We start from the raw sequence: 121,188 nt of genomic DNA, 5'->3' as shown, positions 1-121,188 counted from the left end.
AAGTACACAATTATTTACTTAAACTATGTCAATTAATAAATTATTATATCAAATAGGATGCTGTTTTAACTTTTATTGCACAAGATGAAAGCCAGGCTGAATATTTACCAATTTAAAAATAAGTAAGTTAAATTATATTTTTTTCCTCTGTATTTAAGTGAAGTAACTTAATTTAATTTTTACTTTATTCATTTAATTTAGTTTTTTAAATTATTTATTATTGTTAAAATGTTTCTTTCATTTTATTTTATCATTCATTTTTTATTGATTCAAATAACGTTTTAGTGTTTAATGTAAATATGAGTTGATAAGCAACAATAATTTTAAATGAAATTATATTAAATTAAAAATAAATACATAATGTAAAAAATTAATTTGTATGATAAAAAAATTAATCCTTAAAAATATTTATATTTGATAATACTCTTAAAAATACTCTCTGTTAAAAATACTCTTAAAAACACATTTGTGTAAAAGTAATATTTACAGATTATATAGACTTTCTTTTAATGTTTCTAAAAATATTTTTTTAAGAATTAATACTTATCAAATATGTATAAAAGTTAAAAGTTAACCAATAATATTTAATTAACTTTGAAGTTTAGTTAAGATTATAAAATCTTTTTAAAAGAAAAACAGTATTCACAAGCCATGCAACCAAAATTCACAAAGTTTATTTTATGTTTTAAATTTATTAAAATTAAAAAAATGAACATAAACTAATGCATCGATATAGTACTTGAAGCTTTAATTTTTTTTTTAAAGATAAAAATATTATTATTTTGATTTATCTATGTCAATTGAAGTATTTGAAATAGTTTCACCAAGACATCCTTAGTCAATACTTAACCTTATCTCTCATAAACATTTTAAATTTTGCTTATAATAACAAATAAAAATACGATGCCATTATTTATACTCTAAATAAAATATACTTTCTTTATATATCATCGACATTAACAAAAAAATACAATAATATTTCTTTTCTTGAAAAAATATGCATTTAAGAAATCAATTTATTTGATTTAATTATCAAACAGTACATTAAATTTTAAATAAATATTTACACTTATTTGTGTGTCTTATAAATTTAATACTAATTGGTAATAAAATAATTTATTAATAAAATTTGATATTTAACAACATTTCTTAATGTCTGGATAGCATAAATAATATATTTTATTTTCAAAAATTATTAAAGAATATAACATTTCGTTTTATCTTTACAACACACACACTGGATGACTTAAGAATATCACTTTTTTCCTTATTCAATTATCCTGATCAATTGTCTTTAATTCTATAGCTTAATTTATATATATATATATATATATATATATATATATATATATTTATTTATCAAACATTAATTTTTATAAGTATTTAATTATACAGCCAGTGTTAACTCATGTAACATCTTAAAGCATTAGAATCAAAGAGTAGAAAATAACTTATCTTCAATCATCCCATGCTAAGAATAATTTAGATTAAAATTCTTTAAAAATTAATTAGTGTATGTTATATATATTTGTGAAATATATGAAAAGGAATTATTATTTTTTACGTATAATACTTAACACAAACAATGAAAATGATTAGTAGTTATTATTAAACAATGTTGTTAAATCATATAAAGCTATTTGTCATTACATAAACATAAGCTGATACTTTTTATTATTGTCCGTATAGAATAATAATGCTTTTATTTTATAGTTTAATGTATATTTTATCACATACATAAGCATTAGTTTAGATCACATAACACGATGAACCAATAAAATAAAATAAAATCGCATAACTTGAATTAATCTTTTTATGACGTTGACTTAATTTCACATCCTTGAAACTTATAGCATATATTCACACTATTTTAACATAATATTTGAAAATTATATATACTTTTCCAAACTTCTTGAAATATAGTATATTTTCTTAGAATAAAATAATATTTGAATTTTTTTTTTTTGCTATTTCTTAATATTTGATTTTATTCTTGTATTTTACTTTCTTCACATGATAATATATAATAATAAACAGTTTTTCATAGTTTTATCTTATAAGCAATCCTTACAAATCTTAACTAGTTTTCTAAAAACACTAAAGAACAAAAATACGCACACACATTTGTCTGTTATTCGGATTAGCTAAAAAATATATTATTTTAATAATTAATTATTCATATATTTTATTATAGAGATAATTAATCATATAAAGTAAATTTAAAATTTGAATTGTTAAGTGAAAAGTGATTTAGAATAATTTATTCTGTTTTGATTATATAAAATATTATTTTTTATAGTTAAATTAAAAGAATTTATAGAGAGATAAATGTAGCAGATAGTTTTATGTTTGAAATAATTAATTATTAAAGACGAAATAAAAAAATAATATGATAAATAAATTGGTTGTTTTTAGTTATAAATTTTAAAACATTTACTTATTTTGAAATAAACGTTTTTATATAAAAAATTATAAACTAAACTAAACTTGTAAAAATTGTTCAAATAATAATTCAAAACAATCGATTCCAATCACACTAAGTTATCAAACAAGAATAATTCCTTTTCTCCATCAAAGGATGAATTACATTTGCTCCGAAAAATAAAACACTACTACCGATTGCTTGGTACTAATCATTAATTTAATCATATAAGATTTATTTTATAAGAATAGGATACGATCTTTTAAGAGATAGAGGGCACAAGATTTTTCATTAAACGATGCCTTAATTCAACTATAAAAGCTTTTGTTAAGATTAAACGAAAACAAGTGTGAGATCAACATAAATGATGGATAAATAAATCTCTAAAACTTTAAATGAATATTTGTAACGTGTGTTTGATAATGTCATTTATTAAAAAATTAATAGAATAAAATTTTATTGAAAAATATAACTTAATATTATCAATATTCATGACTTTTAATAAAAAATTATCAGACATAAATTTTTATTATGTTGTTTTAAACATTTAAAAAAATTAAAACATAAATATATTGTGTTATAAAAATAACATTGAAATAAATAAAATTTACTTTGACACTTTGTTATGTTTAAAAAACTCCATAGCTTTTGGTTAGGAATAATTTGAGGTAAAAGGTCTTACTAGCCCCTATTGTTTTTGTCAAATTGTTTTCCAAACGTTGTTTGCTGTTCTCTAGTGTTAAAAACGTGCGTAGAAGGTTGAGAGAGAAGAGAGAGAGAGAGAGAGAGAAGAGAAGAGAAGAGAAGTAGAGTCCCAAACAAGTCTCGTAGCTGAGAGTTGAGGATCGGAATTGTGCCACCGTTTTCTTCATCATCTCACCCTCTTCCCTCAGCTACAACCATAACATCGTACGTTACCATTCCATTCTCTCTCTCTATTATACCTTGTTCTCCTCGAATTCACATTTGAAAAAAAAAAAAACATTTTTTTCCGAAGATTCGTTGTTTTCCTCTTGCAATTGCTTTAGCGTCTTCCATCAGCCTTCGATTCTGTGCCTTGAAACCCATTCAATTTGGCTCTCTCTGCGAAATTCCTTTCTGGGTTTTGTATCGCGTTGGTTTTTATGCATTTTTTTGCTTTGGAATTTACGAGGTTGATGCGTAGTTTCATGCTACTTATTCATTATATTTGAAGCCTTGAAATTTCAACACGTGTTATGATATCATTGATTCTGGGCATCGATTTCTTGTTTGTACAATGTATTTCGCTTATATTTAAGATGGTTTATGTAGATTTGGGATACTTCACTTTGCATCAAACCCGTGCACATGCAGAATGCAAAGTCTGATTTGAATCACTTTTACCAGTTAACCCAACTTGTGTTAGCAGTTTCCCCTCATTTAATCTTTACCATCCCTTTATGTATTTGTAGAAGTGAAAAAAATGCAGATATCATGTCTTTTTAGGGTAGCTAACCATATGTTATCTTATGAAAAGCTGATTTTTTTTGTTCTTAGATGTATCTTCCAACTCTTAGATTGTTAATGAATAATAATGGGCATTTTTTTTCTGAAGGATTTCAGGTATTTATTTCATTATTTACCTTTTGACTGGCAGATATTGGCAATTTGGCACAAACTTAGTTTGCTTCTATGAGCCAAATCTTGTGTTTTCTTCAGCTTCATAATGGTATTGAAGAGTTTCTGTGAGAGGATTGTTGCTGCAAAATGCTCGTCTAAAAGTTCAACCGAGATTATAGATAATACTCAGGTGCCTGCTTGTTCAAAAGCAGGGTCTAGTGACAGTAAGTTTCCCAAGGCTTCCTTATGGTCAAGTGTCCTTACATCTGGCTTTTCAGTGGTTGAAACATATAGTGAATCATCGGCTTCTGAAAAGAAAGTAGTTCATTCTCGAAGTAGTGGGTGGGCAGCTGCTGTGAGGAAAGTTGTTGCCAGTGGCTCAATGAGGAGATTTCAAGAACGTGTACTAGGGTCAAGCAGGACTGACATTTCAAGCTCTGATGGTGATATATGGCTTCTGGGTGTCTGTCATAATATTTCTCAGCATGAATCAACTGGAGGTGTAGATACAAGTAATGGTTTGGCAGCATTTGAGCACGATTTTTCCTCAAAAATCCTAGTTACATATCGGAAAGGTCTGTAGTGTTGAATGTATGCTGCCTTTTTGGAGATGTATTCAGACTATAGATATTGGTCTAACAAATTTAATTTACATACTCTATAGGCTTTGACGCTATTGGAGATTCAAAGTATACTAGTGATGTTAATTGGGGTTGTATGCTTCGAAGCAGTCAGATGCTTGTTGCTCAGGTACTATGCCTTCTATTTGACGGTTGCTTTTGAGTTTTGACCGTATGGTACCTTATACTTTTATTTTGTCGTTTGTCCTATTTTTGTTTCCTTTCATAATAAAGCTATTAATTTGGCTTCCTCATGTACAGGCATTACTTTTTCATAAATTAGGCAGATCATGGAGAAAACCTATTGACAAGGTCAGGTGATTGAAATGCAATGCGTTGTTTCAGTTATTACACTGTTTTTTCCCCCCTATATTTCTGTTTGTTCTATTTCTTGTCTTTACATCTTTGTATGTCTTGCTTTGTCTTGAGATATAATGACACTGGGTTGACTCATTGTTACATTTCTATGATTTACAGCCATTAGATAAAGAATATATTGACATCTTGCAACGTTTTGGTGATTCGGAGGTTTCTGCTTTTTCTATCCACAATCTTCTTCAAGCTGGTAAAGGTTATGGCCTTGCTGTTGGGTCATGGGTGGGACCATATGCTATGTGTCGCACATGGGAAGTTTTAGCCCGTAACCAGAGGGAGACAAATGACCTTGCAGAACCAGCACTTCCAATGGCTATTTATGTTGTTTCTGGAGATGAAGATGGGGAGCGTGGTGGAGCACCAGTTGTCTGCATTGAAGATGCCTCCAAACTCTGTTCTGAGTTTTCAAGGGGCCTTGCTGCTTGGACACCACTACTTTTATTGGTTCCTTTGGTTCTTGGACTTGATAAAGTCAATCCAAGGTGTGTAACATTTTCAAGGTTCTTTGATATTATGTAATTAGTTCACAGTTGAGCCTATTAGTATTATTATGCTTGTTAAATAGAAATGGCCCCTACAACCTGCGTATTTGGATTCTCTTACAAATTATATTAGTGGCAATCCATAAAGAAAATTTCCTGTTATGGACATTAATTGTGTAAAACTTGTATGTTGTAAACTGGCCTTGGAAAAAACCTCTTTGGCTCAAACTTCAAGATATCTGCATAACGATGTAACACAATGGTTGGTTTCTCGATTTCTCTATCCTTATCTAATGATTTAGTAGGAATAATTAGGTGTAGTAGGTAATAAAGTTTTTAAAATATTAATTTAAAAGTTGTTCAATTTTTGGTGTAGCGAAATCACTGACTAGTTGCATCTACACATTATTATCAGGTATATTCCATTATTGCACTCAACTTTTAAATTTCCCCAAAGCCTTGGCATCATGGGTGGCAAACCAGGTGCTTCAACGTACATTATTGGTGTCCAGAATGAAAAGGCATTCTACCTTGATCCACATGATGTTCAGCCGGTATGAAAATATCTGCAAATCTATTGCTACTTACTCTCCATATAACATACATACTTTTGAGATTGTGAATTTTGTAGTCATATTGATTATATAATAATTTGTTGAATGTATAATTTATATGCATGCTATGCCCCATTTTGATTTCATGATGTATAAAATTGAACATCATAAATCTTCAATTGGTCAGCAAAGCTACTCTTTCAAAGGAAACAGAGGAGTCAAAAGAATAACTAAGAAATATTATGGTTTTGTTCTCAAACATGTGATTGAAACATGATTTGGTAAAAGTATATTGACAGAATTTGCAAGATTTTATTGATGAAATCAAAACAAATGTTTGTTCAGATTCTTTTAGGATTGCTATGCTGAAAATCATAGTAATGTAATATTCATTCTCTAAAGCTTTGAATATAAGACCGATCAACTATGCCATCGGAAATGGCAAACAACTTGTTAGGTGTTTCTCATCATAAATGAAACTGGATTAGCATTTGTTTCCTTTGCACAATCTTTTACGATAATATTTTTGGCTTTGTGTGGGGATAAAGCACAATGAATCAGAATGGAATGGTTTCCATTGATCACTTGTTCTTGTTATGAACTGAAGGTAACAAGAGTTCATATGACTTAGGCAAGAAACATTTTCTGGCTATTAATATGTAGTTTGGATTCAATCTGATTTTGATAAGATGTTGCAACAGATTTGGTTGCTTTATTTTATGGAACCCTGGGCTGTGAGACTTTTCAATACTTTGAGTTGCTAGTTACTACCTGCCATTAATGTCAATGTGGTTTTATTTTTTTTAACTTAACATTTATCATTATTTCTGCATTATGGCTTCAACCTTAAATAATACTTTTTGATTGATTAATGTGACTCAAATTGTGGGAAAGTACAACCTTGTTTGTTGATTTCTATGATAAATCTGATCTTAAACCTGTAGACATCTTAGACAATTCCACTAGCTATGATCTGTAACATGGATCAACCTATGTAGTTAGGGTTACCAACAGATTTTCAGTAAAAGAAATTAGATCCAGGTCTTTTTTAAGAGTTACTTCTAAAGTTTCTAATGTTTTCCATCCTTTAATTAGACTACCTTCCACTTTATCTACCTTCTGTTCTGGAGCCTCTATTAATCTTCTCACATGACCCAATCACCATAGGGTTGTTTCTTTCATCTTCTTGATATGTGCTTCTCAAGCTCTCCCTGAGATACATTCATTCTTAATCTTAACTTTTCTTCTATGTCAACTCATCCACTTTAGCATACTTATCTTTGCTGCACTTAATTTGTTTTAGGGTCCTGCTAAATTAGTTTTCCTAGGGCATTGGTTTAGAAGCTAATACAATTTACCAAAAAATGCTTTCAGTTGTTTGAAAAAGCAGTTATTATTTTTGGTGTGTTTTTAATGCCTTCAAGAAACTTTTGAGCATTTGTCTTTTAATTCTTGTCAGCACGTCCTCAGCATTGACTACCACAGAACATCATTTCTCTTATAACTGTAAAGTAGAATTATCTTTATGTATGCAAACACATGTATTTAAATTTTGAAAGCAATGGCCTTCCTGACATGTTTTGCAGGATTATAAATTTATAATCATGCATGGTTGGTTAGTTATTTTGCCAAATCATTATTTTAAATTCTTAAATGGATAGCCAACAAGGGGTATCAAATTTGAGGTTACAGATTGTTGACAATAATGCAGGAATAGTCTAATAAAATTCTGTTGATGCTAAGTATATGTGCATATTTGGAGATCACCAGAGCTTGAGATGATTTTTGGTGTATATGGGAAAACATCAAATATAAGGCAATCTTTAAGCACCAAATAAATAAATAAATTAAACTGCTACTTGCTAAAAGGAATGAAAAGAAAATGGCACAAAACAGAACAAGTGAAAAATAAAGAAGAAAATGGATGGCTCAATGATTACCTAATAGTTGGAAGGAATGAAATCCCATTTGGTTCTCTTGCTGTTTATGCATAACTTCAATCATACAGTGTTTGGGCTGTTATGGGGTTGGCGAAACATTTATAGCTCACTAAGTATGTCTTAAATGGCTTTCAGGTTGTTAATATCAGTGGGGATACTCGAGAGCCTAATAGTACTTCATCATACCATTGCAAGTAGGCTTTCTACCAATATTGGTTTTATTTTATATTGTCAACTATAGCTCGTTCATTCTTGGTTGTTTTAACATTTTACATCTCTTACCAGTGTTATCAGGCACATGCTCCTAGATTCAATTGACCCATCCTTGGCTATTGGATTTTACTGCCGAGACAAAGGTTTGCTAATTACTTTGGCTTAATTTCACAAGTTCAATAATTGTGGCTGATATCTAAAGTTCAATAATTTCACAATTTGATGACACTCTTCACCTTGTCAATGGTGGCTGGCAGATGATTTTGATGATTTCTGCTCTCGAGCCTCCAAGCTTGCAGAAGAATCAAATGGCGCACCGATATTCACTGTAGCTCAGTCACGAAGTTTCGCAATGCAAGTCAGTAGTAATGATGTGTCAGGTGACAACACTGGATTCCAAGAGGATGAGTCCCTTGTCAATGATACAGGAACTAATGAGGATGATTGGCAACTCTTATAATTGCCAGACTAAAGTTCACAGTAAAAAAATTGTTCCTTCATTCTCATGAGCCTAAATGCCACTACAAATTTGGTTGATGCTTGGCTTGGGACCCCTACCCTTCAAAAATTTGTTTAATAGGCTTGTAGAAAGTAATTTAAACTCATTATGATTCTTTGGCTTAAACCATTTGCTCATTTGTTCATATAGCTAACCCGGTATTTGTTGTACATTACACGGCTAGTTGGTTCATATTTGTTGCCTGTACCCTTTATTGGCTACAAAAATGTAGTGGATAATAATGTGGACTATCAAATAAATGGTGTAAAGTAGTTCATGTTGAGATGGAATGCTTTCTTAAAATTGACATACTATAAACTAATCACTTGAGTCCCCTTTGATATAAAATATGTGTAAAGTTTTTGATATGTTGCAGTGTTGTTGGATTGGTGAGTCATGTGAATGATGACATTCCCATGTCAATACTGCTATTATCTTCATGTGTTCTACTTTGAATAATAAAACCAATGTTAAGTTGGCAAGTTAGACATCACTTTCGTTAGTGACCTCAATGTATATAAACCATGATGAACGGGGTTTGACATGAAAATACAGTTAGGGATTACTTCCCCCTTCGATTTTTTGAGGCTAAATGGGTCCAAAAGTCAGGATAACGATTTGACATTCAACCGAATTGAAGAATTTTATGTCAACAAAAAATAATGGTTCAGTTGTAATGACCTAAATATATATTTTCTCAAATTTATTTTTATTGAACTTTAATTTTTGTGTAATATCACGGTAAAAAAAATTATATTGTCAATCAAAATATATCAGATATTTTTTTACATTGATTATTATAAAACTTATTTTTATATATATAATAATCATGAATGGATGATAAATTATTCTTATTATTAATAAACTTACTAAAAATAACAAAATTATGTAAGTCTTCCTCTTTATTTAAGAAATTTTATTTATGATTTTACAATTTTTAACTGCGTTAAAAAGAGTTTGTAAGAGAACTTATTCCCAATAATCTTTTACCTCAAAGATTGCTCCTACCTGTACCTTGAATTTGATATCGAAAAATCAAAGTTCTAAGTAACGTTTTAAGGATTTTTTTAAAAAAGAATATATGTACAATTATTTAAATAGTTTATGATTCTCATATTTTTTTTAACTTATGTCAATAGATTTTATGACTAAATTTATGGTATAAATTATCATTTTAAACAATATATATTTAATAAATATTTAATTAAGTTGTGTATTTAAATACACTTTTACTTTGAATTATTCTTAAGTTATAGGCTGAAATTTTGGCATAACTGAATATCTTACTTTATAAAAACCAAATTTTAATTTATGTAATTATTTTTTATAAGCATGAGTCATTTTATTTATTGAAAAAGTGATGTTGGATAATGACTCATCAAATAAAAAAATATAAAAGACCATATTTGTTAGTTTTTTCTTTCAAATTCTAAATATTATGTTTGATTTATATATTTATCTCTATTGTTCGTAGTGTTTTGCTTGTTATAATGGAAATAATTAAGAAAGAAAACGTTATTTTTATATCTTTTATTGTTTAGAATACTCAAAAAATAAAATAAAAAAAATGTAAAACACACATATACTATTTTCTCTCCATAAATTATTTTTCTCCTATTTACTCTCTAAAATTATATATTTTTTGTTTAATTAAAAATAGTTTTCTAGTTAGTGATACAGATGTTCTTTTCATTTCCTCTTTGGTATCGTAATTCTCAAATCAAACAGCGCTTAAATTTTCTAACTGAAACTAGCGACACTCCGACAAGCATATAGCTACTAACTTGTCTTTCTTTCGGAGTATTCTCACTTATCATCAAGGACAAGGTACGAGATTCTCTTTTCAGATCTCATTTCCCCACTCACTCCTCACTAATGCTTTTGAAAATTCTCCCATTGTGATGTAGCTCAACACATTGTTACTTTCCTTCTCTGCAAAATGGATCCCTCCGCGTTGCTGTATAGCCACCTCAAGGTTCGTCATTTGTCTCTGTTCATGAGTCTCCAGACATTGAATTTTTGTGGGTCATGGTTGATTTTTTTTTTTTTTTTAATTTCTCTGATGGGTTGTGTTTCTTTGAATCTCACCAGGGTGCAGACCCGTTCTTCTTGCTAGCGGGTCCTAATGTGATTGAATCAGAGGAACACATTCTACGGATGGCTAAGCACATCAAGGGTATTGCATCTAAGTATGTAATTATCTCTATTTATGACCAATGCTTTTGTTTTAGTATTATTATTGTTAATGGGAAACTAAATGAGATTTAATGGGAATTCGTGAGAGAACTTTTACCATAGGCAGGATGAGTTTTCAAACAATCATTAATTGTTGATTTTACTTGATCACTCACCTTAGGTATTTGATACTCGAGAAAAAAGGTGGGTTTTAATTCTGTGAAGATAAACCTTTAGAGTTTTTAATTGTGGTCCACTCTCTGTATGGAAGTGTTTTTACACCTATCATCATTCATAAAGTATGACTATGATATCAAATTCTTTTAGGAACATGACAAGCACATGGTTGTGTGATAGTGTAAATAAAATGGTCAGTAGTACGCATGATATTGGTTTTATGTTTGTTGATAGCTAACATGATCTTGAATGTATATATCTTTCAGAGTTGGAATACCATTGGTTTTCAAGTCGAGCTTTGACAAAGCTAACCGAACATCATCAAAGTCATTCCGTGGCCCAGGGATGATTGAGGGATTGAAGGTTCGTATTTCTACTCATTCTTGTCATAACATCTCTTCCCGGTTTGGATCTTCAGGATTCTAGTTGTTATGATTATCTGGCAATATGTGGCTATACTACAGTATGTGATTTTCACGAATTCAGTTACATTACATGTAGCTCAACCCTAAAAACTAACACCAGGGGGGAGGTGATTTCCCAAGTCATTATATGGGGTGCTTTGGCTATATACCTTGTTAATGTGAGATCTTAACATTGTGTGATGTTATTTCTGGCTCCATCTATCCCTGGAGATTTTGGAGTTAAATGTTGTCAGAGGTAGCATCTGTACTGCATAGCGCAGGATCTGAAGAAATCTCATCTATCTAGGCCTCTTGTAAGGATTTGCTAGATTGTGCATTAGTCATGCTTCTATGGGTCAAATGTCACCTCTTGCAGTCTTGCCCAATTATCTAGCCAAAGGAAAAAGATACTATGCAGTATGCAAATACTAGTAAAATTTCAATTCATCTATGTAATATGTGGAAATTGCAACATAAGTCTTGTAAAATACATATAGTATGTTATTTTGACTTGTAAATAACTTAATAACAATGTTTAGTTATTTCTAAATCAGAGTTTTGTACTGGATGAAGCTATTTTTCTTATTTGAAAGTTTTACTTCTTTAATTTTGTTGTTTTCTTCTCAGATACTTGAGAAGGCTAAAATAGCCTATGACATCCCTATTGTGACAGATGTGCATGAGAGCAATCAGGTAAAATTATGTCACTTTTCCAGTTTTCCTAAATATAAGCTTGTTTGTTTCATATTTATCTTTGTCTGTTTGGTTGTGTTGTATCGATTTTGCATTTCACTGTGTTGTTGCCCGGGTCAAGGCTCCTATACAGTAGGAACAATATTGGCATACCAACCAAACTAGTTTAATCTTAATTATATGTTGTTCTGAAGGGATGTCATAACATGCTTGTCAATCAAAAGAAGAAAATAAAGGTTTCTTTAATCGATGCTCAAACAAGTGGAAATGCTATTTAGTTAATATTAACATCATGAAATAGTTGATACCTAGATTAAATTCTTACATGTGCAGATGTGCTTTCTTCTCATGCATGTGGGTAGATGACAAAAGGAATCAGTTTTTGTAGGAATGGTAACTTGAAAAACATTTTGTTTGGATCTTTCATTTGTATGAAACTATATCTCATAAATCCTAGCTTGGCTCTCTTATTATCATTGATAGTTTCCTTAACAATTGGACGTATCCATCTAAATTTTGAAATTTAGAATAGTTAATTCTTTTTATTGATATTTGTAATATATTATCATATTATAACAACACAAAACCTTATCCAATTCGGTAAGGTCAACTATATGGATTACACAGTGTTATTAAATTCTTTGAGATATTATTTATCACGAGATATTTTTTAATAATTTATTTTATGATTTTTTAGCACTCCTTTTACTCTTTTTAATCGAAATAAGTCATATATGTTCACTTTTTTCATTGATGTATCCCATGATCTTCTTTACATGTTTTCAAATTACCTTAATTGATTTTGTGCAGTCTTTTCTTCAATAGATGCTATTGTAATATTTTTTTGTATACAATTATTTCTTATCTTATCATTACTTATGTGATCATCCATGCGAATGCAGTGTTGTATTGATATTTCAGATTCTGACTCTTGATCTGCCTTTGACACATTTATCTTTCTTTTGCTAGTGTGAAGCAGTTGGCAGAGTTGCAGATATCATTCAGATTCCAGCTTTCTTGTGTCGCCAAGTAATTGTTTATTGCAATCAATTTCAATATCCATCATAATTGACTGGCTATTAATTGTAATAGACGTGCCACATCAATTGTTTCATTCATTTTTCTCCTAATGACAGACAGATCTTCTAGTTGAAGCTGCCAAAACTGGGAAAATAGTCCACATCAAGAAGGGCCAGTTCTGTGCTCCTTCTGTTAGTACATTATCCAAATTTGAGTTACAATTTCAATCATTGACAGTGACTTAAGCTTCAGAATTAACAGTCGCTGATCTTTACCATTATTCATATGTTTCATAGTTTCATGTTTATAGGTGATGACAAATTCAGCTGAAAAGGTCCGGTTAGCTGGAAATCCTAATGTGATGGTTTGTGAAAGAGGAACTATGTTTGGATACAGTGAGTTAATAACATCTATTTTGATATTTTCTGTGTGTTTTTGAATTATGTGATTCTTGTAAGAACCATTCAATATTAGTAATTGCTTTATGTGGAACAAATTATAGTTTTTTCTTTTTATTTGCAGTATTTCATTTTCTGTAGCATTTTGCTGTGGTGCAAGATGCGATTTAACTAACAAAATGGCATATGATATGATGCTAATTATTTCTTGTGGCCACCTGTTGTAATTTCATTCTAGTCTTTTCTTCTTTTCACTTATCAAATTTAAATTTAAAGATAAAATCCCAATTTTATTTTAAAAATTTGTTACTCACTCTCTTGTCCTCTCCTTTTAATCAGAGTATTTAACGTGTATTTTAGGTTTGACTTTGCCTTGAAAAAGTGAGCATTGAATTCAATTTCTCTTTTTTTGAAAACTTAGAATTGACTACCTATTTTCCTTTTTCTTATAGATGATTTGATTGTTGATCCACGTAACCTAGAGTGGATGAGAGAAGCCAATTGTCCCATTGTAAGTAAATATTTCTTCTACAATATGCTTGAAGATAAACTATTTGAATGTTTTATCCTTTCTTATTGTTAAAATGTCCACATTAGCTAGAATTAGAGTCAGAATACTCATTATAAGGGTTAAGGTAGTCCTTATCTTATGAGTTAATTTTTGGGAGTGAGTTAAGTCTTAAGAGAGTGAAAGGAGAAATCCTTGTGAAGGGGAAACCCTTGGAGCAGATATCTCTCTCCTATTTTCTATTTTTCCATTCAATAAAGTTCTGTTTCTTAATTTAATTCTTCTTTTTCTCTATTTTCCATTTTATTTTCTCTGGGTTCCTAACGTCTTGATGTCATTGTCCTAACCATTTATTTGATGAATGTACCACTGTTGATTAAATGGGATGAATCCCTGTGAACACAATCAGACTTGATAAACACCTTTTGATATGGTAAAATTTGTTTAATTCTTTACTCTATAGGGAATTTTCTCTCATAAGGTCACATCTCACTCTTCTCTGACTTACTGACTTAGGAGAGGGCGGATTCCATTGTCTCTGAAAATGTTTTTCTTGACCTGAATATATTACCCAACTCAAGTGTTGATGTACAGATGACTGTTGTATATAATATTTTGTAATATCCCTTGAAGGTCAGAACAAGAATATTTTTACTTTGCATTAATATGCAATAAATTGATTCTTATGTGTTTGAGAGGACATTTTTCATTTTTGTTGGCCTTCCAGTCAATAAATATATAACATTTCTCTTATTGTGACCCTAAATTAATATAATAGTTATTTACTCAATTTCTGAAACAATTAAGAAACAAATTAGAGCGCATGCGTGTATTTAACTTCTTATAAGAATGAGACTGAACTTCATTCTATATGCCCTTATTATAAAGAATTGTTTTTCTAAGTGGCTTTTTAGCATTGATTTAAATTTTTTCATGGTGACATTTCTTGCCGCTATCTCTATATGCTGTTTATTTTCTGGAAAACTCAAATATTTGAATTTGAGTATGGTGTTGCATCAGGTAGCTGATATCACACACTCACTACAACAGCCTGCTGGAAAGAAGGTGTGTTTAGCATTGTTTATTTCCATCTTTGTTTGATACTAATATGGTTTTGCTGCATCCTTTTTGTGTTCTGAACTGTATATTTCATGTGACACTATTTTAGCCTGTGATGCTTTTAAAAATCACAAAATAATGGATGCAATAAACCTCTAGTGCTGACGTGTTGGTGTTGACAATATCTGTTAGAATATTGGCATTCTCAGTCTCAGTAACATGACCTAGATTATTAGTATAAGTGGGATTCTTACTGGTTTATATTTTACAACATATCACATCAATCTTCAACCATTGACAATTCTTTTCTCCCTTTCTTTTTCACATCTTTCCCCCTTACTTTCAAGTTTCAACAACCTCAAATTTTATGTTTGCATTGGACATGTCATTCCATGTGAATACATCATAGGTCATAGGTCATAGTGTCACTGGTTTAATTTCCCTGGAACAATTCCCGATCATAGTTTTGTTTTCAAATTTGACTTCAAACATTCATGTGTGGCTTTAATGCTTTGCTGTTTGTGAGGACTTCAGAATCCTTGAGTATTGTATTTTTCATTGTGTTTGTATTTGTTGTATAAACCTTTTTCTATGCTAAACTCCATTAAAATCTTCTTGTATTTTTTCTTCTCTTTAATTGGAGTATCACATGATCTTTATTCTTTATAGATATATATTTACTTCTGAACCCTACTATCAGATCTGACTTCTATACTTACAGCTTTTAAATAGCTTTCTGAAATGAACTTTTCAAATTTTACATCTGCTTTCATGTATAGTTGGATGGGGGAGGTGTTGCAAGTGGAGGTCTTCGAGAACTAATACCTTGCATTGCAAGAACAGCAGTTGCTGTTGGAGTCGATGGGATCTTCATGGAGGTACAGAGAATAACTGATGTCAGTTATATTTTACTAGTGTTATTATACAAGAAAGTAATTCAAAGTATAATTTCGTAAGTGTGATTCCAAGAGCTTACATTCAAAGGGTATCTTTATCTATTTATTTTCTCTATCAGTGAACTTCTAAAAGCTTTTTTGGATTTTCAGGTGCATGATGATCCATTGAATGCACCTGTTGATGGTCCGACACAGTGGGTAAGTTGTTGCTTATCATAGTTATTCATACTAATAAACACTATTTCTTCAAGGTTTGTTTTTCTTTGGATGTTCCCTATATTTTTTTTGTCAAATAGGGGATTTAATGACCTATATACCAAATCCTCTTATTTGACAGCCTCTGCGCCACTTGGAGGAGCTACTTGAAGAGCTTGTAGCCATTGCTGTAAGTTGTTTCTTTAAATTTATGATTCTAAGTTGCATAACATGTTCTTTAAATAGGCTAATTGAACTAGTCTTCATCCCTCTGGGCCCAGGGTATACTAAGTTCTCTGAGTAATAGTATTTACATTTTTATAGTTTTGAATTGCTTTGTAGTTTGGAACCTAAATATTTTTTATCAACTCAAATTTGATACGTTGTAGAGGGTAAGCAAAGGGAAGCAACGATTCAACATTGATCTAACACCATTTCGTGAGTAAAAAGAAATGGTAAGGAATGCTTCATATTTCCACTTTATATCATATATGTTTTTGTTTCTCCAGCTAGCTTAAGATTCCTTTTTCTTTGTTGATATTTGACTAAAATAATATTAGAACGTGTAATGATATGCACTCATTAGTAAAGACTAGTAATCAGAATTGAGCATTGAAGTTTATCAGCTATGATCTTACTCACAAATTGCTTAAAAAGTCATTTAAGTAATCCTTAAACTTTGATTAAACATTGACCAATCACTAAATTGTAATTAACCTTGATGCAAGCATCCAAGCAAGGTTTAAATAAGCAGAAACTTCTAATGAAAAACACGAGGAGGAATGCTACAGACTAATAAGTTTAGAACTAGGTAAAACAGCCATGTAGTGGCTTTATTCAATTGTGACTTAGTTAAATCAGAAGTGCTTTACTATCTTAAAGCATAAACGCATCCACATTTTTTTAATCTAAACTTTGTTTGCAGGTAATGGTTCTCAATTATTCTGAGTATAATTCCGTAAGCATTGGCCTTTTTAAGATTGTCCAAGTTTGAATGCAAAACTGTCTTCATTTCCTCGCACAAGTTCAAGTGCCTTCTAAGGAGTTTATCTTAAAACTATTATTTGATGATGATCCATACTTGTTTCTACTAAGTGGTGACACCACCGACTGATGTTTGTCACATACTGTGTAGCTTTAATTTTACAAATTACTAAAGTTGAGGCAATTAATTAAATGTCACATTATAGGTACATTATTGATTAACAATGTTAATTATTAGCTAATTTAATTTGGTACTTGATTAATTAATACACGAATTAAAATGAAAAGCCTCTTTGTAGGCCAACATTTTGTGTCATTTCTCCCAAGTACCCTTCCAGAACTTGTTCGAGTCTTTTTCTATAATATATAGATAGATACCAATTTCCATCTAAGTGATCTAACCATGGTGTTCTTTGGTTGTGGCTTGGCTCTATCGAGTTGCTTGTATTGATTTTCTTAGAGTATATTTGAGAGAAGATTTTTGGAGGAGAAAGGAAAGGAGGACTTAGTTTTTAATTTTATATTAAAAGAATTATATATTATTTAGGATGACAAATATATTATTAATACATTCAGTTTTTGTTATTATATTAATATATATCTTTTATTTTTAAAAATTATTAATTTTAAATATATTTATTTAAAATATAAAAATAAGTCTTCCCCTCTTTTTCTCTTTAAAAACTCTCTCCCAAAATACATCCTTAAGAATATTGTTTACTATTTACATAAAATATAATTTTATGAACATAATAAGTGAATGTTTCAAACTTATATATTTGGTTCATAGAAATGTTGTTTTAAAGAAAAAAGTATTAATATTAGTTAGTTCAAGTAAATAGTATTAAGCAGGAAACCAAAAGTCTATGAAAAAAAGTCTTAAATATGCATTAATATTTTCCAAAAAAATTCAAAAAGAATAAAATGCCATAAAAAGGTTATCACTTTTGTTATCTGTGGTGTGTATAAGAATATTAAATCACTTTTAAATAGAGGAGTGTTAGTAAATAATAATATACTTTCTTATTAATCCAAATGTATCAAGAATTATAAAATTATTAAAGAGATTCGTTGAACAAAGTGTAAGATTAATATTTTCTCTTTACATTTGGACCACAGGTATTTTTTAGTGAAAGCAATATTGACTGAGCTGGGAAGGAACACTATGAAGAGTAATATTTTTATTATTTTATAAGATTTAATAAAATTTAAATATTAAAAAAAATTTATTAATAATTTTTTTACCATAAAAGTTAAACCAAATCATGTTAATATTTTTTTAATATGAAAAGGTATTTGACTTTGTCTTTAATTTAAAAAAATCCAATCCAATAGTACGTGTTTTTTTTTTTTTTTATCTTTGGCTGAAAATTATAAACTTATAATTTTGTAAAGTTTTTTCTTACTTTGTGACAATAACTATATAGTTTTAAAATATTAAATATAATATATTAAATTATTTAAAATGTTAAAAATATAAAAATTGAATCTTTATTATGTCTTTAATATACGAAACACTCCATTTAACTAAGTAAAAAAATAATTATGTAAAATTAAAAATCAGCTTGGTTGATAAGTTATTGAATTTATTAAGTACGTTAATTAATGATTAATTTCTGATGCGTAAAAAGTAAAATCTGCTTAATCTTCATATTTTGAAAAAGATTAATCTCTTACTCCCTAAATTAAAAAAACTATTAAATATAGAAAAAAAATTTATAATAAAAAATTATGCCATACAAATTCGATAGATTTCAAAATTTAAAACTGAAAATTGATACAATGAAATAGGATTTTGGTCTGGTCAACGGTGGTTGTTGGTATGGAAGCACAATATTCCTTCTTTCCCTAATTAGAAATAGTGGTACCTTTTGTTCCTTTCAAGGGTTTTGCGTTCTCAATTGCTCCTATTTGATTCTCACGCTCTCTTTGGGACTTCTCCCTTTTCTTCTTCTCTTTGCCCAATTTTCCATCTGTTTTCATATTCGGCAATTGGGTTCACTTCCTATTTTTATTTCGACTTAGAACGAGACCTTTTGGACCCTTCTATCGTCTTCAGCTTAGGGTTTTTTTAGGGTTTTCTGATCCGCACCATCAAATTGAGTCTATTCTTTCTTCGATTCGGGTGAAGAAATCTTCGAACGATGCCTCCGAGAGTGGTGAAGAGAGGGGCTGCGGCAAAGAGAGCTACGAGGGGATCCTCAAAAACTGCACCTGAAAAACAACAGCAACAGCAGCACGAGCCTGAAGCTGCAGAAGTGGTTGCGGTGCATCATGAAGAAAATCCAGTTGTTGATGTTGGGGTGGAAGAGAAGCCCAATGATGTGAATCAATTGGCTCCAGAAGCTGGGACAGTGCCTAATGGATCGGCTGTGGTGGAAAGTGAGTCCGGTTTCCTTTTTATTTTTAATTTATACGATTTTTGTGGAATTTCTTCCTTTGGGTCTTAGGAGGCTGAGATTTGTGCGATATTATTTGTAATTTATTAGCGTTTGCTGCATGTTGTGGCTGTTGTGACATGGGGTGTGTCAAAAGTTCAAAATTTTACTTATGGTAGACTTTCAAAATTTATCATGTGAATTTGAGTTGTGTATTTGTTCTGTGTGGATATCATAATTTGATTAAGAAACAACTGGTGAAAGTATAGTTTGATATATAGCAAGGGAAGATATGGTTCCTTTTGTGGGAAGCAATTTTTATGATAGATCATGATTAAATTTGCTACCCATTATTGCTTCTTTTGTACTTTTTGGCAACTCTAGATGGAAGGGCATTTCATGGGATGGATGTGCGATGAAGGTGGGTTTTTAATTTTTTGCTCTAGTTCCTTTTCTGTCGTGTGTTAGTGTTATACGTCATGCAATGTTGGAAATAGTTTGGACCAAGAATGATAAGGATTGATTATGGAATATGGACTTCCAAATTTAATAATTGCTATGTTAGAAAAGTTAAGCGTGTTTTACCGGGATGATTAAATATTTATTTTTTGGCAGACAATGAAGGGGAGGTTAAGGAGTCCATAGATGAATATGAAAAAGATGAACACTTAGATTTGGAGGATAATTATCCTGAGTATGAACCTGAGGAGTATGGTGGTGTTGACTATGATGAGAAGGAAATTGAACAAGATGAAGGTGGTCAGGAAGTGGGAGATGATGTAGAGGAAGAACCTGAAGAGAATGTTGGTGAGGAAGAGGGTGATTCAGGGGATGAAGAAGTTGAATATGTTTATGAAGAAGTTGAGGATGACAATGATGATGAACATGAAAATGGTGGTGAGGAGTATGAGCATGAGCATGACAATGCACAGATGGCTGACGTGGAGGAAGCGGAACACCGTGAAGTTGTAAAGGAGAGGCAAAAGCGGAAGGAATTTGAAGTATTTATTGGGGGCCTAGATAAGGATGCTACTGAACATGATTTAAGGAAGGTTTTCAGTAAAGTTGGAGAGGTTACTGAAGTCAGGTTGATGATAAATCCCCAGACTAAAAGGAACAAGGGATTTGCTTTCTTGCGTTTTGAAACTGTTGAGCAAGCAAAAAGAGCCGTGGCAGAGCTAAAAAATCCAGTGGTAATCTTTGATCTTATCTTAGTTAGAGCAGGTTTAAAATTGCCAGTATATCAAATCATATGTTTTCATCACTGCAATTTCAGATTAATGGCAAACAATGTGGTGTTAGTCCCAGTCAGGACAGTGATACACTCTATTTAGGTAACATATGCAAGACTTGGAAAAAGGAAGCTGTAAGTTTTTTCTTGGTCTATTTCTTGCTACCTTAGAGGCCTGAGTTATGCTTGCTAGTATTCTTTCTTGCCACCTTCAAGGTCTGAGATTCTAACTGTTAATGCAACTTCTGGTGTCAGTTAAAGGAGAAATTGAAACGTTATGGAGTTGAAAATGTGGAGGATTTGACTTTAGTAGAAGATGATAACAATGAGGGAATGAACCGTGGATTTGCATTTTTGGAGTTTTCATCTCGCTCAGATGCTAAGGAAGCCTATAAGCGATTGCAAAAGAGAGATGTTGTGTTTGGAGTTGATAAGCCTGCAAAGGTTTCCTTTGCAGACTCCTTTATTGATCTGGGTGATGAAATTATGGCACAGGTATTTTCCTGAATTTGATTTCCTTGCTTTTGCCAAGGATCATTATTTAGAACCTGCAAAATTATGGTTCTTTGATCTTATCGAAGCATTTGAGCTACTTGTAAACACCTATGTTAGCTTCAAGCCAAACATCCATAGTGGTTCATTTTTTTTAGTAGACAGTATTTTTGGTGTTATGACTTTAGTTTTCTACTGATAATTTATTATATATAAAAGAGCAATGTGGATTTACCTGTTTGTTTGATTAATAAATTTCTACAATTTTAACCCAGCATACTATGGAGAGTAGGCAGGCAGAAACTTCAGTAGTTTCTAATATATGGATAAGCATACATTCTATCCCTGCCATAGTTATTGGCATTTAGCTGTTAATAACCTAATATTACCTTGTATTTACTGATGAATCATTATTTGTTTTTGGTGTATCTGATCCAGTGTATCTAAGTGCAGGTTAAAACTGTATTTATTGATTCACTACCTCCTTCGTGGGATGAGGATTATGTGCGGGATGTTCTTAAGAAATACGGAGATATTGAAAAAATTGAGCTCGCTAGGAACATGCCAGCTGCTCGGAGGAAGAATTATGGATTTGTTACATTTAGTACTCATGCTGCTGCTGTGGAATGCGCTGATAGCATTACCAGTGCAGGGTTAGGTGAAGGTGACAAAAAGGTCCGTTTGTCTTGGAAGTACATTGTACATTTGTTACAGCTAAATGTGGCATTTTTTAATTCTTACTGCTTATTTCAGGCAAAAGTTAGGGCTAGATTGTCACGGCCTCTTTCAAAACCTCCTCACCGTGGAAAACATGTTAATCATGGGGGCTTCCGTTCTGGCCGCAATTCTGGAAGTTTGGTAAGGCCTTCACAGCGTCGACCTGCACCACGTAGTCTTCCTGCCCATGTAGTGAGAGGAGTTGGAAGTCGTATTCCACCAGTTAGACCTGTTGGTGTGAGAAACAGACGTTCTGTCATGTCCATGCAAGAAAGAGCCAGGCCAGTGGCTCCTCCAGTTAGATCCTATGACAGGAGATTCACTGGTATGTGTTTTATATATATATATATATATTCAGACTTCTTGTTAGTCGTCTTCATGAATAATATACCATGATATTGTCTTGTTACTTGTTAGCTCCTGCATATCCAAAAAGTAGTGGGAAGAGAGATTATAGTCGACGTGAGGATCTACCTCCTCCGAGAAGTAGAGTTGCTGCAGATTATGGCTCTAGGGTGGCTTCTCAAAGGCACACATCTTATAGGGATTATCCAACCCGTGGCTCTGACTATTCTGAGGTGCATAGAAGTACATCTCGTGCTGCACCAAAGAGAGGTTATATTGATCATGGCTATGGCCAAAGATTTGAGAGGCCTCCTCCTCCTCCCCATCTAAGTTACCGTGAAGGACGCCCCCGTGATTATGACACTCTATCTGGCTCGAAACGTCCTTATGCTGCCATAGTGAGTATTAGTTCTAAATATTTATTTTAATGGTATTGTTTTAAATATCATTTTAATTCTCTTATTAATAAATGAATTTCCTTTTGCTATAATTTCTCATCAGGATGATGTTCCTCTACGGTATGATACTGGTACTCGCCAGTCAAGATCTCGTTTGGATTATGACTATGGAGGTAGTGCTTCACAGTATGGAGATGCTTATGGTGATAGGTTAGATTCATCCAAAGAAAGTTCTTGCAATCTCCTTGCCCCTATCCTGTTGTTCTTTTTTTAACTTAGTCCTTACATTTTGATTGGTAGACTTGGAAGATCTAGTCTTGGATATAGTGGCAGCAGAAGTTCTACTTCTAATCAAGACTTACATGGGACATATGGCAGTCGACAGGGCACGAGTTACAGCGGAGGTGGATATTGTTGTAGATAATCTTATATGTTATCTTGAACATCAAATATTATTTCCTTAGTGCTTACATCTTTTATGGTGTGTTGCATGTCAGGTTCATTTGGTTGTAGTGATGGTGGTATGTACTCATCAAGCTATGGTGGTGATTACATATCCCGTGGAAGTGATGTAATGTTACTGGCCTTTCTCAAGTGGAAGTAGTGTTTATATATGGCTATCTATGTGTAACATTCTTATATTTTATTGTGTTGGTGGTGTAGGTTGGTGGCCGTTCATATTCATCCATGTATTCTGGCAGGGGTGTGGCTGGTAGCAGCAGCAGTTATATGAGTGGTGGTGGATCTGGGTCTTATTATTGAGGTTAGTCTGCTAACTCTTTGCCATTGCATTTCGTGTGAAGTACATGTCGAAGCACCAAAATATGTTAATATCTTTCTGAGAGATTTCTCTATCCTCAAATGGCATCTCCAATATTTTTCCGTAAGGGATGGCTGGTGATGATTGCACACCTGGTCACTAGTGAATTTGTCTATGAACAGATCTAAATATAATAAAGAGGCTGCTGTAGGATGTGGACTTTGAAGCTTGTGCTCATAATGATGCCTACTGTTTGGAGACAAAGGAACATTGCTAAGTAATAGCATGGTTGGGAGTTTATCACAAATCAAGGGTTACGCCGATTCAAGTCTTCTATCAGTGGACATATTTTGAGTTCTTGACTTTGTGCTGTAAGTACTGAATTTGAAATGGAAAGAGAAGTGCTGAGCAAGTGATGTAATTAAACTTCATTTTATAAGGCTCCCATATGGGTGGGTAATGTGAAAGATCACTCCATATCCTGTTCATTTGGAAAGAAACAACACCCCAGATATTACTTTATGGTTAAGGATTATTGGATTTTTACCTGCTGTCAAAAAGTTGGTCTTTTTCCTCCCAACAGAGATATATTGCTACTCTTTGGATTGCTTATATTTTTGCCAGTGCCATGATCATGAACAAGAGTGAACTACCCAGCACTTTGTGGAGCTACCATTGGTAGTAGTAACATGAGCAACTACTTCAGCACTAAATAAAGGAAAGATCATGATATAGTAACATCCTAGGAAGCATGATGCACAGATAATTTGTGTTGCTGAAGTGTTTCTAACATGATATTTTGTACTGAGGGGGAGGGGGGGAGAGGGGGTGGGGGGGTTACAAGATGCAAACGGAGCATCACATCTTTTTCCTTAAGATTGTTTACTTGGTCCTCTCGGAAATTTTCTCTTTGTGATGCAATTGTTTTTGCACACTTCGATACTATCAAATTGCATTATGTCGGAAAACCATTTGTTCTATGCTATATCGTCGGAAAGTGCAACTTTACAGAATTGTAAAGTAGCTGAAATCGCTTAATATCATCTGTGACTAACAAGTTTTGAGTTTTGACAATTTTTGGAAGTTGGCACTTTAAGCCCAGGTTATACCCTGCTTGATTTAGCAGAACTCATGCCCCGATGGCAAACTGAACTAACCTAAATATCACTCCAGAAGTTTATTTTCATGGACTCCGACTCATGATATTCTTTGTTGTCCAGTTGGCTATTTAGTTTTTGACTCTCATACGATATTATCTGTCTTTGAGAAGAATACTATTTTAGTATTGATGTTTGGAGTCGTAGAAAGCACTGGGACTGATGCCTGGGAAATGAGAATGTTAGATTAATGACTCCCTTACACAAAGGCTTAGGATTTTATTTTTTTAACATTTTAACTGCCTGTCAAAATTGGTTCTTCAATACACTGCAGTTGCAGGTGTTGCCTCTCATCAAGTTATTTGGTAGTGTCAGGTTCTGCATTGCTTTTGTTGTTCAATCTGCCATAATGATTTGATTTTATGAATTTTGTAGATTCTTTCATGCATGTCGTTGTAATTCTAGGTAAAGTAGCAACACATATTTCCAATTCACAAATCTTATAATGTGGTTATATGCAACACTCGAGCGTTTGTTTCCAAGGTTATTTTGTAACTAGGGAATGAGGTTTTTCAAACGAATTCCTAGTCACATTTATTTTTACAAGACTGTTAAATTTTTACATGCTTGGTGACATACAACTCTTGATGATTATGTTTGGTTTTAATGAGATACAATGCATGGTTGGCTTTGTTCAATTGATATTTTGTAGTTAATGTTTGACGTAATTTGTGAAATGGTGTAGTATGTAAGAAAGGTCCATTTAATATACTGAAGGTTGATCTCATGTAACCCATTCAAGTGAATATTATACTGGAATGTGCGATGTAAAATTGATCCACAACTATTAAAAGTAAGCATGATCATTGAAATGTCCGTGTCTCTGTTACTCGTGTAAACTTTGTTTCATGAATAGGTTCGGTCTAGTGTTGTGTTTTCTAAGTGGTTCCTTCTTTTTTGGTATGTATCTTATGACTTAAGGTTAAATATTAAGTTCTTTGCAGTGTAGAGATCATCAATTCCTTCTTCGATATATAATCATCAATACCCTGGTATTAGAGGTGATAAAGTTTCGTATCCTAAACACGTATTTTTTTTCAGAACTTTGTTATTGCAAAAGTCACCATGGTTTGTTATAACTATTAATCGTACCTAGCCATTTTGTTACAGGATTAAATAATGTAAATAAATTGATTTTGGATTTTAATTTTGTTAATCGTCCTTAATTCAAAACGAGTAATTTTCTTTGAATAAGAAAACACTTATTTTTTGAAAAGCACTTATTTCCGTCTTGATTATCATTTCCACGAAGTTCATTTTGACAAGGTAATTCACCGTCTGATAATACGTAATACCGATGACCGTTCATTTTCAATGAATTGTGGAAGCATGATCCCATCTTTACGATTTGTGTCTCCTCGCGTCAAGCCATTTTCTTCCATTTAGTTTCAGACTTTTCCATGTTATTGTTGCATTTGCCACAGCCATTAACTGTCGCACAATTTACAACTTCTCATATAATCATCCAAACTAAGTGTTTTTGTAAATTAAATTGCATTAATTCAAATGCCTTTTATTTTAAATTTGAAATTCTTAAATGATCCGTCCAAATATAACTTTACAAGGTTAAATTTAGAAGCTCAGTTAACTCTCCTATTGGGGTAGCAATTATTATTTAAATGATTTTATTACTTCTTAAAATAGCTTGGAATTAAGAATTACCTTGGTATCATGTTTTTCATGGGTATCAATAACTTGATTAAAAGTTAATATTTATTCAACATAGTAAATTATTTTAAACATTTGTTGATAGAGTTAACACCAAGTAAATATTTCATAATTTGTTGAGGGTATCAATATATTGAAAGAAAGGGGTTTTGGATCACCTGTAGTTGGAAAAACAAATACCCATTTATAAAACAAAAATAAACACTATTTTAAAGCTTTTGAGTGGTTGGATGCCACTGCACACAATATAATTCAAATTTTAATTTTAAAGCGTAGATGATTAAGATAATAAAAGAAGATATAATTTCTATGAGAGATTTACAAGACTTCTAATTTAGCAGTTGGATTAGTAAAAATTAATATTTATGAGTTATTAAATAGAATAATTTTGATAAAAGTTATTTTTGCCGTAACTTGTTCATTTTTGGATTTTATGTCACATGTTAATGATCCATTTGTTGAGTCATAACTTACCACAATTAAACTAACAACAATAATCAAGAAATAAATAAAAAAATTACAATGTTCAAAGTGTAATTATTAATTCGGTTCGATTGGCGAATTAGAAACTAGTTAGGCCATGGGCCTTCATAGCTTTAAAAATTAGTTGACTAGAAGCCTGAAAAAAACTAGTCAAATTGATTAAAATATTTTTTAAAGAATATTTTACAAATGATATTTACATATAACTTGTTACTATTTTGTTATTTTTTATGATTTATTTTACAAAACATAGTATAATCTTTTATGTTAATTTTAAAATTTACTTAACTTGCTTTTTTAATTTATACCAATTTATTGCTCAATATATCATACAATACTAAAAATATACTTTATTATTTATTATTTTAATATGATAAGAATCAAATATAGAATCAAATATAGTACTTTCATCAATTCCATCGTCTGTCTATTTTATAACATCAATTCAAAGTTAAAATTGACTAAAACTTAAGAAATAAAAACATCTTCTTAACTATTGTTTCAAAACATATTAAAAAAAAAATCTCATATAAATTAATAACAATGTACATCAACAAAAATTCTTTAATAATGTGACATCATAGCATTCTCTATCTTAAAAGTTAAAAAAAAGGTATTGTTGGGAAACTTGCAGGGATGATGAATCTGCACGCAATGTGAGAGGGAAATAGTAAGGAGACAAAGAAGGGTCTGAAAAATAAGAAAAGAAAAAGACAAAAAAAGATGAAAGAGGTTAAAGGTGGGGAACGTGTCGTTACGTTTTGCGGTGGAAGCATCACCTTTGCCTTTGTTTTTGTTGCATTGCAATTTGGATTGAAAACTTCGTATTATGAAAAGCCGCCAAGGTGGTTGGTTCTTATCGTTGCTGTTCCTATGTTTTCCACAACATAAACGCAAAAAATTTATCAAAAAAATTTAAAAACAGAACGTTACCCATTTAGTATTTCTCTGTATCTGAAATGGGTCGTCGCCAAAACGACTCAGATTTCGGTCGTTTCGCGCTTTTCACGCTCTTCTTGATAGGCACAATATCATGCTCCACGGTCTATCTTTTCCTTACCGTGGTCTTCAGACCCAGCCCTGTACCCGTTTCTTCAATGGACAAAAATGGTGGTGTTGTTGTTGATGATGATTTGGGGGGTTCTGAAGAAGGACAATGTTGTAGAGGGATTGAGCATTTGGAGCTGTGGGGTGATGCTGTCAAATGGGGTTCTGAATTTAGGGTCAATTCCTCGGAGGATTGTTGCATGGCTTGTAAGAGAATGTGTGGTGGTGATGGAGGACCTTGTTTGTGTAATTCCTGGGTGTTTTGCGGAGATAGAGAGGCATGTGGACCTAGATTTGGTGAGGTATTGTTGCATTTCTGCATTTCTTTTATACTAGATTTGTCAAGTGATTTAGGACATTCAGCTGTTTTCTTGGAGATTTTGTTGAGAGGACAGCTAGAATTTTAAGTGTGTGCTTGGTGGGAGTGAAAATGGATTAGTAATAATAATAATAATAATGAGGGAAGGATAATAAGGATGTATCCAGGTATATGTTTTGTCCAAATTCACATGAGCTTTGATACCAATGTGATCCGGTACTAACTGTTCACTTGATTGATTAGGTAACATGGTAAATATATATATATATATATATATATATATATATATATATATATATATATATATATATGAACATGGGATTATTTGTGGATTACTGTTTTTATAACAATGTAACGTTCAGCTTGATGATTTAGAGAATCTTTGACTGACTGCTTGTAGCGCACCTGTCAGTATATGAAGTACCATTTAGCAGTATTGATTGGCTCGTGCCGATGCTCGGAACTTTCAAGTTTTTGTAGATTTCCTGTAGATTTTTTATTTATCACTTTTATTCATTTTTCATTGTTTATACTCCCCACAGTGAGATTTAGCTTAAGATTCAGTTTATATGCTACTTGTTCCCGAGGGGACACCCCAATGGTTGTGCATTGGTACTCCATCTTGCTGTTCGGATATTCAAATCCTATCTGAGATTGGGTGGGTTGATATTTATGAGAAGGGGATAGAGTAGCTTCTGTGGTGTAGCCTCTGTTTGACCACAAAGAGGTCTATGCTATTTTTGCTTTCTATTACGTCCTTATAGTTTCTTACTTTCTGCTGTATATTTATTTAAATATTTCAAATTTCAACATTATGTTAGAAAACCATCACTTATTTAATGATGATGCTTTCAATCTTTGCCTACTAGTAATTGGTTTTTATAGTACCTATAAGTTCTGTTATTTAATACTTGTCACATAATGAACTTGTAAAGATTATCACAAAGATCTTCTTAGATCAATATGAATCTAATTGGCTTAATGCCTTTGTTCTTTAACTGAATGGCACTCATGAATGGGTTATGATTTATATCTTGATTTCAAATTCTTTTTGGGCATAACAGTGCCATCTTTGTAAAGATATACTCTTTTAGCAGGTGTAGTTTATTATTGCTTTAAATCTAAAATTGTATAAGGTAGGGATATTCCTGTTTTTTAGGCATAGACATTATGTACTTTATCCTAATATTATTTCCTGCTCTTGTTTCAGTGTTGGTTAAAAAGACAAAAAGATGCTTTAAATCCTGATCGACGAGACTCAGGGGATCTAGTTATGTGGACTTCTGGGTTTGTCTTTGGAAAGGAAGAGGTAGAAATATTATTTTTTGTAATTAGTTCTCTCGTTGACATATAGTGCATATACCAATTTGAGATGTGTATCTCTATCAAATTATTTTATATGGATTCTAAAAGTGTTTTATTTTTTTAATTCAAGAAGATTCATTGCGACAAAGGGGAAAAACTAAGAAGAAATGGGAGGATAAGGAATCCTCAATAAAAAAGAGAGCATCAATGCAACAAAGCTGTCCAATTCATCAACATAAACCCCATTTTTACATATGCCATGTGCTTAAAGCCAGATGGGAACTGAATGCCTAATCTTATTCTAAATCAAGTTGTGTCATTGAAATCTCCCTAAAAGTACTAGTTACACTCCAACCAAATGCACCAAATGTAAACGTTTTATGTTAATGGATACACTACTACACTATGCTAAACTTCTATTGGATAAGAAACAAAGAAAAAAGAAGTGCCAATTTCTTTCCCTCTTTAGATTGTTAAAAGGGGCCAAAACTTTTGCTGCCCAAATAGGAAGGCCCAAGTTATGTATTCCCTACCTGTTATCTGTTTATGTTTAGACTTGCATGTTTTTATATATTCTAAATTACTTTGGGAGGATTTTCTGATACCAAGCCACATTATTGTTTTTATGTATTTTGAGAATCCAGATTTATGTTAGCATCATTTCATTCTAAGAACTGAATATGTATTAATTAATTGTGTTTTCAATTGCTCTTTATATTATTATAATTTATCCCTTTTTTTTTCTATCCATAAATGTATATATGTTCATGATAATTTGCTCAATATATTTTCAATATACTTTGTTTTCTGCTCATCTTTCAGTTATGTGATTGTTGCATATATTTAAGTTTCTCTATATCTTTGAGCTGTATTTTCATCTTTTCCTTACACACTTGTATTTTAGGGAATTGTTGGTCTGGAAACTGACTATGGAAATCTTCATATAAAAGTAAGTTTGTCTTTGCATATCCTCTATGTTATATATCGTTTTATTTACATTAATTGCACTCTTTTACGTTGTTTATTCTTTTATCCACTATGTCAGGCATATTTACCATTTTATCTTATTTCTGTTGTGTATTCCTTAATGTTCAATCTAGCAAATGAGGCGGCATGTCCAATGTGTTTGAAAAACTCATTAAAAAGGCATCTAACTGTTAGTAGATTGCTAATTTGCTTCTCCATCTATTTCTGTCTTTACGTGTGTAAAGGAGAGGGGCGGATAGATTCCATAAATGCCATGATAATGTGGGACTTTGCTGAGCTTTAGTTAATATATCTAGTTATTTTACTGATGGATTGGGGAAATTGAGTCACAATCCATGGCAGAAGCTTGTTGCTACACCATTATATTTTCCTGAAGATAAAGAGAACAAAGATTTTTATCTTTTATTTAGTATTTCTTTTAATTGCACCTGTTTATACTTTGTTTGAGTGCAATGTCATTACCTTTTTTTTCCATGATGATTAGTTTTCAGCTCGAATCATTAATCTATTACCTACTTTCTGGTTCTGGTTATTCGGTGAAAATTTTCAAAAGTTGCAGCTGATAGCATCAGTCAAACACATTTGAGCAAATTATATACCCTATACTTTTGTGAAACATTTGGGGTTCAAAACTGTCTCCATGGGTAGTTGTTTTGTTGCATACAAGCTTGAAATGCTCTAAGTACTAGTTACGTTGTTAATTTGACTTGCAATGTTATAATGGCTTGACTATTTACTTATATATAATTTCAATCGAATGTTCATCTAGTTGTTTTGTGGATAGATTGAAAGAAAAAGGCTGAAAAAAATGTGTTCTGAACTTTCATTGCTGCAGCTTTTGCCTGAATGTGCTCCTCATTCTGTTGCCTACATTCTTGAGCTGTTGGCATTGCCACATTGTGTTGGCTGCCAAATTCATCGTGCTGAAAGCCGAGGAAGCTTTTGGGATTCAGAAGGAAACCACATTAAAAAAGTAAGCTTCCTTACATGAGTAACTAGGCAAAATTGTGCTTGCATGATGCTACTTCTGCACATATTTGCTTCTTTTATTATTTTCAATAAATTTATATATAAGTGATTTTATTTTGTTTTTCCCACTTCTCTATAACAATATTTCTTGGAACTATTTTTGAGTCATTAGAAATGGTTACTCACTGTTTTACTGCGTTTAATGGCTGTAATGTAACTCTCAACTTTTTGTGGCCTTCTTTCGTTATTGGCCATTAAAATAAAAATAAAAGGAGGACAAAAAGGAAATCTACTAGAGGCTACACTAGTGGGCCTTCTGTGCTTGCTACTGGTTTTTCCTGTAGTTGCATCTACTTCATTTCTATCCTAACTTACTAGTTTTGAAATAGTTGAAATCTGTTCCTGGATGGTGGAAACGTATCCAGTGCTAGTTGTCTTGTTCTTAAATTTAATTTTATATAACTTACCTCCAGATTGTTGATTTATATACCCCCCCACCCCCCCACCCCCCCCATTTAATGTTCTTTGATTTTGAATGTTGATGTAGACTCCATATGGTCCTCCTTTTGCACTTATTCAAGGAACATTAGAATCCCATGGTTCTATATTCAAGGATATTCCAAAAGAATATTGTCCTTCCATAAGAAGAGGATCTATTGCATGGGTTGGTTCTGGTCCAGAATTCTTCATCAGCCTTGCTGATCACAAGGAATGGAGAAATGCTTACACCGTGTTTGGCTCTGTTCTTGCTGAAGATATGGACAGTCTAGAGAAAATTTCTCATCTTCCAACTAAATCAGAGATTTGGAACAATATTAATGTCTCTATCTTGGAAAATCCGGTTTCATTACGGTTTCGGAGAATGAACACTAGGTCTTAAATCCTTAGTCTTCTCATTCCTTTGTTCTCTCAATTTCTCTCCTTTATTAAGTGATAAAATGGTTTCAATCTATCAAGGCAATACAGGAATGGATCTCTGTCTCAAGTTACTTCTCTACATGTTTGAAGGGGTTTAAATAGTTAGCTGATTGCAAATCAATTAGAGTTGAGTATTCCACAACTAGTTTGATAGGTATGTGACTTTTGTGGATATTTCTTGATTCTGTTATTTTTTTCTTGCTCTTGTAAAGAAACTCAAGCTAGTGTAAAAGAAAGGGCAGCACCATTCTATTCTCTCATCATCCTGGAAAACAAGAGGCATAGGCCCCAAGTACATGCTCATGACATGACACCCACTTACAAGCATTAGGTAGTGGACATTTCTTGAGTTATAAAATTAATTCATTTTTTTTAATGAAAAACATGTCTCAATAAAAAATGCGTGATTCAAGTTAATTTATATAAATATTTAATAGTTCAATTTTTTTTTATCAAAATTAATTTTACTTATACTAAAGTTTCAAGTAAGTTGGAAATAAATATTAGAAAAGATCAATAGGGTCAAGAGGAAGTTGTGTGTTGTGTTCATTTATTAGCATTTCAGTCGTAATTTCCTTGTAATTAAGCGAAGTCTTTAGTAGTTTATAATTTTAGTTACTGTTTTCTACATTTCTGGAATAAACAATTTTCACTTGGTAGAAAGTTCCGCAAGTAAAATATTCGGATTGGTGGAGACATAATGTCGTTTTTGGCAATGGATATTAAAAAAGAAATTTATTTATCGAAGTATAATGGTGTAAATTTTAAAATATTAAGTGTTTGGTAATTAGTATAGTTCTTGTGGAAATTCATTTAGTGATAAATTGGTTCTTAACAAAATCATTTCAAATTTGATTATTCTATTGTGATCCTTTTTTCACTTTTTTATTATCCCTTTTTCTCTCAGTCAGTTATATATATGTTAATTGGGTAAGATACGATAATGAGATTACTCATTCACTCAATGATTAATAATATAATTTTTTAAACTTAAAATACTTCTAAAAATAAATTAGATAAGAAGTAGTTTAAAATATAATTTAATCAAACTATTTTCAATTTAAGATTAATTGCAATTAAATTATATGAATACTTTTGTTAATTAAAAAAATTGTGAATATCTTAACATGTCTGGTTTTGACTACCAAGTGTCACTGCAAGCATCATTAAATTATAGTTAGAATTATATATTTTGTTTATCAATAAAAATGATTAAAACCATATTAATATTTATGAAAAATATAGCAATATGTCTAACTTCTAGATGGTCTTCAAGGTTAAGACAGAAAAAACAAAGTTTGGTAGGATTATTAGAGGATAGATAGAAAGCTTTCCACCTTGCCTCTTAGGTGGGGTTATCGATACACCCTCTTCCATCCATGCTTATTGTCAGAATGATAGTGAACTCGATTTTTAAAGACGATTTTAGGTTTACATTTTGTAAATTAAAATAAATATTAGAAGAATTTTAATATCTTAAGTAACCTTTATCTAACGATTCAAATTTACATTAGTTAATAAGATTAAAAAGTAAAAACAGTTGGTGTCGTATTTAGTATAGATGATGGGAAGGGAAAAGAGTGGGAAAATAATTGGGTGATATGATAGCGATGAGGGAGGGGAAAGGGGAAGGTGATGAGGTGAACCAAAAATGAGGAAAAGCTTGGAAATTCGGAAACATAAAGAAGAAGGGATATATATTCATTATTCACTCACTATATTTTGATTGGATTTCTCTGTCCAATAAATACAAAGTGAGAGGTTCCCCCACCACTAATAATAGCCCCATGCCACCACCTTTTGTCCCTCTCAATCTCATATTATGCTCATGCTCATGGCCTCGGTCAAACCAAACAAACAAGCCAACGAACGGTGGCACCACAAAACACAACAACCAAAGTCCCAAAGGCAAAACCATTAAAAATGTTGTTGGCAAATGAAATGAAATGGTAACCCAATAACAAGAGAAATGAGAAGCCAATAAGCAAACAAGTGACCTACACCTACACCCACTCACTCACTCCCACCCTTGGCGGTGGGTAACTTTAATAACACTCACCCCACAAACAGCTAATTTTGATGATGATAAGGGTAAGGGAATTGGTCATGGCCAAAGTCAGAGGTGGACCTCTCTCCCCCGCGGCGCACGTTAGCCCCTCTCCCTCTCCCTCTCCTAAGCGGTGGTGGCCTCCTCATCCACCCACGTCACTAATTCAGCCGCACATCCCTCCCACCACTTTAACCTCTCCCCTCACCACCAAACCATTTCACTCTCTCCCCCTCTTCCTCCACCCTCCTATCCTACGCACCCCCCATCTCTTTTCCTTCACCCCCACCATTTCCTAAACCCTAACGTCAAAATCCAATCTTTCTCCTTCTCTTCCCCCCTTAATTTTCCATGGCCTCCCCTTCATCCCCAACGGACTCTAACCCTCCCTCCGCGGTGCCCCTTCCGCTCCCCGCGCCGCCGTCCTCCTCCTCTCGCCGCCTCCCGCCGCCCTGCTGGACCCCTGAGGAAACCGCTGCACTCATCGACGCCTACCGCGACAAATGGTACTCCCTCGGCCGCACCAACCTGAAAGCCACCCACTGGCAGGAGGTCGCCGACGCCGTCACGGCGCGGTGCCCCAACGCCTCTCCGGCTGCGAAAACCGCCGTGCAGTGCCGCCACAAGATGGAAAAGCTTCGCAAACGCTACCGCACCGAGATCCAGCGCCTTCGGTCCCTCCCCGTTGCGCGATTCAACTCTTCCTCTTCCTGGGTCCATTTCAAATCCATGGATTCAATGGAAAAAGGTCCCTCTCCACCCAAACCAGAAAACGACAACCTCAACACCCACGACAACCTCGACGACATCGACGACGATGACGACGACGATTTGTACGAAGAATTCAAGAACGCTTCCGGATCCAACACGAGGAGCCTCAACAAGCTGTACAGAAACGGAATCGGTGGCTCCGGATCAGGATCCGGGTTTCGGATTCGGATCCCAACTGGCGTTAGCGTGGCGCAACATGGATCGTCGAAATTCTTCGGGAAGGTTGTTGGGGATCAGAAAGTGAATAACCCTATGATGGGTTCGGGTTCTGGTTCTGGTTCGGTGCCACGTGGCGCGACGAATGGAACTAGGGTTGTGAAGGGGTTGGGGAAGAGAGAGAGGGACCCTGTTGGGGAAATGGTTAGTGCTATTAAGGTTTTGCGTGATGGGTTCGTTAGGATGGAGCAAATGAAGATGGAGATGGCGAGGGAGATTGAGACCATGCGCATGGAGATGGAGATGAAGCGCACTGAGATGATTCTCGAGTCCCAGCAGAGGATTGTTGAGGCTTTTGCTAAGGCTGTTTCTGAGAAGAGGAAGAAGGGTAAGACTACCCCATCACCATCACAACCCTAGATTTTTCATTAGTCCAGATCAAAATTTGCAACTTTATTCTATTCTGTGCTTGCCCTTGAGGACATAAATGATCTTCTGTAGTTCAGTTCTTGTTTTAGCTAGGTTGGTTCATATTGTTACACTCATCTACCACTCTCTCTTCTTTCTCTCTCTCTTTTATATGTGGAACACTGGATCTTGATTAGTTTTAGGATTATGTTTGGTTTATGAATTTAGCTTTAGTGTTTGATTTTTCTTAAGGTAATTGTGTTGATGCTTTGTATTTATGTCGAATTTTTAACTAAGGGAACATAATTTCATTTATCTGGAAGGGAAGGGTGTCTCTTGACGAAATTATGATTTTGTATTCGTATTTTGTGGAATTATTTAACTCGAGTTTTTAAGAGGAGAAGGTAATCGAGTCTAAAACAAGTTGAAGGGGTGTGTGAGAAACAAGTTGAGAATTCTGTGAGCCTCGATTCAATGTAAAACAAGTTGAATCTGCGACCATGACCATTTAAATGTGAGAACATTTACACTTATGCTTAAGGAGTAAAGCAATGTCAGCATTTGAAAGAAGTTGATAACGGAAATTTAAAGGAGGATCTGGGCCCTGGGATCTTTTTTTTCATGCCAACGTGAAGCAATTTGAATCTTTATTGATGTTCCGAGTTGTTTCCATGGGGCTTTACCCATGTCTATATGTGTGTGTTAAGAAAGCACTAAAAATCAACTTTTGTTTGAGAAGAGATTTTGATGTGAGAAGTATATTTTCTTCAAACTTGTAATAATTTTTTTATGGGCTGAGATATTAATACTTTGAATTAGTTTTAATTATACTTATTATATGTTTTACAGTTCGTTTACTATATTAAAAAAATAAACAAAAAAAAATTGATCAAATTAAATCAGATTGAATGATCATATTTGAATTTAGAACTCAACAAAATAAAAGAAGAATTATATTAGACAATGATTAAACTCTATTTTAAACTTTAAGATATTTTAGTTCTTAAAATTTTTAAGATGTTATGTTAGTCTTTGATTTTTAATTTTGTTTATTAATTTAATTAGATACTGTCAATATATAGTAATAAAATGTTAATGCATCACATCAAGCGATATATATAATTAATTATGTAACAAAAAATAATGTAATATATATTTTTATTTTATTTTATTTTTTAATATTGTCATTGATAGTCGGGGAAAATCATCGGAAACGGTCACTTGTGAACACGAATTCTTCCAATATAAATTAAAATTTAAGGGCTTTTGATCGATAGTTGATATTATATTTCATTAATGTTGAATATAAAAAGTGAGATTTTTCTTTTCTATGTATATGGTTAGTCATTAAAAATTGTTAGAAATCTTCGTTCTTAACACTGTAGAAGGTTGAGAAATCATTGAATGGTAGATATGATCTTTTGTGTTTAAAAGATTTGGGCAATTGTTCTCTTAAAAACTAATTTAATTGAATTTATTCACTTTTGATAAAATTTCTCAAACAATTTTAAAGGAAAAATTACAATAAAAAAGCTTAACATAAAAATTACAAAATATAAATTTGACATGATTTTAGTTTAAAAACACGTGTTGATAGCCATATCGTATCTAAACACCAGTATCACCTTTAAAATCACATATAGTGAGTTGCACTTGTATAACACAACCAAATACATTATAAGTTTAAAGTGCTTCTGCCTATCATCTGTACAAATTCTCAGTGAATCATTCAACATGTTTAACAACATGATTGCTCACCTGTACGATGTTTGAAAACGCATTAAAAATTTTGTAAACGTGAATTCAACGCTAGCAAACGTTGCAATACACGTTGATCTACAAATAATCAACTATTCAAGTGCGAATTATGCAGAAATACATGTAACAAATATGTTCAGCAGCACGCAAACGCGAGTTGGGCTGGTCTAAATTCTAATGTACAACAAACCAAGTAGCACAATATCAAGGGTGTTAAAATGTGGGAACACAAGAAAGCCAGTTGCTCAAATCCCAATCAAAATCTCAGACAAATCCTTCACACTACCCTCTATATTTTTCAGACTTGGTCTCCCCTTTAATATCCACAGCCAGAATAGGTAAAGGCCAAGCAATATGACTAAAAGAAGAATGAGGGAAAGAGCAAAAGCCCCTAAGATGGTAAAGACGATTAGTGGAAGGTGGAATGGGCCAAAAGCCACATTCACCCCTGATGACACCTTGCCCACAATTTCAGAAAAATTATGGAAGGGAACAAAAATCAACAGTAGCATGATAAAAATCTGAAGTATGAGTTGTATTGGACAAGCTAGCAACAATGTCACTGGATAGGACAGTATGAACATGGTGATAGGTTTCATCACAGGAAGCAACTTTGCAAATGCTTCACTGAAGCTCAACAGAGGTAGGGAGTGTGGTGCATTACTATTTGTGGAGTTTCCAAATTGGGAATAAAATTGAGTGGTGATGCTATTTGCTTGATATATTAAGAATCCACAAGAGAGCATCAACAAAGCCCAATGAAACCGAGGAGAAAGACCAATCACACTCAATAGTAGGCAGACCAGAAATGCCTTGAAGGTTGAAGCATTTTTTGGATGGTTGTGTGTCAATGAAAGCACCCAATACAACAGGGAGTAATTTTTGTATTCCTGACAAAAGCAAGATAAGCTTTAGTTACACAAATGCTTAAGACATAAATTTAATTATCAACTAAATTGAAATAAAATAAAATAAAAACTTATTTATACGAGTCATAAATTTATTTTGGTAAGCTCTTTCAAATGTTTACTCAACGAAATCGATGAGAAATTAAGAGAGGAAGATGACTCCGCACCTGTTCTGGTGCAGAAGAAAACCAATCCCTGTCAAATTCCAAAACTGGCCGACGGTTTATCTGCTTGCTTTGTTCCAACTAGACGGTGCAAATTACATTGTTGTTACGTTCTAGATGGTGCAATGATTGTCATTAGTTTCTTTTGTAAGAAAGGGATGAGAAGAGTTACTTACTAAAAAACGCTTGAAAGACTTCAAACCTTCATCATCAATATCTGCCTCTATACGATCCAATTGTCCACTTTGCTGTTGCCACCCTCCAAAATGTTAGCAGCAATTTTTGGTATGTTAGAGAAAGATGAGTTTAGCACAAGAAATTCTACTTACTAGCAATAAGATGACACAACACAAGGCTACACTAGACAATAAGATGAGAAAAAAGAAAAAGCCTATCATAGCAATTGATAATAAAGACTAGGACACATCAAATGATGATGATTTCCTTTGAGAATTAGTGGCAATGCAATCAAAAGGTGAAACCGATCAAATTATGACAATAATGATAAATTAACAAGCGAACGCAGAGATACAAGATCACGAATGCTTAGAATTGCAGGCAACATCAACATAAAATTAATAGAGGAGAATAAGAATAGCTATTACGTTTAAGTCGCTCTCTTGTTGAGGGAAACCTTCCATTTTGATGATTTTGTTATAGAGAATCGAGTGATCTTCTCCAACTGCAACACTGAATAGATCCTGATCCTAATCACTCACAAAACTAAAAGCACTGCAGAAGCAGAACGAGGACTCTACTAAGTGGAGATAACTTCGAAAGCGCGTTTCAGTAGGTCCCTTCACAGATTCCCAAAAGCGTGTGATTTGTTTAGTAAAATTAGCTTGTTCGAATAAAATTATACCTATTTTTCAAACTCTTCTAGAAATCGCCTATATATTTGATGATCTTATTTCAAACTCTTCCAGAAACCAGAAAGTGGAGTGGGTGAAAACAAGTTTGATTTCACACTACAACTCCCCAACTCTTCCCATAATCAATAAAATAAGCATTCATCTTTTGTCTTTAAGCACGCGTTAAGTTGAAATTTCTATCAAGTGTGTGGGCCAACGCGTCTCTCTTTGAATTGATTGCCAGGACCTCAAAAAGGTAAAGTTATTCTATGCAATTGGTTTCACATATCTGTTGGTTTGGAAACACAAGATCTTGCAGTGTTTGTGTTGGTTCATAACATCCCTTCTGTTTTGTTGATCCAGCTCAGACATTTCACAAATTTCGTCTCTTACACTGCTTCCATGGAGCTGGTGCGTTTTGTTATTCACATCCATTCTTACTTATCATTTCTTCTTCTGTTGTTCACTTTTTTCACGAAATCTTTTGTTTGCTTACAAATTGTTAGCTTCCTGGCTCTTATTCACCGACTTACTTTAGTTTTTAATTATCGTGTGTATTGCTAACTTCTACTTGTACAAATTAATGAAACTTAGATGAGAATTATCATTCCACTTACCGGAAATCACATATGAATGTTTCAAAATAACAATCTGAGATAGCATAATCTAGCTTATTACTAGGATGTTTATATTTGATTAAAGATGAGGTTTTTTTGTTTATCGTTATCATTCATTGATGAAGAAAGTACTGTGCCTCAGATGATTCCATTAAAATGCAGGGAATGGCTACGAAAGTACCAGGGGGCAAGCTTTATGATGATAGTGCGGACATATTGGAACAGCAGAGTGAATGTGAAATGCAGTTTGATTTAGATAGAGAAGATAAATTGAAGCGGGATAGCAACATGAGTTCAAATCTGCAATACAACTCCACCGGTTGCAATCAGCAAGAACTCCACTGGTTGCAAGAAGTTAAGAAAACCTTAGAAAGTGCTTCATCTTTTTTAATGGTAACCAGTTCATTTTATTGGATATTAACCGACATGTTGAGCCAGTCATCAAGAGTCAAGCCTCAGCAAGAACGTGGCCCAGTTTTCGAATGGGTGTTCCCTTTGTTGGAGTTGCTGGGTTTTGTGGTGTTTGTTTTGGTGATTGGAACAATGATTCTGGTGGGTGCACAAATTAGTCGGTTGCAGAGTGCTATGCTTCTGTCATGGGCCATTCTGATGCTTGTGAGATCCGTGGACTCACTCAGTGCACTATGCGTTTCAATAATGGGAATAATTCTGATTGGGTGGCATTTGGTCATAGAAAAGCAACCACCAAATGAATGGGAAATGAGCATAAAAGGTGACCTCCGAGGCCAAAACTAATACATGTTATGTACACAAATTTCTCGAGTGTGTTTCGTGTAATAGATATAGTTTGTGTTTGTAATTAGGGGTACCACCTTACCTTCTTCTGTTCATGCCTGTGATGTATTGCGGTTGGGTTATTAATATCCTTCCCTGTCAACACTTGTATTGGGTGCCACATTCAGTTCTTGCCCCTCTGTTTTCGACACTTTCCATCGCTAAGTTTTAATTCGACAACTTTATATAATTCTATCCATTAGTGTATATCTTTTATATTAATAAATATGTCACTGATGGAAAGATAAACATATTGGTTGAACAGAAGAATGAATGTGAAATGGGTTTTGATAGAGAAGACAAGGTGAAATGAGATACCAACATGAGTTCAAAACTGCAAGACAACTCCACTGTTTGCAATCAGCAAGAACTTGAGAAAACCATAGAAAGTGTTCCATCTCAGAAGAATATGTGGTTTGGTCGCTCATGTTGCGGTATGCGTTCAAATTCTACAATTTATAAGAAAAATATGTGTAACTATGTGAGTGGCGGGACTATATGCTTCTATATCATAGAATAATTTTTTTTGTTGAACTATGACATGTGAAGAGATTAAAATTAAGAAAATGTTAACATATTTATGATTTTAAGTATTTAAAAATTAAAGTAAATTTTTATTCAAATTAAAATAATATTTTTCATTAATTATTTGTTTAAAGAGATTTTTTTGTTTTCTTCATTTTACTTAATATTTAATTTTTTTAATTAAAATAAGTACAATAGAATATTTGCACGTCATTAAAATAATTTTGATTAATTAAACACTTTTTTGAGATCTTAAAAGTTAAAGACTTAATCACATTTTTTAAATATAATTTATCATTTGTGAAATAATTTTTTATTACACACACTTTGCATGCATTTTCAAATACCTGCATAAGATGTTTGTTAGTAATTTTTTTTCCTCCAACAGAAAGAGTTGGAGAAGAGAAAATAGGTACATAGTTTTGTACATGACAAAGTTTAAACCATGTTGTTTACGCTACATAACTTTTTAGCCTATCATTAAACATCTCTTTCGTGAATATGATAAGATAAAAAATAATAAATATAAAAACTAATCAATGATAAAATATAATAAAGGAAGAATAAATTTTTATTATATTTAATATTTTATTTATATTAGAATAATAAAATATTATGTCATTCCATTTCATGTTTGACTTAAAAAATAGATAAATCATATTTAAATAATTTTAATTAAAATTAATATAATTTTTAAATAAACTATAAATTTTTTAATTTTCAATTAAAAATGTATATTAAAAATTTAAAAATTATTTTTGTGTACATATAATATTAAAATTTTGATATTAAATTATAATAATTTGTTTCAATTTTTTACAATTGAATTAATTTTTGGATATAATTAAAACAAAAATAAATTTTTAAAATTTTTATTTTATAAAATAGTAAACTATTTTTTGAATTTTTTAAAATATTTTTTACTAAAAAATGTTCATGTAATATTTTTTTATAAAAAATATTAAAATTATATTTTTATAAAGTATTAAAGACCGATATAAAGTATGAGTACGAGAGTAACCAAATATATATATATATATATATATATATATATATATATATATATATATATTATCATATTATGATTCTTAATTCATTGCCCTACTTGAGATAAGAATAGAACAAAGTAATTTAATAAAACAAATTATCATATTTTGATATTCAATAAATAATAAAAATAAAATAAGATAAAATAAACTATCAAGTGAGCTCTCAAGACGTATATATTACTTTTGTTTTTGATAACTGGGTAGAAACTTGAGGGATGTTTGGACCTTTGTTTCTAATGGACCTTAGATCAAACTGCATGATTATTTCTGAAAAAAGAACTAAGAAAAGGATTTTATGGATAATTATTCTCCCCAAATTTAATCTGATTAAATCCACAAACACCTTTTTAGTGAATTTCTACTTTCTCTTATACCCAATTTTCACGATAAGAAGTTGAACTTGGGAAACACCAAACAGAATTGATGATCATAAAATCACCTTTGGGCTTAAACTTAGCATCAAGTAAACGTGAGTTGACTTCTATAACACACAACCAAACAAATTATAAGCTCAACATGCTTCTACCTAACCAAGTACGGGAGCAAAATCACGGATGGCATTCACCATGAAACATCACAATTAAGGATTATGAATCATGTTTGAACATAACTTTTAAACAAACACAAGCTATAAATGATTTTGACATCATGTGAGCTTGAGTTGGGCTTGAATAATGCACAACCAAACATGAAGGATTTTAATTACCTTTGCCTGATCCCAATCCTGCTCCAATGTGCCAACACAAAGCTAATTGTTCAAGCCTCAATCACAATTTGTGACAAATCATGCACATTAACCTCGAGGTCTTTTAGACTTGGTTTACCTTTTAAAATAAATCGCCATATGAGGTAAAGCCCACTCAAAATCACAAACAATGCAATGAGGAAAAGAGAAAGGGCCCCTAAGATTTGAAACCAGATGAGTTGCATCTTGAATTGCCCCCAAGCTACCTCAAACCCTGACACCTTGCTCACCACTTCAGGGAAATAAAATAGGGGAACAAAAATCAACTTTAGCAGAATGAAAATTTGCAATACAAGTTGCACCGGACAAGCCAGCAACAAAATCACCGGATAGGACAACATGAACAGTGCCATATGTACCATCACTTGACCAAATTTGTCAAATGTTTCTCCAATGCTTAGCAGAGACTGTGGTGTGTTAGTGAACTCTCCCAATCGGTAACCAAATTGAGTGGTCAGGTAATGTGCTTCATATACTTGGAAACTACAACATGTTATCAGCAAAATCCAGTGAATCCGAACAGAAATAACAATCACACTCTACAGTAGAGAACGTCGAAATGCCTTGAAGCTCAAAGCATTTCTTGGAGTGAGTCAAATTCCGTTTTCCCTTCTTTGCCTGACAAAGACTAGAAACTCAATCAATCACAATTTCAAGATAAATGCAACTCAATGTTGCAGAGTATTCCTCTTAAATGATTTTGAAATAATGGATTTTAATATAAAATGAATTGCTTTACCTGTAAGCTGTTCGGCAGATCCTGGGGAAAAAACCAAGTATTAAGAGAAAAATTACATTACAGAAATTTGTAATTAAGTTATAATTAAATGAATGTAACTGAGTTTTTAAATAAGTTAAATGTTACACTTTTCAAAAAATTTAAATTGTATAAATCAATTTTAGCTTAAAAAAATGTGACACTTATAAAATCCAACGTATTAAACTTCTTAATTTTTGTCGCTTGTAAGTGCATGTAGTGTGTAGTTTATCCAAAGTCGAGCCTGAGGCCAAGTATAAGACGAAAATGGTGGGAAAATAAAAAAGGAAGATGGCTCATCCTCTTCTCATCATGTGTGGACATTTTGGAAAATCAATACCATTGAGCTGCAGAATTTAAAGCATGGTGCAAGTTATATTGCTACTACGTTCTTAGATCTTGCACAGTTGCCTTAAGCTTTAGAAGAATTTTGTTTATTTCTTAAACAAAGGGATAAGAGTTACTTACAGGAAGTTCATTATCTCGCTGGAGCCCCATGGCACCAACTTCTGCCTGTTTCCAAATATAGAAAACGTTAAGTTGAAGCATGTAAAATTGTTAGGATATATTCATTTTATTGTCTGACATTCTTTTTCATAACTATGACTTATATTTTAACTTTTTTTAGTATATATCTTTTTATTATTATTATTAACAAGGATTTTAATGTGATCCAATTCAAAATTGGGAGAGTCTAGGCTTTAAGGCCGAGTGATTTGTGTTATTACACTGATAGTTCAATGGTGAGAATTAGTAGGACATAAGCATTATATACTGTGTTCAAATCCTGTTTCTAGCAAATTTTCACATCCCCTCTTCCAATTTTCCCTCTCCAATGGTTAACAAAAGGTTAGGAAATTTGTTCATTTAAAATGTAGAATTTAAACTCACAACTTTTTTACCTATATACCATTTAATTGACTCACCTGCACCGTTTTTGTGCGCCGACGCATCTGCTTAGGAGCATGGTTTTCATCCCTGATCGAATCACTGTCATTTTCGGCCTCTGTATCATTATGAGGCTGTTCATCCGATTGTTCAAGCAGCTGTTGCCAAACCTCCAAAATGTTAGCACTACAATACCATCATCAATGGCTAATATAATAATTAAAAAAATATAATGATGATTCAATATATCATCATTTCATACAAGTTTACAAAGGAAAAAAGGCTATGTTATGTAGTGACTATCAGCGTAATCTGTCCCAAGGTTAGGTTGACAGCAACGGTTGACATCTTAGAGAAAGGTAAGTTTAACACAAGGTTTTTGAAATAACAAAAAGTAATGGCTAATATATATTGATGAACCTTAGTTGATATATTTTTACACTTGATGAAATCAGAAAATTGGTTTATAGATTCATCAAAGATACAACGCTAAACTTACACAAAATATTTTGGAGTCCAATGAATATTCATAGATTGTATCAAAATATAAAAAGTTAATTTGTGTCCAATAACTTTTTTAGAAACTTTATCATTTAACTAGAGATAATCAGCAAATCCATAGAAAAACAATAATTTGAGAAAAGAAAAGCATTTACAACAGCATTATTTATTAAGGAACAACGACATCATGATGGCAATAACATAGGAAGAAAACACCGAATTTTGCAATTATTTTCGACATAATTAGGTTAAGCAACTGAATTTCCACTTATTTTATGCAGATATGCAGTTCAATGAAGAGAAGGAAATTTACAATGATGAAGATTTTCTTTTAGAATTAGAGGCCGTTAAAAGGTGAAACAGCTGAAAATAAAATGTCACTGGATTTATTAGTCTTTGAAATTATGTTTCTTTTCTTACAGGCAATACGGGGAAGATGTTGGTATCTATTGAAAATGCCAAGAAGGATGAACAAGTCAATGCACAGATCCAATATCGGAAGAAGAAACAGTCATTCACAGACAAAAACTAAAACAGATTCAGAATCAGTCATAAGTTTTTCATCACTTACCTGATCAGTTGCCTCCATCTGCAATCATTCATAGACAAATATAGTATGTATTAGTTTTGGATGAAATATTATTTTACCCAATTTGGATTGCAGACAACATCAATATCAGGAGAATAAGACTAGTTACAGTTTCGTTTATGTTGCTCTTTTCTTCATTGAGCTCTGCCATTTTGATCTTTGCTGTGATAGAGATTCTCTCCTATACTCTCTCTAGCCTCTATGGGCCCTCTGCAACCTGTTTAATAGATCCAAATCAGCGATTGGCGAAAAGCACAAACAAAGACACTCAAGTAACAGAGTATGACTATGTCTAAACACTATTGGTATACCAAAAATGATACAAGCTTCAGAAATTTATGCCTTTGTTTTGTTTATTTGAAGTCTTCGATTACTGAAAGCTACATTAATAAAATAAAATACATTTACGCGTCTCTTACTTTGTATTCATCATTCGTCACTTCAATAAAATAAACATTTATACTTTTGAATTTTTCTTCGATTGGACGGCAACGCGTTCTTTACTATGAATTCGTCATTCGTCACTATGCGCGATCCGCAATAAGGTAAAGTCATTTCCCTGCAATTGCTTTGACATTTTTGTTCTTGTTGAACTTAAGAGTAGAACTAATAGTGTTTGATTTCTGTAAGCTCAGAACAGAACTTGTGTTTTGTTGATCCTTCTCAAATTGCATATCATGGCCCATCCAATTCCACATGACAAGTATGAAGAATATGATACGATATACACTGAAGATCTTCTCAGACAGCAGCCTGAACTTTATATTGCTTCTCTCTTTGATGAAGATGATTTTTTCGAGAGCATGATGGACCGGGTACGTATCATCATTCACATCCATTCTAACTGTTTTTTTTTTTTTAAATCTTGTCATTTGTTCTTCTGTTGTTCACTTTTTTGATGAAATCTTATGCTCCCAATTTGTTTAGTGTGCTTTATTTATTTTAATGTTTTTGGTTACAAAATGTTTTAGATTCAGCTGAAGGTGTATGTGTATTACCAACTTCTATTTGTAGAATTAATGAAACTGAGATGAGATTTATCATTCCACTAGCCGGAAAATCATATAATCCTAGAGAAGGCTGCTCTTGAAGACAAATATGATATGAATGTTTCAACATAAACAATCTAGGATAGCATAATCTAGCTAATTATTAGGATGTTTATATTTTATTAAAGCTGAAGTTGTACATAGTGTACTTTTTGTATATCATCGTCATCATCATTCATGAAGAAACTACTGTGCCTCAGATGAATTCCATTAAAATGCATGAAATGGCTACTAAAGTACCAGTGAGCAACATTAGGACGGAAGCCTCAAGGACCATATTTGTTGAATGTGAAAACCCAGAATTATTGCACTCGAGTGTGAAGGATGTTGAAATGCAGTCTGTTTTTGATGGAGAACAAAATTGCTGGTTGTCATGCTTCAGAGATTTCAGTTGTCATCATAGGGTAAGTTGGTAAGATTATTTCTTTGTGAATTATAATTCCTTATGTTATTTTTGTTTTCTTGTTTATGTTATGACTTTATCAAGATATGATACGAGTCTTGAGTCTCTTGACACAAAGGTAGGATTCTTGATGCGCTGATAGTCTGGGGTTGAATGACCTCAGTGTCATGTCCTGTTTTTCATGATCATCATCTCATAAGATTGTCTATGTTTCTTTCAAATGTTTTTCAATATGTTGTTGTGTGTAATGGTCTGAATTGAATAGAAAATGTTGGGCATATAATTATTAAGAAAAAATCAAATGGTAGTCCTTGACTCTTTCCCTTTTACAGCATTGTGAATTGTTTTGGATTTTACTATCCTTTCTTATGCTCCTCTTACACTTGTACAAGCTGCAGATCTTGCATCATCTTAAAATGGCGCTTATGAACTGGAGAAAAAACAGGTTCTCCCTGGTTAACAATGAATCACGTTATGATGAAGTTTCTATAGGTGCTAAGGAAACGACGATGAACTGGGATAGCAACATGAGTTTAAAACTGCAAGACAACTCCACTGGTTGCAATCAGCAAGAACTTGAGAAAACCTTAGAAAGTGTTTCATCTCTTGCAATTACGATCATTTTATTGTTTTGGACATTATCCGACATATACAACCAGTCATCAATAATCCAGCTTCAGCCACTTCACAAACAACTTGACCCGGTTCTCAAATGGCTACCTTTGGTGGAGTTACTAGGTTTTGTGTTGTTTGTTTTGGCCATTGGTACAATGATTCTTGTTGGTGCGCAAATCAGTCGCTTGCAGAGTGCTATGCTTATCTTTTGGTCCATTTTGATGCTTGTCAGATCCATTGACTCCCTCAGTGCACTTTACGTTTCAATAATAGGAATACTTCTCATTGGGTGGCATTTGCTCATAGAAAAGCAACCACCAAATGAATGGGAAATGAACAAACCGAGCTCCCAGCTTATACAGTAGTACCTCCCATATATACCAATTTATGGTGTGTGTCTTCAAGTTCTAGTCTGTGTTTGTGATTTGAAGGTGTAGCACTTTATCTTCGCTACATTGCTTTGATGTATTGCTGTTGAATACTACTTCCCAGTCAATAGTTGTATTGGGTGCCAAACTCCTATGTTTAACAAGTCCAAGAGCCTGTGCGTTTTGGACAATTAAAATCGTTAAAAATTTAATTCCAGAACTTTATATATATTTCCGTCCATTATATATGTTTATATTGATAATTGAAAGATAAACGGGTCATGTGTTAGTTTTTATGGCAGAAAAGAAAAAAAAAATGCAAAATTGTGATGAGAACAAGAGAAATAACTTAACTTTATTAAATAACAACAATACATTTATAATAACTCAAGAAAATATAAATTAATTATGTAACTGATTGACTGATATCAAATTTAAATAACAAACTAAATTATTTTTAAAATATAAAAATATTTATTAATTTGATATAATAAACTGAAACAACAAAAATATATTTTTTAAAAGTAAGTTGTTAATATTTTTCTTTGCTTTTTAAATTGTAAATTTTATTTTTTCTGTAATTTAAATTTGTTTACAAAAAAAAAATTGTTGTCAACCAAAATTTTGTGTTCTTTTTTTGCTTCAAATTATAACTAAATAAAATCTTTTTTTGCTACAAAATGTGATTTACATTAATTAATTTTAAAATTTTTTTTATTCTGTTATTGTTAAAGAAATCAGTTAACTTAAATTTTTTATTTTTTTTAAAATTAACGTCTATGTTGCAAGTGCTTTTGAAATATTTAACTATTTTTTTTACAACATTGAGATGTTTTTTATTTGCATTATACATGAAATTAGAAAACTTACTTTCAACATCCAAGATATTAGGGTAAAATGTGATATTTTTTTTTTTGCATGACAAAGTTATTTGCTCATCCTCTAATATATTTAGAGTAAAATTTTTTCTTTTCATTTTTATTTTAAAAATATCTTGACCAACTTTATCTTTAATCAATAATATTTATCTTTAAAAATAATTTTAAATTCTCTTTCAATTAATTAACTAATATTTAACAAATTTTGATAAATTTTAAGAATCAAAAGAATATCACAAATTAATTTCATGTCTGGATAGCTTGTTCTATTAATTGTCTCATTTTTCTTGACTTGATTGAGATGAAATTATTATTACCTATTTTGACTTTAATAATATTAATTCACGTCAAATTTCTAAAAAAGTTTATTGTCATTAATTATATGATTAGTGTAACTACTATCATATAAATTAATAAACTAAATTATGTAATAATAACTCAACTTTATTTAACAACAACAGTATATTTATAATAATAACTAAAAAACATAAATTAATTTTTAAACTAAAAGATTGATAATAAATTTGAATAATAAAATAAATTATTTTTAAAATATAAAAATTATTTATTAACTATAACACTAATACAATAAACTAAAATAACAAAAAATAATTGAAAGCAATTTTAAAAACATTGTTAATATAATGTGTACACATTTAATATATATTAATTATAAAGGAAGAGGAAAAACGTTTCTATTCATAGGAAAAAATAACAGAAAATGGATTTCAAACTAAAGCTAGAAAACGACTCTTGTTCTATTATTGTCAGGAAGTTTTAGACAATGAATTTTAAACTATCAGATTTAAAATCCGATATTACACCATGCACCAATATTACGTCAGCTATGAATTACCAATTTTTCTTGTATTATATTAATATTTTGAATAAAAAAATTAGAGGTATATTATACGACTATTTTTAAGTTTAATAAATTTTACAAATTTAAAATCATAAATATTCTATTATGAAATTTGAATTTAAAATAAATTTAAAAATAATTATTATTTGAAATATTCTATTATGAATATAAGAAATAAATTATGAAAATTTCAAAATTCAAATTAAAAAATCCTTTTTATTTTTATTAATATGTTGTGCTAAAATTTAAAATAAATTTAAATTAAGATTGATTATAATAAATTTTCATTTTTTTTCTGTATATTAAGGATAACCATTTAATAGATAGTTAGAGACTATTTTCTTCAAGGTTTTGTTTCTTTTAATAAAGTGTTTTCCAAATGTATCAAGATATAAAATTTAAATTAAATTTGAAAATAGGATAAAGAGATTGTATTTGTTTATTGTTATTAAAATTAATACTCAATGCCAAAAAGTCATTTGGGATAATAAAAATAACATTTATTAGTTGAATATCTGGTTCCACATTGCATGTTTTTCATATATTTTGAAAATTTAATGTTTCTTTACATTAAATGGGAGTTTTCTAGATGATATTAAATAATATCTTTTTTGCCAACAAAATTAGTCTAGTTGATAAAGATTAGATTCGTATTTCATAAGATCGTGATAAAGATTAGACAGTATAAATGATACTCTCAAAACTATTATTTCTTCTTTTGCTCACAATGAAAAATCATTGCAAGTAACTCATATTAATAACTCAACCTTGTCTGATGCATGACCATGTTTCTCTTATATATAGTGCTTTAAATGATTACAAATTCACAGTCCTGTTCAAATATGGCCTGATACAAAATCATTAGTTCAAATTTCATCAGAAATTAATGACAAATTACCACATTAATCTCAATTTCTTCACAGTTACTCTTGTTTATTGTAGGAATTGGCAAAACGGGATAATTTATTTGGGTCAAATTGTGTCAGTCTTAGCAAATTTTAGTAGAGTGAGTTAAAAAATTCAATTTTGACTTGTAAATAATGTCTAATTTCAACAAAAGCCTTTTTGTTTTTTAGCGGATTTTTTTTGGGGTTAAGTCAACATTAATTTTAATTATATTGAGAAAAAAATATTTGAATTTAATTCAGATTTAAAATTTAAAGTTTTTTTAAAAATACACACACACACATATATATATATATATATATATATATATATATTAAAAATATATTTATATGTATACTTTTGTTGAACTTGATTTTGAGTTAAACTTAACTTTCACATTATAGAATTAAATTTTTCTTTAATTTTTAAATTTTTGTTATATAATTTTGAGGTCTCACAGGAACTGCGAGAATGTGAGAAATGGATTCTCATACTTTTTAATAAAAAATACACATTTCCTATAAAATATATGATTTAAATTTATTTTTATGTGTATCTTAATTTTATTCAACGACTTAATATCTCTTTTTATCAAATTAATTTTACTAAATTTTAAACTAAACAATTACAAAATTACGTAAATAAACATATGTCACAAACATGCATGACAACATGTGCCAATACTGGGAATGTTTTTTTTTAAGCCAGCATCAAACAAAGGATAATGAACAAAGAAGCTGAGCTGCCAATTAGACCAATGTATACTACAAGTTTCACATCATCAGTTTGCTACTGTTGTGTCTTACTTCCCTTTAATCAATTGTATTGCTGATGCAACTGAGATTTCTAGTGTAAACCTTTGCATATTGTGACTTGAAATTTTACATAGTTGCTATATCATGTTAATTAAAAGCAACTTGGAATTTTGTATTGTGTTTTACATATTTGTTATGTCATGTTTTGAATAAATCTATGGTTATCCATACCTGCTAGAGTGTAAATAGGTTCTCTTTCTCTCTCTTTTTTTTTTTTAAGTTTGTCTTTTCTTTGTAATTTTTTATTAGAAATAAAATTTTGGCAGCTGAATGAAGTATATTACTTTCTGAACTTTTTTGAGTGTTAACAATTTAGTATCAAGTTTATGTATTAGTTAATTGTATACAATTGTGGTAGTCAAAAATGTATTTTTGGAATACCGGATACTAGTTATTTTATTCATGATTTTTTCTCGTATACTCAAAAGATTGCTAATAAATAAGTTTCTTATAATTTTCAAAAAATTATTTTGAATACAATTGTGAGAAAAAGGGGATGCAAAAGCTACTAGAATGAATAGCTTATCATAGAAAGAAAAACAGTTTTTTTTTTCACACAAGTTTGCAAATGGCAAAATTATGGTTAAAAGTTTAAAGTTGATTTTAGTTGTTGCAAAGGTAGCTCTTATGGTTTCGCTTAAGGCATATACTTGACCTGATTTTTAAATTAAGTTTATATTTGACTTTTGTTTAGCTAATATGAGCTATTATTTGTAAAATTTCACTTTATCCTTTTAAAAAATTTGGTCTTTAAGCTCATTTAAAAGTCCACTTCAAAGCAAAAAAATTTAAATGGGTAAAAAAATACAGTCCTAAATAAGTTAATAAACCTAAACTTATATACAAATAAGTAAACTTAAATCATAAATAAAATAATGACTTAATTTTACTTTTAGTTTCTGTATTTTAATATATGTGTAATTTTGATCCTTTAATTTTAATTACTTACATTTAGTTCTTCTAATTTTTAAATGTGCTATTTTGGTCCTTTTAGTTTTAATTATTTATATTTAGTCTTTTTAGTTTTTTAAATATGAAATTTTAATTCCGCTAATTTTAATTACTCATATTTTATCTTTTTAATTTTTTAAATATTTGAATTAAGTCTTCTACTACAAAGTTTTATTCAATGATTAAAATTACAATAATGATATGAAATTTTATTAATTTATATAAATAAATAATATATAAAATACTTAAATAAAAATACAAAATAAAATGTATAAATATAATAAAAGTATTAAAGAATGACTTAATTTAAACATTTATAAAATTAAAGAAATTAAATGTGAACAATTAAAATTAAAGAAATTAAAATTGTTCTTTTAAAAAATTAAAAAGATAAAATATAAGTAATTAAAATTAAAAGAACTAAAATCACACATTTAAAAAACTAAAAAAAATAAATGTAAACAATCAAAATCAATAGAAAAAAATAAAACCATTGTTGTAAACTTTTGTGTTTAGCTGATGTTATATAACATAGGATACCACTCCTTAAATTTCAATAAACCCGAGAAAGTTTTTTGTCCTGAACATTAACAGCAAAGATGTTGTGCTGACTTTTCTCCAATATGGCTTCACCATGCTACTTAGTGGTTATAGAATCGTGTTCTCTGTCAAGGACGCAATTATACTACAAGAAATATTAGTAAAATACTTTTTAATATACTCTAATTTATTGATTAAAATTTATTAAAAATTATAATAAATATACATATCTTTCTCCTAATTTAATAATTCTCTTTTTTATGCTTTTATAATTTTAAACAAGTTTAACTAATTATTAAGAATATGTTAAAAATTTGTTTCCTAATCCGCTTTTGATCATGCACTATTGTTACTATATTATATAGTAACAACAGTTCATCCAGCCCTGTCTATATAAGGATAGCTGTTAGTTCAAACGCACACATCCAAGCTTTTCCAGTACCATATACAATTTATTTAATTATCTAACAGTTCAGATTAATGACTCGATGCAACTCAAAGTTACTAACTTAATGATATCAATAGAAGATCTTTCAGTGTTTATTTAATGGATATAATTTGGAAAAGATTGGATATGGTAGCTGTTAAATAAAGCCAATCTTTGTCGTTATGTTTGGACTAAAAGATTATTTAATTTCTTCTATAGCAAGTGTCTTAAACAATGGTTTCCTCAGAAGGTTGAGTACAGTGCCGAGTTAGAGATAAGTGGTTCCAAATTGGACAACGAGCATGAGGATATGGGTCAGAAATCTTATACTATCTTGCTGTTTTCTTGCACGATAGATACATATAAAGGTCATACAAAAAGCTCATGTCTCCATTTTCTATTTGCAATTACAGCCAATTCCTACTTGGTTATCTATCTAATTTGGATTGCAAAATCCACCTCATTCTAGCTGTACTTTTGTGGTACCCAGTTGTTTCTGAGTAATTACACTTTGACCTCATGGAATGTGAGATTATTGATTTCTTAAGCGTCAAACACTCATTCAAATTAACATTTTACATTGAATATTTGATGAAACTTTTTTGTGTACCTCGAGTATATTATACCAACAATCAAGTTTATGTCATATAACACAAAATTTCATTAAAATTGTAATCACATGTTTGGAAAGTAATCAAAATTGTTACCGATCTATTCATAATTTATTACAAGTTAACTTATTTGGTTTCAAATGTGCGTGTGTCAAAAACAAATGTGAAAGCAAACACAAATTTAGCATATATTTGGAGGACTCAGATTTTCTCTTTTTTTAGCACAAACTGCGCCATGCAATCAGTGTATTTTTTGCACTTTTGCTAATGTATATCCAAATATGGATCAGAATTCTCTACAATAACTTTTGCAGTTTCATGTAAAAGTACAAAAAATACACGAATTACAGGGCGTGGTTATTGCAGAAGATTTTGATCTATATCTGAATATACATTAGAACTGAGTGAATACGCATTTAAACACTAAACACTCATTGTAGTGTAAAAAATTCGTACCATATAAATTTAAGCAAAACCAAAATACACACTCAGAGAAAGTTTGAATTTACATTAATTTACAAGTTGACGCGGAAACTATAGCAGATATAGAGCATGTTTAGTTTCATGTCCATTTAATGGACTCCAAGATGCCAAATCTCTAAATCTATCGAAGTTGGATCCCTTCATGAACATTACAAATTAGTGACCATTCCCTAATATTATTAAAAACCTGAAATTGATTTGGGTCACATGAACCAATCTTGAATCGAAGCATCAACTTTCTCTAAATTCGTTTTATGGGGTAAGCAAAGTAGGAACAAAAACAGCATATACTAATGCCATGGACCAACATAGCAAATCCATGTTATGTCACCCACTTGTACAGAATCAAAACACATGCAAAGGTACCCTTAAAAGTAGGGCCCTTATATTACCGTCTCAAATTAATTTCCCACATGTAATCACATGATGGGTATGGAATGCCATCTCCATTGTCACAAATAAATCACCCAAAAACCGCAATTCTTTTGCAAGAAAGAGACACAAATCCACAATAAACACGACCCTCCTTCCCTCTTTTGCAAGTCAAGTTTTGAAATTAAGAAGAGGAAAAATGAAAATCATTACCCAACTCAAAAACCGAAAACTTTTTAAGCCGAAAAAGACACAAGCCACCACAAATGCCAACTTACACGACATAATTTAAATTACATAGGGGCATTTAGGCCAAGAAAAGTACCTACCCTTAACAAACAACCTCTTTCACTAGTTTAACATAACCTTATATATATATATAAATATAAATATATATATACCCACACTATCTGACATCAATTCCAAGCTCTTGTACCTAAAATTGGTAACCCATGGCAGAGCTTGAGAATCCTAATGTTATGCCTAAGCTTATATCTTTTCTCTCATCTCTGCTCAAAAGGGTAGCTGAATCCAATGATCTTAACCAGCAACAACTCCTACATCAAAAGATCTCAGTTTTCCATGGCTTGACTCGCCCCACCATCTCAATTCAGAACTACCTTGAGAGAATTTTCAAGTATGCAAATTGCAGTCCATGCTGCTTCATTGTTGCATATGTCTATCTTGATCGTTTTACTCAAAGACAACCCTCCTTGCCTATCAACTCCTTCAATGTGCATCGGTTACTCATTACCAGCGTTATGGTTGCTGCAAAATTCATGGATGACTTGTAAGTATCTTAGTTTTGTTAAGACACTGCTAAATTTTGTTTTTAAATCAAATATCCTTGAATGTTTGTGATAAAATAATCAATGATAAATTGTAAATTTTATTAGTCCTCTTCTTGGAATTTCCGTGAAATATTCCTTTGATAAAGTGAAATTAATTGACTTAGAACAGCATATTTAGGAAATTATGAGCATTCTTGCATTTCTTAGTAAGAAATTGCTGATGTTAGGACTGCTCTTTCATTCCTCTGCTTGGAGATCCTTGTTTCTCCTTGCTGGTTGTAAAGTATTTCACTACTAGAAAAAAAGAAATAAATAAAATCTCTGATAAACCCAGATCTTGGACGGTAGTTTCCATGTTAAATTTCTTGGCTTTTATTTTCTACCACAATAATTATCTGATATAGTTTTGTGAATTGAAAACGACCATGCTTCTTTAAAAAATATAGTCTTGCTTGTGTGAATAATACCATGTCCAGGCTGGCTTTCCATTAGAAAGAGACAACCCACCCATGTGACCCCACCAGTTTATTGCATGCACGAAGCAGTTAACTTTAAGCACGATGATGAAGTTCCTGAAAATTTATGTCCATATAAATTTGATTGAATTAAGAGCATATTTGGATTCATGCTTAAACAGTCATAGATCTATGCTTACTTCAACACTGTTATAACTTCTGTGTTGAATTTACATTGATCAATTTTTTAGTGCATATTTGAAAAAATGTTAAAAATCATGTAAACATAGATCATAAACAAAAGTTTAAATGCCAGACTCTATTGCTGATTGACTTGCTTATTTTGACTTGAAAATTTTAAGCACATGCTTGAATTTACGTTTAAATAATTATAAATTCACATTTATTTTCATTATTAGCTATTAGCTGTAGTTTTTATATTAGATTTATTATGTTTATAAAATTTTTAACGTGTAAGCAGCAGTCATGAGACAAAAGGAAAATGCCAAACTCTGCGCTGATTGACTTGCTTGTTTTAATTTAAAAAATTTACATGCCATTCAGCAAAGTCTTCAATTTTCTCTCTCATGAAATCCTTAGGTACTACAATAATGCTTACTATGCAAAAGTTGGAGGAATCACCACAATCGAGATGAACTTTCTTGAGTTGGACTTCCTCTTTGGTTTGGGTTTCCATTTAAATGTAACCCCTGGCACCTTCCAAGCCTACTGTGCCCATCTACAAAGAGAAATGCTGCTGATGCAACCACTAAATTTTGCAGATTCTTCTCTAACTTTAGGAAAATCACTGAAGGCCCATTTATGCTTCAATGAGGATGAATCTTCTTCCCATCAAAAGCAACAACAATTAGCTGTTTGATTTCTTGCATTTTTCCCGATGCATGTAATCTAGCTGTAGATGTAGTGAACCTTTCACAGACTTGCAAATTAAATTATTTTCCTAGTGGACTCTTACTTCTTTGTGTTTTTTTTTTTCTTTCCCAATTTTATATTTTACTCTTTTATGTCTGAAGTCTGGTTATATTATTTGGCATTGTACAGAACTACAGATAATTGTCTCTTCTTTACAGTCTGGCTAGAATAGTATGGTATTTTAGTAATTAAAATAATAATTTATTGTTTCTTTGTATGGTTGAGAACAGTTCTTTTTATCCACCTTTGGATTCTTTGGACCATTTGCAATTGTATTGTTATTAGATCTAAGCGAAAATTAGTAACAACATTTTGGTCAAAATTTTATGCGGTGAGTACACGGCCAATTTGATCATGAGGAGACAAAAGAATGATGTTCATAGTACTATTTAATGTAACTGTTTTTTTATTTTAGTTTTTGCATTGTCCTAGGAACCACACAGTGTGCTAATTGACAGTTGTGCTAATTCTTCAGAGGTGTGCAATTATGGACAACCAGAATTAGTTGGTTGCAATTATTCACTGTTTGGATTTACCTTTTGAAAATAGATCAATAAGAAAAATATTAACCTTAATTTTTAGACAGATTTTAAGCAATTAAAAATATTATTTTTATATATTTAAAACCAACCCTAAAACTATATTAATAAAATAAACTTCTGCAGATTGTAGATAAAGTTCCTCCATGTAAGCGTGTGAATTGTAAATTGATGTATATTTCGTCAGTAATTAAGGGTGTATAAGATTTTCAAAAGATGTATCAGTACACAGATAAAAAATAATAAAAGTAGCATTTATTATTTATCTTAATTATTTGAATAAAATAATAAATACTTATTAATTTTTAATATTTTTGGTATTTAACTTGTAACACAACATTATTCAATAGAAAGCTTAAAATCTGACTTTATAGAAGCATGACAAATGATAACATTGTTTTTTAAGATATAAGTTAAGAAATAAAAAATATTTTTTAAAAATATTCTTTTTAATTTTTTATAAAATAACAAATAACTAATATATCAATGTCTATAACATTATTTCAGAAGATGGAAGTCATATTTTCTTCCTTTTCGTCCCTTGGAACTTACTGTGGTCTCAATTGTATGTTCGATTAAAACAGATGAGAGGAATTTTAATTATAATTTTTCATTGAATTCAAAAGTAATAAGGAAAGGAGAAGGAAGAGAATTTAATTTTCTTGTTTAGCTCAAAAACAAAGGTAGAGAGAGCAAGATATTTCAATTATTTCTTTCATTTGATTCAAAAATTTAGGAGGAAAAAACAATTTAGGGTGTTAAAATCATTTCTCCCATTTTAGAGTTTCTTTCTTCCTTCTTTTCTCTTCTCTTTTAACAAAATTCTTTTTTTTTTCTCTTCTTTTAATTAAATATATTTTTTAATATGTATTTAATCATACATAATAAGAATTTATATACATTATTTTTTAAAAAAGTTATAGGATGCAATATATTGATAATATTAATGCTATAGTTTTTAATAAAACTATTATTTACTAATATTTTACTGTATATATATATATATATATACACATTAAAATTTGAATTAAATATTAGGTAAGGGTATCTAAAAATGTTATTTTAGAAAGAAAGAAAATTTATTTTTTGCTTTTTATAATTTTTAAAATAAAATAAGTAAAATAATAATTTTAGCATGAACTTAATATTTTAATTTTATTAACTTTTTATAAATATTATATAACTTTATTAATTTAAAAATAGAAAATTCCCTTTTCTTTCATTTTCTTATAGTTAAAATCATTATTTCTAATATTGTCCCATGCTTGGTTAGCAAGTAGAATAAACTATTTTTTCTTCCTATTAGAATGTTGATTGTTCGACCGATAAAGGCAGAAAGAGATTAATATCTACCAAGCATTTCAATGCTTAATCATAGCTTGTGTAAATAAAAAACCTTACATGTTCTTGAATGAAATGATCACTCCCTTTATTTAGAGTCGTTCGTCTCATATCTTGTCTTAGACTATTCTACAGGTAGACCACTATAAAATTTTATTTTGTCTTGGATTTTCATGGTGCTTTAATTCAAGGGTGAAGCTAGGAGGGGAAGAAGGGTGTGAAGATTGAGGTTTTAATTTCAACATACTTAGATTTGAGAAAAAAGAAAGAAAAAAGGAAGAGACAAAAAGTAAATGATATCTCTTTTTAAAAGCTAATGTTAATAACATAATCTTACATGCAAAAATTGTGCCTCACATCACACACTTAATTGTGTATTAACATAATTGTGCCTCACTAACATTTTGATGCTTAATTTTCATGGATGAATTAGTGTTTACCTCTTTTGTTAATACAACTTTTCAATCTTAACTAAATACAATTTTTCACGCGTTGTTATGTTTCAGTGACCCTATATAACTTTCTTAATATGGCACGAGTTCATCAATAATATAAAAGTACCAAAAACAAAGAGGCAATCTATTCAACTCAGCTGCCATTTAGCTACAAATTAGAACAATTATTTATAAAGTAATCACAAGAACTCATTATAAATCTACATATCTCCAGATTAAGTAATTTTCCTACGACTAATAATATTAAAAAAGATTTTGTGCAAAGCAATTCTTCATACTATAAAATCAATGAATTCCCTATTGCAGTTGAAATAGATCATCAAGCATGAGCCGATGTGTCTGATTGAGCATGTAGATTGTGAACAACATGTTTCCTTAAGAACAAATTGAAGAGAATAACCAAAAGTCTAACAGCAAAGGGTCCCGCAGCAATGATAAGCACATAGCGCAAATTAATAGACTCTTCTGGGGAAATAGCAAAAATTGCTGATCCATAAGTCACAGCCATGAAAACAGTGGCAACCCATATTTCAAAATGGAAAGGGAACTTGTGTGTGAGTGACAAAATGACCAAAATTGAATTAGAGAAAGCCAAAGTATTGCAAATAAGGAAGACATAGTAAGCTGGTTTTTGTGAAGCATATATTTGCTCTACCTGCAATGTGTCCATCGCTACTATCTTGCCAAACCCCACCAGGAGGATTCACACCAGCTTGAAATGTCACTGGAGCAATCAAAGTGAAGATTATGAGAAGAATGCTTCTTGTGTCACTTGGTGTGTCCCTTCCCTCTTCATACTGAAAATATCTTGGCCAATTCTTCCCTGTGCCAATTGGAAGAGCACCCATTAATTTTTGTTTTCATCAGAAAACTTGTATAAGCTGATCATTAATTGGGTCCCTTATATATAGTCAAATTCAGCATAGGAAATCAGATAGAAAAGTACTACAGAATTAATTAATATATCCTATTTCTAGTCATTGAGAAAATTTGGTCAATGTATGAAACCCGGAATGAGTGAGGTCTTAATGTTTTACAATAGCCATTTTTTAAAATGTATTTTTAACTAATAAAAATAAGAAGAATAGGTTCTTGCAAAAAGGTTTATTTGGAGGGAGACTCATCTTTATTTTTAGTATTTTATTATATTATTACAGAAATGCATGTCACAAATATTTGACATTTCATTACTTCTCCGTTATTTATTAGAAGAAATTTTGGACTTACGAATCTTATCTTGATTATTAAAAAAATATTATGAAGAATATAAATATAAGTGATTAAGATTGCACCAAAGACAAGATAGAGAAACTAAAATTATTGGTAAGCTTTGTATTTACAAGGATTTTTTAATGAATAAATTATATAATATGTTAAATGATTTTTTATATTTTTTAATTGAAAATTGATATTTTATTTTGATGATTTGTATAATAAAAACATGAGTTTGAACATGTTAAAAAATGGTATAAAATGATAAAATTGAAGTACTTAATAGCATTAGTTTATAAAATATTTTACTTCAAATTAATAATACATATACTTTTATCTTCATACTTTATATATTTCATCATTTTTTAGGAGATTAATTCTAAACATATAAACATGAGATTTTATAAAGCAAATAGTAATATTCATCCGTTTTCCTTGTCATTCAGCAATCCGAATTAAGGAATAATATGAACCATTAAAATAATTTTTTTTTAACAAAACCTTATTTTTGGAAAGAAAACAACCATTAAAAAATTTAGTCTAAACATATAACAGAACCTTTTTTGGAAAATAAAAACCATTAAAATATTTATTTTTTAATAAAACCTTTTTTTATACACTAAAAAATTAAATTTGATTAATCATTACATACTTGTCTATTAAAGAATAATTTTTAAGATTAAATTAATTAGTGAATATTTTTGTATACTCCTCATTATTAAACAGAATTAATTTGTAAATTAAAAATATATTATATTACTAGTGCGACCAAAGAAAAAAAAATTCCATAGTTTTGCTCAAAACGCAATAGCATCGGTCAGTTAGAAAAACCCTAAGCCAGGAGTGGCAATACTCACCCCAGTCACGGTTAAAGAACACTCCGCCGCCGCAACCGTCGCAAAACCTTTCACCACCGCCACCTCTTCCTCTCATTTCCCAAACTCTCTCTCAGCTTCCCATACTCGCTGAAAAACACAACACAGAACAGCACCAATCCAAGTTTCAATTCCAAGAAACAGAACACACTATCTCACTCACAATGGCCGGTGGTAGATTCCGCGAGCTTATGAAAAAATACGGCAAAGTAGCACTCGGCGTTCACCTCAGCGTTTCCGCAGCTTCCATCACCGGTCTTTACGTCGCTATCAGAAACAACGTCGACGTCGAAGCCATCCTCGAAAAGTTCCACATGGGCGCTGTCTCCGATCAAGAAAATCCCAACCCTAACCATTCCGTCGACGACGCCACCGCGCCGCCCAAGAACCGGACGGCGCAGCTCGCCGCCTCCGCCGGCGGCGCGTTCACCCTCGCTCTCCTCTGCAACAAGGCTCTGTTTCCCGTTCGGGTTCCTATCACCGTCGCTCTCACTCCCCCTATCGCTAGGTTCTTGGCGAGGAGGAACATCATCAAGAGTGGTGTATGAATTGGATTCGGTATGTGTTGCATTGTTGTTTGTGATAACGATTACGAGGAGGATGATATTTTATACCTTGTTGCATACTTGGTTTTTGTGGTCTCGTGGTTTAGACCTGAAAAGGAATAACGAGAGGATTTTTAGTAATGTTTTTACTCGATAAAGGCAATGGTACATGCTCAGTTTCTTTTTTTGATTGTAGCTATTGGGTGATAATTAGAATTTTAATTGTTTGTAATGTTGGTTAGGTTTTTATGTTTTGTTAAAATTACGACGATTAGGCAAGTAACTTGTAATTGTTGCAGTTTAGAAATTAAATTCGAATAAGAAGAAACTTTTTGGATTAATAAAGGGCTTTGAGGAATTGGTTTTTGACTTAACAGCTTTTAGTAGGCTTCTAGGTTTATTATTTGTGAGGAGACATACTGAATTCTGATTCCCACAATGTGAGATATGCTATGAGCTTTTTTTTTGCTTCTTAGGTGATACTTTGATAGTTCAGTGGACATGGTTGGCGGCTGGGAGAGAGGGAGATGGTTTGATTCCTAATTGGTTAGCCTCTGCAAGTAATGGGCTTGGATTTTGTTGCATTTTATGTTGGTTATTCTTGCTGCCAGCTATCAGATTTGGAATGAGCTGGGCCAAATTCTTCTAGTGGAGGATGTAGTAGAATTAGAAATGAGTGAACCGTGGACTCAATATTTTGGAATTAGAGAGATAAAGGGATGACTAACTGTACTCACTGTTAGCCCTTTGTATTGAAATACTGAAGTCTGAAAGTCAGGTTGCATAGTTATCCTTGCCTGACAAGAATCCAACCTTGAGTTAGTAGGAACTTTGTCTGTATAGCCTTCAAATGGTTGAAACTGGACTACTATAAATCGTACTAGTGTGCAGTTAGAATGTTCTTGACATTAATAGAGTAACAAATTTCTATCCCATGGCCACTTTATAAGCTATTTTGACTAATCTTTGAACCACTTTTAAAGGGCCAAATATAAGCTATGCTTTCCACTTTCAAGTTGAATCAGATTCATAGTTGGCAACTTTACTTGTAAACACTCTTTAAACACTACATCTTATCAGTGTGTACCTATTGTTTTAACTGCCCCGGGTGGGACGTGTGAAATTAGGAATCATCCTTAGGAGAAAAAATTGGAATTGCTATTCAGGACACATTTGAGTTGACCACTTTGTTTGATGAATAGCTGTACCTTTTAGCATGTTTATTGAAAGGGTTGTGATGATCACTCTACATGTTCAAAGGATTTCTCCAAACTAGTTCACAACCTATTTCAGCAAAAGTTTGTTGAACAGTTTGTAACTCCATTTCCTTACCTATTCGTAAGATACAATAGGAGAAAAGCAAGGATGCCAAGGACCACGAACTTTATCATCACTCTCATGCAGAGTTTGACAACTTCCAAGGTGTATTAGGTAAACCCAACTTGCATAGAAGGTTTAGGCCATCCACACAAGCTAATATTTATAAGTTTATGGCAAATGTCTCCAAACTAGCTTCAGTTGCATTATATTAATGCACAGCCCTGGCTTGACCACCACAGCGCACCTTTGGAAGCAACATCAACGTCAATATTGAATGTAGGAAAAGTCTACACGAACTGAAGTTAAAACGACTAAAATTTTGTATAACCCTTATTGAGGATGCGGGTTGAAATAATACACATGCAGTATCTACCTATGGTTGATTTAAAGCCAATTCATCAACGCCCATCGCCTGGACGTTTTATGCGTGGGATGTGTATTTCCTTCTGAATGCTTTAATGTGTTTATAAATGTACACACACATATTACGAATATATAAACATACTGGCAAACACGAAGTGATATTGTGTAATAATTTTTGTTTACAAGGTTAAGGTAATTGTTGCATTTCTTTTTGCGGTAATAGTTTGCCCGATATAGGTTGAGACCGTGAGACGTGTAAGGCACGGATTATTTGAGATTTTGATATATATGACTAGGTAATGGAAATTTTTTCTGAAGACCACAGACTCATTTCTAGTTTCATTCCCACTTGGATCACCCAAAAAAAATAAATGCAGAGTTGTGTTGGTATTAAGCATATAAGCATAGAAATTAAAATCGTTGTTAAAAAACTAAATGGCAGGTATTCTTCAATTATATTCAATCTATCAGTTACAAACAATCGAGTGGGAAATGAGAATCAATCAAATGCAAGACAACCAAACCTCGTGGTGACCAATCTGCTATGTGTCTAAATGCAACAATAGACCCACCCTGCCAAATCTCTCGTCGGCAAAGGTCTAAAATTCTACAAACAGATCGTAGTATTCCTAGTTTTGATTGTTTATTTATTTAAATAAAAAATAACTTATCATATTTATTTATTTTTACGTTCTTTTGTTAATTTATGCAAATTAATTATACATTGTTCCTTGTTATATTTTTGTTACAACATTCAATTCAAATATAATTTTTTATTCTATTTGAAAAATAGCTCATTAATTTTTTGTTGACTTAAATTTGTGCAAATTGAATGTATTACTTATCAACCTTAAACTCTAGTCAATCGGTTATAAACTGTAAAAATGTACTAATTAAATATATTTTTCATTTTTATATTTTGGTGAATTCCTTATTTTAGTTAATATATTTTTTATATTTTTATATGATATCTCTCACTAATGTGATTACATATATATTCAACACATAATAATCTCGTTACTAACTTTGCTATTATTAAATAATCATTAAAAATTAAAACTATTGACTCTATCAAAAATAAAGACTAAGAGCATTTTCTCTTTTTAAAAACAAAAAATACTCTTTTTAAAAATCAAAACAAACATACTCTAAAATTATAAAAAAAAAAAATCTTTAAAAGAATTAAAATAAAAATCTTAAAAATCTCAAAATATAGAAAAAGAAAACATATCAAATCACCGCACTCATAATGGGTTTTCAACGTCTTTACCGAAGTGTTAACTCGTTTATGGGATTTTCCGTGCACTTTCTATAAGCAGCAGCAATTTATCAATTCTATCACAAAGTTAAAATAAAAAATAAAAAAGATTGACAAAGAATGTTATATTATTTTATAATAAAATTTTAAAATACTTTTTCCTGTCTCTATGTCACGTCACAAGTTTTACCAATTTTTCTTTTTATCTAATTTAAATTATAAAAAATTGTACAAAGGTGAAAATAAAGAGAAAGTAAAAAAAGGGGGGAAAATTACTAAAAAAGATAAGATTAAAAAGGTTAATGGAGAGGTAAGTAAATAACGCACGAGAGAGAGAGTTACATTATGTGTAATTTTAATTCCAGTAGATCCATGCACCCCAGAACACTGTCTACTGCGGTTAGTTGCTTTCTCTTACAACCTTTTTCATTAGATCCATCGATTCGGTGGGTGCGGGTGCAGACAAACCAATATAGACTCTCATCGGCGTCGGCACTCTGCCGGAGAACAAGATGATCGTCTGCGTTGCCGTCGTTGGTCACCAGGTGAGTCTCCGTCACCTTCCGGTTCCCGATTTCAACGTCGCCGGCGAAAATAACCGCTTGCTTATCGCCGATCTGAACTTAACCACTGATTTCCTCTGAAATTGTGCAGAACAATCCGCTCTACATTCAGAGCTTCACGGAGGCCGATGATGCTCTCAAGCTCCACCACATCGTTCATTGCTCGCTCGATGTGGTCGACGAGCGAGGTGCGTTTACTATGCCATCATGCTCACTTTGGTAACCTAGGTTTTTTTTTTTTAAAAAAAAAAATTTATCTGTGCGATTTTATTTTTGGTGTAAATGGTTGACATTTGATGCCCTTCGGTTTTCTCCTTTTTCTTTTAATCTCATGAAATTTGTTTACTTGGCAGTGAACAATCCCAAAAAGTCTGGACCGATGCTTAACGAGACGTTTTTGGGACTGCTTTATCCTATCGAAAATTACAAAGTGTGAGTCCATTTGTTATCTGTTAGAAAAACTTCATTTGATTTATCTATAATCCAATGATGAAAGCTTATGGATTTTCCTTTTTTTGTTTCGAAATGTGATGTGATTTGCAGATATGGATATCTGACTAATACAAAGGTGAAATTTATCTTGGTCACCACGGATCTTGATGTTAAAGATGCAGATGTAAGAAATGTGAGTATGGATGGATTGATTGTTTTGTTTCGCTTCCTACAGCTATGTTTTTTTTAGCAATGATATATTGAAGTAGATAACTCACAAGATAGTTTCGCTTCCCACAACTATCCATACTCACATTTCTTAGTAGAAGTAGATAACTCATGAAGTAATTCTTTTAGCAATATATATTGAAGTAAATACTGATTGATGGCACTAGTGCTACTTCGATACCAAGATTGTGATCCTGAGATATTAAATATTTTATGGAAATTTATTCTGTAGTAATCTGTCATAAATTTACCTACTGAAAACCAATATTTTTTAGACTTGGAGCACATATCAATTCTCACAATGGGAATGCTGATGCTTTTTTAAGCATGAGCAGTGAATGGTAGCACGATGTTTAAAATGGGTAGTAGCTATTGCTGTTGTACTACTACCTATTGTATGTAGAATCTGGTTTTGTCTGGCCCAGTTGCTAAAGTGGACGTTAAGAGAAATTGAATAGGTAGCAGGGGCAGGGGATTAGTAGCCAGTACTGGTGATGAGGGAAAATGCAAGGGGAGAGTATCTTAGGTATCTGAATTATAACTGCCTGTACCTGTGGCAAGTGGGTAGAATTAGGGAGCCTAGGGAGTGAATTGGGTAGAGGAAAAGAAGGAAGAGAGTAGAGGAAAGGAAGGATTGGGATAGGTATCTCTGCACTATCTTTTTCTCTTTGTTTTTCTTCTTTCACTACTTGTACAGATCTTCCTCTGCACTGCTGGATGCTAAATCTTCAATGTAGGGGTAGAGAGAAAGATCCACAGTTAGATATTCTCTGAAGTCATCATGATCCTGTTAACTTATTATGTGATTGAATTTAAATTCAGCTAGGAGAGCAATGCTGGCATGTATCATATAAAATCGATTCAGTATTTTTAGGTGAGAGACTAGCATGCTTTCTCATAGGGTTATTTTCCTGGTTTGCCTTTGACGCTTTCCACATCTTCAGGGGATTTCAATGTTGATAGTTTTTCCTTGCTTTATTTGTTCTCGAGGCATCCTTTTGTTTTAGTAGTATTTTTACCTAATAAAAATTAAAAAGCTGAAGTATTTGTTTTTATTTTTAACATAGATGTTTCGCTTAAGAATGTGAGATTTTTGTGATTCCCTTTGTCATTTCTCCATTGATGGAATAATTGGTTTTATTTCTGACTTCAGTGGTATAAAGAGCCCATATATGATTTCCTTAAAGTTGCTTAAAAGTTTAGGGTTTTTAATATCACTATGTAATGATACCTCCTATGTCATGCGCATTTTCTTGTTAATTGAATGCCGATGGGTAAGATTTATAGGATTAGGAGGTATGAATACACGGATTTAGGTGCTGTTCTTTTCTTTTTGTCACATCACTCTAACTCTAGAGATATGACCTTCTATGATGTAATGTACTGTTTGATGTTATTTTCTCCAAGCTAACTTGTGGTGTATTACAGTTTTTCAGGAAGTTCCATGCTGTATATGTAGATGCAGTTTCAAACCCATTCCATGTGCCAGGTAAAAAGATAACCTCCAGAACTTTTGCAGAAAGAGTGAGCACAATTGTCAAGTCGTTTGGCTTGAGTTCTGCTGGGTGAACATCTATAACTGCTTTGTGGATATCTGGCACAAAACTTTTTTATTATTATTATTATTATAGCTCTTGCCTTGTGGTATTAGTAGGGGTAAAATGCATAGGAACATTTTGAACGGCATTTTATGTTCAATATATAATATTCAAATTGAATCATCACATTTGCTTTGACGTAAATTTGACTTTTGAAAATTTATCCATTTACTTAAACGTAAATCTGTTGAGTCCCCGGTCCCCACCCAACATTTAGTATGAAGATGGTGATTGATTTATTCTTTTTGCAGTTTGTTAATTAGCAACATTTAATTATGACTCGACCTTGACTACATTCCCATATTTGCAACATCAGTTATCAAGATCAAATAGCCGTGAAAATTACATATCAAGATACCAGCTTTCAGAGTTTACTTTCCTTAACTCTGTTATGTTAAATAAACTATTCTTAGCTTAAACATTTCTCCCTACAAATTGTAGCCTGGCTGGCTGGTTGGTTGCTTGCCTCGATCCAATTTTAAGGCGGAAAGGCTAATTCACCATTCATCTTTACATGATAAGCAATGTAATGGTAAACTACAAAATGCAAGATGGCCCTGAATTTTTTTTAGCATGAGCCAAATGGTTTCCATTTTATGGCATCCAGAACGAGCTTTTAGTCAAGGTTTTAAGAACAACTCTTTTCTGCGTGAATTCTATATCGTTCATTTTATTGTTTTTAAATTCTCGTGTTATCTATGCTTACGCAATCTACAATCATAACCTCTACACAGAATATATTAATACATTAAAATGGATTCGATTAGTTGTGTAAGCCTTTAGACTGAAAAGAAATTTCCGCTTAAGCCCTGTTTTAATAAGCTCAATAGAAATCAAATTGGTTCGAGACCTCTGTCCTCTGGTATCGAGAAATTACTTTATATGTCAATTATTTCAAATTGAACGAAGTCAATTTATTTAAGAAAAATCTTTTTGACATCTATATTTTTCATTCACAAGATATAAACTCAATCTTAAATAAACCAAACACTTATTACTCATTAATTAATTAATTAATCATAATACCTAGTTGATGTAAAGTGCCCAAATGAATCAAATAAAGATTAGTTTATTTCATTGTTTTTATTCATTTTGGTCAACTGCGAGATGTTCCATACATGACTTTGAAAAATATTGAGTCGGATACGTTTAGTTTGAAAAAACCTTTATGTCAGACTGCTGGCAAATGTGGTTTTCTTGAGCGAGTCGTCGTTTGACACTTTGAAAAAAGAGTTATTGCATTTGTTTTTTTATTTGAAAAATACTACAAATTTTCCGATTTAGGTGTTAGTGAAGAGAAATTGGGAACAATCAACGTTGTCAAGTAAACAATATACGCATCCATGCAGAATTGAAACTGAAGACTACCTACCAAAAAATAAACAAAATAGTTGAGCTTGCAAATAGGTAACCTTTTATTATTCTTTTTTAAGGTTTTTTCATTTTTGTCTCTCACTCTTATTTAGCAATGAATAACTTCTTTCCTATCTCGTGCGGTATGAATATTTGTTTTTCCTCTTTTTTTAAAAGAATTAATGTTAATAGTTAAATTAATTTTTACTGGCGATTACTTATATTACCATGTTTTAAAAGAGTACGTATTCAAAAGAGTTTAATATTCGAGTTATTGAATTGTTTTGACATTTTGAACGCTTGAATATTAAACTCTTTTGAATACGTACTCTTTTACTTTTGTAGATGATTGTTTAAATATTTTATATTTATTTTAAAATGTCTTGTATGAATTAAGTTAACATGTCAAAACAAATCAAATGGTAAGACATTTTTAAAATGTTTTTAAATATTAAAAATGGGTAAAATATATGGATACATTGATGCAATTTCACCATGTTCTTCACAGTAAGTGAATTTGGAAACAAAAGCCATGACTCAGTCAATGATTATCACTACAAATGTCTACCATTTCTAACTTATCCCATAGACCAGCCATTAGCATGCATCTTCAGATCTTATTCTTGATTGAAAAATCTTCTTTAATCAACATCCACACCAAAGTGCCCATGTTTGAAAAGGGAGAGTCATCATGGTTCCTCCTTGCCTATGTGATTCTCTTCATATCCCTCTGTGTCCGTATACACTCTTCACCCCACGTTGCTGGTTTTACAATGAATGATTCTTTTGTAGAAGACAGTGAAGTGATTGCTTTATTAAAATGGAAGGCCAGCCTTGATAACTATAGCCAAGCTCTCTTGTCATCTTGGGAAGGTACTAGTCCATGCATATGGAAAGGAATTCAATGTGACAAGTCCAAGTCAATCTCTAGCATAAATGTTGCAAATTATGGGCTTAAAGGTACACTTTACTCTCTCAGCTTCTCCTCATTCCCCAACCTACTCAGCCTAAATATCTCCAACAACAAATTTTATGGAACCATTCCCTCACAAATTGGTAACATGTCCAAGATTAATGCTTTGGACTTTTATTCAAATTCCTTTGATGGTTTCATCCCAAAAGAAATGTGGACTTTGAGGAGTTTAAGTAAGCTTGACCTATCCATATGCTATCTATCTGGAGCAATCCCAAATTCTATAGTTAACTTGACCAACTTATCATTTTTAGATTTAGGAGGCAACAACCTTTCTGGAAGCATTCCTCCAGAGATAGGAAAGTTGAGTAAACTGGAGTATCTTGGTATTGCACAGAATTACCTTTTTGGTTCCATCCCCAAAGAAATTGGAATGTTGGTAAACATCCAACTTATTGATTTGTCACAAAACTATCTCTCAGGTACTATACCTGAAACAATAAGTAACATGAGAAATTTAAACCAACTTTACCTCTCTGAAAACACCTACCTGTCTGGGCCTATTCCACCCTCCATATGGAACATGTCTAACTTGTCCTTTCTCTACCTTGATGGAAATGAACTTTTTGGATCAATTCCTGCTTCCATTGAAAACTTGGCCAATTTGGATCAACTTGCACTTGATCACAACTACCTTTCTGGATCCATTCCTTCCACCATTGGAAACTTGACAAAGCTCACCACATTATACTTGTGCTTTAATATTTTTTCTGGACCAATACCACTATCTATAGGAAATTTGGTTAATTTGGATTCCCTTAATCTCCAAGGAAACAATCTGTCTGGATCTATTCCTTCCACAATAGGCAATTTGATATTGCTCACCCTGCTGGAATTGTCCTCAAACAAACTTAATGGTAGTGTTCCACTGGAAATGAATAACATAACCAACTTGTATGACTTGCAATTATCTGAGAATGATTTCACTGGTCATTTGCCACATGAAATCTGCACTGGTGGGTCACTAAAGTTTTTTGCTGCTGATCACAATCGTTTAACAGGTCCAGTACCCAGAAGCTTGAAGACCTGCTCCAGTATTGTTAGACTTAGGCTTGATGAAAACCAAATGGAAGGAAATATAACCCAAGATTTTGGAGTATATCCAAACTTGGAATACGTTGATCTAAGTGGCAATAAGTTTTATGGCCACATTTCTCCAAACTGGGGAAAATGCCTCAACCTTACTAGCCTTATAGTTTCCAACAATAATCTCTCTGGTGAAATACCCATAGAAGTTGCTAAGGCAAACAAACTAGGTAGACTTCACCTTTCCTCAAATCACTTGACTGGAAAGCTTCCAATGAAACTGGGGAATTTGAAATCATTAGTTGAACTCAAGATCAGCAACAATAATCTTTCAGGAAACATTCCTTCAGAAATAGGTTTATTGTATAATCTTCAGCACTTGGATCTAGCAGGAAATAAGTTAAGTGGCAAAATACCAAAACAAGTTGAGAGTCTGCCCAATTTACTGGAATTTAATTTGAGCAACAATAAAATTGAGGGAAGCATTGCCTCTGAGTTTGGCCAATTACAATCTCTTGAATCTCTTGATCTTAGTGGGAATTATTTGACTGGACCAATACCAACAATCATTGGAGAATTGAAGAGCCTAGAATTGTTGAATCTCTCATGCAATAACTTTTCAGGTGAAATTCCATCTAGTTTTGATGGGATGTCAAGCTTAGTTTCTGTCAACATATCATACAACCAATTAGAAGGACCACTTCCAAACAATCGAGCCTTTCTCAAGGCTCCTCTTGAATCATTGAAAAATAACAAAGGCTTGTGTGGTAATGTCACTGGCTTGGCACGTTGTCCAACCAAACACAATAAAAAGAGCATCAAGGTCATGCCATTGGTAATATTTCTTATCTTGGGCACTCTAATTCTTGTATTCTGTGCGGTGGGAGCTTTAATGTATATTCTTTTTTGGAGAGGGAGAGAAAAGGAAAATCAAGTTAAGCCACAAATTGAAGAACTCTTTTCAATATGGAGTTATGATGGAAAAATAATTTATGAAAATATCATTGAAGCTACAGAGAATTTTAACAACAAATATCTAGTGGGAGTGGGAGGGCAAGGATATGTTTACAAAGTTGAGTTGCCAGGTCTAGTTGCTGCGGTGAAGAAACTTCATTCAGCAACAGATGAGGAAATGGCTAGTTTAAAAGCTTTTACAAGTGAAATTAGAGCCTTGACAGAAATCAAACATCGTAATATTGTAAAACTTTACGGATTTTGTTCACATTCACAATTCTCTTTTTTGGTCTATAAGTTCTTGGAAGGTGGTAGCTTGTATCAAACACTGAACAATGAGACACAAGCAATTGCATTTGATTGGAAAAAGAGAGTGAATGTTGTTAAAGGTGTGGCCAATGCTTTATCTTACATGCATCATGATTGCTCACCTCCTATTGTTCATTGTGACATATCAAGCAAGAATGTTCTTCTAGATTCTGAATATGAAGCTCATGTTTCTGACTTTGGGATGGCAAAGTTTCTGAAGCCTGGTTCACACAGTTGGACCCCATTTGGAGGAACCTTTGGTTATGTTGCTCCAGGTTAGGCCCTTTCCCTTGTGTATTAAAAACAAAAATGGTTATGCTATTCTTTTGTATTGAAATTTAACATGCATATTTTCACATCTCTTTTAATTACACTCTCGCACCGTATATTAAAAAGAAGGAAGATTGAATTTCTTGCTTTTTTTAACTACAAAAAGTGAGGTGTATGGGATAGTGTAAGAAACAATGGATGGAAAAAATATTTATCATTAAAGAGTTATGCCTATGGATTGGTTTTTATGCAGGAATAATGCAGGAATTAGACTAAATCATGTGCAAAAAAAAAAAAGTAATGTGAAAAAGTTATGTACAAATAACAATATCTATTTATAAAATATGAACTGTTACACTTGCTTTATCGTTAAACTCTACAATATTTAATGCATATTAATCCTTTCAAGGTTTTAACTCATTGCAGAGCTTGCTCAAACTTTAGAAGTGAATGAAAAATGTGACGTTTATAGTTTTGGAGTACTTTCTTTGGAAATTCTTATGGGAAAGCATCCAGGAAATCTCATTTCTTCATTGTTGTCATCATCAACAGCATCAATGACTTATAATTTGCTATTAAGTGATGTGTTAGACCGAAGACCTTCTCAACAAGTGAACTCAGTCTTTGGGGATGTGATCTTGATTGCAAGATTGGCATTTGCTTGTTTGATTCAAAATCCTCATTCTCGCCCATCAATGTATCAAGTATCAAGAGAGTTTATGATGGGAAAAACACCTTCACTAGATCAATTTCCAATGATCAGACTAGGAGAACTCTTCTAAAATGTTGAAGTTTATTTTTTTTTTCTTTTTGGGCTGATTTTTTTTCTTTGATTTCTTATGTTTTGTCATATGAATTTGTAGATTTGAATGAATTGATTTTGAAGAGAAAAACAATCTGATCGACTTTAAGTGATTTTGAAGAGCAGCACTTCAGTTCTTTAAATGTGAACTCTAACTTACCAGAATACTAACCCCACAAATGGAAATAGTAGAGATATTCTGATTATCATAGGTTAGTATAAAACTCAAACCGAAGCTCAAATTACCCAATTGCTTGATCGTCAAAAATCAAAATTGACCTAAAAATTAGGATAGTGAATTTGTTTTAGTCACGGGTTTCATCAGATACTGTTATATACTCCTGGTCTTGTGAACCACCGTTTGCTTAGCACAGCCATTGAATAAGCAAAAGAAGGACATGTTTGCAAGGAAATTAAAAACTGTTTAGTTTTAGGATCTTTTTTTTTTTTTTAATTTTGTTTTCTACTTTTTTAACATTTGTGCCAAAAGCAGTAAAATATAAAAATGCAAGAATTTTGTAATTCAAATTAAGCAGAAAATGAAATAAAAAATATTTTCAAAAATCAAACGAACTCTACATAGATAGTAACAAGATCCTGGAAGTAGCTTTTTAAGGTAAGAAAATGGTTAAAAATCAAGAGTTTTATTTGTAATTATTTTGATGTTTTACATTAAATTAAACAAGTATCAGCTGTAAAATATCTTTATTTCCACTTTTGTTGTCTGTTCAATATTTATTTAATTTTTTTTGTCAATGATATTTCTTAAAGTGAGTGAGAAGGGTTTACCCTATAATTGTTTGATGGTCTAATGGTATTCTGAATAAATAAATAAATAAAAGATAATTGCCATTTGCATTATTTTTTATTATTATTCATATTTTTTTGTCACTTTCAGAATTTAAGGTTTCGAAAGTAACAAAAAAAATTTCAAAGCCCTATTGTGCGTTTGTTCTGACTTGAATATATGTTGCAAATGTGGGCACAATCCTTATCCTTATCTAAACCAATTACTATGAAGTTGAAGACTTTAATTATTATTATTTGAATTAATATTTTCGTTCTAAATAATGTATTCATTTTCATAATACCAACTTTATTTTAAGGAAAAAAATGCTGAAATATTAAAAAAAATTATTCGTTTCTTAAGAAGTTCAAACATAGAAGTTGATTTATAGTTCAATTCAAAATTTTCAAAGATTCTATAAACAAAAAATTTAACTTTTAAATTAAATTCAGTTCAAAATTTATTTAATAACCTCAAACAGAAATTTAAAAATAAAATATGTTAATAATTTTTTGTTTTAATACTTCTAACGTGAAAACTATGTAATGTGAAAAGCATAAAATTTAAATTAAATTCCTTGCATTTAATCTTATAATTTTTTAATCTACCTTTGTATATAAAATATAAATCATCATTCTTAAATAAGAATGTCTTTAGTAATAATATTTTAAGGAGTTTTCTTCCTTATTACCTAACATGACTTTTTAAATTTATTTTTATTTTATTTTAATTAATTATTTTTAAAATCAATTTATTTAATTTATTTTTATTTAATATAATAGAATATTTATCATCAATATTTTTTTATTTAAAAAAAATTAGTTTAAAAATTCATATATAATGCACGGATAAGTTTCTAGCTATCAGTGATGAATGAGTTTTAATTTAATTTAAGTTTAAATTTATATTTCTATTTTAAAATTTCTATAATTTATTTTTTAACTTAAAATTATATTTTTATTGATTTGAAATTAAAAATAATTATAAAATGTATTTTAAATTATTATTTTAGTTTAATAATAACCTTGCAAATTTGCAATCACTGGTTAAAAAAAATTATACAATATCATTTGAATACAGTAATTATGACAAATAAATATATTATTATTATTATCATTATTATTAAAAATAGACTAAATTAATAGATTAATCTCTTAACTCTTTATTTTTATTTCAATTTGATCTTTTATTTTTTTATTTTATTTTACTTTATTAACTTTAAAACATATTTTAAATAAGTTTTCTTTCGTCAAAAACATTAATAACATTAGGAAAAAAAATCTTCATTTTCTTCAATTTTTAGTAAAAATACAATATTTTTTATCATTTTTTTAACCTTCTTCTTTTTCTTCTTATCTATCTCTTAATGACTCTTACCCTTTGCCTTGAACTTTAACAAAAAAAATTTTCACCTCTTATTTATATCTTCAGGACTCGTTTCTCCTATCTCCTTTGAATTTCACAATAATTTTTTTTATTTTCTTTCTCTTCTGAACTTTTATCTATGTTTTCACAAATTGCTTTTATATTAAAATTTTACAAATTTTTTTTCTTTTTTTTATCCATTATTCATGATTGCACAACTCATTTTTTCTTTAGTTCCTCGTTAAAATTGTGGATAACTTAACTTAGTCTAAAACAAGCTTCCAAAATTTCATTTTTAATATATGAAATTTGCACTGTCTCTAAATAATTAAAATTTATCTCTATTTTTGTTGTCATCAAAGAAAAGATAATTTTAGCACTAAAATCCGTCAATACATTAAATTTTCCGAGTAATAGATTGCAAGTTGTTTTGAGTGGACTTCCAAACTCGAATATTTATTTGGAAAGTGGCTTTAAAGGCCTATGACATGCACAAGACCATTTAGTTGTCAACAGATTACATTTTCATTATTGTTGAATAATATTTTAAGGGTACTGATTAAAAAATTAAAAATATTATTAATGCATTTTAAAAAAATTAATATAATTTAACATGATTTTTATAAAATACTTCTTATGTGGATACATTTTTTTAAATGTAATTTTTAAAATTATTTAAATAATATTAAATTTAAATATTAAAAAATAATACAATTTTATTATATTTTTAATAATTTCAATATAATAAACATATTATTTTTTAATGCAAAGCTACTACTTTGAAATCCTTAAACTCACCTCTAAAAATATAACTCTTACATTTTTTTACATAAAAGCTGAGGCACCTTAAATGATAAAGTTAAATTTTGACTTTTACATAAATTAATTATGAGTATAATACACACAGTGTGTGTTAAACGTTGGGTACAGAGATGGTCAAAAGTTTCATGGACCATTGAAGCCTTCTCGTCATTACTGGGGTCTTCTATTTATTTTTGGTCCATACTCCACTACTCTTACAAGCAGTTGACAAAAAATAAATTAAATTAAAATTATAAGAAAATTAAATTTTAAAATATGATAAAACTAAAATCAAATATTTATGCATGAAAAGTTTCTTGATGAAGAATTAATATCTAAAAATGTTCTATGTGTTAGAAAAATACTATCTAATACACTCTTGTTAATATATTTTTAGCTATTAGATAAAAATTATTAAAAACATAAAAGAAAAATATTAAATTAAAAGTGAGAAAAAAATTCACTTAATTTTTACAGTTTTTAATAAATTTTAACTGATTCGTAAAGTGTATTGAGAAAAATATGTTCTTAACATTTATCATAATCCTTATTGTTTTACCATTTTATTTAACATACTGTTGGTTTAATTTTTATTATTAATTTATTTTATAACGAAACTTATTTATAAGTTTACAAAGTAAATTATTAAAAAAGGTTGTATGTATTGTGTAGAAAGTAAAAGTTAAAATGAGTGAAGAAAGAAAAAAAAAAGTGAAAAATGGAGAGAATATATGTTAAAAGTTTAATTTTTATATTAATGGCTTTTTTTATTGTCAATTGATGAATAAAAGACTCATGTAATGTGAACTTATTTTTCTTTAATACTTTAGTGATTTCATTTCATTTATTTTTTCATTATTATTTTATAAAATCAATAAACAATTAATAATTTTTATAATTTTTCTTAATAATTACTATTTATTTGATAGAAGATAATAAATAAGTAAAATATTAATTAATAGAGATAAACATACAATAAAAGTAAGTAATATTTTTTATAAATTTAAAATATCAATTATTTTGCTAATTCTTGTTAAAAAAATTTAAATGTCAAAGAAAAAACAACGAATAGAGGAAGTAGTATGAACTTGGAAACATTAGCAGATTATTTCCTTTATAAATACTTCCCAGCTTGAACTAGTTCAGTAACCAACCATTTAGAAGCATCTTTAATTTGCATTTTTTAATTAAAAACTCCACCTTTCTCCAAACTTTTCTTCAAACCTGCACCATGTTTGAAAAAGGAGTGTCCATTAAGATTCTTCTTTGGTGTCAGATTCTCTTCATATTCTCTCGTGTCCTTCCATTACCCTCCTCAACCCATGTTTATAGTTTTACCATGAATGCTTCTTTGGTACAAGAAGAACAAGCAAATGCTCTATTAAAGTGGAAAGCCAGCTTTGATAACCATAGCCAAGCTCTTTTGTCATCTTGGGTAGGTTCTAGTCAATGCAAATGGAAAGGTATTCATTGTGACAAGTCCATGTCAATCTCCAGCATAAATATTGCAAATTATGGACTCAAAGGTACCCTTCACACTCTAAACTTCTCCTCATTTCCAAACCTCCTGATCTTAAATATCTCTTACAACAACTTCTATGCAACCATTCCCCCACATGTTGGTAACATGTCAAAAGTTAAGGCTTTGGACCTTTCTTTAAATCTTTTTAATGGTTCCATCCCTAAAGAAATATGGTCATTGACCAACTTACGTATCCTTGATCTATACTCTTGTCATCTAAGTGGAGCTATATCAAATTCCATAGCGAACTTGACCAACTTGAAGTATCTTGATATTGGAGATAATCTCCTTGTTGGTTCCATTCCCCATGAAATTGGAATGCTGACAAAGCTTAGAATTTTTTATTTGTTAGATAACTATCTTTCTGGTACCATGCCTAAAACAATTTGTAACGTGAGCAATTTAAATGAACTTGACCTCTCTAACAACACCTTACTATATGGTCCAATCCTTCCTTGCATATGGAACATGTCTAATTTGTCATGTCTTTACCTGGATATGAATAAATTTTCTGGCTCAATTCCAACTTCTATAGAAAACTTGGCAAATATGGCTTATCTTTCATTTGACGAGAACCAACTTTTTGGAAACATTCCCTCCACTATTGGAAACTTGACAAAGCTCAGAGAGTTAGACTTGAGCTTTAATAGCTTTTCTGGATCAATTCCTCCTTCTATAGGAAATTTGATTAATTTGGATTTCCTTGATCTCCAAAGCAACAATCTCTCTGGGTCAATTCCCCCACAATTGGAAATTTGATATGGCTCACCACCTTGAGATTGTCCCACAACAAACTTAATGGTAGCATTCCACTTGAAATGAATAACATTACCAACTTCATGGATTTGGAATTCAATGACAATAATTTCATTGGCCACTTGCCACCTCAAATATGCACTGGTGGGTCACTACAATTTTTCATTGCTAGTCATAACAATTTTACGGGTCCAGTACCAAGAAGCTTGAAGAATTGCTCTAGCATTTTCAGACTAAGGCTTGAGGGAAACCAATTGGAAGGGAATATAACACAATACTTTGGTGTATATCCTTATTTGGACTATATTGATCTAACTGACAATAAATTTTATGGTCACATTTCTCCAAACTGGGGGAAATGCCATAACCTCACCAGCATTAAATTTTCCAGAAACAAGCTTTTTGGTGAAATACCTGTAGAACTCATTAGAGCAACCAAGCTAAGTAGGCTTCACCTTTCGTCGAATCACTTTACTGGAAAGGTTCCAAAGGAACTTGGGAATTTGAAAAATTTATATGAAGTCAAGATTAACAACAATCATCTTTCAGGAAACATTCCCGAGGAAATAGGATTGTTGAGGAATCTTCAGTATTTGGATCTAGCAGAAAATGAATTAAGTGGCACAATACCAAAAGAGGTTGTGGGGTTACCTGGCTTGTGGGAATTGAATTTGAGCAACAATAAACTTGAGGGCAGCATTCCCTTTGAGTTTAGCCAATTGAAATCTCTTCAAGTTCTTGATCTTAGTGGGAATTATTTGAGTGGACCAATACCAACAATAGTTGGAGAGTTGATGAGCCTAGAATTGTTGAACCTCTCCCACAATAATATTTCGGGTATCATTCCATCTAGTTTTGGTGAGATGTCAGGCTTGGTCTCTGTTGACATATCCTACAACCAATTAGAAGGACCACTTCCAAATAATCAAGCATTTCTTAAGACTTCAATTGAATCCTTGAAGAATAATAAAGGCTTGTGTGGAAATGTCACAGGGCTAGTGCCATGCTCAACCAACCACAGTCAAAAGACTGATAAGGTCATGTTATTGGTATTATTTCTTATCTTGGGCACTCTATTTCTAGTATTTTTGGGGGTTGTAGTTTTTATATGTATTCTTTCCAAGAGAGGGAGAAAGAAAAAAAATCAAGTTAAACCACAAATGGAAGAGCTGTTTTCAATATGGTGTTATGATGGAAAAATGATTTATGAAAATATTATTGAAGCTACAGAGGATTTTGATGACAAATATTTGGTTGCAGTGGGAGGGCAAGGATGTGTTTACAGAGCTGAGTTGCAAGATTTGGTGGTTGCAGTTAAGAAACTACATTCTTTTACAGATGAGGAAATGTCTTGTTTTAAAGCTTTTAAGAGTGAAATTCAAGCCTTGACAGAAATTAGACACCGCAATATCATAAAACTTTATGGATTTTGCTCACATTCAAGATTCTGTTTATTGGTCTATAAGTTTCTAGAAGGTGGTAGCTTGTATCAAGTACTGAACAATGAAACACAAGCAATTATGTTTGATTGGAAAAAGAGAGTGAATGTTGTTAAAGGAGTGGCCAACGCTTTATCTTATATGCATCATAACTGCTCACCTCCCATAGTTCATTGTGACATATCAAGCAAAAATGTTCTTTTGGATTCTGAATATGAAGCTCATGTGTCTGACTTTGGGATGGCAAAGTTTCTGAAGCCTAGTTCACACACTTGGACCACACTTGGTGGAACCTTTGGATATGTTGCTCCAGGTTAGGCTCTTTCCCTTGTGTTTTGAAAATGAAAATGATAACACTAGTTTTCATTTAATCAAATTTTTTTTCTATTGAAATTATGCATACTTGCCTGGGGTTGGATTCTATTTAGACATTGTGTAGGAACATGTTATGTTTATGTGCAAATATTAATGTCCTTTTTAAGAATAGAAGCTATTATACTTAAAACACTATTAAATTTAGGGTGTGCTTATGAAAATAGCCTATAACTCTCATTAACTCTTTTTAGCTTATTATAGTAAGTTTTAGCATTTAATTAAGCTGTCAACCAAATCCAGCCTTAATGCACAGTAATCCTTTTAAGATTAATTTTTAATTCGTTGCAGAGCTTGCTATGGCTTTGGAAGTGAATGAAAAATGTGATGTTTATAGTTTTGGAGTTCTTTCTTTGGAAATTCTTATGGGAAAGCATCCAGGAAATCTCATTTCTTCATTGTCATTATCAACAGCATCAATGACCAATAATTTGCTATTAGTTGATATATTGGACCAACGGCCTCCTCAACCTTTGAACTCAACTATGGAGGAGATAACACTGATTGCAAGGTTGGCGTTTGCTTGTTTGAGTCAAAGTCCCCATTATCGCCCACTAATGTATCAAGTATCCAAAGAGCTAATGATGGAAAATTCATCTTTACTGAATCAATTTTCCATGATCAAACTTGGCCAACGTCACTAAAACATTGAAGTATCCAACTGCTCCATTTTTTATGGTGAGGATTTTTCATTGTTTTCTTATTTGTAAGCTTTGTTGTGTGAGTGTTTGTAGAGTGATTTCATGGAGAAAACCCAACCGATCAAAATTGATTTTTCATCTTATTCACGTCTTTCTTTCTTTAACTGAGAAGAAACGAAGTTACCCATTACACGCATTAACACATTAGCCATGTATAAAACTTAACACAAATACCAACAACAGTGTGAGTGCAAACAAAGTTCATACCTTAGTTACTGCTTCATGTAAACCTCAATTCCATACCAATGTCATAAATTGAATTCAATGTTAATTGGGAGTATTTATTGCTACTTTTTATGTGCTATTATTATTTTTATTTTTAAAAAAACATGAAAAGTATATCTATTATCAATATGGTTATAAAAGAGGAAAAAATATGTTTTAAACAAAAAATTACTGAAAAAAAAATGAAAATAGACACCTAATAGACGTTTGGTAGGAGGATTCTTTTGAGTTTCTCACAAAATTTTAATTGTGAATGTTAAATTCTCATACATGGTATGAATAAAGAAATATTTTTAGGAAATTAACATTCTTAAAAATTGTTTTCTAATTAAGTTTATCAAGAAAACATTTCTATGGGAGAGGTGGAAATCTAAGATTCTCATAAAGGTGAAAAGTTTTTCATAATATAAAAATTGACTCAAAAAAAATTTTAACCTCCCAAAAATTTATAATTTTTTATTTGATTTTTATTTTTAATTTTTTTAAATAAGTTCCTCAAAAGTCATTTTTATTTTTCTTACTGTGTTTCTATTAATAATTTAGTAATAGAAACATTACCTATGTAATATATAATATGACATAAAATTGTTGTAAAAGATTATGTAACATTTACCCTTTCAATCTTTTTATATTTTTAAATTTAATTTTAAAATCCCTTACTTTTATAGCTTCAATTTCATTAACAACATGAAAAATGTAATGTTATCAATGACATATCTCGTTTATATTATGTCTTAGTCACCTCAATTATTATGTAAACAAATAATAAACTAAATAATTAATAAAGATATTAAATAGAAATAAAATATATTTTTAAAATACTAAATTAAAGAAAAATTTAAAAAGAGGGACTAAATGAAAAAATTGCAAATTTTGTTAAAATCAAAACATTATTTAAGCCTATAAAAATACAATGATATCCCTTGATATTCTCAAATTTAAACCAAGTTTATTTTATTTATCTATTGTGTCATTATTTATTCAAAAAATTCATTATTAACTTATTATTATAATAAAAAATCATTTGAAATTCCATAACATTCACCATTCATGTCAATTAATTTAAGTGATAATATTATCTAATACAGTTATATCAACAGACACATATAAGTATTTGATATTTTTTATATATATTTTTATTTTTCGTACACATTCTTATATTATAATGTCATATATTATTTGTTTTAAAATATTTAAAAATCACAAATTTAATTAATAGTGAAAATATAATTTATTAATTGTCATAGAAAATAACAAATATTTTTGAAAGAAACATTAATATTCCTAAGAAATAATATTTAAACCAAACATAGTATCAAAACATTTCTAGAAATCATTGTATAACATTTTCACAAGTATTTAAGGCATACCAAATATAACTTTTCAACATTATTCATAATGACCAAATCTTCTTCAATGATACAGACGAAAATATGTATGAAGATTTGGGGGATATTTGGATTATTTATTTATTAGGTTTGTAGGGATGAAATTGAGTGATTTTAAGAAAAATTATATACTCTCAGTTATGTCATACTTTTATACTCATTGTAAATTGAATATGATTAAATTTACATATGTTAGGATTTGTGATATAATTATTTATAAGAGGTGTTTTAAAAATTTATAAAGAACGTATGGAAATAGTTCATAACTTTTACATACTTTTTAAGCTTATTGTAATAACTTTTGTAATATAATTTATTAAAATAAAGTATTTTTTTAACTTTTTGAACAAATTTAAAAATTAAATTTATATCTTAAACCTTTATGTGATGGAAAGTTATTAAATAAATACCTAATTAAGCTATTGATTTAAATATATTCTTTAATCTTCAAACTATATTGCATTTTAATTTTGACTTTTACAAAATTATTATTTCTATTTTAGTTTTTATATTTTAAAACTTGTTAAATTTAACTCTAACCACTGTGAAACGATAATGTAGTTAATTTCAATGTTCTGACGCATAAACTTTTATATTATGTATTGGTTTTTCATAAAAGCACATCAACAAAAGAAAGCAAATTCAACAATTTTAAAAATTATAAAATATTAAAGTAAAAAAATAGTTTTATAATTTTTTTTAAAAGATTAAGAATATATTTAACCCATTAACTCTATTCTCAAAGATATCCTTACTTCATGTAGCAATTTGGTTTATCATAGAAATTTAGGTGATTAAAAAAGGCAATGTCCTTTGTTTCAAAAAATAAAAATAAAAATTCCACGTTTCTAAAGTAATGAAAAAAATGGTATATTTTTAATTATTATCTGACAATAATTTGTTTTTTCCACGATGGTTCCTGAATTTGTTTGGCCCATCTATTAGATCTGTCACATACACAACCATCGACATCTCTCTTCCTCTTCAGATCAAACACACACAGTTACGCTCTTCAGATCAATCTCTTCGCAGGTTACTCTCCTCATTCCCATAATTCTTCTGTTTTACTCAGAACCACGCCACACTTCGATCACTAAATGCTGAAGATCACTCAATACTTTTGTTTTTAAGCTGTTTTTGCTTCGTTCACTATTGTTGTGCCTTAATTCTTAGTGGGTGTTTCACGTTTTGACTCTTTGTAACGCTTCTTGCTTCAAGGTCCAGAAATGGGTGTGGCTCAAAACATTCATGATGTGGAGGGTAACTTGGAGATTGGAATGGGTGAGTATCGTTTCCTTTTACCCTTTTCGGTTATTTTTCTGTTATGATTTGGGATTTGATTAATCGCGCAATCGCCATGTTTGATGCTTGCCATTTTGAAGAAAAAAAACGAGACATTTTTAAGGGATTTTGTATTGATCAATTTTAAAAATGATAACTTTGTGAATTATGTGTTTATGTTGCAGAATATAGGACTGTGTCTGGAGTTGCTGGGCCATTAGTTATTCTCGATAAAGTTAAGGTAATGATCATAGTATAATGCTCTATTTGATATGTTTGCTTATTACTTGTTCTAAAATTTTGAACTTTCTCAATGAGGATTTCCCACTTTCTTTATGTTGTGACTGAATTTTATGCTGATCAATGCATCAGGGACCCAAATATCAAGAGATTGTTAATATTCGCTTAGGGGATGGAACTACTCGCCGTGGACAAGTTCTAGAAGTTGATGGTGAAAAAGCCGTTGTTCAGGTCAGTTCTTACTGCCTACATAATTATCTGTTGTGCTTCTCTTGGGACGGTGAGAGGGTAGTTGTATATATCACGACGGGTGCTTTTCCCTTATCTTTTATACGATGACGTCTTCATTTTATTTTTTTTACCTATTACCAAAATGTTATAGGATTCCCCTGTTGTTTCTCAATCTCTTATGAGTTAGTAAGAATCCTTCATTGTTGTCTACGTTTTTTGTGTAGTTTTATTGACTTCAATGGGCTTGTTTATTTACCACTTTGTACAATTGAGCAGGTCTTTGAGGGTACATCTGGGATTGACAATAAATTTACAACTGTGCAATTTACTGGAGAGGTATAAACTCTTTTTATTATTGTCTTCTTTATTTCAAAAATAAATGTAAATTTAATTATGTCTAAACTATGGTTGAAAAAACAGTGAAGGGTGGCTTCCTTGGTATCAATAAGGATTACATTACTTGTCAATTAACCTGGTCAAATGGTAAATTTTTTATCATGAATTTGTTTTTAAAATGGTATCTTGATATGTATAGCAGAGACTTCAAGACTTCAATCGTATGATATAGTACTACTGGTTAAACTGGTAATTGAGAAAATAAACTTCCAATAAGAAAATAGTGGAAGAATTGTGGTTTGCCCTATTTGTCACATTCATAAGATTTGGCTTCTGATTACTATTTACACATTAATTTTGTTCTAAACGATAATCTCTCAAATTTTATCCTTTCCATTGTGATAAACTGCATGTGATTACTCTATCCCTCCCCTTCTACCAATGCATCCATGTGTATTGATTATTGAGTCCTTTCATTATGATTCTTTGATTTGCTTTGAATCAGTTTAACTGTTGATTCCCATTTTTTTCTGAGTTATTGCTTTTGTTCACAGGTGTTAAAAACTCCAGTATCATTGGACATGCTTGGCCGTATATTTAATGGTTCTGGAAAACCAATTGATAATGGTCCACCCATTTTACCTGAGGCTTATTTGGATATATCAGGTATATAATTTATTCTGGGGAGGTTTGAATATGTATATTTATCTTTGTCTTTTTAATATTTTCCCAATAATTCAGGAAGTTCCATCAACCCTAGTGAGAGAACCTATCCAGAGGAGATGATACAAACAGGAATATCTACAATTGATGTCATGAATTCTATTGCTAGAGGTCAAAAGATCCCTCTATTCTCGGCTGCTGGTCTCCCCCATAATGAAATTGCTGCACAGATATGCCGTCAAGCTGGCTTAGTCAAGCGACTAGAGAAATCTGATAATCTTCTGGAGGTATATCCAATGTATTAAAGTAAATTTGCTCTAATATGTTATATGCTCCTGAATTGAGTTAGGAACTTCACTTTCTGCATGGATACTTTCATAGCTTAGGCAATTTGAGAGTTTGCTTCAATCAGCTGCAAGTTTGAGCACTTGAACCGAAAGTGGGCTAATTGTGCTGACCTCTTGCTCCTGACTATCTTTTTTTACCTTGCACCTCCAGTTAATGCTCATTGCACATGCATAATTTTAATTACAGATTTTAATGCTGTGGAAGAGTTATACTTATTTTCTAACTGATTTAGTTCATTTTAGTAGAAGCTGAGTTCATTCCTTATACCTGTGTTTACTGATAGACAATAGTTCTATTGCTTGATTATCACCCTTAGAAGTTGAAGATATCTATAAAAATCAAACTTGTATTGCAATGTTTGTATCATTGGTTGCTTGACTATCAAACACATGGCTTTTGAATAAGCTTATAAAAATCATGTAATGAAAAAGCTGACATAACTAAGTTGAAATGACCTAGCTTTTTGTTTTATCCGCTTGCAGATTGTGTAGTTTTATTCTTATTGCCTTCAAATTTATAAGGCTATTTTCTGTTTATTCATTTATTGATACTTATTAGTTTTACACTAAGATGAAGAAGGTGGTTTTCTCTAACAAACCTTGTCAACATACAGGGTGGAGAAGAGGACAATTTTGCCATTGTGTTTGCAGCTATGGGAGTTAACATGGAGACTGCACAATTTTTCAAACGCGACTTTGAGGAAAATGGCTCAATGGAGAGAGTGACCCTTTTCCTTAATCTGGTAGTAGCTAGACCCAGTATGAAATTGTTCTTTTATTCCCATTTGTTGTTTTCTTGCCTTCCTGATTTCCTTCTTAGTAATTTTGTCTATGTAGTTTAGACATTAAAGAAAATTCTGGCCCTTGTTTGTACCAATATTGTCTAGTAATTGGAATTTGGAATTAAGAAAATATAATTCAATTGTTCATTTTTCAATGTTACAATTATTCCCAATCTGTACAGTATTATATTCTTCTCATTGTATTTAAATCAGACATATTTTCCACATATATGTAGTGGTAATATGGCCATGATTAACAAAACAAATCTTTTACCCTGTTAAGCTCACTTGTAAAATTTTGAAAAGAAAAAAATTTAGGAAGTGCCAATTAGTAGATGTGTGAGCTTACAATTATATTTTTATGGTTGATCACCGTATTATTTTTCAATTTTGATTTTGTTACCTGCATGGAGGAGCTTATCCTTAAAATGCTTTTTCTCTATTTATTGCAGGCAAATGATCCTACAATTGAGCGTATCATCACTCCTCGTATTGCTCTTACTACTGCTGAATATTTGGCATATGAATGCGGCAAGCATGTTCTTGTCATACTCACAGATATGAGCTCTTATGCTGATGCTCTTCGTGAGGTAATGTATCACAAATTGTAACTTTTAGAATGATGTAGCAAAAGGAAAGAAGAAAGATGGAAAATCTTTACAGCCTTGTCATTCCCTTGTGATTTTAGTTTCTTTGTTTGTCTACAAATAATGTTTTAGGCTTGCGTAATAATTTGCTAGTTGACAGTTATCATCTTTTACTTTTTTCCTCAGAGTATGAGACATAACTTAAGAATACTTCAAGTATTTTTAAACAATTAGATAGTTAATGGGACTATTGATCACTTCTGGATCCTGTAGGTGTCTGCTGCCAGAGAAGAAGTACCAGGTAGACGAGGGTATCCCGGCTACATGTATACAGATCTTGCAACAATATATGAACGTGCTGGAAGAATTGAGGGGCGAAAAGGCTCTATTACACAAATTCCAATTTTAACCATGCCTAATGATGGTAATGAAATATTATTATATTTTATCCGCTATCTTGCATAGTGCACTCTTACTTCTGACTGATCGTCTTTCTTGAACTTCTGTACAGATATCACGCATCCAACTCCTGATCTTACAGGATACATTACTGAGGGACAGATATATATTGACAGGCAGTTGCATAACAGGCAGGTGGGTTATATTAAAGCTTTTGACTGTAATAAATATTGTAAAAAATGCTGGGTCACAATCACCTGAATTATATACAAGAGAATTTGATGCAGAAGGCATGTTTACATTTAATACATGATATTCAAAAGAGAACAGTAAAATTTCCCCGTCATGTAAATTTTCTGTTCTTCCTTTTATGGCCTTCACAAATGTTTGATTTTATATTTCCATTGACACATCATTAAGATAGTGGTTGGTGCACAGATAGAACAGAACTGCGTGTTCTATTCCTTTGATTCAGCCTTTCATAGTGGAACCAAAACGTAACATTTTTTAGTCTCATGTTTTTTTGTTCTATTTTTAAAATGCACCAAACATGAAATAGAACCCATTCTAATACATGTACCAAATGCTACTAAACATTAAGATGGAGTGCTGTGACTAATGGGGTCACCTGTAAGATCATTAGAGATTTTATTATGTCCATCCTCGCATTACTGCATAAAAATGAAACCAGCTTTTTATTCTATGATCTGCTCTGTTCTTGATGTATTTATGTAGATATCAAATAAGGTAAACTCACTTTGTTAATTGCTTACAAAATATTGGACCGAAACTAAAACATTTAGTTCCTTTTGTATTGGCAGATATATCCACCAATCAATGTCCTTCCATCATTGTCTCGTTTGATGAAGGTGAGGTTAATCTTGTTTGTTTGATGTCAAAATGCCATCAACTGATAATCTTTTTGCTTACTCATGTCTGGTTGAGTAGTCCCTACCACATGATTTCATCTAACGATCACCATAAAATTTCTGAAAATGTTTTCTCCTGGCTAAAACAAACATCATTCTTGTTAATTTAAAAGGTATGTTATGAGGTTTTCATTCTATGCATCATGGTTGCCTCTGCAGAGTGCCATTGGTGAGGGAATGACACGAAGGGATCATGCTGATGTGTCCAACCAGGTCTGACTTTGTTTCTTTATTATATTACCACTTTTTCTGTTTATAAACCATCTCATTGGTGTTATTCTATTTCTTTTCAGCTCTATGCAAATTATGCCATTGGAAAGGATGTCCAGGCAATGAAAGCCGTGGTCGGAGAAGAAGCACTTTCATCTGAGGACCTGGTCTCTAATATTTTTCTCTCATGACATTTTTGTTTTATATAGTGAGATTGTTGTCCTTAAAATGATGATATTAATTATGCTTATTCCTTTCTATTAACAGCTGTATTTGGAATTTTTGGACAAATTTGAAAGGAAATTTGTTACACAAGGAGCTTATGATACCCGCAATATCTTCCAATCACTAGATCTTGCATGGACTTTGCTTCGGATTTTCCCCCGCGAGCTTCTTCATCGTATACCTGCAAAGACTCTTGATCAGTACTACAGCCGCGATGCCGGTAACTGATGATATCTAGCAAGCTCTTATACCTTGATCACATGCTGAATCAGCTTGTAATGACAGTGGCAATTGATTTATTTCTTAGCTTTCTCACCCCTCAGTTCAAAATTCTTCTATGCAGCATATTTATTATATATATAATAAAGGTTTGAGTCTGTTTGAGTGCCTCATATTTTGATTCTTCTGTTAGTTGGAATGAAGACCTCATAGATGTTTATTTCATTGTGCCATTATATTTTTTTCTGGGGTGGTGGGGAAAATTAGTTGTTACCAATTTGGATTATTAGCGTTTAATTGCATTGTGGTATGTTCAATGCAGTTAAGATTTTTGTTGTCCCATTTATGTTGCTTGTTTCTTCAGTATCTGATTTTTCTTGTAATTTGATTATTCTGAATATTTATAATCAGGACAATTGTGGGACACTTATTATTTTTTTACTGTTTTGCTTGATTAATAAGCGAAACAATCTTAACATTTTTGGGGACTATATGTAGGCTTATCATTGTGGGGTAACAAGGCCCTTTTCAGAACTTGTTTTTGGATTCATTAACATGCTTTTATTTTTCAATATAACAGTAACATGCTTATTGATTTGTCCTTAAGAACATATTTAAAACGTTCATTTTTCTCTTACCAAAAAATTGGCCCTACTATTAAATGCCACATGCCCAATGCGAGTGCTACTCATTGTGTCAACTACGCCTTGTTTGGCAACCACAGCAAAGGTGGTGAAGCGGTTGCTTCGTGTTTAGCAATGTCCCACTCTACCTGCATGGGTTGTACTATGAGCTGGTATGAGCTGGTCCGTTTGTGTTTGGAGAAATAATTATTTATTTTATAAGCTTTTGCAAGAATATTTAGAAGTAATTATTTTTAAAAAATGTTACCAAACATGCAATTAATGGGTAGCTATGCTATTAATCTCATTTGAATAAAAAATAATGGTTTAAATACATTTTTTCTCCTTATAATTGACACTAATTTTTAATTTGATCCTTACATGTAAAAAAGGTTTTCTATTTGTCCTTACACAAAAAAATGTTTTCATTTTTGTGTCTATTGCCCATGTCCATGTGTATTATAACACTATATGAAGTAGACCAAATGGAATTCTGATGTGACAGCAACTTAGTAAATTTTATGGTATTTTTCTCACTTTTTTCTTTAGGTAAAAAACTCTTTTTTGTTAAAGATTGAATAAATTGTCATTTTCGATTTTTAGTGACGAAAATAATGTTTTTTTTTTGTTTGTTATCTTTCCAGGATTTATATGACCGACTCCAAAATTTTCAAGAACGGAAATAATGTTTTACGCTGCAGATTAGCAATGCTTTTGTAAGTATATAATTTATCCATTATATAGAGAAAATAAAATTTAGAACAAACTCTCAAATTTGTTTCCGTAAAATTTGGTGGTGGACACATTATTCCATATAAATATAAAATTTTTACCTTATTCCTTTGGAATCACATATGTGAGTCATATTGATTCTTTTCAAAGACTAATGCGTCTCATATTGATTCTTTTGAGACTAATGTGTCTCATGTTAGAGCACTAATATGATTGATATTTATTATTTTTAAGGACCAATCCAGGATTTTTGTATTTTTAGGAACTAATATTTTTCACTCTAAATTTGAGTTATAATCTAAATTTTAAGCAAGTTTGTAATTTTTTTGAAAAGTATTTGTAGGTTAATTTGTTTTATTGTGTTTTAAATATTAACAAAAGTATTTTTACTATATTTGGTTGATTTTCTTCATAAAAAACGATAACTCATTTAAGCTTCTATGGATAAATATGTTGGTGAAGTTATTTCTTAAATATTATACTGGGCTTGATAATGATGGCTTATGATGGAGTCTAGGTGATTTATTTCAGTATAATTTAATGGGAGGGCATGTGTGAGACCAAGTTGTCATGACGCAAACTTTAGAATAAAAGGTAGTGGTGATGCACAAATATATTTATTTCATATATTTTTTCAATTATCTAATCAGAACTTGCTAATAGTTCAAGTTCGTCCTATACATGCACTTGAGATTAAAAATCATGTTGGTGAATGGTGATCTTCGTGTATGTACATAGTAGAGCAATATAACGCGATAAATAGTGTTTATTTTCCGTCCAAAATGTTATCGAATTTTTTCAAACAGATTACGAATGAAATTTTAAGTCTGTTTGATACATTTTGTTGGGATCATGGTGTCAAAATATTTTAGATATATTTCAAATGAAACATAGACCAAATATTTAGTTCTTAAGTTAATTTTCAATACTTCTCCGAAAAATCTGGACGAATTATGTAATATTTGAAATTTCTTGTTACATAGTTAAATTCATCCATTTTTTTTTCAAATTTAAATGAATTTTAGATGGATTACATAATTTCTTAAAATTTTATATTATTTAACTATTTTTGTTTCTGAAATTCTTATCGATTTCGAGACAATTTTCAGACAAAGAATACAATCTTTTAATTTTCTTACATATATCTGAAACTTGTACCAAGTATATATCGCACAAATTTCAGATGGATTTTATAATCATTTTTTTTGTAAAATCATATTTGTTTAAAATGTGTCTTAAATTTAGGATAAATTTCAGGCGAACTCTAATTTTGCTGGAAAAATTTAAGAGATAAAAACTTCATCCCAAAACCTGTTCCAAATTTTGAACAGATTTCGAATGAATTATAAGTCTAATTGAAGTTCAAAATGAGCTCTATACGAATTTTTAAAGTCATCATAATATACAATAAAGAAAGTATAAATTTTTTTTAATTGTAATTTATACCAATTATTATTTAAATAAAATATTAAAATTTTCAAAATTTAATAAAAAGAGAAGATTGCTTTATTGGCGATTTGCAAATATTGTTAATGTCTAATATTGATCATGATTTGGTTGCTCCTACCATATTATTTTTTTTCTTCAGAAAACCAACTAGAAAAATGATTTTAATCACCTCCTGACACCCTTAAGCTTCCCCAAAATAGAGTGTTAATCTAATTATGAGTTGTATTGGCCTCTCCTTTTGTTTGTGTGCGTGTATATATATATATATATCATCCATTAAACTCCTGATATTTTAATTCAAATTTGCTAGTGAATCCAAGTTGAAGTTTTCAGTAATAAAAAATTTACAATTAGTTGTTGATAATATTAAGAGTTCCGAGAAAAAAAAAATCCATAAAAAGACTTCTTATTTAAATGAACTAACATATATTACATATCAATTTCTTAAAAGAGAATAGTCTAATTTTTCAAACTAAATGAGAAGACGATATAATTTTAATTTGAGCATTTTTTAAAACACTAAAAAATTGTAATTTATCCAGTTTGTTTTTTTTAAATCCGTTACATATATAACCAAACAATGTGCAGTTATTTGTTAATAGTATTTATTCTAATAACAAAATTTCTAATTATTATATAATATTTTTCGTGGAAGAACAACAAAACTAATGGGTAAAATTAATAAATCTTAAAGTTGGTGAAGAACAAAGCATAGGAATATATAGATTGATCTTGATAAAACACCATATCACAACGTACACCGAAAACCTAAGCCAAATAGAGGGTTTAGAGGTATCTCATCAACCTATTGCTAGATGCCGGAGTTAACATGCTTAAAGCAGAGGAATAATTAATTTCAATGACCACTAAAAAGAAACATTTAGTTTTAAGGAGGTTGAAAAAATGTATTTTTTTATAAAGGGCCATCTTCATTTAATTAAAGTTTACTCAATGGACAAAAGTCTACTTTGTGAATAACTTTTTTATTTAGTTTTTCCTTATCCATTTTTCTCCTCTCTTTTACTGTATGCATGTATATATATATATATATATTTTCCTTTTTAGCAGTGAGCTTCTATGTAGGCCAAGGCTAATATACTACATGACTATATTGGAGAGATTTTGTCTTATGCCTACCACAAACACTAAAAACTTCTGAATTTCAAATGCACGCAAAATAAAATAACCATAGCTACTCACAAGTGCATTTAAATTTGACAATATAATTGCATAACTTTGGGGCTTTGTTTATTTATTTTTGGCAGCTGGTGAGTGAAAACAAATGACAGGGCAGCTAAGGGAAAATTTCAACCCTAACAAGACATTAGGAAGAGCTGAACGTACGTGTGGAGTCAAAACCTCTCGAAAGAAGTCATAAGAGTGTTATAAACTGATGAAGAACAAGTTTGTAGCCCTTGGGTCAACTTGCCTCGCACAAGTGACTGTTTTTGTTTATCAATGACCGAAAAAGAGAAAAACCACGATTGGTTTTTTTTTTTTTTTTTTTTTTTTTTTTGTGTCTGTAAAGTAATTGTTCAACATGTGCAAGAATAACTTATTAGCTAAGGGTTCAAATATTTTAATTTTTCTCTTTATCGAAAGGTAACCTAGGTTTCCTAAATAATCATCTAACCTCTCTCTTTCTCTCTCACCTACTCCCACACATCCTCCAAAGATATAGACACAACATTTTAACTTCACCCCATGATTTTAAAACTATATGAATGTGGTTTTCAAAGAAATTAATAAAGAAACTACATAGTTTAATCCCATGATCATTATTTTATTCTTCCGTCTACTTTTCTGAATGTGAGAATGGCTGCAGTTTGCCCACTTTATTTGTCTCTCTCTTTCCCTTCCAACCTCATCCCATTCCGTTTTCTCTGCAGTACTCAATTGATCCCTTTGTTTTTCTATTCGTTTTGAGGTTTGAATCATTGGACACTCCTATAATATTTCTTTTAAAAATCCCTGTACATAATTTAATTGTTCATGTTACTATTCTAATTAATTAAACTTCTCTCTTATTTAATTACTCCAATTTTTATTTATTTATTTCCTTTTGTTTTTGTGTTTACACTCTATAGAGCTTTGTGTATGGCCGGCATAGACTTGGGTTCAGCATCACACTTTGTTCATCATCGCCTTCAACGCCCTGACCTTGAAGATGATGAGAACCAACAAGACCATGACAACACCATCAACAACAATGAAGGGCTTGACCTAGTTTCACCAAATCAAGGTCCTGGTGATGTTGTTGCTCGCAGGCCAAGGGGAAGACCCCCAGGTTCAAAGAACAAGCCTAAACCACCAGTTATCATCACAAGGGAGAGTGCAAACACGCTTAGGGCTCACATCCTTGAAGTTAGTAGTGGTTGTGATGTGTTTGACTCAGTGGCTACCTATGCAAGGAAGCGCCAAAGAGGGATCTGTGTCCTCAGTGGAAGTGGCACCGTGACCAACGTTACGTTGCGCCAGCCGGCTGCGGCTGGCGCCGTCGTCACGTTGCACGGAAGATTTGAGATTCTGTCCTTATCAGGGTCGTTTCTTCCACCTCCAGCCCCACCAGGTGCTACCAGTTTAACTGTGTTTCTTGGTGGGGGGCAAGGTCAAGTTGTGGGAGGGAATGTTGTTGGTCCATTAGTCGCATCAGGGCCTGTTATTGTTATTGCTTCATCTTTTACTAACGTAGCATATGAGAGGCTGCCCTTGGATGAAGATGATTCCTTGCAGATGCAACAAGGGCAATCATCTGGTGGTGGCGGTGGTAGTGGTGGTGGAGTTAGTAATAACTCTTTTCCTGACCCTTCTTCTGGGCTTCCTTTCTTCAATTTGCCTTTAAACATGCCTCAGTTACCTGTTGATGGTTGGGTTGGGAACTCTGGTGGAAGGCAATCTTATTGATCGAGCTTCTTTGGGTTATACAAAGGTGAGAAGTTGAATTAATTAATCTCCCATATATTGGTTGTCTCTGAGATTTCCTTCTTTCCTTTGAATTGTTTGTGAAGAAGTACTGTTTTTTCTATTGGAGGACTCATTTTGTTTGGCTAGGTTTGTTGTAAGAACTCAGTGAATTTCTAGCTAGGAACAACTGTAAAACTTTTCTCTTTGGTTGTTGGAGATGTTAGACTAGACTGTTGTGCATTAACCTTGAGTTGAATAAATCATAGGCTCAAATCAATAACACATATTTTGGATTTCGAAGTTGCGTTCTTATGGTATTTTGTTTTTCAGCTAATATTTACTGTCTCCCATGGTTTAGTTTCGGGTGGAACAAATAATTATGACTAGTCTTACTCTAACAAGTGAAAATTTTGGAACAAGCACACGGTCTTGAAGCTATATGGCTAACATTGTTCAACAAATAATCAAGACAAAGGATTATTTGTCTTGTGATTTGTTGATATTCTAGAGAATTTTTTATTAGAGGAATCCTAAAATTATTGCTTTTGACCGAGTGCAGTTGAACATCTCTCTCTCTCTTTTATTAAACTCCACCACAAACAAGTGGGGGAAAAACTAACTAAATTTCTTGATTTTTGCTTTCAGTCAGTTCAATAGGTCGGCTGTTGTCTAGAAGTGTAATAAAATTAATTAATATCTTACTAACATACAATTTTAATAACATAAAACGATTTGAAGCTTCTAACGTGATTCCTTCTCAATTATCTATTTTACATTCGAATCAAGTTAGGAAAAAGGAATCCATATGAAAGAAAAATAAACGTAGAGTGAGAGAGAGGGAAAGTGTGTTGTGTTGTGTCATTTTTTAGGGCGTTCTCAATAGTGTTTGGTTTCACAATATATAATGTTTAAACGAAACCTTGTTAGAAGTTAAATAGATTCTTGTACATTATATTCACTATATATGTATTCAATGGTTAATTCAAAGCGATCTGTGCATGTAACTATTTTACGAAACTAAGAATATTTTGCAGCTTGTCCCATAGTAGATGAGCCAACTTTGATTGCTGGATTGAGTGTGATTAATAATTTAATTCTTTCGTTTTAACACGTAAAACAGATTCCTAAAGATAAGGTTTAACTTATCTTATACTCGTCTTACCTAACAAGGCATGTTTAACCACAAAATGCCTTAAAAGCATAACATATTGTAGCTTTAAAATATATACTTGCATCCAACTTTTCTTTCTTGTACACTCTCAAAGAACAATAATGCAATCTTTCATGTTCACACAGATATATATATATATATATATATATATATATATATATATATATATATATATATGAGCTCCATCCGTCTCTCTCTCTCAAACACACACTTACACACACGCTTACAGTTTTATAATAAATAGAGGTCGATCGAATCATTATCATATAACTTGTCTATATATATATATAGGAAATAATAAGGGAATAATGTGAAAAACAAAAGTATGCTTTTAACTTAAAAATTCTTGATTTGATTTTGTTGCTTTTTTGACTTACATGCAAATGCATTAGTATATGAATATTTTTAGATACACTATAGATACCTCATGACATTTATTAACATTATTATACAACTCCTAGAAAGTATAAATTATGTGTTAAATGTAAGATTTATACATTGAAAAAGTATTATGAGCTAAATACTCATAAACATATATAAGAATGAATCAGTTTATTTATTGTTCCACTTTCCAACAATATGTGCATAGCTGGAGAAAAATTGGGGATGGCAGTAATAATTTACGTTTGTTATCAGATGCCAAAGGCAAAATGAAATTGGTTCATTTTATAAAACTAAAAAACTGAAGTATCCAATCATAGGTACAGACAAAAAAACTAAGATTTATTTACGTGATGCAATTTATCTTTATTTTAAATCAAAACTGAAACTGAAACTCTCATATATCGATTTTTCCTTAACCTGCAACGTGGACACTGCAATTTCCATTGCTGCTTCCAAATTGGCTTTACAATGAAATGTTTGATGATGTATTAAGCCTTTCCCGTATGATTGATCAGCCTTTAAGATGAGAATGCATAGAAAATTAAAGTCCATTTGTAGTTTAAGAGACATTTTGATTTCTTATTCAAGGAGAATTTTGAATTAAATAAGAGAAATTTACTAAAAAGGTTTATGAGATGCTACCTAATAGTTGCCTAAGTTAATTAGCTCATTTTCTCCTGTATAATAAAATCTCACATTCAAGCTTTTAATTTTCCTTCTAAACATTATATGCAAGCATCAACTTTATACTTTTAATATTATGGTTTGCTTGATGGTGTTGGAGAATATGAAAATAGAAAAATAATTAAACAGATAAGTTGTTTAGTAGGGGAGAAAATGAGGGCATTAAAAGTGGGGAAGGGTTGTATCAAGGAATGAGCAAAATCCTACATTTGTAAAATTAAGCGTAAAATGAAGACGGTGTTAAAATCATTCGCACTCAATCTCTGGCCTGCTATGATTATCTATCTCAAAATTGGGACAAGAATTAATACAACATGCAACTCTTTTCATGGACAAAGTCATAAGTATTTTTAACACTATTTTTTTAAATTAAAATTAGAGTTTTATTTCAGGCATTATAAGTCAATATTTATTATTAAAATAAAATTTAAAATTTAAATGAAGAAGAATAACACCGTAAACATTTATGATAATATATTTAAATTTTATGTAATTTCCATTCCTTTCCATCATTATCTTCTTATCACTTATTGCCCATTAAAAAAGGGTATTTTAATCTCTCTCATATTTTGCAAGGCATTCCAAAATTAGACATTGAGATAATGGTTTTGATTTTCTCATGTTCCTGCTTGTATATAAATCAGAAAGAGTGTGTGTATATATATATATATATATATATATATATAGAGAGAGAGAGAGAGAGAGAGAGAGTTAACATATCGTTTTTGTTTTTCATATCAGAATTTTTTCTTACTTTCACTTTTTAAAGGTCAATCCATATTCCAAGTAATGACAACTTTGTTTTGTTCTCCGGTCTCTATAACTTGCCACAGACTAAAATTCAGTTCCTAGCTATCTACATTATTGGTGTTACCTTAATCCTTACATCAAAATCATATAAAATATATTTTATAATAATTTTAATATTTAATACAATATAATTAATATTTTTTAACATGTGTAAATACACGAACCGTATACGTAACGAAGGTTCCACAAAAGTTAACACTCTTATCATGCAATAATTAGTTCTGGGAGCATCATATTAAACCAAAAGAAAGGGAATAAAAAACCAAATAAATTGAAGTTTATTTGGTGCGAGAAATGAATTCGTTGGCACTCTTGAGTGTTTAAATGCTAAAAAATCGAGTTTAATAATAATAATAATAATAACGACGAATAATTATAAATAACGATCCAAAAGTGTATTTAGAATTATGCACCTGCATGTCATCAGTGGTAGTTATCTGTTATCGTTAGACTCGATCAAGACGAGTATTGAATAATAGAACATTACGTCATTTCAAAGTACAAGCATCATTAATATCAATGTTCAGTACGAGATTGTATAATAAAAATTCAATAAATATTAATTTTTTAATTAAATTATAATATTTTATACTGTTAATATATAAAATTATGTAATATTTAATACTTTTTAATAAAAATTAATTATAGATAATTTTCATTGTGTGTCCTTAAATAAGAGCACGTTAAAAAATCATGATATCAGTGTATATTGCCAAAGAGTTCCTTTATTTTATTTTTTCTTTCCGTTTCATTTTTTATCAATACGGTGTTAGAGAAAAAGGGAGCGAAAGTAATAAATTTATATATATTACGATGAAAAAATAGTGAGATATAAAAAAAATTGAAAAATTACTATAAAAAATCAACTAAAAAAATAAGATATTTGTAATCATACTTACATACTTTAGTTAGTAACTACCAGGATGAAAACAGATATTGTAGTTTACACTCTCTTTGGATCTTTCTTTCTATAATTTATTTATCTATTTAACTAAATTTTGTACACAAGCTTCTACAATATATTTAATATTTTATTTTTTATATTCAATTATGGATATTATATTATTAATAATATTTAATGAATTTTTATATTACTTTCAGTATGTATTTATTTTTAAAATATTAAATTTATTTAAAGGAAGAGATACTACCTTATTTAAGAAATATGAAAGGTTAAAAAATATAAGGATGAAATAAAAAAAAGATAATAAAAAAATGAAGTAACGAGTTAAAAGAATTTTAAAAATAAAAAATAAGAAAAATATCATGCGACAATTCTATGTAGTAAAAGATCTATAATAATATATAAAATTATTTTATATAATTAATTAATTATATTATAGTATTAATAATCCTAAAATTTTTTACTTATGTAAAGTATATATTTAACAAAAAAATTAAAAATGCTTAAATAAAATATATTAAATTATTTATTTAATACCTAAAAATTTACTTGATATCAATTTAATTGTAAAAGATGTTATAACAAAACAAAATTAAAAATTGAAAATTGATGTATTCAGAGAAATCTAAAGTTGCTCCACTAGGGTTTCCAAGACTCATTTTTGAGTGAGGTGCCGAATTATATTTGAGGGGCTCTGGTAGGGTTTTCTTTGCCTTTTGTTCTTTCTGAGCTCCCACCTTACGCTGCCACGCTTATGGCGGCTCTCTAGTGACTCAGTTAGGGGTTTCTTTTACTAATACTTCGATCTTTCCTGAGTAACTATTGATGGACCATGCTGCAAAGGAAAAACGCTCCTTTGAAGAGTAAGATCTACTGTGGTAGAATACGAAAAAGGTGAAAGTATCTACTGATCCTTCCTCTGAAATTCTCTAATCGCTCATGCAAGATGTTGTCCAATCACATATGCAAGAAGTGTTGGAATGTACGTAAAAGATAAAGGTGCAGAAAGAATGAATTGTACTCTCTATTTTATTGAAGAATAAATCTAGCTAATTTATAGCCTTACATAATAATGAAAAATTGCAAAACTACCTAGCGCATATGGCGCGCTGTTTCCTAATAATGCAATGGGCTTATTCAAAACATAATTGTTTCTAAAATATGGAAACACATCACACACTAACAAATCCTCCTTTAAACTGAATGCTATATGCAATCAGTTTATATTAGACTCTGCACACACTCCTAGTAACCTGCGTAACGTTAAGAAGGTATCCAGCTTGAGAGGTTTGGTCATAATATCAGCCACTTGTTCTTGTGTCCCACAATGCATCATCTTGATAGTTTTAGTCTTTGTGAGATTTCGAAGGAAATGAAATCGGACATCAATATGTTTACAATGACCATACATCACTGGATTCTTTGAAAGCTTAATAGTAGAGCTATTGTCGCAATAAATTACAATAGCCTGGCTTTGTATTCTATACAATTTTCCCAACACCCTTTTCAACCATATGGCTTGACAAGCACATGATGTTGCACCCATAAACTCTGCCTCTGTGGTTGATAGACTCACAATTGGTTGTTTCTTAGATGAAACAAGAAACAGCAGCTGAACACAATAAGAAAACATAGCCTGAAGTACTTTTCCTGTCATCCAAATCCCCTGCATAATCACTGTCAATGTAAGCAAGAAATTCATTGTTTCCTCTTTTTTTGTAGAAAGTCTCAAACTCAGTTGTTCCCTTTAAATATCTCAACACTTTTTTGGCTGCAGCTCAGACGGATTCTCCATGTACCTGCTAATTAAGTTCACCACAAACATCATATCAGGTCAAGTGGATGTTAGATACATAAGACTTCCCAAAATTTGTTTGTAATAAGTCTTATCCACCTTTACACCAGTGTCATCCTTTGTGAGTTTAACACCCGGAACAATTGGGGTTTGCACTGGATTGTTTTTATCCATTCCAAATTTTTGCAACATTTCTAATACATATTTCTTTTGACATAAAAAAATGGCATCTGTTCTTTGCATTACTTCAAGACCCAAAAAATACCTCATTTTACCAAGATCTGTCATGGAAAATTCATGTTTCATAGAGCTTTTGAATTTTGTAAACATCAACTCATCATTACCAGTAAAAATAAGGTCATAAACATATAAACTAACAATTAATATTATGCCTTCCTTTTCTCTCTTCACAAACAGAGTATACTCGTAGTCACACTTCTCAAATCCTTCCTTCAAAAAATATGCTTCTATGCGGCTATACCAAGCACGTCATGCTTGCTTAAGTCTGTAAAGGACTTTTTTTCAGTTTATACACTTTATTCTCAACCCCTTTTTGTTCATAACCACAAGGTTGGTCTACATATATTGTTTCATCCAGTTCTCCATATAAAAATGCAGACTTTACATCTAGCTGATAGAGTGTCCATCCCTTTTGAGCTGCAAGTGCTACCACCAAGCGAATTGTCTCAATGCGAACCACTGGTGCAAATACTTCAGTATAGTCTACCTCATATTCTTGTGCATACCCTTTCACTACAAGTCTAGCCTTGTACTTGTCCACTTCACCATTCTCTTTGAATTTGGTCTTATAAATCCACTTCATTCTAACTTTCTTAGCTCTGTCAGGTAATTCCATCAATTCCCAAGTGCCATTTCTGTTTATTGCTTCCATCTCCTCATCCATAGCTTTCCTCTATTTTAAAATTTTTACAGCAGCAGCAAAGTGTGTGGGATCACTATCATCAGCTGTAGACATAGCTAAATGAGCTTCTGGACTGTCTTCAAAAGTCCTTCTCCAATTTCGTAATCTGTCATCTAGAGGGGTGGTCTTCTGTGCCTTTGTTGAACGGGACTAGTATCCTTTTCTAGGGTATTAGGATAATGGCGTACCTGATGTTCTGCATCTGCAACCTCATGTTCTTCATTTGTGATAGCATCCACATCCTTATCGCCTCAATCTAATTCACATAAGATGGCTTCTGCATGCTTCTTATCCCAATCTTAGCTTTTATCTTCATCAAAGACAACGTCCCTGCTAATGATGATCTTTTGTGAAATCAAATCATAAAGTTTGTAAGCTTTTGATACTTCACTAACTCCCAACAGAACACAACATCGACTTTTATCATCTAGCTTGGTACGTGTGGCATCAGGCACATGAACATGAGAAAGGCATCCAAAAACTCTAAAATACTTAACTGAAGGCTTGATTCCACTCCAGACTTCTTCTGACGTTTTATTTCTCACTACTAATGTGGGACTCTAATTCAAAATATGCACAAACTAGGTGGCAGCTTCAACCGAAAAAGTTTTGGGCATCTTCTTTTCTGAGAGCATGCTTCAAACCATGTTCATAATGGTTCTGTTCTTTTGTTCTGCAATCCCATTATGTTGTGGAGTGCATGTAGCCGTTAATTGCCTACGAATACCATTGTTAGAGCAAAAGTTGGTGAAGTCCTGAGAGGTAAACTCTTCCCCACGATCAGTGCGTAAACCTCTGATTAAGGAGTCAGCTTCTTTTTCAACATAAATTTTAAATTCTTAAAGAAAGAAAGAGCTTCTGACTTTTCAATCAAGAAATAAATTCAAGTTTTCCTACAAAAATCATCAATAAAGGTGAGCATGTACCTTTTTTTGTTGTTGGAGATAGGTGTGATTGGTCCACAAATATCTGCATGAATTAGTTGCAGAACCTGTGTAGCCCTCCACATGCTTTTCCTTGGAAATGAATCGCGTGATTGCTTCCCAACCAAATAGTCCTTGCATAGTTTGGTAGGTGCCTTCATCGTTGGTAAACCATATACCATACTCTGCTGGTAAAGCATATTTAAACTCCGAAAATTCAAATGTCCATATCTGTAATGCCAAAGATTCATTATATCCTCTATAACTGTGTGAAAACAAGTCGATTTGGTAGGGGGAGAGATGACATGCAGTAGGAACATTCGATTGGAAGATATGCTGGTTTCCATGAGTAAACCATTTTCAGGATGAAACACTTTGCACTTGCCATGTTGGAAAAGAATACTAAGTCCCTTTTCTTGTAATTGGCCAATACTGAGTAAGTTGTTCCTTAAATCTGGCACAAAGAAGATGTCAGTAACAATATAAGTGTTGCCATTCATGTATAACCGAACATTGACTTTGCCAGTTATAGCTATACTAGAATTATTGCCTAGTTTGACTGAGTCTTTGTAATTTTCATCAAGATCTGAGAAGTATTCCTTCTTCCTGCACATGTGATTACTGCATCCAGAGTCAAGAAACCACACAATATCTTCATTTGCCTTGGTTATGTTTGTGGGGACCATCGATAGCATTTCTTCGTCATTCTTGACATAGTTAGCCTCTCTTCTTTGGTTTGAACATTCTCATCTAAAATGTCTAAGTTGATGACACGTGTAGCACTCCACAATGGATTTGTCAAAGCCTTGTCTACCGTGTCCTCGACCTCGTCCGCGTCGTCCAAAGCCTCCACGACTTTCACGTCTGCGTCCCTGTTCTGCATGAGCAATCTGCAGAGCCTGCTCTTCTTCCACATGAGACGTCATGCAGAGTTCATGTAGAAGGAGACTACTTTGTAATTCATCAATAGTCAAAGTGTCTGTATCCTTAGACTCCTCAATGGAACACACAACATAATCAAACTTGTGAGTCATGGATCTCATAATTTTCTTAACAACTATAACATCACCTTTGTTTTCATCATTTGCCTTCATCTTGTTGGCAATGGTAAGCGTCCGGGAAAAATAATCGTTGACAGATTCTCCCTCCTTCATGTGGAGAATTTCAAATTCTCTTCTGAGAGCTTGCAACTGTGCACACTTGACCCGTGAAGTACCTTGGTACTTCTGTTTCAAAGAATCTCATATATCCTTTGTTGTATCCTTGTTGAGAATAGTTTTCAGGATTGAACGATCCAATGCTTGAAATAGGTAGTTATTTGCCTTCAAAACCTTTAATTTTTGATGATCAATGTGTGTCCCTTGTACTTCGGTAGAAGGTGTTCTTACTGGTGATTCAAGAATGCCATTTTGCACCAGCCCCTAATACTTCTTTGAACGCAAGAAATTCTCTATGAGCATAGCCCAATGATCGTAATGCCCGTCAAATTTTCGCATGGCGGGCTACACAAACGAACTTTCTGATGTCATTGTGTGTTATGCTTAGAAGACTGCTACTTCTACTTTGGATCAAGACCCATGATAGAGCTCTGATACCAAAATGTTGGAACGTACGTAAAAGATAAAGGTGCAGAAAGAATGAATTGTACTCTCTGTTTTATTGAAGAATAAATCTTGCTAATTTATAGCCTTACATAAGAATGAAAAACTGCAAAACTACCTATGCGCATATAGCGCGTTGTTTCCTAATAATGCGATGGACTTATTCAAAATATAATTGTTCCTAAAAATATGGAAACACATCACACACTAACAAGAAGTTCCTAGTGTCGACTTATCCCCCCAGGAGTTACCTAAACTTGAATCTTTTACTTTGTTGTCTTATAAAGATTCAGTCTTAGGGCAAAAAGATTTGATTTGGTATTACATGATGATAAAATTGTTAAGTCAGTCTTACAAGATTTAAATATGCATGTTGAATCTGATGATAATGAATCTGTTAAGGATGATACCCAATCTTGATGCCCAGAGTTAAAAATTGCTTTAGAGGATTACGAAATGTGGTGTTCCCCTTGGTCCTCAACCCTAATTGTTAAGTTGTTGGGTAAAACTGTGAGCTTTATTTTTCTTAATAAGAAGCTGGGAAACATTTGGAGTAAAAATAGTCCTCTAAAACTCTTTGACTTAAATATCAATTTCTTTATGGTAAAATTTGATAATATGGAAGACTATAAACATGCTCTTTTTGAGGGACCATGGTTAATTATTGATCACTATCTATTAGTTCAGCGATGGAGACCGCTATTTAGACCTAAGGATCAGAATCTTAGAAAAATTGCTGCCTAGATTAGAATACCCGACCTTACTTTAGAACTCTATAATGACAAGTTCTTATGGCAAGTATGATCCTACTTAGGTACAATGCTCAAAGTTCAGTCTCATAATTCTCTAGTTTCTGTATTGAGCTTGACTTAAGAAAGAAGTTAATCCCTTCCTTTGAAGTCTTAGGGCAGGAATTTAGAATTGAATATGAGGGTTTACACCTCATTTGTTTTAATTGTGGAAGGTATGGGCACAGGCAAATGTCCTGTCTTAAACATCTTAGTCCTAAAACTGAATGTTATACATTTGACCATATACCTATAGATCCCTTAGTAGAATAAAGTAGTGAGCTAATTTTTCAAGAATCATCTCCTGTACAGAGGATCCAAGGGGCTATACATCCAAGGGACTGCTAAAGGCAATCTAACTAATGAACAGGGAAAGTATGGTCCCTGGATGCTTGTTAAAAAACCAGTTAGGAAAAGAGGGGGTCAATCTAGAGTCCCAGGAATCCCAATCAAAACTTGAAAGGGAAAGACTGCCCTCTAAGATCCAAATTTAATATTTTAGATATCTATCCTCCTAAGCAAGATCAGGGAAAAGTTTCCTAATTTTCAAAATTTGCTAGTCTATCTAAGAAAACAACTCCTACTGATTTGAGTCAAATGACTCAGTTGGTCCTCAGCCTTCTAGGAAAACCCTGTATGAAGATAATTCTAATTTCCATCCTAAAAAACCCTCAAAGGCTAAGGTTAGACATAAGCAAGAAATGGGCATCATTGAGAAAGGGGACAACATCTCCCTTACTAATGATAATTCTTCCTCTCTTAGTATGCAAGCTTTGGGAAAGTCTAATCAAGAAGAAAGGGAAGTTTTTAGATTAATGAAAAGGCTAAAACAAGAGCTTGCTCATAACGCTAGAGATGGGTCCATTCAGAATTTGTTAAGTATGAATCTTGGAAGGGTTGGAGAAGGTTTGGATAACTTTGCACCTAAACTCTCGGATAGTTCTTCTGTTCATGCTCCTTTTATGGATATTGATTCCTCTACTATTAATAATGAGCCAATCAGAGATGAGCTAAGGCCTCAGCATCTTAGAGATGCTACTGATTAATTTTATTTGTCTTTCTATGAATTGTCTTTTTTGGAATTGTAGAGGAGTAAGAGAAAGACTTTTCCCAGACTTACTAATGACCTTATTAAGATTCACAACTTAGATTTTTTAGCTTTATTTAACCTAGAATTAATGTTGCCAAAGCTGATATGGTTATTAATAAATTTAATCTAGATGGTACTAGTAAGGTAGATGCCAGAGGTTTCTCTGGATGAATATGGTGTTGTTGGAACACTAGGAAAATGAAGGTTGATGTGTTAGAAAAGAATAAATTTTTTGTCCACCTCAAAATCAGTAACAGGCATAATTGTTGAGTTCTATTTACTGTTTATGTTAGCCCTCAAGAAGGGCTTAGGTCTGAGTACTAGGAACATCTTATTGAATTTAGCTCTAGGCTTTATTATCCCTGGTGTCTTGCTAGAGATTTTAATTTTGTTCTCTTTAAGACAAAGAAAGTTGGAGGTAGACTTGTAAATTTGAATCTGATAAATAATTTTGCTGATTGTCTTAATAAATATGGTTTCTAGGATTTGAGGTTCAAGGGTAACCCTTTTACTTGGCAAAAGGGTAATATTAAGGAACGAATTGATAGAGTTGTGACTAATGATGCTTTGAGGGCTTTATTCCAGAATAGTTCTCCCATCCACCTACCTATTCTCGAATCTGATTATGTGACTTTGTGGATAAGAATTAGGAGTATGCATAGTAATGTGTTCCAGTCTAAACCTTTTAAATTTTTGACTCCTTGACTTATGCATAAGGACTTCAAAGATCAAGTTAAAAACTCTTAGCTAGACTCCAGATCGTGGATTGAAAATGTGAACCATTTCACAAACAATATTTCTGATTGGAATGTTACTATTTTTGGAAATATTTTTAATAGAAAGAGAAGACTGTTAAATAGGATTAGGGGTATTCATTATAAATTAGCTTATCAGGATAACCCCTATCTTTCCAAACTCATGCATTCATTTTGGTTAGAATACCAACAAACTTTGAATCATGAGGAAATATTTTGGCTTCATCACTACAAGTCCAATTGGCTAAAGTTAGGTGACAGGAATAATAATTTTTTTTATAATGTTGTTAGGATTTGTAGATAACAAAATCAAATTCTTGCACTTAAATATGATAATAATATTATAGAATTTGACCCTCTGAAACTCCAAAGTCTTGTTGTGAGCTATTTTAAGCAGATTTATTCTGATCCCTGCCCTAACAGTGCCCCCTTCCTCATTGTTTCTAGGTTTCCTTCCCTTAGGGAGTTTGATAACTTGATCATCAATTATGATATCTCTTTAGCAGAAATTAAAGCGGCACTTTTTAGCATAGGAAATCTAAAATCCTCTAGACCTGATGGCCTTTATGCTTTATTTTTTAAGAATCAGTGAGATCTTTTAGACCCTTTTATTGTTAAATTTGTTTTTGATATTTTTGACAACCCCAATAACATTTATGTTGTAAATGACATTGTTATCACCCTTATTCCTAAGATTGATAATCTTGAACATATTAAACATTTCAGGCCTATTTCTCTTTGTAATGTAAGTTATAAAATTATAACTAAATTGCTAGCTAATAGAATTAGGGGCTCTGCCCTATATCATTTCTGCTAATCAAACTAGCTTCATCCTTGGCAAGCGAGACATTGATAACTCCATTGTTTTGCAAGAGCTTGTGCATTCTTTTAATGTCTTAAAAAATCGGAATGAGTTTATGATTATTAAATTGATTTAGAAAAGGCTTATGATAAACTTAGGTGGAGTTTTATTAATGATATCATTCAGGCTGTTGGGTTTAGTTCAAAATTTGCTAATATTATCAACCAATGTATCTCAATTTCCTCAATGTCTATTAATTGGAATAGTAATAGAACTGATGTTTTTATACCAAGTAGAGGTATTAGACAAGGGGATCATATATTCCCTTATCTTTTTCGTTATGTGTATTGAAAGACTGGCCCACTTAATTAATGATAAAGTTAGTGATGGTTCCTAGATCCCTTTTTCATTCAGCAACATGAGTCCTAAAATTTTTCACCTTTTTTTTCGCTGATGATATTATTTTGGTAGTTAAAGATGATAGATATAATGCTGAAACCATAATTGTTGTTTTGAATGATTTTTGCAATGCCTTAGGATTGTCCATTAACAAAGAAAAGTCCTCTGTCTATTTTTCTAAAAATTGTGGGTCTATTCTAGCTCAGGATCTTAGTAGTAAGTTAGGTTTTGGAAATTCTGTCCAATTTGGTAAATATGTAGGAATTCCTATAAGTCATGGTAGTCCCTCTAGGCAAGACTTTGCTTTTTTTTTATTGATAAAATTAGAAAGAAACTCTTTATTTGAAAAATAAATTCATTGTCTATGGTAAGTAGAAATACTCTTGCTTAATACTGTATTATGAGTATTCCTAATTATTCTATACAAACTACTTTGATTCCAAAATCTATTTGTAAAGAAATTGACATTATCCGTAAACGGTTCATTTGGGGCTCTTTATGTGGTAGAAAATGTTATTTAATTAGTTAGGAGAAAATTTGCAGACCTAAAGGGGAGAGTGAGCTAGGATTTAGAAACATTTGTTTTGTGAACCAAGCCTTCATTATGAAACTTTGTTAGAGACGTATTAACTCTCCTAAGGATTTATGGTCCCAAGTTCTTTGTTACAAATACAAATTTTCTTTAAGCAACATGCCTACTTTTAAAAACAATCAAAAGTCATCATCCCTTTGGAAGAGTTTGGCTTTTGTCTGGAACTCCTTTTGTTCTGGGCTGGGTTGGACTCTAGGGAATGGTATGTTAGTTAGATTTTGGAAGGATAATTGCCTGCCTAATCATCAGAATTTGTCTAGTTTCGCTACTCATCTCCTCGTTGGGGATGAATTGGAGGATTGTGTGACTAGTTATATATCTTAGGGTAGGTGGGACTGGAATAGATTGTATCAGGTTCTTCTAGATTCAGTTTGTGACTTAATAACCCAAATTACTCCTCCTTTAATAACCAATACTCAGGACTATTTTTTTCTGAAAAATGACTAGTAATGGCATTTTTTCAATAAAGTTTGCCTTTAATCTTATTTCTGTTGGTGCTCAGATTCCTCAAAATGATAACTGTATTTTTAATCTTGTGTAGGAGTGGGAGGGTCCCCCTAAGATAAATGTTTTCCTTTGGAAAGTGGCCCATGGTAGGCTTTTAACCAATGCTAAAAGATGTAATCAAAATATGACTAACTCCTCTCTATGTCCCAGGTGTAATGAGGCTCCAAAAATTGTGATTCATGTTCTTAGAGACTATTAGAGTGCTACTCAGATTTGGAACCATTTTATTCCTTCTGATAAAAGGGCTCTGTTTTATAGCCTTGGGTTATCTAGTTGGTTGTCTCTCAATTTGGCTAAACATAATCCTTTTTTATGTTCTTATTGGCATAAATTGTTTAGGATTATCACATGGAATCTTTGGAAGAATAGAAATAATGTTATTTTCAATAATTTGCCCTTGAATAATGATGCTTTGCTATATAAAATCATGTCCAATTTTGAATTTTTTTCATTCTTGTGGCAGGAACAACTAGAATCCTGGTGCTAGCCTTGTGGAACCGCATAGCCTTGTGAAGTGGCAGCCTCCCCTTCACCAACATTTTAAGCTCAACTCTGATGGGTCAACTATATAGAATCTGGGTCAAGCTAGTTGTGGGGGTCTCATTTGTGATCACAAAGGCTCCTTCTTGGGTGGTTTCTTCATGAAATTACCTCCTTGCTCCCTTTGCTGTTGAATTGTGGGAAATGTTTGAGTCTGCGACTTGTCATCTCCAAGAATATTCAGATTATTTGGATTCAATGTAGTAACAAGGAGGTAATTTTCTTAATTGTTAATTTTCAGAGCTGTGACATCTTTTATTTTCTATTATAAATAGAATTAAGTTGCTTCTTGGGAGGATCTAATTTATTAAATTTTCTCATATTTTAAGATAAGCTAACCAATGTGTTGACTGTTTAGCAAAATTAGGTACTGATATGAGTATGTCTTGCATTTATTTTGATAAAACACCCCTTTCCTTAGAACCTTTGTTAAAACTCCGTTTAGGTTGTTTGGTTAGGATTCTTTGTTTTTTTTTAGATTTTTTAAAACTTCGTTTATTAGAAGAAAAAAAAAGTTAATAAAAGAAATGAAGTAATACAATAAAAAAATAAAAAATTTAAAAATAACGGAAAGTATTGTGCAGGGTCTTCTTTTCCTTTGGTTGATTTTTCGGACTTGGATTTTCTGCTCTTTTTGGTTGAATTAATATCACTGTATGAACCTCTATTCTTCCCTTACCTTGTTTGCATTACCCCTTACCCTTGGCACACCTTAACAAGTATTTAATATTTTAATTTGTTATAAAAATATCTATTGAATTTTTTTATGTTTTTAAAATGATAAATATTTTATTTAACCTTTTAAAAATCAAAATTCATATTAAATATTAAAAATCAAAATACACTATCATACTAATTTATATATTTAATTTTTTATACTTTGATATAAAAATCTATTATATTATAATTATCATGTTTAAATTTTTCCTTTTCATTTCTAACGATAATGTGATAGAAAAATAAAAAACAATGTAAATAAAATACAAAAATTCAGGATTATAATTATTTTAATTTTTAAATTGATGTATCCAAAGCATGACTTCTTCACATGGCCAAGTGCTCATTTGGTTTATCCTTCTGTACACGACTTATGGTATGTGTAATTTTTGTCTTTCTATTTATTATTGTATAAATTTTAATAAATTTTAAAGAATAAATAAAAGTATGTTAAAAATAAATATACTTTTAACACTCTTCTATAAAAGAAATATTCATGCAATTAATTTTATTAAGATAATATTTTTAACTTGTTAATTAAAATGGTGCCAATTATTGCATACAATAAGCTAATTGAGCAAAAGGGAAATTTAAATTCTCCCTTTCCCAAATCAAATTTAACAAACAATGGAATGCAAATTGTGATGTTCTGTTCGATTAAGATAAAGAATACAATTATACACATTTAAATTATCCGTAAGAATCATTCAATGGAATATTTCCTTTAGTGTTCAAGCTACCAAAATATGATTTAAATTATCAGTTAGTATTGCAAGCATGTACCTTATATACTTGTTAGTGAAAAGATAATTAATAACTACTTATATGTTATTTATAAACTTCTTTTATATTATCTTATACTTATCGTCCATAAATAAATAGATAATGAGTTATCTTAAACTCATTTTTGCATAATTTTAATTTATTAAGTAAAAATATATTTTTAAATTTAAATCACATTTTTATTTAATTTTTTTTATAAAATATTAAAATTAAGAATATAATGATACATCAACACTTTTTTAAATTAATCATTCTATTTTTAAACGATTTTTTTAATACGAACTCAATGACACATGTTAAGAAATATTAAATTTATTTTGTAAAATTTTTTAAATTATTATAAAAATATATATGAAATTTCTAATTTAAAAATAATAAATATTTCAATAAAAAATTATTTTAAAATACACATTAAAAAATTGTATAATAGAGGCGGGTAGGTACTCTCCTTCCTAAGATTGCATTATATTTATCAAGAGAAAGCATCTAGAGATTATTACTTTTAATTTTATTTATAAAAAATAGTAAATAATATTCTTCAATTGTTATATTTATTTTTATTATAAAATTTGTATCAACGAAATATTTATTTTTATATAAATATATAATATATTAATTTAATCATTAATATTATAAATATTTTTAAAATAAAATATGAATAAAGTGAGATGAATTAAGTAATATTATTTTAAAAATGATAAATTTTACGGTACTTTATAAAATAAAAAATATTTTTTTATACGTAAAATAATTATGACTGATGATTATGTATTAATAAACAATAAGATTAATGATTTATTTTTAAAATATTAAAAAATAACAATTTCAATTTAAAGAAAATATATAAATCTCTTTCAAAATAAATTTGAAAATAAGATAGATAGGGACGTGCCTATTCTGGAGTGTTCCGTGTAGCCTTTGGGGCATGGGCCCTCCTTTGTTTTTTAATGTGTTTAATAAGTTTCTGAGTAATTACAAATAAGCCCTTGTTGTCTTGTCAAATTAAAAAAGTACCTACCATCTTGACCAAAATGGAGAAGATGAAAGGTCTAAATTTCGCTTAGACTGAGATTCTTTCTACTTTTTGTGCCAATTAAACTTTGTAATTAATTAGTTGAAAACAATTATATTTAATAAATTTGAATTAATAATTAAATATATATTAAATGAGGGGATGATAAGACAAAGATGGGTACCATGTACAGACACACCCAACGCCCAATAAAGGAAATTGGGGTCCATTACCATTACCATTACCATTAAACACGGAGATGAGAAAATAAAGAGGGGGAATGGAGAAGAAGGAGAGAAGCACAGGTAGCAGCAGAATGCATTGTCTAGTCTTGCCATTTCCAGCAGCGGGTCACATGAATCCCATGCTTCAATTCTCCAAGCTTTTGCAACACCAAGGGGTCAGAATAACACTCGTCACCCCGCATTCCTTCTCCAAGAACTTCCCCACCCTCCCAAATTGGCTCACCCTCCAAACCATTTCAGATGGGTTTGACAGTGGTGGCCTTGAAGAAGCAGGGACCTACCCGGCCTACATCGACCGCTTCGAGCAAGTTGGCCCAGACAATCTTGTTCGCCTCATTCAGAAATTGGTGGGTAGATCTGACCCAGTTGATTGTGTTATTTATGATTCCTCACTACCTTGGGCTCTAGAGAGTGCAAAGAGACTTGGGCTTTTTGCTGCTGTTTATATCACTCAGAGTATGGCTGTCAATACTCTCTTCTACAACGTTCATTTGGGTCAGCTTCGAGTTCCTCTCACAGAAGAAGAGATTAGTCTTCCAGCGTTGCCTAAACTTAAACTTGATGACATGCCTAGCGTTTTCTTCTCACTTCCATATTTTCTTTATCGTTTGGTGGATCAGTTTTCCAACATTCATAAAGCTGATTGGATTTTCTGCAATACCTTCTATGAGCTCGAAAATCAGGTAGCTAACATTTCTGTCTTGATAGTATATATCAATTTTTATACTAATAAAGTTATCTATTCATATGATGTTATACTTCAAAGTTTTACTTCTGTTAAATAAAGGTTATAAACTAACCCAATCCTTAACTATTAATATATAGATATATTGGTAAGAGAAGCTGTTAATTAGATGTTGCTTTTCTAGGTGGTTGATTGGATGACAAAGAATTGGCCGCAATTCAGGACCATAGGACCGAATGTACCATCTAAGGATGACCAAGATTATGGTGCTGTACAATTTGCGAGTGATGATGACAAGTGCATGGAATGGTTGGATGATAAACCAAAAGGATCTGTTGTGTATGTATCATTTGGCACTACAGTCCCTCTTGATGAGGAGCAAATGAAAGAACTGGCTTGGGCTTTGAGAATTTGTGATAATCACTTCTTCTGGGTAGTGAGAGCTTCTGAAGAAACTAAGCTCCCAAAAGACTTTGCCAAAAAGTCAGAAAAGGGCTTGGTTGTGAAATGGTGTTCTCAACCAAAGGTTTTAGCTCATGAGGCTATAGGGTGCTTTGTAACACATTGTGGTTGGAACTCCACTTTAGAAGCTTTGTGCTTAGGAATTCCAACTATTGCAGTGCCACTGATGGCAGATCAGATAACAAATGCTAAGTTTATTGCAGATGTTTGGAAAGTGGGACTTAAAGCTCCATTTGATGAGAAAAAGATTGCGAGACAAGGAGCCTTGAAGCATTGTATAAGCAAAGTAATGGATTGTGAAGAAGGCAAGGAGATCAAGAATAATCTCATCCAATTTAAAACTTTGGCAGCAAAAGCTATGGATGAGGGTGGAAGTACTCAAAAGAACATTGGAGAATTTGTGAACAGCTTGTTACAATTATGAGTCACAGGTGTCCTTCATCACATGCCCATGCCTGAAATCACAGACAATCCTACTTTATATACTTCTTAGTGAAAAGAACAGAGGAGAAGTCATGTTGGGCATCACTCAATAGAATAATTCCCCTCTTTAGTTTAGTGTGCTCAAGCTAGCAAAATATAATTTAAAATATCAGTTAGTGTTGCAAATGAGTTGTGGCTATGTTCTTGCATGCACCTTATATACTTGTTAGTGAAAAGATAATTAATAACTACTTACATCTTTTTTTACTATTATTCATAAATTTTTCTATTATCTTAAATTCATTATAACATAACTAAATTGTAAATACAAATTCATGTTATGAATATTCTTTAATCATAAAAATATAAATGTAAAATTATTTTAAAAATAAAATTAATTACAATTAACAACATATCAAATACAATACATTAATTATTAATTACATATTTACTATTCACCCACACGATTCCTTAGAGCGTTTGCCTTTGTCTAATGTATTAGAGAAATTATAGTGTTACAATTTTATTGGTTTTTTTTTTTTTTGTTTTTTTTGCAAAAGGTTATACAATAAAGAAAGAAATAAAATAAAATAGTTGATATAATCAAAAGAATTAAAGAAAAAATTAACGTTGAAAATTTTTTTACATAAATTTATTGTATAAATAAGTGATCTTGTTTAATTATTAAAGTAAAGTAATAATCTTATCCACACATGTTTGGGGTGCATTTATTTAGTTGATTTATTAAATTCGTAAAAAAAAAAAAAGGTATACGTTGATTAAAAATTAAATATATTAAAATAATTTGGTCTTTTAATTATATTCTTAATTAAGCAAAAGTTAAGCAACTCTCCTGAATTATTTTGTATTCTTTGTATTTGACAACAAATCTACACTACCAGTTTTTATTATAGGATGGAAAATTCTGAATCTTGAATTAATAGGTCGAGTATATAGAAAAGTTTAAGAGGTTCTGTTTAAAGATTAAAATAAATTGTTTTGGCTAATATGTAATGAATTTAATTGAAATATATTATCATTTGTAAAAAAATTGTAGTGCTATTTATCGTTGATATATTGATTTCGTCGTAAAAAAAAATATACCGGTATTTAAGAATTAAATATATTAAAATAATTTGACTTATTTTATATTATAAATCTAGTCTTTTAATAGTATTCTTCATTAAGTGAAAGTTAAGCAAACTTAAGTTTAGTTTGGATAAATTTTTAACAAGTACTTGTAGCAGTAAAAAAAATTAAGTAATAAAATAAAATAAATTTAAAAAATAATTTATATTTTTTAATTATTTAAAAAAATTCTCATTTATTTCTAAAACTTTAAAAAAGATAAACTTATTTCTAATTTATAAAAAAAATTATTTATTTATTATACAATTTTCTTTGTTCGTTATATCATTGCCCACACCAACTTTATTTTTTATATTGGCACCAACTTTATATATATTATTAGTTAACGAAAACAATTTAAAAAAATTATATATATTTTTCAAATACCAACACTTTATTTAAATCAACAGCATTTAAATAATATTGTTGACTAATAAAACAGCTAGGGCAGTGAGTGGCACTCAAAGTGTACCTATCTTTTCTTAATCCAATATAACATTGCTCTTAACTTATATATTACACTTTCTTTCACAGGTTATCTAGCAACACTATATATTAAAACAAATTTTAGATATAATATTTAAAAATATTTTTAATATCATAATTTTATTGCAAGTCAAAATAAAATTTTAATTTTAATTTTAATTTTGAGCTGTCTATTATCATCCTTCTTTAAGTATAAATAGGCACTCACCCTCCACCCCCACAAAGCAAGGAAGAGAGAGGTTTATCAAGAAATGAAGAAGAAAAGCATAGTGCATTTTTGTATGGCACTCTTAATGAAGATGTATATATGGAACAGCCAAAAGGTTATGTACACACAAAAAAAATGTGAGAATAAGGTCTACAAACTTCACAAGACTTTATATGGGCTAAAATAAGCTTCTAGAGCATGGTTCAGTTAAATCGAGTCATACTTTATTAGTGTAGAATTTAGAAAAAAGCAATCATTAGCAAATTTTATTATTGAAGTCCTCTTCAGATGAAAGGATTTTAATTGTTAATGTGTATGTTGATGACCTCATATACACAGATAATGATGATTCACTGATGAGTACTTTCAAGAATTCAATGAAGAAGGAGTTTGATATGACAGATCTTGGCAGAATGAGGTTCTTCCTTAGTATTGAAGTTCTACAGGAGGATGATGGGATCTACATTTATTAGAGAAAGTATGCCTTAGATGTGTTGAAGGGATGTCTAATAGCAATTCTATTAAAGTTCCTATGGTGCTAGTTGTAAACAGTGCAAAGATGAAACAGGAATGAAAGTAGATGAGACTCAGTACAAGCAACTGGTAGGAAGTCTCACGTACATTACAACAACCAGACCTGACATGACGTTCTCTGTTAGTTTGATCAGTCGTTTTATGAGCCAACCCACTCAAGTGCATATGCAAGCTGCAAAGAGAGTTCTTAGATACCTACAAGGAACTATGAATTATGGTATTTTCTATAAGAAGGGAAGAAATAAGAATTGTTAACCTACATTGACAGTGACTATGCAGGTGACTTGACAGACAAGAAAAGCACCTCTGGTTATTTTTTTTACTAAGTAATGGAGCAGTAGCTTGGTCATCCAAAAAATAACCAATTGTGACATTGTCCACCATAGAAGCTGAATTTATGCCAGCTGCAGCTTGTGCCTGTCAAGCCATGTGGATGAGGAGAATTTTGAAGGAGTTGGGACATAATTAGGAAGGTTGCACTACTTTGATGTGTGATAATAGTTCAACTATTAAACTTTCTAAGAATCCGATTATGCATGGAAGAAGCAAACATATCAATGTGCGTTTTCATTTTCTAAGAAATCTCTCTAGAGATGGCTATATAGAGTTGGTTCATTGTGGAACTAAGGAGCAGATTGCAAATTTACTAACCAAACCTCTGAAGTTAGATTATTTCCTAAAGCTTCAAAAGTTGATGGGAGTATGTGAAATTCCTAAAATAAACTAGTTGCTTGTGTTCTGTCTAAGCAATAGTTTAAGGGAGGAAATATTAACATATTTTTTGCTATGGTAATTACTATATCTTTTTGTCAATTCTGTTTAATATTGGTTAGTTGTTTAGGCTTCCTTTGTAGCTCTATGATAGCGTTTGAATACCACGTCCCTAGACACTGGAGACAGAGACACTGAAACAATAAAGGATAGAAATACTAATGTTTGTGTTTGTATATTGTGCTTGAAAGTAAGAATAGAATGTGGTGTATTGTGTTTAGATATAAAAATTATGAGGGTAATTTATGTAATTTTTAAAAATTATAAGAGGTATTTTTGTCTTTAAAAATTTACTCTCCGTGTCTCTAGCGCTGGAACACTAGTGTCTCTTTTTTCAAGAGGTACACCAGTGTCTTTCGAATTTTTGTCCCTCTTATCCTTTGTGTTTTTGTCTCTCCAGCGAGACACTAGTCAAACATGATACGCATGACTTCGTGTCTCTGTTTCAATGTATTTGTCTCTGAACCAAACGCTACCTATAAGAACATTATATCTGTTAATGAATAGTGCGTAAAATATCACAGTAATTAATACTTCTTCTTTCTCCATATTCTAACAAAAAAAATTATATTAATATTGAAAAAATTTTACATAAATTTATTGTATAAATATATAGGTGATCCTGTTTAATTATTAAAGTACAGTAATAATCTTATCCACACATGTTTCAGGTGCATTTTATTTAGTCGATTTATTAAAATCGTAAAGAAAGGTATACCGTTGATTAAAAATTAAATATATTAATATAATTTGGATTGTATTTTGTATTATCAATTTGGTCTTTTAATTATATTCTTAACTAAGTAAAAGTTAAGCAACTCTCCTGAATTATTTTGTATTCTTTGTATTTGACAACAAATCTACGCTACCAGTTTTTATTATACGGGGAAAAAATCTGAATCTTGAATTAATAGGTCGAGTATATAGAAAAGTTTAAGAGGTTCCGTTTAAAGATTAAAATAAATTGTTTTGGCTAATATGTAATGAATTTAATTAAAATATATTATCATTTGTAAAAAAAATTATAGTGTTATTTATAGTTGATATATTAATGTTGTCATAAAAAATATATCGGTATTTAAGAATTAAATATATTAAAATAATTTGACTTATTTTATATTATAAATCTAGTCTTTTAATGGTATTCTTAATTAAGTGAAAGTTAAGCAAACTTAAGTTTAGTTTGGATAAATTTTTAACAAGTACTTATAACACTAAAAAAAAATTAAGTAATAAAATAAATTAAATTTAAAAAATAATTTATATTTTTTAATTATTTTAAACAATTTCTCATTTATTTCTAAAACATTTAAAAAAATAAACTTATTTCTAATTTATAAAAAAAATAATTATTTATTATACAAATTTTCTTCTTTCGTTATATCATTGTCCACACCAACCTTATATATATTATGAGTTAAAGAAAACATTTTAAAAAAATAAAATAAAAAAGTTATATATTTTTCAAATACCAACACCTTATTTAAATCAACAGCATTTAAATAATATTGTTGACTAATGACACATCTAGAGCAGTGAGTGGCTCTCGAAGTGTACCCATCTTTTCTTAATCCAATATAACCTTGCCCTTAACTTATATTTTACACTTTGTTTCACAGCTTATCTAGCACACTATATATTAGGACAAATTTTAGATATAATATTTAAAAATATTTTTAATATCATAATTTTATTGCAATTCAACAAAATAAAATTTTAATTTTAATTGACAACAATAGAGAAAAAAAAAACACGTTTAAGAAATGTACCTAAATTTTGAGCTATCTATTATCATCCTTCCTGAAGTATAAATAGGCACTCACCCTCCACCCCACAAAGCAAGGAAGAGAGAGGTTTATCAAGAAATGGAGAAGAAAAGCATAGTGCATTGCATGGTCTTAGCATATCCGGCACAAGGCCACATCAATCCCATGCATGAATTCTCCAAGCTTTTGCAAGACAAAGGGGTGAGAATAACACTAGTCACAACCCGTTCATATTGCAAAAACTTGCATAAGGCACCTGATTCCATTGCACTTGAAACCATTTCTGATGGGTTTGACAATGGTGGGCTTGATGAAGCAGGGAGTTACGACTCCTACTTGAAACGCTTTTGGCAAGTAGGGCCAAAGACTCTTTCTGAACTTCTTGAAAAACTTGGTAAATCAAATAACCTAGTTGATTGTGTTATTTATGATTCATTCTTTCCTTGGGCATTGGATGTTGCAAAGAGATTTGGGATAGTTGGGGCTGTTTTCCTCACTCAAAATATGTTCGTTAATAGCATATATTACCATGTTCAACAAGGAAAGTTGCATGTTCCCCTGATAGAAAATGAGATTTCCCTTCCTATGTTGCCCAAACTTCACCTCGAGGATATGCCTTCGTTCTTCTTTACATATTTAGATGATCCAATTTTGCTTGATATGTTGGCGAATCAGTTCTCCAATTTCGACAAAGCTGATTGGATCTTGTGCAATTCATTCTATGAGATGGAAAAAGAGGTCAGTATCTCAACTTTTATATGAAAATAAAAAAATTTTTTTAAAACGGGTGTTGAAATAATTTGGAAAATTGTGAATTTCTCTCACTCAAAGCATTTTTAAAAAATTTTGGGCTATTGACCAGAAAAACTCTTTTTGGGTGGGGGGGGGGGGGGACTATAGAAAGACTCATCCATTGTTTAGCACTTCAGCCACTTTTATACTCTTATGGGTTGAAAAAAAAAACTGGTTTTATGGTTAGTTGCAATTATGCTTTTCCTTCCTGAAATTTTTTTTTTTTCCTTTGTTGTGTAATGGTTGGTGCATATAAATTGCTTGTAGGTAATTGATTGGACGATGAAGATTTGGTCCAAATTTAGGACCATAGGACCATGCGTAACATCTATAATTTTTAACAAGCAATACGACGAAGACTGTAGTGTTACGCAATTTAAGAGTGAGGAATATTGCATGGAATGGTTAGATGATAAACCAAAACAATCTGTTGTTTATGTTTCTTTTGGGTCTATGGCAGTACTCAATGAGGAGCAAATAAAGGAATTAGCTTATGGTTTGAGAGATAGTAAAAGTTATTTTTTATGGGTTGTTAGAGCCTCAGAAGAAATTAAACTTCCCAAAGATTTTGAAAAGATGTCAGAGAAGGGCTTAGTAATAAGGTGGTGCTCACAACTAAAAGTTCTAGCTCATGAGGCTATCGGCTGTTTTGTAACACATTGTGGTTGGAACTCTACATTGGAAGCCCTGTGCTTAGGAGTTCCAATGGTTGCAGTGCCACAATGGTCTGACCAGAATACCAATGCTAAGCAAATTGTAGATGTTGGGAATATGGGAATTAGAGCTCCAGTTGATGAAAAAAAGATTGTGAGAGGAGAAGCATTAAAGCATTGTATTATTGAAATAATGGAGAGTGAGAGAGGCAAAGAAATTAAAAACAATATTATGCAAGGGAAGGCTTTGGCTGCACAAGCTGTTAATGAGGAAGGGAGTTCTCATAAAAACATTTCAGAATTTGTGAATAGCTTGTTCAATTTACAAGCAGCATGCAGGGAATCGCAAATTAATTCTTGAGCTTTTATCTCTGCTTGTACTTCTGCTGTTCTAAATAACCTCATGATTGTAGTCTTTGCATTATGTTGTATTTTATTAAGTTCATGAGCAATCTTTCTGGTGCTTTATCAATAAAACGTTTAGCTTTTCATTGAAGATTTACTTAACGACTTTAAACAATATACACCAAAGAGCTTTTCTTTGTTCAAATCTTCCAAGTGATGAAATTAAAGTTAATTATGTTGTGGAAT

At 31.3% G+C, this 121,188-nt stretch overlaps 15 protein-coding genes and 2 pseudogenes across 26 annotated transcripts; 14 read left to right on the top strand and 3 right to left on the bottom strand.

Annotated features, from left to right (window-relative positions):
* The first annotated feature begins 3,121 nt into the window (after positions 1 to 3,121).
* Positions 3,122 to 9,027, top strand: LOC113861624 (cysteine protease ATG4-like). 4 transcript variants are annotated; one of them, XM_027494572.1, is made up of 10 exons: positions 3,160 to 3,331; positions 3,716 to 3,804; positions 4,041 to 4,578; positions 4,668 to 4,753; positions 4,885 to 4,935; positions 5,101 to 5,480; positions 5,896 to 6,034; positions 8,110 to 8,168; positions 8,260 to 8,330; positions 8,445 to 8,927. In XM_027494572.1, the coding sequence occupies exons 3-10, from the start codon at positions 4,110 to 4,112 to the stop codon at positions 8,645 to 8,647; spliced, it is 1,458 nt and encodes a 485-aa protein (XP_027350373.1). In that variant the 5' UTR covers positions 3,160 to 3,331; positions 3,716 to 3,804; positions 4,041 to 4,109; the 3' UTR covers positions 8,648 to 8,927. The 4 variants fall into 4 exon arrangements, with proteins under 4 accessions (XP_027350374.1, XP_027350375.1, XP_027350373.1 ...); XM_027494573.1 differs by lacking the exon at positions 3,716 to 3,804 and having other exon boundaries at positions 3,122 to 3,331; positions 8,445 to 9,027; XM_027494574.1 differs by lacking the exon at positions 3,716 to 3,804 and having other exon boundaries at positions 3,125 to 3,331; positions 3,999 to 4,578; positions 8,445 to 8,965.
* A 1,374-nt stretch (positions 9,028 to 10,401) lies between these two features.
* Positions 10,402 to 17,484, top strand: LOC113863790 (2-dehydro-3-deoxyphosphooctonate aldolase). 2 transcript variants are annotated; one of them, XM_027497505.1, is made up of 15 exons: positions 10,402 to 10,513; positions 10,594 to 10,661; positions 10,778 to 10,875; positions 11,305 to 11,401; positions 12,070 to 12,135; positions 13,105 to 13,164; positions 13,272 to 13,346; positions 13,466 to 13,550; positions 14,006 to 14,064; positions 15,082 to 15,126; positions 15,900 to 15,998; positions 16,167 to 16,214; positions 16,354 to 16,401; positions 16,601 to 16,666; positions 17,137 to 17,484. In XM_027497505.1, exons 2-14 carry the CDS (start codon positions 10,626 to 10,628, stop codon positions 16,655 to 16,657), a joined length of 873 nt encoding a protein of 290 aa, XP_027353306.1. In that variant the 5' UTR covers positions 10,402 to 10,513; positions 10,594 to 10,625; the 3' UTR covers positions 16,658 to 16,666; positions 17,137 to 17,484. The 2 variants fall into 2 exon arrangements, with proteins under 2 accessions (XP_027353306.1, XP_027353307.1); XM_027497506.1 differs by lacking the exons at positions 10,402 to 10,513; positions 10,594 to 10,661 and having other exon boundaries at positions 10,812 to 10,875; positions 11,273 to 11,401; positions 17,137 to 17,324.
* A 1,523-nt stretch (positions 17,485 to 19,007) lies between these two features.
* Positions 19,008 to 32,628, top strand: LOC113863788 (uncharacterized RNA-binding protein C660.15-like). 6 transcript variants are annotated; one of them, XR_003504559.1, is made up of 15 exons: positions 19,078 to 19,577; positions 20,189 to 20,766; positions 20,850 to 20,939; positions 21,060 to 21,299; positions 21,750 to 21,971; positions 22,050 to 22,338; positions 22,431 to 22,756; positions 22,860 to 22,966; positions 23,057 to 23,160; positions 23,254 to 23,327; positions 23,420 to 23,519; positions 29,401 to 29,499; positions 30,400 to 30,444; positions 31,318 to 31,455; positions 31,999 to 32,628. XR_003504559.1 is itself a non-coding variant. In XM_027497500.1 (12 exons), exons 1-11 carry the CDS (start codon positions 19,340 to 19,342, stop codon positions 23,516 to 23,518), a joined length of 2,367 nt encoding a protein of 788 aa, XP_027353301.1. In that variant the 5' UTR covers positions 19,008 to 19,339; the 3' UTR covers position 23,519; positions 23,699 to 24,692. The 6 variants fall into 6 exon arrangements, 5 of the variants coding, with proteins under 5 accessions (XP_027353301.1, XP_027353302.1, XP_027353304.1 ...); XM_027497500.1 differs by lacking the exons at positions 29,401 to 29,499; positions 30,400 to 30,444; positions 31,318 to 31,455; positions 31,999 to 32,628 and adding an exon at positions 23,699 to 24,692 and having other exon boundaries at positions 19,008 to 19,577; XM_027497501.1 differs by lacking the exons at positions 29,401 to 29,499; positions 30,400 to 30,444; positions 31,318 to 31,455; positions 31,999 to 32,628 and adding an exon at positions 23,645 to 24,692.
* On the top strand, positions 27,485 to 32,333 carry LOC113863789. Its single transcript, XM_027497504.1, has 5 exons — positions 27,485 to 28,173; positions 29,401 to 29,499; positions 30,400 to 30,444; positions 31,318 to 31,455; positions 31,999 to 32,333. Exons 1-5 carry the CDS (start codon positions 27,784 to 27,786, stop codon positions 32,329 to 32,331), a joined length of 1,005 nt encoding a protein of 334 aa, XP_027353305.1. The 5' UTR covers positions 27,485 to 27,783; the 3' UTR covers positions 32,332 to 32,333.
* Positions 32,629 to 34,288: 1,660 nt separating the features above from the next.
* LOC113862635 (protein FIP2-like) lies at positions 34,289 to 36,073 on the top strand. Its single transcript, XM_027495724.1, has one exon. It carries the CDS (start codon positions 34,768 to 34,770, stop codon positions 35,761 to 35,763), a length of 996 nt encoding a protein of 331 aa, XP_027351525.1. The 5' UTR covers positions 34,289 to 34,767; the 3' UTR covers positions 35,764 to 36,073.
* Positions 36,074 to 37,380: 1,307 nt separating this feature from the next.
* Positions 37,381 to 39,468, bottom strand: LOC113863478. 2 transcript variants are annotated; one of them, XM_027497073.1, is made up of 4 exons: positions 39,187 to 39,377; positions 38,758 to 38,829; positions 38,585 to 38,662; positions 37,381 to 38,399 (listed from the first exon to the last, which is right to left on the bottom strand). In XM_027497073.1, exons 1-4 carry the CDS (start codon positions 39,220 to 39,222, stop codon positions 37,755 to 37,757), a joined length of 831 nt encoding a protein of 276 aa, XP_027352874.1. In that variant the 5' UTR covers positions 39,223 to 39,377; the 3' UTR covers positions 37,381 to 37,754. The 2 variants fall into 2 exon arrangements, with proteins under 2 accessions (XP_027352874.1, XP_027352875.1); XM_027497074.1 differs by lacking the exon at positions 38,585 to 38,662 and having other exon boundaries at positions 37,547 to 38,399; positions 39,187 to 39,468.
* A 285-nt stretch (positions 39,469 to 39,753) lies between these two features.
* Positions 39,754 to 41,319, top strand: LOC113863480. The gene is made up of 2 exons (XM_027497075.1): positions 39,754 to 39,843; positions 40,212 to 41,319. Exons 1-2 carry the CDS (start codon positions 39,835 to 39,837, stop codon positions 40,803 to 40,805), a joined length of 603 nt encoding a protein of 200 aa, XP_027352876.1. The 5' UTR covers positions 39,754 to 39,834; the 3' UTR covers positions 40,806 to 41,319.
* Positions 41,320 to 55,571: 14,252 nt separating this feature from the next.
* On the top strand, positions 55,572 to 57,366 carry LOC113863413 (cyclin-U4-1-like). The gene is made up of 2 exons (XM_027496983.1): positions 55,572 to 55,947; positions 57,004 to 57,366. The coding sequence occupies exons 1-2, from the start codon at positions 55,610 to 55,612 to the stop codon at positions 57,281 to 57,283; spliced, it is 618 nt and encodes a 205-aa protein (XP_027352784.1). The 5' UTR covers positions 55,572 to 55,609; the 3' UTR covers positions 57,284 to 57,366.
* A 2,624-nt stretch (positions 57,367 to 59,990) lies between these two features.
* On the bottom strand, positions 59,991 to 60,519 carry LOC113862505 (annotated as a pseudogene).
* Positions 60,520 to 61,676: 1,157 nt separating this feature from the next.
* LOC113863584 (uncharacterized protein C106.07c) lies at positions 61,677 to 62,479 on the top strand. Its single transcript, XM_027497217.1, has one exon. It carries the CDS (start codon positions 61,923 to 61,925, stop codon positions 62,304 to 62,306), a length of 384 nt encoding a protein of 127 aa, XP_027353018.1. The 5' UTR covers positions 61,677 to 61,922; the 3' UTR covers positions 62,307 to 62,479.
* A 3,137-nt stretch (positions 62,480 to 65,616) lies between these two features.
* On the top strand, positions 65,617 to 68,744 carry LOC113863305 (trafficking protein particle complex subunit 2-like protein). The gene is made up of 5 exons (XM_027496841.1): positions 65,617 to 65,789; positions 65,899 to 65,995; positions 66,161 to 66,239; positions 66,351 to 66,432; positions 67,896 to 68,744. Exons 1-5 carry the CDS (start codon positions 65,757 to 65,759, stop codon positions 68,034 to 68,036), a joined length of 432 nt encoding a protein of 143 aa, XP_027352642.1. The 5' UTR covers positions 65,617 to 65,756; the 3' UTR covers positions 68,037 to 68,744.
* A 1,280-nt stretch (positions 68,745 to 70,024) lies between these two features.
* On the top strand, positions 70,025 to 81,438 carry LOC113862504 (annotated as a pseudogene).
* Positions 81,439 to 84,019: 2,581 nt separating this feature from the next.
* Positions 84,020 to 90,159, top strand: LOC113863961 (V-type proton ATPase subunit B 2). 2 transcript variants are annotated; one of them, XM_027497768.1, is made up of 15 exons: positions 84,020 to 84,140; positions 84,333 to 84,389; positions 84,575 to 84,630; positions 84,762 to 84,860; positions 85,137 to 85,196; positions 85,751 to 85,862; positions 85,938 to 86,146; positions 86,821 to 86,949; positions 87,441 to 87,578; positions 87,849 to 87,999; positions 88,087 to 88,169; positions 88,796 to 88,843; positions 89,063 to 89,116; positions 89,197 to 89,280; positions 89,381 to 89,907. In XM_027497768.1, exons 2-15 carry the CDS (start codon positions 84,335 to 84,337, stop codon positions 89,564 to 89,566), a joined length of 1,464 nt encoding a protein of 487 aa, XP_027353569.1. In that variant the 5' UTR covers positions 84,020 to 84,140; positions 84,333 to 84,334; the 3' UTR covers positions 89,567 to 89,907. The 2 variants fall into 2 exon arrangements, with proteins under 2 accessions (XP_027353569.1, XP_027353570.1); XM_027497769.1 differs by having other exon boundaries at positions 84,075 to 84,140; positions 84,327 to 84,389; positions 89,381 to 90,159.
* Positions 90,160 to 94,199: 4,040 nt separating this feature from the next.
* LOC113863962 (AT-hook motif nuclear-localized protein 23-like) lies at positions 94,200 to 95,265 on the top strand. Its single transcript, XM_027497770.1, has 2 exons — positions 94,200 to 94,288; positions 94,449 to 95,265. Exon 2 carries the CDS (start codon positions 94,459 to 94,461, stop codon positions 95,263 to 95,265), a length of 807 nt encoding a protein of 268 aa, XP_027353571.1. The 5' UTR covers positions 94,200 to 94,288; positions 94,449 to 94,458.
* An 8,339-nt stretch (positions 95,266 to 103,604) lies between these two features.
* Positions 103,605 to 104,012, bottom strand: LOC113862503. Its single transcript, XM_027495586.1, has one exon. The coding sequence runs from the start codon at positions 104,010 to 104,012 to the stop codon at positions 103,605 to 103,607; it is 408 nt and encodes a 135-aa protein (XP_027351387.1).
* Positions 104,013 to 112,684: 8,672 nt separating this feature from the next.
* LOC113863510 (UDP-glycosyltransferase 74G1-like) lies at positions 112,685 to 114,523 on the top strand. The gene is made up of 2 exons (XM_027497114.1): positions 112,685 to 113,372; positions 113,559 to 114,523. Exons 1-2 carry the CDS (start codon positions 112,725 to 112,727, stop codon positions 114,258 to 114,260), a joined length of 1,350 nt encoding a protein of 449 aa, XP_027352915.1. The 5' UTR covers positions 112,685 to 112,724; the 3' UTR covers positions 114,261 to 114,523.
* Positions 114,524 to 119,251: 4,728 nt separating this feature from the next.
* LOC113863602 (UDP-glycosyltransferase 74G1-like) lies at positions 119,252 to 120,958 on the top strand. Its single transcript, XM_027497239.1, has 2 exons — positions 119,252 to 119,890; positions 120,212 to 120,958. Exons 1-2 carry the CDS (start codon positions 119,252 to 119,254, stop codon positions 120,956 to 120,958), a joined length of 1,386 nt encoding a protein of 461 aa, XP_027353040.1.
* Positions 120,959 to 121,188: the final 230 nt, after the last annotated feature.

This window comes from Abrus precatorius, unplaced genomic scaffold (assembly GCF_003935025.1).
Source record: "Abrus precatorius isolate BTA unplaced genomic scaffold, Abrus_2018 Scaffold3, whole genome shotgun sequence".
Classification (NCBI taxonomy): domain Eukaryota; kingdom Viridiplantae; phylum Streptophyta; class Magnoliopsida; order Fabales; family Fabaceae; genus Abrus; species Abrus precatorius.
Note: the sequence above shows the minus strand (reverse complement) of the source record. Positions and strands in the feature narration are given on the sequence as shown.

Excerpts from the sequence above, each read along its gene's own strand:
- LOC113861624 (XM_027494573.1), top strand. The coding sequence starts at position 4,110 with ATGGTATTGAAGAGTTTCTGTGAGAGGATTGTTGCTGCAAAATGCTCG. Across the intron at positions 4,754-4,884 it reads GTCAGATGCTTGTTGCTCAG|GCATTACTTTTTCATAAATT; the intron begins GTACTATGCCTT and ends CCTCATGTACAG. Across the intron at positions 8,331-8,444 it reads ATTTTACTGCCGAGACAAAG|ATGATTTTGATGATTTCTGC; the intron begins GTTTGCTAATTA and ends GGTGGCTGGCAG.
- LOC113863790 (XM_027497505.1), top strand. The coding sequence starts at position 10,626 with ATGGATCCCTCCGCGTTGCTGTATAGCCACCTCAAG. Across the intron at positions 13,551-14,005 it reads AGGAACTATGTTTGGATACA|ATGATTTGATTGTTGATCCA; the intron begins GTGAGTTAATAA and ends TTTTTCTTATAG. Across the intron at positions 16,215-16,353 it reads TTGATGGTCCGACACAGTGG|CCTCTGCGCCACTTGGAGGA; the intron begins GTAAGTTGTTGC and ends CTTATTTGACAG.
- LOC113863788 (XM_027497499.1), top strand. The coding sequence starts at position 19,340 with ATGCCTCCGAGAGTGGTGAAGAGAGGGGCTGCGGCAAAGAGAGCTACG. Across the intron at positions 19,578-20,188 it reads TGGATCGGCTGTGGTGGAAA|ACAATGAAGGGGAGGTTAAG; the intron begins GTGAGTCCGGTT and ends ATTTTTTGGCAG. Across the intron at positions 21,300-21,749 it reads GTGATGAAATTATGGCACAG|GTTAAAACTGTATTTATTGA; the intron begins GTATTTTCCTGA and ends ATCTAAGTGCAG.
- LOC113863789 (XM_027497504.1), top strand. The coding sequence starts at position 27,784 with ATGGGTCGTCGCCAAAACGACTCAGATTTCGGTCGTTTCGCGCTTTTC. Across the intron at positions 29,500-30,399 it reads TTGTCTTTGGAAAGGAAGAG|GGAATTGTTGGTCTGGAAAC; the intron begins GTAGAAATATTA and ends CTTGTATTTTAG. Across the intron at positions 31,456-31,998 it reads AAGGAAACCACATTAAAAAA|ACTCCATATGGTCCTCCTTT; the intron begins GTAAGCTTCCTT and ends ATGTTGATGTAG.
- LOC113862635 (XM_027495724.1), top strand. The coding sequence starts at position 34,768 with ATGGCCTCCCCTTCATCCCCAACGGACTCTAACCCTCCCTCCGCGGTG.
- LOC113863478 (XM_027497073.1), bottom strand. The coding sequence starts at position 39,222 with ATGGAAGGTTTCCCTCAACAAGAGAGCGACTTAAAC. Across the intron at positions 38,830-39,186 it reads AACAAGAGAGCGACTTAAAC|CAAAGTGGACAATTGGATCG; the intron begins GTAATAGCTATT and ends GGGTGGCAACAG. Across the intron at positions 38,400-38,584 it reads TTTCTTCTGCACCAGAACAG|GAATACAAAAATTACTCCCT; the intron begins GTGCGGAGTCAT and ends TGCTTTTGTCAG.
- LOC113863413 (XM_027496983.1), top strand. The coding sequence starts at position 55,610 with ATGGCAGAGCTTGAGAATCCTAATGTTATGCCTAAGCTTATATCTTTT. Across the intron at positions 55,948-57,003 it reads GCAAAATTCATGGATGACTT|GTACTACAATAATGCTTACT; the intron begins GTAAGTATCTTA and ends TGAAATCCTTAG.
- LOC113863584 (XM_027497217.1), top strand. The coding sequence starts at position 61,923 with ATGGCCGGTGGTAGATTCCGCGAGCTTATGAAAAAATACGGCAAAGTA.
- LOC113863305 (XM_027496841.1), top strand. The coding sequence starts at position 65,757 with ATGATCGTCTGCGTTGCCGTCGTTGGTCACCAG. Across the intron at positions 65,996-66,160 it reads CGATGTGGTCGACGAGCGAG|TGAACAATCCCAAAAAGTCT; the intron begins GTGCGTTTACTA and ends TTTACTTGGCAG. Across the intron at positions 66,240-66,350 it reads CCTATCGAAAATTACAAAGT|ATATGGATATCTGACTAATA; the intron begins GTGAGTCCATTT and ends TGTGATTTGCAG.
- LOC113863961 (XM_027497769.1), top strand. The coding sequence starts at position 84,335 with ATGGGTGTGGCTCAAAACATTCATGATGTGGAGGGTAACTTGGAGATT. Across the intron at positions 87,579-87,848 it reads ATGCTGATGCTCTTCGTGAG|GTGTCTGCTGCCAGAGAAGA; the intron begins GTAATGTATCAC and ends TGGATCCTGTAG. Across the intron at positions 89,117-89,196 it reads ATGCTGATGTGTCCAACCAG|CTCTATGCAAATTATGCCAT; the intron begins GTCTGACTTTGT and ends ATTTCTTTTCAG.
- LOC113863962 (XM_027497770.1), top strand. The coding sequence starts at position 94,459 with ATGGCCGGCATAGACTTGGGTTCAGCATCACACTTTGTTCATCATCGC.
- LOC113862503 (XM_027495586.1), bottom strand. The coding sequence starts at position 104,012 with ATGAAGGAGGGAGAATCTGTCAACGATTATTTTTCCCGGACGCTTACC.
- LOC113863510 (XM_027497114.1), top strand. The coding sequence starts at position 112,725 with ATGGAGAAGAAGGAGAGAAGCACAGGTAGCAGCAGAATGCATTGTCTA. Across the intron at positions 113,373-113,558 it reads TCTATGAGCTCGAAAATCAG|GTGGTTGATTGGATGACAAA; the intron begins GTAGCTAACATT and ends TTGCTTTTCTAG.
- LOC113863602 (XM_027497239.1), top strand. The coding sequence starts at position 119,252 with ATGGAGAAGAAAAGCATAGTGCATTGCATGGTCTTAGCATATCCGGCA. Across the intron at positions 119,891-120,211 it reads TCTATGAGATGGAAAAAGAG|GTAATTGATTGGACGATGAA; the intron begins GTCAGTATCTCA and ends AATTGCTTGTAG.